Genomic DNA, 120,130 nt, shown 5'->3' on the forward strand with positions numbered 1-120,130 from the left:
TTCTATCAGGGGTTTCAAACTATTTCTTTTTCTTTCTCCCTCCTTTTTCTTTTCAGCATTGGGACCCTGTTAGCAAATGGAATCTTACTAAAGACACAGTGGACTGGCAATAGGTCAAGTTCCTCCTGCCCCACCTGCATCTTCCCTTGGGCCCCTCAGCAAAGCCCTACCTACAGCTGGAAAAGTGCTGATGAGGTAGCTCCATCCTTCTCGCCATCACTCTGGGCAGCGGGAATTATCGTCTCCATTTCATTTGAGGAGGGTTGAGAGGTTCGGTAACTTCCCCAAGGATGCACAGCTGTTCACTGATACAGCTGAGACTCCGAAGTCTATATATTTAGGCTTCTCAAAGGGCATTTTTTGGGTAAGTAAATGGAATCCTACTCTAAAAATACATTCGACAAGAATGGCAGACTGTTGGCAGTTGTCGAAGCTGAGTGTCTCATCATACCAGTCTATTTCCCTTGTAGGTGTTGGAAATTTCCCATAATAAAACATTTTTTTAAATACGTTATATTTACAAGGTTATTCACTGCTCCTATTGCTTGTAATAGCAAAAGATTATAAACAGGCTTCACATCCATCAAGTGGGTACCAATAGGGTTAAAGTAAGGGACTTCCAAAAATGGGCTACTGTGCAACCAGTCAAAAAAACCTAGACAGGTGAGAGTACATACTGGATGACGCCTTTTATATAGAATCCAAAATGGGTAGTGACTGGGAGGGACTGCAACGGCCTTCTGGGTGCTGGTAATATTCTAATTATTGATCTGGATGCTGGTTGCACAGGGGTGTGGACACTTAGGACTCGTAAGACCTGAGGTCTTATGTATGTTACACTGTATTAAAAAAAAAAAACAAAACCAAAGCAGTTCTTTATGTGCTGATATTGAAGGAATTCCAATGTATTTTGTAGGTCAAAACAGCAGAATATTGGTAATTTCACAGAGATCAACCTCATACATTAATAAGTGTTAAAAGTAGGTTGTAGACCTGTGCCTGAGGCATGCCACCATTCGAGAAAAGTTCTTTACAAGTTCTTGCTTGTCTAAGTATAGAAAAGACACTGAAGGATGCGTGAGGAGCTGTGAGCATGGTTTGTCTCCTAGGAAGGACATTGGGCAGGTGGCTGGGGAACAGATGGGAGGGGAGAATTTGCTCTTCGCTGCTCACCTTTTGGTAATTGTATTTTGTACCATGAACATATATTACCTCTTCAAAATGTGAGGTTCATCTCATTTAAAATATATTCTATTTATGCAGAGCTTTAAATGACTCAGTCCACTAACTCGCTTGTATTATCACCCTTGCTGAAAGACAAGAAGGGAGAGGAACTGATATACCTATTTTCTTCATGAACACATTGAGGATCTTGACCGTGAAACTGTCCAGAGACCCATCTTGGACCAGAGACCATTTCCATCTTAAAACTGCAGGATTGGAAGAGGGGAGAAAATGAGGATGATAATAAAAGACTTGAATTTGAGTCCTGGTTTTGTCGCTTACCTGTTGGGTGACCTTGGACAGGTTTAACCTCTTGGCATCTCGGTTTCCTCAACTGCAAAATGGAGCTAACAGCTACCTCTAGGGTTGTCACGGAAAAGAAGTAAAAGTTACTTATCCTCATGATTAGTCCAAATTCCCGCCCCTACCCAACCCTCTCCAAGAGATCTTTAATAACTAGTGAATTCTCCACTGCCATGGGTGAGGAAATCAGAACCTCACAAAACAGCCCTGCTCTCTGATGAGCCGCTCAAATTGTTGGAAAGTTCTGTCTTGAGATGAACCCACATACTGCTTCCCTGTATGTGACTACCTTCCATGTGTCCTAATTCTCCCGTCTGCAGCCACAGGCTACTCCCTCTTCTCTGTAACTAGCCACCTTTTCGAGGAAACAGTTCCACCTCTTGCCCCTGCTGGTATCCTCTTCCCCAGGCTGAACACCCCCAGTTCTTTTGACCCATCCTCAGTGTCACGTGACCCCGCTGCAGCCTGCTCCGTCTCCCCCTCCAAGCGCCTGCAGCAGTCTCTGGTTCATACTGAACTTGGACCAACGAAAACAATCCGTAGTACACAGGCTGCTTGACGCCATATCCTTCATCCCGTACTTGGATTGCTAATTCTTTTTCACAGAGAACAACGTTTTGCATGTGTCCCTATTAAATTTGTCTGTTGTTCAAGATCTTTTTCAACGCGAATTTACTATCTAAAGTATTAAGTCTTTCTCCCAGCTTTAAGAACCACACATCTGCTGACTGTGACCTCCTTGAGTTTATCAGAGTTATCAATAAAAAATTTACTAGAGGGGCCATCCCAGGGGCATAGTGGTTACGTTCACAGGCTCCACTTCAATGCCCGGGGTTCACAGGTTCGGATCCTGAGTGTGGACCTACACACTGCTCATCAAGCCACGCCGTGGCGGTGTCCCACACACAAAATAGAAAAAAGATTGACCAGAACAGGCGCTGGCTTGAACCACTGTGTCCAGGTTGGCACCGATCTACTTCTCTTTCTTCAACATTTTGGGACCATATGTCTGACTTGGGGTGCCACCAACTTTTCTCACTAGGCGGACATTTCCCCATCTTGTCCACAAATATTTGGTGAGACTTTGTCAGATGTCCTGCGAACATCAAAACACACATTATTGTCACGTCTCCTGATCTAGCAATTCTATTTTCAAAAAGAAAATGAGGTTTGTTGAGCAGGAACTGCTAAGTGACACTGGCTGGCTTTTAGAGATCATCACTTCCTTTTCTAAGTGATTTTCTTTTTTAGTTGCAAAGTAGGGATTCCAACATCTGCCCCGTCTCCCATCTTAGAAGCAAATCCAATCACAACTGTGGAAAAACTTCACGCGATGTAAATTTAGCACAAACAGGACTTATCATCTGCTGAATGGGACCTTTGCAGCTCGAAAGAAGCTCAGTTTCCTTGCTGTGTCATGGGTTGGAAGATAGATGGGCTGTCCTTTCTTTTTCAAAGGTGATGTTTCAAATTGGGGGCGAAAGTCACAAAATTATGCATGTCATGATATATTTTGACTATTCATATTAAATTGATTATTTTTTCACTGTCCAAAAATACATCACAATGCCTTCCTGGGAGTGAACGGAAAACAGGGAGGAGGGTGTTAGTCCACGTCTGTGATTGTGCTGGGCTCTGCACGCGCTCTCTCTCTTGACCCCATGAAAACTCTGTAAAATGGAAGACCCTCCATTTTATAGATGAGAAAACAGACCCAGAGAGATTAGGGCCACACAGATCATTGTTAAACAGTCTAAACTGGAGCCCAAACCAAGCCCATTTGGTTCTAGAGTCCTCACTCCTTCCAGTTGACCAAGCCTTGGTTTCTCCGACTTACTGCTTATAGGGCTAATTCCCTCCCTTCGTCCCAGCTCCCCAGGAACACTCCGGAAGTCCTTGGAGCCTTCCATCATTACCTTCTCTTTTTCTATTCTTAGTATTAATAAAGCCTTTCACTTCTCATGTTATCCAAATTTGGCCCCAAATGATCAGAAAACTAAAATAACAGCCAATGCCTAAGAACGGTATTGGGCAGCAGCCCCACGCCACAGGTCTTCCCATCCTGGGATGGGGGAAGAATTTCTATTGTTCCCGATGCCCCAGTGGCTCCTGCTCTCCTCCTCCACCAGGCTTCTCAATGAGTGTCTCAGTCACCTCCTGACCACCTAGTCCCAGTTTAACCCCCTGAAATCTGGCCATGTCCTCACCATTCACCCAAAATGGTGCTCCCTAAGTTTCCTAGTGAGCTCGTGGCCAAATGCGATGATCTTTTCTCCCCTCCGAACTGTTCTTTTGTCTCTTTGAAGGATTTCACCCTTGATGACCCATCTTCTCTCTTGTGTCCATGACTTTAATTTATCCTAGTTTAACTACTATGACTGACTGCATTTTCTCCAGCCCCTTTCTTTCTCCTCCTCTCTAACCAAAGAGTCCCCCAAACTTAGATCCAGCCTCTCTGCCCTTTCTCACTGCCCTCTTGTCCTGGGAATGTCACCGGTCTCGAAGCTGTTACGGGACATAGGTCCCACAAACTGTCAGCATTATGCAGATGACTCTCAAATAAATCCCTCTCAAGTCCCTAACTTCTCTCTTGCTTTGCAGACCTAAATGTTCAGCTTCTTATGGGATGTTTCCCAAACCCACTTCCTCTCCTGATTTATGAGGCACCAAGTCAGGGTAATTAGTTCACTACCTGTCAACAAATAAAAAAAGTCAAAAGGATCCCACCCTAGTGGTGGTTTTGGTTTGAGGCTTTAGGGATGGTGGTTTGTGGGTTTTCAAAAATAGAAATAGCACCATGATTATGTTTGATGATAAAATGATATACGCTCTCACATCATACTTTGTAGGTGGGGGTGGTCTGGGGTAGCATGGCAGTTCTCTCCCTTGAAGGTCCTAGAGATTCAGGCTCCTTCTATCTTGTTGCTTGGCAGTCTCTCTAGGGTGTTGACCTCCCTCTACATGGTCCAAAACGGCCCACCGCCACCACACCCTCATTTCAGAAAGCAGGAGAGAGTTGATAGCTGAACCTAGCTGCAAAGGACGCTGGGAGATGTAGTCTGTGTTCTGAGAGATCATGAGTCTACTTACCTGAAAATCTAGAGTTTTCTTACTGTGAAAGCAGACAGTGGTTATCAGAAGACAAGCACCAACCTCTGCCAGAAACCCTAAAGAGCACCAATGATCTCTCTACTCTCTGTGCCCATCTTTATTTCTATGGTAAAGATAGTTCATTGTCATTTATGTTGCCAATATTTTCCTCAGTATGTCTTTTGCCTTTTAATCTTATTTATGACATTTTTGGAAACATACACGTTACATTTTTATGTATTTAGATGTCTTAATCCCATCCTTCACAGTTTCTGTCCTCAGTGTTATGTTTGTGGTAAGCATATAATGACCTTTAGAAATATTGGTTCTGTTTCTCTGGGGAATCCTGACAAACATGGAACCCTAAGAAAGTTTTTAACCTTGCTGAGCTTCAGGTTTTCAGCTATAAAATGGGCCAAAAATATATTTTGGTGTTGTAAAGGAGATTCATAAAGCACCTAGCAGGTGCCAACGCACAGTAGGCTCTCAATAAAGGTTAAAAACCTTTCTCTCTTTTTTATCATGAGGCACCGATGGGTCAGTAGTGTAAGTAGGTGTGCATATGCCAAAGTAAGGCACAAGGAGGTGCCCCCACCCATCTTGGGACTCTTAAAAAACGACGTAGGACATTGCCTGGAGAAGGTGATCGAGCCCTGAACCTTGCAAAGCATTTCCTGTAACCTCCTAATTTTACAAATGTGAAAAACTAAGGCCCAGAGAGACTAATTTACCAAAGATCCTACAATCAGAGGCAGGACAGAGCTTGGGACCTGGGTTTTCGAACCACTGCTCCGGGATTTCTTCTTCTCTCCTGGGTGGTCTCTAACTGCAGTTTAATGTAACCAACTTGCTCAGGGCTGTCAGGATTTTCTGTGCATACTTGGAATTCTCAGGAAATTCAGCGAATCAAGAAAACACATGGGCTTTTCTTATGGATTGTTTTAACTGACTGTGGTTTTAACATATAACCACGTGTAGAATATGGAACCCCCACAACAAAAAACACTGCAGGCAAGCACACTGTTTGTCACAGAGCCCCAGGGTTGCACCCAAGAAAATAGCTAACGACATTCTTCTATTTGCCATCTCTGTTTCATTTTTGTTTTCTAACCCTTAATATGGATTGAGGTTTGGGGCAAACGATCTAATATAATTTTATAATAGGATGATGTTCAAATTACCTCTTTTCCTATATACAATCTATATACAATAAGATTGGTGGCTCCCAGATTCTTGAATTTATCAGACCAGTAAAATCAACCCCCTCCAAAATTGCAACAATATTATGCTGTCAACTTTTCATTTTGCCAAATAAAAGTACAAAATATGTGTAACTATCATATATCATAAAAGATATATATCATCATACTGCATAGAAGAGAGGACTTTTAACATCAAATGTAGGAGAAACCATGTAAGCTGCTCTCTGTATCCAGACGGGATGTCTGATTTCAACAACATTCCTGGAGAGTTCAGGAACAGGAAAGTCATACACTGTTCCACCATCTCTTACAGTCCTACAAAAAGTAACAAGATTGGCTCCTCATTTGTTACAGTTTTAAGACATGCCATGTGAAAATACTTTCAAAAGAAACAAAGGAAGCAGGTGGTGGTAGAAGAGGAGAGTTGATAATCCTGAGTTGATCATCAGTGAAGTGGGCGATGGGTACATGGCTTCATTATGTTACTCTCTTTTGTGTCTATGTTTGAAATTTTTTCTAATAAAAAGTTTTAAAACTTCTTTAGGAAATATGGCGTAATGTTAAGATTTGCGACAGCTGGGTAATGAGTCTGCAAGTGTTTTTTCTGTATCCTTTGAACAAACTTTCCTGTAATTTTTGTATGTACAATCACTGCTTTGAAGTTTTCGTGGGCGAAATCCAACATTTAGGCCACAGTGACTGCTTTTTTCCTGAGTATGGGTCACCCTTTCTTCCTTGCATTACTCACAATTTTGGGTTGAAATCTGGACAATTTAGATTATATTGCAGCAGCTATTGATTCTGATGTATTTTTCTGTTTTTTAAAAAAACTTGATTAGATTTAAACTGAGGAATCTGTCTCCCCCCTGGGAGACTCTGCTGTTTTCCTATTCTCATTTTTCTCTCTCACTCTGGCTTCCCAGAGGCTGCTCCCGCACAGCTCAAGGGGCAGCAGAGGCTGTGCTCGGTGAACACCTCGGGCCCACGCGGCTTCCATCCATCGCCCATGGATGTGTGTGTGGACTGAGAAATGCTCAAAGGCCAGTCTCACGTCAGCTGGGGTATTTCTTCCCACAGGCTCCCTCGGGTCTTCTCTGCATGTGAGTCAGGTCTGTGCATCAGCCGGGGCCCTTCCACGGCTTTCTCAGTTCTAGGGTCTCTCCACTAAATTTCCACTGGTCAGCCCCTTGCCCTAACTGGACTCAGGCTAGCAGAGCTGAGTTTTCTCCACAGTTGCTTCTAAGCGCACCACTTTCTTTTTCTTTTTTTGGTGAGGAAGATTGACCCTGAGCTAACATCTGTGCCATTCTTCCTCTAGTTTGTATGGGGGACGCCACCACAGCATGGGCTGATGAGGTGTGTAGGTCTGTGCCTAGGATCTGAACCCACAAACCCTGGGCTGCCAAAGCGGAGCATGCGAACCTAACCTCTATGCCTCCAGGCCGGCCTCCCCAAGTTCACCACTTTCAACTGACAAAATCATGGTTTTTGCACAGCCTCCACCTCCCCACCATTGGGTCCACCCCCAGAAGGCAACAAAGCTGCTGGTTTTCCTGATGGGCTCGGTGCAAGAAAAACTGGGAGGATTGGTGGGGGCTGGGGGAAGCCCCAGGCAAGAAGGCTACAGACTCCAGCGGTTCTTACTTGAAGCTCAAGAAATTTTTCAAAAATCAACAATTTTCAATTTCTAGTCCGCCTTTGATCAATTACCAGAGCCCCCAAAATAATGTGTGACCATGTTTTTGGTTTTCTATTTGTTTTTTGCAGGTTGGGTTGGCCGGTCTCTTCACACTGCCATAGCCAGATGTCCCTGCTAGTGTATTTATCGTCTAGTCTTAAATGTTTGAAATATTTGACACACACAAATATTAAAGGATGAAAGCAGGAGTAAAACTACTTTTCACCAAGTAAAACTAATGTCCAAAGGGAAAAAAATAAAAGTGAAGAGACTTAAAAAAAAAAAAAAGTGAAGAGACTTATAAAAATGGAAGTCTTAATGTCTCGAAGAGCAATTCTGTGGAGAATGGATTTTCACCGTGATCAGTATTTTCCTGCCCAGGCACTGCAGCGGGCAGTGCGGTCCTGAAGAGAACCGCAGGGGTGGAAGGCACGGATCTAGACCACACGAGTCCTAAATGTGCAAGCCATGTGGCAAAAGCATTAGGGAGATGACTTTGCAATGATTCCAAACACTTTCAAAAACTACACATTCCATGTAAGTTTTCAAAAATAAAAAGAAATCACCTCATTAAGTGTAGAAGTTGTAACTTTATCATCACCACCCCCTTTTTATTCGGAGAGAGAGCTTGAAAATCCCTTATTTATAAAGGGATTAATGTGTTCACTCACAGATGATACCGCGGTGTTTTAAATACACCTAGGTGGAAGGAGCGGCATAGGAAACCTGAAGCAAATTCATGTTACTTTGTTTCCAAGTCTTTTCTTTAAAAGGAAGCCTATTTCCCTTCACCACCTGGGATGGGCCCCGCCCTTTGGGAAATGTACGCATTTGAGAATGGACGCCCATTGACTGGCAGGTCAAGAAAGGCCTGAGATTGACTTGCCATCATTTGAAGGAAACTTCTCACAATGTCCTCCAACATCGAAATGCCTTATATTTTACAAAAAATAATGTATCTTACATTTTTAACAATCCAAGGATATCCAGAAACAACTTTACCAAACTCTTACTTACATTAAGTTCACAAATATTTTCAATCACTGAGATTTAATTTTTGAGGGTCAGAAATAGTTTACTGAAGTCAAAAAATGTTAGAGCTGAAAAGGAGAGTACTCTTGCAAAAACAGCCACAGCTGAAGATTGTCACAGCTAAAATATCATTATAGTGCAAATTATTAATTTCTTAACCCCAGGAGGGCTAAAAGACGGATGCACAGAAATAGCCGAGGCAGAAAACCAACTAAGGGTTCAAATATTTGCCTTAAATGATCCATTTATTAACATTCTTGAATTTTTCTTTATCTCCAAAACAAATATTGTGGTAATTATAATGGATTATTAATTTACTGGATGCATTAAATTATGACAATAACAGGCTGTAAAACCCTCAGATAGATCTTATATTCACATGACCTAAATCGAAAGAACAGGAAAACAAGGTTCAGATTAAATAACACCTTGTATTCCAGTAGAATTGGTTAAGGCAAGAACTGTTTGACTTCTTGCTGACATTTTGTTTGCTGGCTTGCTTCCTTCTAGGGTGCTCAAATTTTGCTTCAAGACGTGCTTAACAACCACTCTCCCTCCCATTGGTCTGCCAGGCCCAACTCAGGGCCTCCAAGCACTTGGCACGTGTGCCACGAGCACTTCTCCCACTTCTCTAGTAATCTGCACGCGTCTGTCTCTCCCACTTGACTGTGAGTTTCTCAAACCTCAGACACCACCCCACCCCCGCTCACTTTTAGCAGATAAAGCTCCCTGCCAACCCCACACAAGAAAATCCCCACAACTTTCCTCCACCCACATGCACCTGCTATCAGCATCTCCCTGCCCCACTAAAGGAGTCCTTCCTATCTAAGGCCAATCCCTCCATGTGTTCAGACTCCATCAGTTTCCCGTCTCAGGAGCTCTTCTCTTCCACTCTCTTCAGCCTCTCCATCTAAACTGCGTCCTTCCTGTAAGCATTAACACTTGCTCCAGTCTCCCAGTCCACTCGTCTCGTGCTTACGTCCTCTTTCCCCTTGAAAATCTCGTTTCTCAGAAGAGGTACCCGCAACACTATCTCCACTTGCTCATCACCTACTCAACCCACTTAACAATATGGCTTTTGCTCCCACTTTCCACCAGCACCGCTCTAAGTCAAAGCCGACGACTTCATGGTCCCTAAATCCAGTGGACTCTTCTTAAAGCTTCTCTCACCAGAGCAGCAAGACCTTCACCCTTTCAACCTCTCCTTACCTTCTTGAAACAACCCTTGGCCTCAGTAACGCCCCACTCTGGCATGCTGATCCACTGTTTGCCAGTAACAATCACAACTTCTAACGTCTGTTTAGAACTGTAGACTTTATTAAGCATTCCCACAGGTGGCGCATTTACTCTTTTACTAACTGTTACGAATGAGCGTGTCCGTTGATCCTTACAGCCCTGTGCGTTTACTACGTGAGTCTTATTTCAGAGATGAGAAAAATCAGCCCCATAATCAAACTAATTTTGTTAGAGGTCAGACAGAAAGGGTCAAAATTAGTACTCCAATCCATCTCTCAACTTTAAAACCCACGTTCCTTCCAATCCCACCATCATATGAAGTTAAAAATATTCAACTTCCAGAGATCGGTGGTCACAGAGGGGAAGGGGGTTGGGGATTGCGAATAGGGGTGAAGGGGCACATTTGAATGATGACTGACAAATAATAACATACAATTGAAATTTCGAAACGTTATAAACTATTATGACCTCAATTAAAGAAAATATTCAAGTTCCACATCTAAGAAAAAATGAAGACGTAATTGATTATCTTGCAGAAAGACCAAAAGCCCAATGACACATAGTACCACCTCCGAAGGGAAAAAAAAGGCTGGCTGAAACCTCTGAGATCCTCTTTTCATACATAATTTTGAGCATCTATAAATCGTTCTTTCTTAACATTTCCAAGACTCCAGTGGCACCCCAGCAGCAGACATCCGGTGAGCACTTGAAGACACTCGCCTCAGTAGTTCATCAACTCGGCTATAAACATGTGTGAGTCATTTCTCCCCCTTCTAAAGAAAAAGTCAGCAGCTGTTTGCTAAAAAATTTTTTTTATTGTGGATGAAGACATTGCCAACTTACATATATCATTTTTATTTGGAGTATTTTTTTTGCCTTGCAGTGCTCCTGAGAAATTCAGAAATGCATTGACGTTAGCTCTATAAAACATAACTCAATATTAAGGTTGGGTTGTAAATTTCCCACATTTAGATATGCCTCTAAAAATCAAAAGACAACTTATCCATTTTAAGTAGAGAAACCTCAATAAGTTAAAAAGTAAAGAGTGGCAAATAATCACAAATGTCAGAACAGTAAAAGTACCATTGCTTTTTCCATAGGAATATATAAAATAAATATCAGTTATACTTGATATTTACAAAATTAAACTTTTTTGATGGAAGACACTTCAAATATGTTGATATATGAAAAAATTCATTAGCTTTAAATCAAATTCAAATGCTAAATTTGTTTGACACACAATTGCACTTTCTCAATAATTCCCATCAATCCCATCCCCTAAGATATAGTCTGTTTTTTTCCCACTTACTGATTAAGTATTTTGAGAATCTTTTTCCCTCTTTCAATTAACCTGGAGGCTTTATTCGGGGGGATATTCATATAATTGGCTGGTTTTAAGGAAGTCATTCCTTTTTCCCTATGTTTTCGTTGTTTAGTTTTGGTTTTGTTTCTTCTTTTCTTTTAAATCAATAATAGCAGGAAGTAAAACTCAGACAACCCTATGATGCAGGATTATAATGAAGTCAAATCCCATGGCTGGATGGATTTTCTACTATAGTAGAGCAGTTGAAAACCATTAGGAATGTTGTCAAAACCTGTGGCCGTGAAGGCAAAATTCAACCACAAATTCTAGTGAGTTTATAGAGAAGTAAACAGTAAAACTACTGTAGTTACAATATTGCAGTAAAATTCCTGTTAGCAATGTCCTATTGCTAACATGAGAATTACATGCTTCATCACCATAGGGTTACTGAGATTCCTTGAGCAGATGGTTCATCTCCGACACAACTTAGTTTCAGAAAAGTAGATGAGTTCTGTCTGGTTTAGATCCACACACACTTAACTTGCAGACCAGTGCGCTATAGTCTCAGTGCTGATACAGCTGAAACATGAGGTGCTGCAGCTTTAGGACGAGGCCACATACTCAGTTCCACAGCAGCCATGTAAGCTCATGCTGTGATGTCTGGATACGCAATCCACCCACAGGAGCTCCGAGACTTAGGTTCAACGACAGGGTGAGGGGGACAGTCTGTTTCGAGCAGGGAAGGAAATACTCACAACGTCATAAGAGGCATCTAAAATATGATGACATGCTACTTAAATACCCATCATACATCTTTTCAAATTAAAACAGAAAGTTTTTCTGCTTGTTCTATTTCTTCAAAATGAAGGATCATGTCTTTTTTTAACTCAGAAACTTTTATTTCAGATGCTCCACACTGAAATGAAACTTCCATGGCAAGCAGCAAATAATTTAGGAAGGTCAAAGTATCTTCGAAAGGATCATATAAAACCTAAGAGTAATAATTTCATAGAGAAATACTGGGCAAAACGGACAGGAGGCAGTTCGACAGTTCTAATATAGAACTTGTATGACAACTTCCTCTAAAGTGTAGGAAATAACAATGGCAATATAAATAAATTAGCTAAGGAGACAGTGGATGTTCTGAAGCAGCAATGTCTCAGTTACTAAATTTTTCAGAAAAATTTTACCCATCAACACTTAAAGACTTCCGGTCTTCTAAATACAGCAGAAAGCGTACAGTTAACCACGGCAACGTTTACAAACACCCAAATTCAGCCCCGGCCGGAGGAGGCCTGTTGACATACTTGATCAGTATTATCACCACCTTCCCTTGTTTACATAGATGCTTCTATTTGAAAGGCATATCGAAATTTACAAAATTTGCAAGAAATGTCTTTAAATGTACAACTTCAACAATTAATACAAACATGAACATCCTGATATAATTAAGTTCCAAGTCAAGATTTTTATGATGTTTATAAAAAATTAAAGAAATACTCCCTTACTTTTAAGTTCCAAACACCTGGTGTTGGTGACGCTGAAGTGACTTCATCCCTCATGACCACGAAGACGAGAACGGATGACTTCTGGCTTGACAACCTCTCGTATCAACACCTCAGAGAGAGGCAGGAGGCGTCGTGTACTGATATTGCTAATTATAGTCACATAAACGCAGCTGTCCGATTTAACACTTACATGAGAGTTGTGTGCATGTGGGTGAGCAAACAGTTTTAAAATGGAACCTTTAGAAAGATACCTTAGCTCTTCAAACTAAATCATATATCTACAATATGTACTCAACAGTAAAAAAGAACAAACTACCAATGCACGCAACCATGTGGATGGATCTCAAGGGAATTAAGCTCAGTGAAAAAAGCCAATCTCAAAAGGTCACAGACTGTATGATTCCATTTATACAGCACTCTTGAAATGAGCAAGTTATAGCGCCGGAGAGCAGCGAGTGGTTGCCAGAGGCTGAGGAGGAGGGTAGGGAAGGAGGTGGCTATGATTATAAAGGGGGAGCACGAGGGGTCCTTGATGAAACTGTTCTGCAGCTGTGCTGCAGTGGTGGTCACATGGAGCTGCACATGTGACAAGACTGCATAGAACGGAATACACACACATCCCACTTCAGGACACTACAACCTCCCAGGGACAACCTTGTTCTTGGCTTGTCCACACAAAATTCTCTGAAGATTACTATATGTTTCCGATCAATTTTCTGCACTATGCAGACAGGCCAGTACTATTTTCTTCCTCTTTTTGTTTTGTAAATCTCTTGATTATCTTTAAAAGATAAGCCACGTCTCTAGCTTAAAAGAGCATGAAAATGAGAAAGAGCTGATATAGAGCTACTGGTACTTTTGTCTGTCTTTTTATTTTTCTTATTCTTGTAAATTAAGAGAAAAGATCAAATGTTTCTAGCTTAAATTAGGTCAAATCAGAGAAGGAAAAAAGCAAACAGAGCAAACACCTCCTCCTGGGACACCTGCAATTTCTAAGAGTATTCAGAGTATTTTTTAAAAATTAAGATAAGAATATTTTTATTAAATTTAGAGAAAGTACAACTGAAAACAAACACATGACTGTTCCCAAAAGGCCACTTGTGATCAAGTACATCCACGTAGTGTTCACGTTTTCTTTAAAGTGCTCTGTGTGTCGTCTCTGCCTTGAGAAGCAGCTACTGCTGCTTGAGAAGCTCTTTCAGCACAACTCCAGCGCTGTTGTCCGGCAACACCGGCAAAGGAGTGAAGGTGGGCAGCACGTCTGAGATGGGTTTCAGAAGAAGATGCCCAGGCCCGCCAGGTCCAAGTCCAGCTGGGTTGATGAGAGGCACGGCCGCAGAGCGGGGCGCCAGGAACGGACTCACATCTGCCCTTCTACCTGACCTGGATGCGGCTGTATCTAAAGGATAAAATAGCAATTGTTTAGTCTCCTACATTTTTTTTAGTCAACGCTGTACATGCGTTTCAGGTTCCCAGATTTTGCCCCTAAATAAATTTAATTCAGATGCTGCTGGATTCTGGATCCGACAAGCAGGGTCTATGAACATAAAAGGGTGCGGGAGGATGAGACAGTAAGAGAGGAATGGGAGGAGGCAGGGAGAGATGATTATGTGTGTGTAGCTTATACCTTACTAAACACACTAATGTTGTTGTTCTGTATTTAAATGCCAGTTACATAACTGATAAACCGCAGTTACTACAGTAACAGCTTTTTAAAAGGTGCTTCCCATGTTACAAGGCAAACTCTCTACTCATCTGAAAGATGGACTTGAGAACTCGTTTCCCCCAAATAATTATGATGCTCATGAAAAGAACTGGCACCCATATTACATTGATAACAATCAGATTTCATATTAACTTACCCAAAGAAAAACCAATATATGGATTATATTACCAGATCATCTTTTAGACATTGAAAGGTTTGAAAACAATTCTTGATCAAATCATTTCTCCATAAAGTTACCGGAACAATTGGTTTTTATCGGAACAGGTATTTGGTTTATGTCCTAATGCTGAGTGGATAAAATTCTGCTTTACTACCCAAGACCACCAACAACCTTACTGTTAAGAGTCAAGCAACCCCTTGAAGGTGCCCACTTTCGCAATGGGAAATTCAAATAAAAGAAGACTCTAAAACAAAGAGAGCAATGAGACAAATTCATCAAATTTACTCATCATCGATCTCACCTAGGTCCCCAAGCTGCGCTTTGCTGTGAATGACAACTTCCCAAACTCGGGAAAAGCTTCTGGTGCTACTTAGCAGCACCCTCACCACACACTTCCAAATCCAGGGTTAAAGACTAAGCTTGCTTTTTTTCATGCAAACCCTATACCACCTCAGAACATCGCTGGCTTTTGTCTCTGATCAACACAAGTCAAGCTGCGCACAGGACTTGATAACTGAAGCTGGGAGAGCAGGAAGGAGGGCAGAGAGGGCGGAAGGGGAGGGTGGGGGCAGACCGTGTCGTAATGAGTTCTGGAGGCTGCTTCCAGACGCCACAGCCCAGTCTAACAAGAGACGGCTCGCATAGTCTACGCCTGCTACATAAAGTTAAGACTTTTCACTAAATTTAGCAGCCAAACCTTTTACCTAAACAACAAACTTTACCACTTTCTCCATCTATAAAAGCTCAGGGAAATAGAAATAATTTGTCTAAATGACTAAGGAAGTTCTTAAAATTTCAGAATATAAATTTTGTAACATCTTATCCAAATTTAAGTATCTGATATGTGATATAAACTTGAGTGTATAATAACAATACCTTTACAATCCAACTAGCAAACATGTTAATCCATATTAAAATATGAAGATTTCAGATAAAATAAAGAATCTACGGTTTAATGGATTATACTTCAATTTCAACTCAAGAAATTTTACTTAATACCAATATAGGGGATATGAGTATAAATAAGACCCTTACAACCCAGTGGGATAGAAAACTATGTACACATATTGCAGAACCACCAAACCATCTGCTTCCAGGCACCTTCACAACGTTCTTGGATGTCCAAGCCAGTTTACTGAACTGCTCTTATAAAGGTTATTAACATACCAAGGTTTGGTAACTGAGTGTAACACTTAGATATTCACAGTGAAAAAAATCTTTCTCTAACTATAAACTACACTTCTAACTCTGATTAGCAATAAGCACCACTAGTGAGAAAGGAAAACAGGTGACCAAGCAAAGGTTTACCAGTTCACCACTACTTCCAAGAATAATTCAAAGTGGCTTATGCAGAGAGAATAATTATTCTGAAACACAAAGGGAAAATATTTCATGTTGTTTAAATTAATCTAAGCCAATTAAATATCAGATTTCTATCGCTAAGAATATATGAAGTCAAAACCTAATGCCTTACTGGAATTTGGGAAGAAGTCACTGCACATTTTCAAAAACACTAAGAATTTCGTTAATATCACTGTAAAACATAATTATAAATTAAGCATTTGATTTTTTTAAATTATAGAAAAAATAAATATCTGGTTTTACCTTTAAAACTTTCTGGTACATTTGTATCTAGTTTTCTCCTTCCTGGTGAATCCAGAGGTTTCATATCATGAACAGAAAGCTTTGGTGGTGGAACAGATGGATGAGATTCCGTTTCCAGAAATTTTACAAAAAGTTCTGAAAAAGACTAAGAAGAAAATATTTGGGTTATATAAGTCAGATTTTAAAATTACATTCAATACAACTAAAAAAATGTGCCAGCTGTTCTAATTAAATATTAAAAACTAATCATGCCATCTGAATCATTTCTTTATAAATAAGCTTTATGAACAATTTAAAACTGCTAGCACTTCAGTTACATAGGTATCAATTAAAAACTTTAACAATTTAATCAATAATCTTTGATGACAACACTCATTACAAACCTTATGGTCAGAATTAGCCATCTGATAACAGATTTCTTGCCATCAATGGCACTTAAGATATCAAGTCTTAAATCATTTTAATAAGTGTTTACATAGACATAAAAAATTATATTGACAGAATACTAGTAGTAAACAGTCATATCTTTCTAAAGTAACAATCAATGAATATAGCATTTGCTACCAACAATAGTATCAGATTAAAATAACATAATGTAGACCTTTCCTTTAAATTAAATTTCATGCCATCCAATTTAAAACAAAATTTTATCTTTAATGAGCTCTGGGTAAGGCATCTATCCTCAGTTTCTTCTTTATTAAAATAAATAAAGAAAGAAATAAATGTCACGTTCTAACTTACTACTCAATTCAATTAACATTCATCTCAAGCTACTACACACCAGGCACTATGTTTTCGTGTTTATTAGAGGCCTCTTCCTACCAGAATGTAAGCTGGTTGACGGCAGGCACTTGTCTGCCTGCTTTGCTGCTGCATCCCCAGTGCCTGGGACAGTCTGGTACACAGCAAGTGCTCACTAAGTATTCATTAGCTCAATGACTAGGGAGATACACACACGGAGAAAACAGAGCCTGTCTTTAGGAATCTGATAATTTAGTCATAAGACAGACAAATGATCGTGTGCCTAGAGCAGCATGACTAAATACAAAGAAAGGAAGAGTTAATACCTTGAAAAATAAAAGTACCAGATAAATAAAATATATGAAATTAAATTATTAAAATTGGCTTATTATCTTTAAGCTAATCCCCTCTCTGGATCTCAGTTTCCACAACTCTAAAATGAAAGGGCTGTATAAAATAACCTAAAAAGGAAATCTGATTCTTTGCAAATGAATGTGATATACAATCACTTCACCATTCATACTCAGCAAGAAAAACCAGCTCTTACACTATTATATTGAGTCTGCTGATTTGGTCTCAGAGGTGTGTTGGGGACACTTTTTGATCCTCCGCCAAGCCAGCCAGTCATCCACCTGGTGACACCGCCCTGATCTTCATTCAACAACTGAAAGATTATTTTAAAACAGAAAAATATTATCAATACTAGAAAAGAAAAAATAAGAACAATTTTTATATGATTTCAGATGTAGTAAACCACACTTTTCAAGTGCAATTCCTAGTAAACATTTCCTACTGACACAGGCTACAAATATGATGAAATGTATGTTTCCTACTGATAAAGGGTACAAACACAATGACAGGTCATCCCAAGCACTACTTTGAATAAAAGATGAGGACTGTCCTGTCTTAAAATTTCAGCATTCTGATATGAGAGGGGGCTTATAAGTTACAAAATATTTAAATTAATATACAAATTGGACAAATCCACTTCTTCGTTATAGTATGAAATGACTCCATTTCCACATTATTGAGAAAACTGTATTCAGGAAAAGTTATATAATATAAAGTAAAAGAAAACAATTTTATATGATGGCACTATTTTAGTTATAAACGTATTCAGAATGTCTTTCATTGTTCAGTTACCTGATCCATTTCTTCCCTTTTGATATCCAAGATGCTTCCCATTAATCGTAATACTTCGTGACGCTTATTTTTTGGTGTGTGAAAATGTCCAATGAAGAGGTTTCTCATTAGCACTCTAAGAAAATGAAGACAGAAACAGCTCAAGCTAACTCAACAGTCATCCAAATATTTAGTATACCCAAACAATAAACACTAATCATATAAATATTTATACTTAAATGATAATTATAAAAAATACCAAACAATAAAATATTTTAAAGTAACTTTTAAAAAATCTTGACAAGTCTAATTAAGAACATTTCAACAATGGATGCCACAGAAATACAAAAGAATATCTCAAACAACCCAAAATGTCTACCTTCTAAAACATCACTTAATAGCCACCCACTTTCTTCAAGTAAATACTCAACTGAGATGGTGCCTCGTTAGTATTCTCAGTGCCTGTCTGGGTTGACGTCTATCTTAAGGAGACACTTCAGATTTTTCCCTCCTTACTTAAAATGGTGATGATAGTTCTTGTGCTTAATAGTTATGCTTTTACTTCCCCATTCACATTTATCAATAATTTGCTAATAATATCTAAATCTTTACAATATTAATGATATATTAGATATATACCTAGGCTTCAGACCTAATACATTTGAGCAAGATATGTTCATTTAAGGACAGTAAAGAGAGCAAAAAAGAACGCTAAGAATAAAGTTTTTATTTTCTAAGTACATCATATTGTGGTGATGTTTCAACTCTTCCATATGGTTTTGAGAAAAAGAATTTGAGTTGAGAAAGACCTATTAAAACCCAGAGAAGAGAAGTTATTCTGCTGACCCCTCATTAAAACCACCTACACCTCATCACTACCGAAGAAAAAGAAAAGGCTTTTTAAAAACTTCATCACATATAAACATCTACATGTAGATGTTTTTGCCATAAAAGTAATCTCCATAAAACATATAAAAGTTAAAAGGCATAGCATACTTGTCCACTTTTCCTTCTGTGCTGTTTACCAAGTTCATCAGTTTCTTCTGTACCTCATCCAGCATTTCTTGTCGGAGCTGATCTGTTTAGAACATGTGAATAAAGACAGTCATTAACTGATTAAAACAGTCTAGATGAGCACATAATGAGAGCACATCTTTACTGTGAATTGTGAATATATGCACTTATTCTAATCAGGAATATTCAATCACTTCCATCTCTTCTTTGGTTCAGGGAACTAGGCTCTCTGGTACAGAAATTACCTGGAGGTCAGAGTACACATTAATTCACATGGTTTAACCCCAATAAAGGAATCAACTCTCTAAGAGAAAATTTAAAAACCAAAAAAAGGTTTTCATTCTCTTCAGAAACTTAACAGTAAGGAAGAAATTTTCACCACTGCTTTCTTGCTGAAACATTTCCAGAGCCACTCTTTAATGGGAAGAAGTGGAAAGGACAATTTTAGATTTTCCTTTTTCCTGGCTGGACTCTGTTTCTTGGTGAAATGACTAAGAAGAGTTTCTAACACAACCATGGATGTAATTGTAGCAGCTCTAACACATGGTTCAGGATGTAGCTAAGAGGGCACAGTATTCTGGGGTAATAAATTGCCAAACACAATTCAGATCACTGGTTCTAACATACTAATCAAACTACTATAGGTTATGACTCATTTAGAAGGACGTTTGGACTATTTTATTTTGAAAGTCTATTTATTTAAACAGGAAGCAAAATCTGTAAAAGCTTGGTGGAAGAGTTGGAATTTGAGCAGTATTAAAGGTGAAGTCTAGAATCACAACAGGAGATATCAACCATGCCACACGGCCAGGCATTCCTAGACTAAAGAGCCCTCAGCCAGGCCCACGGGCTTTCCACCTGTCACCCCAGAGACGGACAGTTTTAGCCAAAGGAGATAATGAACTACAGGCTAGATTACGAGTCGGTTCTGAAAGAGATGAAGCAGAGGCTGCGCGCAGCAGAGCTCTACTCTTCAAATCGAGACCACGCTCCCCAGACACCACTGTGACCTCCTTCCACAAATGTCCTCTTTGAGTTGTGCTGATTCTCCCAGGAGTAGCCAGATGCAAATTCCCTTATCAGATACGACTTGAAAATATGGTCTCCCATTCTGTGGGTTGTCATTTCACTTTCTTGATAGTATCCTTTGAAGTACAAGTTTTTAACTTCGATGAAGTCTAATTCATTTTTTCTTTTGTTGCTTGTGCTTTTAGTGTCATCCAAGAAACCACTGTCTAACTCAACATCACAAAGATTTACTCCTATGTTTTCTTCTAAGAGTCTTATAGTGTTAACTCTAAAATGAAGGTCTATGATCCATTTTGAGTTAATTTTTGTGCATGGTCTGAAATAGAGGTCCAACTTCATTCTTATGCAAGTGGATATCCAGTTGTTCCAGCACCATATGTTGAAAAAACTATTCTTTTGGCACCCTTGTTGAAATTCAATTGACCATAAATGTATGGTTGATTTCTAGACTCTCAATTCCCACTGCAAGACTTCTGCAAATGTTTTTTTCTTCTGCCTGGAAAGCTCTTTTCCACTGGCACTGCCTATTAACTCCTATTCACTCTTGATGTCTCAGTTCCCAGGTCACTTCCTCAAAGAAGTTTTCTCTGAACCTTACAGATTAGGCCAGGTCCATCTGCTTTATGTTTTCATTCTGTGTGTACAATACCTAAAATTCTGATTTACAGTACTAAATGTATATACAAAATGTCCGGTTTAACTGTGTGCAGTAGCTTGTGGTTTTTCTAAATTGCAAAAATCTAAATTGCAAAATGTAATTCATATAATATGCTAACTTTACCAAAATAGAGATGGTTGCCATAACCATATTATAAAAGCAAGGTTTGTGTTCGGAAAATCTACTACAAACATTTCCTTTCCTGTCTTTCCAGTAAGGAATTTAAACTTGGACATTAAAAAAAGAAAGAAAGGGAGAGAACAAGACTATTATTAAAGTCTAAGTAAGTAGGACATTTTAGATTCTTAATAGGCACATGTATACCGAACGCATGGTGCTCTCTGGGCTTTTTCTAGTACTACATTCTGAATGCAAACAGAACTCTGAACTATTCAGAGGAAGAACAGCAAGTAAGTTAATTTCTTGTCGAGGTTCTGAATTAACCATTCCACTCACGAGCTAAAGTAGGACCCAGAGTAAAGAGGGGCACAGTTTTCTCTTTCATCTTCCCCTACTACCTCCCAAAGCTCTAGAAAGGAAGCAGAGAAACAGAGGTCAAACTTACCCCACCCCTACCTTCTCCTTCTCTGAGATTTCCCTTCTTCTACTTTTTTCTAAAATTAATGATGTTTTATATTGATTACATGTCAAAATGATAATATTCCAGATATACTGGGGTATATAAAATAGTATTAAAATTAATTTCACCTGTATCTTTTTACTTTTGTAACGTGGCCACTAACAACATTTAAATGATACACATGGCTTGCATTCTGTTTTCTTCTTTGTTGTTTTTTTTTTTTTTTTAAAGATTTTATTTCTCCTTTTTCTCCCAAAGCCCCCCGGTACATATTTGTATATTCTTTGTTGTGGGTCCTTCTAGTTGCGGCACGTGGGACGCCGCCTCAGTGTGGCTTGACGAGCGGTGCCATGTGCGCCCAGGATCCGAACCAGCGAAATGCTCAGCCGCTGAAGCCAAGCGCGCAAACTTAACCACTCGGCCACAGGGCCAGCCCCAGCTTGCATTCTGTTTTTATTGGATAGGATGGCTTTGGAGCATCACCAGAATATAACCACACTATATTGCCTCTTACTAAAAAAAGAGACAAAGCCGAATGACAAATAGACATCTTCAGAGTAAAATGTACAAAGCAAAGAGTTGATTCTGATAAAAATTATTTTAATAAAATAAATTGGAAAAACTTAATTTTGCTCTGTGAAAAACTGATCAAGAAATGTCTTAAAGTTCAAGTCAAAAATATTTTCTTGATGAAAACTCATTAATATTGGTATAATTTTGATTAAAATCTCTGTGTTCTGAAAGTTAGGGTCAAAACATCCTTAAGGCCAAAATAACAGGGTAAAATTTCTTAAACTCACTATCAGAATACAAGTCAGTCCTGAGCTAATGTGACAGAGAACTGGTAACTCTGCATATCCTTGCAGGCATGCAGAGAGCTATTCCAAATTCAAACAGTAATTTAAAGGTATTCTGATATTTGAGTCTAGAAAAAAGCCCTCAGAATTTGGGGTAAGGGATTGGAAGGGTGGTATTAACTAGGAAAGGTTTAGAAAAGAAAAGAAAGTCAAATACCAACTTCAAAGGTGCCTCCAGACTCTCTCTTTCCCTGGGCGCCCTTCATCTCCTCCCATCAGAGATTCTGAACACCTCGCCACAAACCCTGAACGCTAATTCAAACCGCAATTTGAAATCAGAACTGTATTTATATGGGCAGGCAAAACACATTTATATGGACAATCAATTCAGGTTATTCAGAAATGGGTTTTTAGCCAAATACAATATCCCTGTGAAATAATTTAACATGCCAAAGTAATTCTTTGAAAGTTACAAAAAAAAAAAAAAAAGGCAGGGGCAGGGGGTTACACTTTTAAAGCTGAACAATAAAGCATCTGAGATTTACTCTCGTTTAGGGGGAGATTTACTCTGAATATACGACATCCCCAAGCCTGCCATATCATAGCCTCTTTGTTGTAATGCCTAGAGATGGCCCCATGGTCTTTATCACTTGATTTAAAATGAAAACTGAACATAAAACGTAATTGACTACAACAAATCAGCCCACCATCATTTTACATTTTACTTGTGATTAGTAACACTGCACTCTACACTGCCTTCCGAGAACATCATGAAATTAGGTCACACTCCTTACAAAGCCATTTGGCTATTTCATGACTAAGCTCTCTTGGACAAGATTCAGTCAGGTTGAAGAGTCACCTGACTGAGAAAAGGAACGTGGCTGGAACAGCACTGGAGAGTCAGAAGGCCTGCATAGGAATCATGGTCCTGTCACAAGACCTGGACATGAATCACGGTCCTGTTACCAGGCCAGACTTTGTTGTCTATTTTGCAAAAGAAGCATGCTTTTCTTAAAGGATTTTGAGAGAATCTACTGAGTAATTAAATGTGACCTTTCTCAAGAGCAAAGTGCCGTAAAAAGCATCAGTATTCATTCATCTGATTTCTTAAAATAACTAAAGAGTTCATCTTTGAACCTAGCCCTAACCAATATCAATAATATGTATCACTTTGGTTATCATTAACAGTGATCATTTTTCCTCCATTTGTCTTATCTGTCACTTTACAAACCAAGGCAAGTCAACAGAAGGAAGAAAAAAACATTAGAAAGATGATTTCACTTATAGATGTCAGTAAATAAACTGGATCTAGTGTCTTACCTGCACTGGATACCTTAAAAAAATATTTAAATCTGATATATTAAATCTAATACAAGGAAACGTGGACTCTTCATTTAGTTAAACATAATCAAAGCAAAAGCTACAAATTACATGGTCTTTTTATTACAGAATTTCAACTTACACAAGATCACTTTCATTATAACAACAAATAACATTTTTTTAAAGGCATCTTATATTTATTTACATTTGAAGTTAAGACATATTAGCACCTGCTGTCTTGTAACTCAATTCTGTTCATCCATATCAGACACAGAATTTTAAGGTCTAGAGTACATGGTAAATGCTTTCTTGTTCCACAATTATAATTATTAATTGCTGAAAAGTAATTTTTGAAATTCCACTTCCTAGCAATGAACTCACAGGAAAAGAATTTTATTAATTTGATATAACCTCATTAATTCGAATTTCACTAGATCAGAATCTGTGATTAAACTGAAATAGCAACGCTGAGGTCTACTGGGTTATTTGTATACTTAAATTAGAGTTACTAAGTGCATTTGAAAGAGATGTTATATAAACATTTTTAACGTAATCAGATCAAATTTATTTTCCCCCTCCTCCCTCAATTCTTTAGTATGAATTCAAATCATTTGTACCGCAGTTTTCCATATCAAAACAAAAATTTTTTAAAAGACTAAATCTTGTGAGTCAAGTTACATATTTAACTTTTATAGGTTCACTCAAACCAGCCATATACCAAAAGAAAACACTGCAATTTTGTCAGTGAAAAGTAAAATCATTATAATAATTTTGCTACTTACTGAACAGCATCATCACTATAGAAAATATACTATACAAAAAGTTTTCTAGGCTGCAGACTGAACCTCAACTCATTTCTGAAAGTTCCCTGTTGCACATCAGCACACACTAAATTTGGCCCAAAGAAATCTTTTGTTCAGCCCACAAAGGGTTTTTAGAAAAATTGTGTCACATTAAAAAATTGGAATATTTCATATAAAAGTCTACATTTCCAGTGTCCCTCGAAAGATCTGAAGAGTTGGCAGCACTGGGCTCGCCTTCCTGCTTGGCAACCGTTGTGTGTGGAGCTGAGAATTTCCTGCCCCTGTAAGAAACTCTCCAATTCACCATAGTGTCAGTCCTATTTGCTCTTTTATATTGTCATTTGGGCCCCAGTTCACAATTTGTGGCTGTGATCCATACCTATAGTTTCATTTCGCCACATAGCAAGCCACTTCCACCTCTGCGTTCCCTTTGGTTATTACTTGTCCCCAGATCTTCACCAGTTTCCACATTATACCACATAGTCATACGAATTGCTCCCTCTGTCTAGAATGCTCTTCCCCAACTCCCTGCCTGCTTAGCTGGACCTATCCACCAGTTGAGTGAGGTCAAGCATACCGTTCAGTAGTCTGTTCCACCCTTCCATACCACTGTCACCAATTCATTGCATGGAAGTGATTGCGTGTAGTCCTCCTCTTTGGGCCTGACTGCAGGCCTCCTCAAAGTAGGACCTTGTCCCCTATCTTTGGACCACCACTGCCTATTTCAGTGCTTGGTACACAGCAGAAAGAAATACATTTTTGACAAAGAATGATTGATTTTTCTCTGGGAAGGGAGAATATCTGGGAAGAAGAGAACACAGGACAAAAAGAACAAATGATTTATGTTCTGAATTACTCATCCATACGAGGGAAAATACACAAAAAACATTAACTCAAAACATTCTCATCTCTACATAATTTACTTTTTCCTTTATACTTAGAAGAATTAATAAAACACACATTTAAAATCATAACCATTAAGTTTAAAAGGGCTTAATTATCTACCTAATTGATACAAACGTTTTTGTTAACTGAAATTTTGGCATTGTCTAGTATACCCAGATGTTTATATCATCACAAATAATTTTTTAACCATTTATGGCAATTCAGAAAACTGCATCTGGTATTTCTTATATGTTTCCTCTAAAATCACCACTTCTGCCAAAAACATCTATAAAGAAATCCCTCAAAAGGTTTGGGTAACAAAGCGTCTGGGAATGTATTTGGCCTATGTTCAACAGGACATTATATGTTTTCTTGTATAAATCATGTCCTGGAAAACAGAATGTCTTTATTTAAAATAAAAACTCTACCATCCAGCACCATAAAAGTAGTTCCATGAAAAACATTTTAAACTTCTTTTATATTCATAGTTTTAAAACATGTTTTTATGCTTCATATTACAGTAGGTTTACTGGGGCTCATTTTATATGTTCTTCTAGATTTTCTTTAAAAAAACACTCTACGGAAATTTTCCATTCTCAACTCATAGAAGATTTTTAAAAGAGCACCAAACCTTCTTAAGAAAAAGAAAATAATAGTTATGGGGCCCTTTAAGACACAGCTATAAAATGGCAGACACACCAAAAGATTTTCCCAAAGCTAGAATCTAAACTTGTATTGTTTATGAAAACTTTTTTTTTTGCATACCATAAAATTCACCACCCTTTTGAATAACAGTTATCAAAACAAGAACTACTTTGTGCTATTTCAATTTTATCCAATCATTTTCATTTAAACAGGAATTTATCTCCAGGATGATGGTAGAGAACAAGCAGTAAAGGAAGGAAAATGTCAAATTTGGCCATAAATATAGCAAGACAACACATCTTTTACCAGTTCAGCTGTAGCTGAGGTTCCCATAGGCGTGTATTTTCCCATGAATGACACTTCCATAGAAATTCTGAACTCTGATCAACTCAGAATAGTTAAGGAAAGACACTGTCCTGTCTGCTCCATAGAGGACTGAGTTTGAAAAATCACTGAAATATAGGATGGCATGTGAAACAAGTCTTTGGAACTACGTTGAAAAAGAACACTTCCAGGTAAAACGTTGAGAGAACAACTCTGAAAAGGAAGGGTAGCAGTAACTCTTCCACCCGCCAACATCATCTACTAAAATAGGGGGCCTGTAGGATCTTAGGGTTTCCTTTCATTGTTACTTTCCCATGGGAGGGTAGTGATGAGGAGAAAGGAAAGAAAGAGAGATGGTGTAGGGAGGGTTCTTACATTTTTGGGGTGAAATCCTACTACTGGTTTAGGGCTCCGCTCCATTCCTTTCCTCCATGGAATGCCCTTGACCCTAATGGGCTTCTTGGGGAACTAAATATGCACTGTGTTATGACCACTGTCTTAAACTGTGAACCTATGGTGTATCCATGTGATCTCACGTCCTTAACTAAGCTCCCTGTAAAAAAGGATCCTATCTAGTATCTCACATAGCATCTAACAGGAAGCCAAGTAGCTGGTTCTCCTTAAATACTTAATGCCTGATAAGGTATCTTCATACTTTTCATACAAGGCATGTAAATTTCCTGAACCCATAACCACAGTTGTACATTCAGGACACTAAAAATTATGTACTCTAAGAATGATCGAAATCATCAATAATCTACTGTTTTAATACTGGTGTTTATACACAACATAGCTCCCTTTTCATATGTTCGACCAGACTGAATCATTTCATCTCTGGTGGCAACGACAGAATCAAGCATTGCAAATAAAATGCCACTTTTTTAAGTGAGTTTCCTAATATTGTTTAACTGTTGAAACTGCGTATCAACTAATCATCAGTCTACAGATGCTCAGAAATAAAACAATACTTTGCTTCTATAATTCAAGTCTCCATGTACTTTCGGGCAACAAAAGCCAATCTGTCTTTTTCAAAATTGTTTCTCCTGGCAAATATTTTCGCTGTCTGGCCAAGTTTTGTGTTAAAAATAAAGTACAGTATTACAACATCAATCAACATTTAAAGTACTTAATGATCTATGAAAGAAAATATACAGTGATTCGCTTGAAGCAACCAAGCCAATCAAAGTTTTATTTATATTACCAAATCAAGAGTACAACTTTGAGAAAATAAAATCACATTTGTGTTTAGAAATACAAAAGCAATATTAAGCACTTAGCTAAGACAAGAAAACAGCTTGTTAAGAAGAGCCGTAAACGGCAAGAATGACTTAAAGACAGGACAGAGCTAACTGGCTCCTGACTCCCCTTCCTGTCTGTGCAGCACTGGCCTCTCGCCTGCCCTTTCAAAGACCAGTTGTATAAGCATAATTTGAGCCTTTTCTGTAGCTAATATTGACTCCACAAAATGAGTTCCAGGTTGTTATACATTTATAATGAATATTAATTACACTTTATTACATGAATAGAGACCTAGGCCACCTAAGCCTTGTCATTTATAGTCAAAACCTGAAAATATTCTACCTCTGGGCATTTAACTGGGTGCCTGCACAAAAACTAAGTAGTGCAGGAACTCTGATAATGTTTATCAACTACGATAAGTCACAGAACTTTTTATCTTACCATCATCTACTGGGAATGACTCAGGCAGATGTCTAAAAGGGGATGTGGCCTTAAATATTATAGAAGCTTGACAAACAGCACGGAATTGTCACAGACCAATGAGCTGGTTCAGAATACTGCCTTTTCACCTCCATTAGCCTAGCCCTATCCTAAGATATCAATTCTTTGGCTAATTCCTTGGGTGCATATCTCCTCTGGGTTGCCCATATGTATTCCAGATAACGTAGTAGCTGAATTCGCCTTCAACCTAACTAGACTGTTTTCCCAATAAATATTGCCTCCAGGCAGGGGCAACCATTTCAACATTTGGGGCACAACACAGAGGATACTGCCCTATCTTCTAAGGAGATGGTGACATACAGAACAAAATACAAGTCAGACTATAAATAACCATTTTCCTGACAGGAAGAAACATAGTAACGTGGAATGACTGTGAGCTTTGGCCAAGAGTAAAAAATCAGAGTTCAAAACTCAGTTTCCTTAACTTGTAAAATGGAACTAGTACCACCTACTTTAGAGTTGCTTGTGAAGAGCAAATGAAATAAGAGAAGACTAAATAATACAATATATGTTATATAAAACAATACTCAACAGATAATCATGTCCTTCCTGCCCATTTCCAGCTGCTCTGCTAGATTTAGAGTTCTCAGGCTGACCAAGTCTTACCAATTGAACAGCGGACTTTCAGTTGGGCAGTAATTTGCCTCAGAGTCAAGTCATCGTGAGGACAACCACCTCACATGATCTACCTTACTGTTTCTGTATTCCTAAAACTCTCTTACCTCCTGCCTCCTGCTAGATTTAGGCCAACTTACTTTGGCTTGTCTTTTGGTATCCACGCTTCAGTAGTTCTTGTCTACTTGCGTCCAAGTCACTGTTTCTGGTGTCTGACAGTAACTCTGCTGTGCCATCGCCTTCTACTTTTGCCTGTTTCTTATTTTATGTTGGTGGTACTCCTAATTCCTTAATTACGTACCTTGGTGTTACTGTGCCTAACACAGACACCTAAAGTTGCTATATTTCTAGGTTCCATTATCACCTTTCCGATAACCCCAAATCATTACCTACTAAATGCAGCCCTAGAATAGCTTCAACTTCCTGGGGACCCTTAAATCAGAGATTAAATGAGGACATGCCATCTCTGTCAGCTGCTAGATTCAACACAGCACTAGGAACCACCTGATTGTCTGAGGCCTCACTGAAAATACAAAGCACAGGACTCACCTTAAGGAATTGACAGGGCTTATGAGATACCTTACAAGGATCAAAAACTACACAATGAGTGCCTGTATGTACAGCACTATCTATAATCATAAAGAGCTAGTTACACCCAGATGTTCATTCCACAGAAAGTTACTCTTTTACTTGAGAATACTGCCTTCTTTAACACTTCAGATGGCTTTAGGTAGGACAAACACGGATTGATCAGGGAGAAGTCATAACCATAATAAGTCAGGTCAGTCCCCCTTGAAGGTCAACACGGTGACAGCCAACACAACTGGACTGCCTCAATATCCAGGAAAACTAACTGGACAGCCAGGGCCAAATTATGACTCTGGTTTCACTGGGACCATATTCAAATTGAAGCAAACTAGTCATGCGAGATGGAAGTGGGAGTCACATACCAACGCAAGTTGGATCACTCAGCTGAACCAGCACATGAGGGAAACCACGTTTCATTCAACACTAGTGTTGTAGGAAAAAAGAAGGGAAAGAATAAAAACCTACTTTGTTTTTTAAGTTCTTCGATTTGCTCTTCCTTTAAATCTAACTGTTCTGTAAGTCTTGATGCTGAATCCAATGCAGCATTTGCTTCATCCAAACTCTCCTGAGGAAGGAAAGCTCATTAAAAAGTGGCACACAAAAATTATTTCATAAACTCTAGGGCTGGAAGACATCTTAGGGTCAATCAACTCTTTTCTTTTCTGCTGAAGAAGCTGTACTTCTGTGACCTTGGCAAGTTCACAAAACTAACAAGTGTCAAAGAGAGAACCCACACTTCACAACAGAAAACTGTCTTTTTTAGAGGAACTACATGAAAAAAAAGATGCTACTAAAAGACAGCATGGTGACAAAAGTAAAAAAAGTGAGAATAAAAACTACAAACAGCAGAGATAGAAAGCCAAAATATAGGAACAAATGTTCTTCCTAATTTTTGTAAGTCTGATGGGTATATAAAGTTACGTTTCATTATTAGTTTTTTATTTCCCTAACTACTAGTGAGTTTGAGCATTTGTTCATGTTTACAGGGCAGCTGGATCTTCTCTTCTGTGAAAACCTCTCTTTGCATATCTTGCCCGTTTTCCTATTGAGCTTTCTCTTGTCAGTTTGTAAGAGCACCTTATATAGTAGACATAAACCCTTTGTTGGCTACAAATATTATTTGCCAGATCTGCCATTTGTCTATTGCCTGTAAAATATCTCTTGCCACGTAAAAGTGTTTAAATTGTATATAATCAAACACGTCCTACTTTGCTTTTTATAGCTTCTTGAGTTTTAGACTTAGTTAGGCTCCTCCTTGCCACTAGACTATTCACGTGGTCTTCTACATTTTCTCACAAGATATTTTTTTTTTTAATATTCACATCTTTAAAATATTGTTTCTCCATGGGAGTGCTTCTGGCATTTTGGCCCCTGCCCACTAAATGCCGGAAGACCCATCCAGTCACTGTAACCACCAGAAACAGTCCCAGATTTCCAACACCACCCCCGGCTGAGAATCCTTGCTTCAATACAACTGAAATTCACTTTTATATATGGTGTAAGATATGGGTCCAGTTTTACTTTTTTCCATACAGAGAGCCAGTGGTGCCAACATAACTTATTAGATAATCTATCGTTGTTCCCATTAAATGAAATTTGTTTAATTTAGGATTTAGTTTTAAATTCTGAAATATATCATGGGCTCTATTTCTGGATTCTCCTTCTGTTTCACTCATCTAGTCAACATGGTGCTGATTTATGGCTCTATTTTGATATTTAGTAGGCAAGTCCCTCCACACTGTTGTTCTTTCACACAATTTTCTTGGCTGTTCTAGAGTATTCACCCATGGAAATTTCAGGTCAAGTTTTAACATCTTGAATCAGAGTGTGACAGCTTTTCGGATGTACCATCTTAGGCTCTACTTCACAGTTATTCAATCAAACATAATCTAGACGTTGCTGTGAATATTCTGCAAATGTGATCAAAGCCCCTGATGAGTTGAATTTAAGGAAGTCACATTATCCTGGATAATCACGGTGGGCCTGACTGAACCAGTTCAAAATCCTGAAAGCAAGGCTGAGGCTGCTCCAAATAGAGAAGAAATTCCTTCTCTGGACAGCAACTTTGGCCCCTGCCCATGAGTTCCAGCCTGCTTGTGATTTTCCTTCCTGACCCCCCGTGGACAACAGCTTTGGCCTACGCCCGTGAATTCCAGTCTGCCTGTGATGTGATCTTCCCATTTTGACGGCCAGCCCTATGAATTTCAGACTTGCTTAGCCAGCCCCCACAATCATGTTGCCAGTCCCTTGTAATGAATCTCATAGGTATCCATATATATCATATCTATCAATGTGGGTGTTGGGGGGTGTGTGTGTGTGTGTGAAGAACCTACTAGTTTGGCTTCTCAAGTTGAACCCTGACTGATACAGAGAAGTAGTGAAACAAAAAATTTTAAATAAAAAATTTAATATTCAAAATCCACAAAACTAAATTTACTGTAAAGGAAATTAAATAAACTTTCAAACGATTTTTTTTTTTTTGCTGAGGAAAATTTGCCCTGAGCTAACATCTGCTGCCAGTCTTCCTCTTTTTTCACTTGAGGAAGTTTAGCCCTGAGCTATCACCTGTGCCAGTCTTTCTCTATTTTATAAGTGGGATGCTGCCACAGCATGACTGATGAGTGGTGTAGGTCCAGGCCTGGGATCCAAACCTGTGAACCTGGGCCACCAAAGTGGAGCGTGCAGAACTTAACCACTATACCGCAGGGATGGCCCCTCAAATGATTTTTTTAACCTCACAGCATTTATATTTAAGAGATCATTAAAGCTTAAAACTACACTAAGACTTTTTTGAAAATTAACATTTAGATTTCATTATTCTTTCTACTATTTGTTTTTTATTTTATTAACTTCAGCCTTTATCTTTACTAATTCTTTCAGTTTCTTCTCATTTAGTTTGTTCTTTTTCTAAATATGCTACATTTTTACTAAAAAAAAAAATAAAGTTACTTTTAAAAGAAGACCTGGACTTTTACCAGTATAAGAGACTAGATACTCTGGTCCCATTGGAAACACTGAAAGTGTTGGATAAAATGTCTTTTGAAATGTTATTAGTGAGCTGACCAGAAAGCAAGCACAAATGGTCAATAAACATACTGCAAGGTGCTTGATCTCATTAGTAGTCAGAGAAATGCAAATTAAAACCATAAGTAGATAGCCCTTCCCACTTACCACACTGACAAAAACTTTAAAAGTTCTGATAATGCCAGTGTTGCCAAGGACGTAGAAGAACTCTTAGGCACCACTGGTAAGAGTGAATTAGCACAACTGCTTTAGAAAACAATCTGCCATCATCTAATACAGTTTAAAGTACCCATCTATATCCCATCACTTCGCAATTCTAATTAACACATACCCGAAAGAAACTCTTACACACGTGCACCAGGAGACATAAACAAGGAGGTTCACAACCACATTGTTTGTACAGCAGATAATGGAAACGTCCATTATCAGTAAAATGAGGAAATAAATTATATATTCATGCAACGAATACAGCAGTGAAAATAATGAACTTTCTATACACAGTGACACACAGCAACATGGCTGAAACTCATAAAGATAAGAATATTCAGCAAAAAAAGCAAGTCTCAGAGAATTACTCAATTTACATACAGTTCAAAATTCCATTCATAGAGAGTTTAAAACTATGTGAAACCAAAGAATGTATTGTTGGGAGATGTAAATCTATGTAACAAAACCATACAGGAAAATAAGGGGACGACCAACATAAAATTCTGCAATAGTGGTTATCTGTGAGGTAGTAAGGAGAGCCAGAGGTGCAGAAGGATGCAGAAGGAACTTCAAAGGACGACATATTATTTCTCCTACTGGGTGGGGAATACGTGGGTATTCTTACATTTATATGTATTGTCTAAATATTATTTTGCAGCCACTCAATATTTAATAAAAATTTCAAGCTTTAAAGGAAATATGCCTTCACTTATTTGGAATAGTAACACTCCTGAATAGCATATTCACCACTAATGACAAGTAAATAAATTTTATTATTTTCCACGAGCTATTGCCAGTCTACTTACAACTTAGAAAAGTTTATCCTAAATCTAAAAGCAAGTCACTTTGGTGTCATATCTCTTCACGGGGGTTCATTTTATTTACATCTTTTACATAATTTTTGTAGGTATGAAATATAGCATAGTAATAAAAAGAAAAATATTTTAAAGGATTACGCCACCAAAGAGAAAGACTTAACGGGATAATATACATTGAAATGTGAAATAAAGTGCCCAATATACTTTGTTGAAAAGACAAAATTGTAAAGTTAAAATTGTAGGTTAATTTTTTTTTTCAGTGATCTCTAAAATACCCATCTGTGCTAAAAAATTTACATGTCCCCCATCTCACATGTGCTGTGTCTACTCTCAACTCTACGTCGCTGAGGGAAATCCTGAGCATCTCATCATGCCCCAGCAGAGGGTACAGAGCAGCCACTCAAACAATATCTAACAAATTAATTGTTCAGGAGATTATTTCCAAGACAAAGATTCTACAAGTAATTGTTTCATGAATAATAAAATTTATAAGAGAAAATTATTTCGACCAACCTGTAATGAAACTAATTTTCCTTCCAGATTTTCTGCCTTTTTCTTCCATTCAGCTACAAGTTGTTTGTGCTTTTCTAGCTCGGCAGAATACATAGCTTTTTCCTCTAAAGAGGAAAAGAAAGTTACATCAGTATTTTGCAATTGTGTGATAAAATCAGAACTTTAAACCACCTGAAATTTTAATAATTCAACAAAAATAGTTCAAATGTCTCAACAAGAACATTGTATAGGCCGTAGTGATCACGGTAACTGCAGTGAAAGTGATGAGGTCAGCTTTGCCTGCCTAAAGCCTTCTCCATCTCCTCCAGCTTGCAAACTCTGCCCTCCCTTCAGAACTCCACTCGCATATTTCCTCTTTGGCAAAGCTTTCTCTATGGCCTCGTACCATACTACCTTGAGCACATGTCCAGAAAGTATTTCTCTGTCTCCAGAAAAGTATTTCCACCAGGACTAGAAAATGTAGTTACCTCAAAGTAGAGATGAACAATTATGAACAATTAACCAACATTTCAAAGGATAGCAATTACTGATGAGTAACTCTTTCAAGTGGCTTGAACCTCTAACCAATCTCAAAACATAACCACCTTTGCTACGCATGCGCCCCCTCTCCTTTGCATCCTCTCTTCACCACGTGATCACCCAGCCTACGTCACCCTTAGACTTTCCCAGCTCTCACCTCAACTGGTCATGCTATAACAGGAAAACAAAGTTTTGATGATCACTGTACACAGTTTATGTTCCCTAGTCTTAAGTGTTAAAGGAGTCTAAATTAACTTATTGATGCTGCCTAACCTTTCCCCATACAAGTGAGTAACCTTTCAAAGGTTTCCCCAGGCCTAATCTAAAATAGCACTCAAAGAAGCCAAAATTCCCAATAACAAAGCAATTTTTCTCCACTGCGAGACTGCCCACCCCACTTACCTTGTTGGAAATGCTCTAGGACCATCTGCAGGTTGGAGAGTGAGAGCGCATACTGCTTTACCTGTTCCCGGGAGACCGAGAGCTGCCCGGCAGCCTCATCCCTTTGCTTGGAGACTGTATTCAACTGCTCCTGCAATGACTCTACCTGCAAACTGGCCTGATGGCTTCAGACAAAGAGAATACAGGTCAAACCGTTTCTATTTAGAGACTTCAACAAGATGGAATGCTGTCCCTACATTTCATTGCATTAAATGCAAGTGAGGTTTCAAAGTATTTAAGCACTTTAACAAGATGAAACCTCTTCCCTATGTTTTACCATTTTAATCATTGCTAAGTGTTCAGTTCAGTCGCATTAAGTACATTCACACTGTCTACTACCATCACTGCCATCCCGCTCCAGAGCTTTTCTAGTCTTCCCAAGCTGAACCCCACACCCATTAAACAGTACCTCCCCCTTCCCCCAGCAACCTCCATTCTACTCTCTGTCTCTAGGAATTTGACCTTCCCCACATCTTAGTGCATTAAATTCAAGTTAGATTTCAAAGAACCTTGAAGAGTTCCTCTGATCTTTGTTCTCCCTGTTTTTTGTAACTCAATCATCCTTCCTGTGAAAGTGACTGAACAAATAGCAGTCACTGCAATGACAAAACTGGGCTAAAAAAGAAACATCAGCATAAGAAAAACTTACAAATAGCCTGGAACTTTCGTGTTTCCAGACTAAACCTCTAAGATGTACTTTATCATAAAATTGCAAGTTGTATGGGACCTTGGAAGTCATTTTGTCTAGCTTCCAACCCAACAAGCAACGGACTCTACGACACCTCCGTGCTTTTGACGCTTGAAATCATGGTGAACTCACAACTTTCGAAAGGCTATCCCACTGATTAACTGCTCTGATTACTAGTTAATTATCTTTTACTATCATCCTTTTTTCCTGCTTACATTAACTATTATAACCGCTACACCTACTCCAAATAATAAATCAGAGATCCCTCAGGGATTTATATAGCACCTATGCAGGCTTATGTCACTGATGCACTTCCTTAATGTATACTGATTACACACAAAATACTCCAATAGCCTTTGCTGGGATTTTAATGTCCAGTTAAATTGTTACTCAAAAGCAACCCATTAAAGCCCATTAAGAGGAGCTTACTTTGAAGAAACTTTACCCAACAGCACCCTCTTGTGGAAAGAGCAGTAAATTGATAATCAGGAGACAGCTCTGCCCTCAAATGTCCCTGGACTTGATTCAACTTTGCTGGTTAGCAAATCACTCAAAGGGTGATTGTAAGGATGAAATCAGCTGTGACGTCACTCAAAAAGTTAATAAATACCAGGTGTTACTATTGTTAAGCAAGGGCTCAAAACACCATAATCTGGTTTGTAGATTAGAGTTACTAATACAACAAATATTTACTGAACATCTATTAAACTATGTTTAAGAACATATGATGTGGTAAGGGTACAAAATAAATGGCATCATCCCATCCTCAGTAACCTTACACTTCACTAGGCGGGAGGAAGTGTAAGACAGTTCAACAATTATCTGTACCCTAAAGTAAAATATAAGCGCCCTATCAAAGACTAAAATGAAGTACTGTGCAGATTCAAAGGAAAAGTCTCACACCAGGGTTTGGTTTTGGATTTGAGGAATGGAATGCTAAAAAAAGCATTCTTTATGAAGGAAATGCTATTTGAAGGTGAGATTAATAGAAAAACTGTTAGGGATCAGGTCTACTCCTTTTTTCCCCTCCCTGTGGAAGATTTGCCCTGAGCTACTATCTGTTGCCAATCTTCCTCTTTTTGCTGAGGAAGTTTCACCCTAAGCTAACACCTGTGTCAATCTTCCCCTATTTTGTATGAGGACTGATGCCCCAGCATGGCCACCAACAAGCGGTGTAGGTCCACACCTGGGGACCGAACCCTGGCCAACAAAGTGGAGCGTGCCAAACTTAGCCACTATGCCACCATGGCTGGACCCAGGTCTACTCTTCAGGTAGAAGAAAGAATATGAAATGAAGAAGTAGAAGAAAAAGAAATAGGAAAATAGTAGCTCTATCTAAAGAACTGAGTAACACAGTTTGGCTGGATGTAGATGCTAGGGAGAAGTAAGATTAAGGTGGTAGATAGCCAGGGACCAAATCACGAGAGTCTACCCTGGTTTTGAAAAAAGAAGTAACCAGATCACAGCTCTACTTAACAATGGTTATTCTGGCAATTATGAAGGGTAAGTGAAAGGGGGCAGAGACTGGAAACAATTTTAATCAAGGAAAATAAAGACCTGAAAATTGAAAGGAAAGATTATCAATTTTATAGGCTGAGATGTTTTGACATTTCTGCCAGTGTGAAACACATACACAAATGCTCACTCACTGCTTTAATTCTCATTTTAAACAAGTTTCCTTCTGCGTCTGAAGGCACAATAATACACCCTACAAAAGGAGAGGAGGAGCTACCCTCAGAAGTGTTGTCTCGGGGCTGGCCCCATGGCCAAGTGGTTAAGTTCACGCACTCTGCTTCAGTGGCCCAGGGTTTCACCGGTTCAAATCCTGGGTGCAGACATGGCACTGCTCATCAGGCCATGCTGAGGCGGCATCCCACATGCCACAACTAGAAGGACCCACAACTAAAAATATACAACTATGTACTGGGGGGATTTGGGGAGAAAAAGGAAAAATAAAATCTTAAAAAAAAAAAAAGTGTTGTCTCCATTGGCCTATAATTTCTTTGCAAACAGAGATAATATCTTCTTTTATCTCTCTCAGCATCACACATTATAAAAAGATAAAAAGATAAACATATCACTAATGGAAATATAAATGGATATGATTTCTTTGGAAGATTATTTGGCAGTACATTTAAAAAGTTTTAGAAATGGCCTTTGAACTAGAACTTCCATTTCTCAAACTTTAAGCTAAGGAAATAATCAGTTATCAACACAAAAAATACCTATCTTGGGATATCATGACAGCACTCTTAGTATTTTGAAAAGCTGAACTACTCTAAATGTCCAATAATAAATGACTGAATTAAAGAAATTATGGCAAATCCAAATAATGGATACTATGTAGGCATAAAATGATACTGCAGAAACACATGGCTTAATGTGCTCTGGAAACCCCCCCCCTTTTATTTTTGGTGAGGAAGATTGGCGCTAAGCTAACATCTGTTGCCAATCTTCCTCTTTTTGCTTGAGGAAGATTGTTTCTGAGCTAACATCTGTGCCAATCTTCCTGTATTTTGTATGTGGGATGCCACCACGGCACGGCTTGATGAGCAGTGTGCAGATCTGCACCTGGGATCTGAACCTGCGAACCCCAGGGCTGCTGAAGTGAGCACACGAACTTAACTACTATGCCACTGGGCCAGCCCCAAGAAAACTCATATTATTAAGTGATAGAAGCAGGTTGCAAAATAGTATGAATAGTATGATCTCAATTGTGCTTTAAAAAATATATATAATATATACACAGGTGTGTACAAGCATACAAGGTAGAACAAAAGACTATCTCTGCGTGGGTAAGACTGTGGCTTTATGTTCTTTTTGGTTTATGTGATTTTCGTGAAATGGAAAATGTTTTTGTAAAAAGAACAAAAACCCATTTTATTGAGAGAAATAAAATGTAAAGATACATAAGAAGGGACCTGGTCACTTCAAAGTTCAAATAAACCAAGAGTGAGCTCACACTGACCTAGGTCTCCACCGTGCCGCCTCCTTTACTCTCTCCCTTTTACTATCCAGACCTTGTTCAGCCTTAGCGCATTTGATTCAAAAGAAAATCATGCAAATTAAATTAGTTCTTTGGGAGCCTGACGAAGCTAAGTAAACCAGTGAGAATTTAAGTCTAAACTCCTAAAATGATGAGAAGCAATTATCTAGGGTAATGGTTAAGATGCAGAAGAACCTTGGTTTGCATACCAGATCTGGTTAAGAGCGGCAGACCCGACTGTGAAACACACACACACACACACACACACACACTGTGTGCCTAGCTCGTGAAGGTTACTAAACCTCTTTACGCTCAGCTTCTTACTGTGTAAAATGGAGACAACGAATTCTGTGTGAATAAAACGAGGGAACATGAAAAATGCTTGAGTCTGCCACTTAAGAAGCGTTCAGTTAATGTTAATGCTAAAAAAATGAAAGAGTTACCTTGCACTTTCCATTGCATTAGAGGATGAAACTAGCTTTTCCTCCAACTGTGTGACTCTCTTTCTTAGTTTGGCCTCTCTATCTTCTGCAGCCAAAGCTTCACGGGTATAAGAATCTTCTGACTCTAAGAGATGGTTACGCAATCTTTCCAGCTCCTGGTTTAACCGTAGTTCTTTCTCCCGTAAATGCTGAACCTAGGCAGAGGATACTTCTTTATTTTTCTTTTGTAAAATGCTCCCTTCTCCCTGCCTACAAGCCACTTTGTTATCAAATCTCTTTCCCGTTACTGAATTGTATTAATTGTGTACTAATTCCTCACACTGCAAGATCTATTTATTCTAGGAAAAAAGTCTCCTGAAACCTTGACTGCTCGTTTGCAAGGTTTACTTTGTAAGATCTCATTCCTTGTGGCTATAATGGAAAAAGGAATTATACAAAGTACTAGGCTTTTTGTGACATCAAATGAGTAAATCTCATTTTTTTTCATAATTCATGGGTGGGAAATTTTTCCTATATTCAAGACATGCCATGGTTTTCACTTTTCTCTTTCTTTTCTTAAAAAATTGAGGTATAATTTAGTTTCAGGTATCCAACATAATGATTAGATCAAGGTTTTCACTTTTGAAAACAAAATGCACTCTGGGAGATCAAAATTCTATGACAGCACATCAGAGGAAGATGAAGGAAAAAACCACCTAAGAGAGAAATTCATTCTAACTGATAATTACAGTTTTCTTAGTTAACGGTTATTGAACCTAGTGTGTGAGTCACTGTTTCCTCAGCGGGAAAGCGTACCTCCTTCTGCACAGCGGTGTTCTCCATCTGCTTCTGCTTCAGGGCCAAGAGGACTTGGTCTCTCTCCTGCTGGAACATAACTGTCTTCTCCTGCATTGACTTAACTGCATTTAAAAGTTGATTTAACTCACCAGTCTTGCCCTTTTGGAAAGAAATAACTTTAGCTTTAAAGAAAAATATACTTAAAAAAAGACATTTCTTCATTTCATTTCTTCATATTAAATATAATATATAATATATATATATATTTTAAGGAAATTCAAATAGAGTGTGAACTTTAGTTAATAATAACGTATCAACATTAGTTTATCAGTTGTTACAAATGTACCACGGTAAAGTAAGATTTAAAAATAAAGGAAACTGGGTGTGAGGTATATGGGAACTCTCTGCTATCTTTATAACTTTTCTAATAATCTAAAACTATTCCTAAAGAAAAAGTTTATTAGAAATGTTTTTAAAAGAACTCAAAAGACACAATCTCTTCAGATTTACCCTACACAACAAACACTCCCAAATCACCGAGAAAACTGAGTGTGCACATGTGTGCGTGTGTGTGTGCATGTCCATTCATCAGCATATGGAATAGTTGTCAGATCAAATTGCTGGCAGAGGAAAGAAAGGGAAGTCAATTCATATGCACAGCCCATTTTAAAAGGACATTTTGGCAACAATTTAACGAAAGCAACTCTGGAATGATATCTTGCTAGACAGCTGTGAAAATTGATTCCTGAATGCATTCCATATAATATATTAACGACAACAGAACAAAGATAACTCTTCATCGCAAAAGTAGGGCCATTATTGTAAGACAATAGCTGGAATTCTAAAAAGCACAAAAAAGCGTCAGGCTGTCTACAGCCAATTCTTTTCTCTGTTTAAATATGTATATCATATGAAGCTACAGTTTGGTATTATTTTAAATTTTCATGTAAATGTTCCATTTCTTTAAGAATATATACTGTGTCCCCCCAGGACAAATCATCAAAACCAAAACATGAAACCACTTGTTCCTTTTATCTCAATATCCCCTCCTGAATAGCGAGGGCATTATTTGCCAAACAGGTTTTTCAGTTAAAAAATTTTTCATATTACAGAGAAAGAACCCTTGAAAATTAAAGCTCTCCTCTTGAGAACATCCCTTTCTTCCTAAAAAAAGATGCTATTTATTACATTCAAAATATAATAAAGGTACCCTTCAACTATAGAGTGTACTGGAAGAAATTAATTCGTTTATGCTAATTACCCTCAAATACAATACTTCAGTATGACTTAACTTATGGAAGCTTCCTGAAAGACAGACAAGCCTTCAGTAAGCCTGCACGCTCTACACCCAGAAATGTCGATGAGACAGAACTACACTGTGTAAGACGCTAAAACTACAAAAGGAAAGACTATATGAAAAGGAATACTTCATTGTTCTACGTTCCTCTATTACACTCTTTCAGCCCAAAGACGCTGCAGCCAATTTTGGTTAGCATGCAACAGAAAGCTCCTGCCCTCCAAGAGTCCTTGGCACACTCACTGCAGACTGGTCAAACACGAGGCTCAGAAGCCACACCTGAAAGGAGGCGGACACCTCAACACCATCAGCGGACCTACTTCATCAGATGGAAAGAAGGTGAAAATGAGGCATGACTTTTCCTATCAAGTGAAAACTATATCAACCATTCCCAAACTTTAATCTAAGACTCTCAGAAAACATAATTAGCAAAAGAAGTTATATCATCTTGTATGAGGTGCCTGGCAGCATGTAAATGCTCAAGAAGCACTTACTGAATATTCCACTGTTCTGCCTTATTCCTTTTCTAAATTTCTACCACGAAAAGTACAGAAATAGAGTAAAAAGGTGCTACCAAAAAAGCGCTACACAGCAACTATCATCATATGATGTACTAGGAGGTCTTCAGTACATTCTCACTAAAATCTACAATCAACTGCACGCAAAAATTTCAATATCTCAAGAACGACAGGCCAGCCCATGGCCTAGTGGTTAAGTTTGGTGTGCTCTGCTTTGGCAGCCTGGGTTCAGCTCCCAGGCAGGACCTACACCACTCATCGGTGGCCATGCTATGGCGGCATCTCACATACAAAAACAGGAAGATTGGCAACAGATGTTAGTCCAGGGGGACTCTTCCTCAGCAAAAAACAAAACAAAACTACTGACACTTTAAATATAACTGCTATAACCCTCCATTTTATGGCTGAATAAACAAACCAGTAAGATCAAAACACACTGAAAGTTCACACCAGTGACAGAAGTAGGGTTAGAATATTTACTGAGCCTACCCTGTGAAAAGCACTACTCATGGCTAACACTTTTCAAATACTGGGCTGTGACTGACTGATTCCTAAAAATCAGTTTAATGGGTCCTCCAGCACTCTGTTTAATGGAGGATCACATGTAGTAAGAGAATTTTTGATTCCTGAAACTTCTGTTTCAGTTTTACACACACACACACACGCACACAAGTGCTTACTGTGCCACAATGTGAAATGTATTTCTTACTGCAGATCATCATCAAAGACGTAATATACATTTCACACAGCTTCCCTTTACATATAAGAATCTCTAAAACATTAATCACTACTACCAGCTACTGAACTATGCCTAAAATTTGGTTAAACTGGAATAACTTCAGAACTCCCTCTGTACACATTTATATTTTCTAAAGAAAAATACTGCTACTAAACTCTTTTTTCTACTTAATCTAGTAATAATCTAGTAATTAATTAACCTTATAATAAATTAATCTAGTAATCTAGTAATAAAATTAATCTAGTAATAAAATTAATCTAGTAATAAAAATATTTGGAAATATCAGTAATTTGGAAAATTTATTTAGAACGAATCACAGTATCTTGAAATAAATATTTCTACACAAATTCATATTCCTCTTCAAAGATAACATCAATAAACACACACACTAAAAAAGCTCCTCCACCCCAACTTCCCTCTAGAAAACTCCATGCAGAACATACCTGCTCTTTTTCTTTTAGCAGTTGCTCAAAAGCAAGCGCTTTCTCCTTCATTGAATGGCACTCAAACTCTTTTTCTCGCAGCATCATAGAAAACTTCATATTAGTCTCCTGTAGTGCCTGATACTCTGTTTCCTTTCCCCTGGATGTTTCTACTATTTTTTCGTTTTCCCCTTTTAGTTTGCAAATGTCCATTTCTAAAATTAATGTTCTCTCTTTCAGGTTTGTGACGGCCTGCCTCAACAGTTCATTTTCATTCACCTTATTAGTGAAATTTTCATTTAAAGACAGTAACTGATCACTTTTGGCTTTGATCAAGAGGTCTTTTTCCTTAAGTGACTTTTGTAAAATATCCTGTTTCTCCTTTAGCTGCTTTATCTCTGAATCGGTTTGTTCATGTTCTTTTCTTCCTAGTTCTGACGTGGCGGCAATGGAATCAGACAATCTGTGATTATTTTCCTGAAGAGTTCTTATGGTTTCATCTTTCTCCTGGAGTGACTTTCTTAGCTCTTCTATCTCTTGTTTAGAAGACTCACTCAATACGTCAGGCTTACTTGTTCTAAGAGACTCTGCTGACTGGGAAGTAAGCGATGGCCCAGAAGAGAGCTGAGGTGAAATAATATCAAGTTTTCCTAAGAGAAGATCTTTAGTATTGCAAAGCTGCCCTATGCTGTGCTGGACTTGTGCTAATTCCTGCCCAAAATTCTTGAGTTTGGTTTCATTCTGCTCATAACTTTGGATGAGGCCAGTATAGTCCACTTGTAACTTAGAACTATTGTCACTGTCAAGCACCACCTGTGCCTGAAGCTGGTGCAGCTCCTCCTGAAGCTGGGCTGACTCACGCTGCATGTTCTGTACCGTGGTCATCGCCTGCTGTTTCCACTCTTCCATTTTCTTCACTTGTTGTTTTAATTTATCACGTTCCTGTAGGAGCTCCTCAAACTGATTACTATTAACACCTCCAACCTCACTACCAGTGGTGGATGTTTGTAAAACTGTCAATAAGGTCTGACATTTCTGACTTAACGCATCTATTTCAATGTCTTTTTCTCGAATGATACGTGATAAATTCTGAATGGTTTCTCTAAACATTTCTTGGCCGCTACTCTCAAATCTAGTGGACAATTTTTTATTTTCATCCTGCAGCTTAATGAGGGCTGCTTCTTTGGCAGCAACTATGTCTATCATTTTGTGATATTCTGTTTTTAGATGGCTATTTTCCCTAGTCTTCTCACTCAAAACAGCCAGCACTTGTTCTCGTTCCATAGCATAGGCCTGCAGCTGCTGCTGAAGGTAAACTACATCCTGGGTGTAGGCAGCTGAAGACATTCTAGCGTGCAGAGCCTGTATCTCCAAATCTTTCTGCTGGATAATCTGAGTCAGTTTACCAACTTCATCTTTGGAGAGCTGATCAATCTGTTTAGTTAAAGATATATTCTTTTCATTTAGAAGTTTAATCTCCAATTCTCGTTCTTTTATTCCTTTTACTAATTTTTCAGTTTCAGCTTTTGATAAATCATGTTTTTCACTTCCGTTTTCTATATTAAGGCTCTGAACTTTTGTTTCTTGGAAAATATCAGAATTCTCTGTTTGAACGTCCTGTCTTTCTTCATGTAACTGGGTTTTGATTTGTTCAATTGTCTTGTGTAAGTTTTTAATTTCTTCATCTTTCTCTAACAAGAGCTGGGCGTGTGTGACATTCATTTGCTCATGTTGGTATTTAAACTCATCCATTTCCTCCTTCTGCTCCCGTAATGACTGAAGTAGTTGCACCTTGCTCTGGTTCTGATCTTCAATGATCTTCCGATGATGTTTGATTTCCTCTTCCAGACTGTCCTTTATTGTATTCAGCTGCGATACCTCCGACTCTAGCTCTGTGATACTGTCAAGGGTTTTAGGCTCAGCCGTAGGCACAGCTCGACTCTGCTGTTCTCGGAGTCGTTCCAGTTCTTCCTTGAGATGATTGTTTTCTTCTTTCATGGATCCAAGATTTCTGTCTTTTTCTTCTATGGTTTGTCTTAAAATTTCATTTTTTCTTAAGGCCTGAGTATATTCATCTAATTCTTCCTGAAGCTCTGAATTTCTTTCTTGAAGTTTTTCAATAAAAATTTCCTTCTCATTTATAAGTTGTGTCAATTGCTTCTGCTCTTCTAAACTAGATGACCACATTTTCTTAGTTTCTTTATGATCAGTATCCATGTGCTCAATCTTCTCTTTGAGTTCTGCTATTTCAAAGTCTTTCTCTTGGTTAAGTTTAACTAAACGCTCCTGTTCCAGCTGTAAAGCAGAGGCGCTCAAATTCCGCGCAGCAGACAGTTCTTTGATGGTTTGCTCATACTTGTTTGCATCTTCCAACAGCCTCTTTTCAGCCCGACACAATTCGGCTTCTAACTGTCCTTTTTCCATTTTTAGAGCCTCCACAATAGTGTTTTTTTCCAGAGAAATCTGATTGTTACCAGCAATAGATTCTTCCAACTGATGTCTTACATCTTCACAAGCTAAAACCAGCTTTTCATTTTCCATTTTGAGATCAAAAGCAACTTTTTTAAAATTTTCATTGAGCTGTTCTATTTCTGAGAGATTTTGCTTTAAGCTTCTCACTTCAGCTTCCCTTTCTTGAAGTAAGTCATCCTTACAATTACTGTGAGAGTCCTGATTGTGAGACGGAGTTAACTCATCCCTGACTCTAGAAAGCTCCTCCTCCTTTTGTTTAATATGTTCCTTAAGTTCAAAGTTCTCTTTCTGGATGTTTAAATTATTTTTTTGTGATTTATTTAACTGATCTACTAAATCTTCTACTTTATCCTCAAGTTTCTGGTTGGTTAAATGCAAATCACTTAGGACCAGTTCATTTTGAATTAACTTTTCTTTCTGCACATTGAACTCTTTAGTAATGTTCATTTTATCATCTTCAAGTTGATGAACTCTCTTTATTTCATCATTTAGATCTTTTTTCAGTTTACTGATGATGCTATCTCCCTCAGTTTGTTGTTTTGATAGCTGATCTTTTATCAAAATCATGTGCTGAAAGAAAAATTAATTTGCATGGTAACTTCAGAACGTTCTCTCATTTTTAGTACCTAAAGAAAATTTTATAGAATGTCATACAGAACAGGAGAATAATCTTAGATATTTCTAATCATTCTTAAAACAAAATTTTAATCCCAACAACATTATTTACTAACATCTTACAGCAAATTTATTTAGCATTTTAGAGACTACAATCTTAAACCAAAGAAGGTAATTGATACCTGTTGTTTATTTTCAACTTTTAAACACCAGAGCAGAAGTCAACAAACTACAGCAGACGGGCTAAATCAGGCCTGCCACCCGTTTTTGTAAATAAAGTTTTATTGGAACAGAGCCATGCTTACTTGTTTATGTATCAAAACCGCAGAGTTGAATAGTTGCAACTGAGACTACAGGGCCTGCAAAGCTAAAAATATTTACTATCTAACACTTTACAGAAAAAGTTTGTCAATTTCCATGACTATGGAGCACACTGAACTAAAATATTAATTAAATCACACCAATCACTTTGCCTTGTTAATCCAGTGTTCAGTCTGCCGAGTAGAATGCGTCGCCAAGCTGTCTTTATATGGTGTTACCTTTGTAGCTTCTTGGTTCTGTCTGTCCAGTTCTTCTAACTCAGCGGCCAGTGTTTCCCTTTCTGTAATACTCTGATTGAGCTCTTGTTCTTTTGCCTCTAAATTAAGTCTTAAATCACGTAATTCTGAATCCAAATCCATATTTCTTGTAGTTGTACTTTTAATTACTTCATATTCATTGTTCAATTTAGAAAGTGATATTTGAAGTTCTTCCTTAAAAGATAAAAGGGAAAAAAACAACACATATTGTCAACTGGAAGAAGAGACACCAAAAGATGAAAAACATATATATAAACAAAACTTGGGACTCTATTTTTAGATTCTCTGCGTTGGAAATATTATTGAATAATACCCCAGCAATGATACACAAAATTCAACAAACCACAGCCTTCATTCATGTGCAATTTTACTTGCAGCTTCAAGAAAAACATTTCTATAACCCTAGTCAAGATGGAACGATGGTAAATTCATCTTCTGGCTCCAACTTCTTTATACAAAAGCTTTCCCATTTGAGAGCCTTCCCCATCCCACTCCCACTGCTGCTTCCATTCGGTCTCCCCCTTCCCTCCCACTACACTCGTACTATTCAAAATGTCCCAAGTCTTCCAGCTCTCTTCACTTCCATTCCCTAACATCTAGTCACCAGGAGTCACAGACAAAAAGGTAAAGAATTAACACTCATTCACTCTAAAGTTTGTCCTCTCTAATTAGAAAATAAAAGGCTTCTTGTCCCTCATTAAGGAATTACTCTTATTATTGGCTTCCATCAGAACACGAAAGCTTTTCTTGACCCAAAAAAGTACTCTCCTTCTAGGGCCAGCCCGGTGGCACAACGGTTAAGTGCACACGTTCTGCTTCAGCAGCCCTGGGTTCACCAGTTCGGATCCCGGGTGCGGACATGGCACTGCTTGGCAAGCCATGCTGTGGTAGGTGTCCCACATATAAAGTAGAGGAAGATGGGCACGGATGTTAGCTCAGGGCCAGTCTTCCTCAGCAAAAAGAGGAGGATTGGTGGCAGATACCAGCTCAGACCTAATCTTCCTCAAAAAAAAAAAAAAAGCACCCTCCTTCCATCCTTTACCTTCTAACCTGAGCCTAGACTAGGTTCACCTCTCTCAAAACTAACGTTCCTAAAGATCTATCTAAAATATGATTTTTAAAATATATTTAATGTTCTGGTCTATTGGTACTTAATGCTTTTCCTCCAAAACCCCAGAAGTGGGGCAGTTCTCTATGCTTCAACATTATTTCAAATTCTGATTATGTTTGTGATAAACTCCCAACCGCTGTAAAGCCTTCTTTCATTGACAGAGATTTTTAAAAATCAAACTTCTATGGAATCTACTTTATTAAAGTAAATAAGAATATAAAATTTCTACAAATAGTCTAATATATACTGTACAAAAGAGACCAATGAACACTATATTGCAACATCTGCCTCAGATTCGCATTCTTCTTCCAACTCAAGATTACTCTGAACTACAATTACAAGATGGAAATAGCATTCTCTTCTGGGTTTCTCAAGTTATCTGTTGAATTAGGAGAACCACAAGCATTTTTATCAGGATCTTAAGAACACACACAACCTTCCAGATCCTTTTGGCATTCTTAAGCAACACGCAGATCCACAGCAGACACAACTCAAGGAAGAGTTACGATGGATTACTTTAACACCAAAAGAAAAGAGAAACAGCCATGGGGAAGAGCTACAGAACCCACAATATCATGAGAAGGTACAGATCCTATCAGATATGTGCAGAGATCTACAAACTACAAAGTATACCTAGGCCAGTTAGAGAGGAACAAGCAAAGGAGAAGAACACACTGGGAGCAGAGAAGAACAGAGAAAAATATATAATATAGTGATACAAAAATGACTGAGAGACACGATTGGCTTTCAGTGGGTAGAAAGAGTGAGGGCAAGGATCCTACAATGCACAGGACAGTGTACACAACTAAGACTTTTCCCACCTAAATGCCAATCGCAACCCTTTAAGAAACATTGCTTATAAACTAATGTGGAAGGACGCTGAAAATATAACACGCAGGTATGTATACTACACTAACATTTGTACTTTTTAAGAAGCTACTTACATAATAATCATACATGGATAAATATAGTCTGGAAGGATATATAAGAAACTGGTAAGAAAGACTGCCTCTGGGAAAGAGGCCAATCAACAGAGGTGTGAAGGACACTCCACTTGTACTGTCTGAAATTTTTCAGCATGTATTACTGGATGTACACACCAGTATATGTTACTTTTAAAAACTGAAGATTTTAAAGTAAGTTGAGATACTGGCCTGTAACTTCATAATACCAGCTGACAACTATCCTATATTTAAGCACCTGCCTTAGCCAATGAATTACTCCCAAGTGGTACAAACATAAAAATACCTCTCCCCATATTCAACATTGCATTACAGAATCTTACTCCATCCTTGCTATCAAGATACACAAAACAGACCCTACTTCTACCGCTAAGAATGTCCCTATTTTACCTCTCACCACTAAGAAATTCCTATCCACCACATTAGACACATTCTGGAGCATATAACAGTACGTACAATTACTATAGTTTGCCACTCCAAACTTGTGAGCCACCTGTGTATGTTGCTACTGTCAGGACTTCATCTGAAACCATAATAGCCTTTACCATCTTTTCTGCTCGTATCTGTGGGCCTACCGGCTTATCTCTGAATATAAGCTCTGGTCAGCCTCTCACACTATGAACCTTGCCCAAGTACTCCAACCTGGCCTAACAAGCATCAATGAGATCACCTTTATCTTCAGGACTCTCAAGAACTAAACACTCCATTTTGATATAAACTTCCCCTTAGCCGTGATCTACAACATATACACCATTTTAATTCTTCCCCCATTTTTATTGCACCCACCTTTTCTTGACTCAATAATGAATTCTCTTTTTCTAAAACTTGGACATGCATTTTAAGTTTCTGATTGTCTTCAGTGAGACTGTTATCCTATAAAAATGTTAAAACAGTGTTTTCAGATAATAAGAAATTTCAAGTTTACAAAAAAGCAAGCAAGCTACACAACTGTGCATTTTCTTTAGTGATACATAAAATTTATAAGCATGCAACACTGAACCATCTAAAGGCAGTCACTCATTTTATAGACATTCTTATAGAGGATTTATTATATTTGAAAAAATATGTAAATACACTTATAAAATATCCTGTAGTCATCAGAAATAGAAACTACTCTCTGAATTCCTTAAGGGCAATCAAAATGCATCCCTCACTTTGGTAGCAGATCTGCTTCCACTGTCTCTGCATACATTTGTCAAATTAATTTTCAAAGAATTATACCTGCATTTTTCAATTATCCAACTTTTAAAATTATGTCATTTTATGATGCAAAAAGTTTCTATTATTAATCAGCAAACACACAATTACTAAGATGAAAGTTCCTAGGATAAGTTCAAGTGAATTTGTAAAAAACATAAAATAAGCAACTATAATAATCAAAATACTTTTTCTTGGTAAACCAATGCCAAAAGCTTTCTCTCTTAAAATGAGTTTACCTGGTTTAAATTACTTAGTCTCATTATTTCATTTTCAGCATCTGTAAAAACAACAATAAATGTGACATTAAAATTCTTTAAAATAACTTAATAATTACCTTCTATATTAAACTCAGAAATGAAACCCAATTAAAATAAAGTGTATTCATAAGCACAATTGGCAAGTCCTAACAGTTTTCAGTGAAATGTATTTTTGTTATTTTATATTTCTATTTTGAGTATACCAAAGAAATCAAAATATAAATGCCAGTTGGAAACTATGTTAAAATCCAATTCTATGGCATAGCATAAGAAAGAATTATAATTGCATTCTAGATGAGTCGTAAGTTATTGCCTTGATAAAAACATTAACAACATGTTTCAAAATGAGTTGTTTAGTTTATGAAGCAGGAAATAGTCAAAGGACTGAGATTGGGGGAAAAAACTTAAAAACAAGAATGTACATTTACACTACAACACTACAATAACCTCTCAATTATCTAAAGTGAGTTAAACACGACTACTGGTAAAAAGGCTGTTAAATCTGGTATTATGGATAGACTCAGAAATACAAGTGGTTCTAGAAGAATACAAAGACAGAATACCATGAATTCAGCTGAAGGAAGTAATGCACTGTTCATTCAGGTAATATTAAGCATTTACTATGAGGTCAGTTGCTAGACAATAAGATGGAAAAACTTAGTCCTTGCTTGCTCTCAAGGAGCTCACAATTCAGAGAAGACAAACTAGTAAACACAGGACTACAGTCCAGTGCAATACAGGGAGCACAAGGTGCTGCTAAAGCAAAAAGGGCCAACACCTAATGCAGACTGGGTGGGGGGCAATGGGGCGAGGGAAGCCGCAGCACTGGGTACCGCCCAGTGGATACAACACCTGCACTGAATCTTAATACATTAAGTTAGCAGAAAGAAACACAGAGACACTCCACACAGAGAAAGCAGCCAGTACTAAGGCGACAGAGCTGAGACAACACTGATGACCTAAGGAGCTACAGAGAAAGTTCAATATGGCTAAAGCTTAGGTTAGGAGAAAGGGAAGAGCTGAAACTAAAGAAGTAGGCAGGGACCAGATCATGAAAGACAGTGTATGTCCAACTAGGAGGTGCAGACTTTATGCTGAAGCTCACAGGGAGCTGCTACAAAGTATTAAAAACAGGGGAGTAACCTGCTTTGCATTTCTGAAAAGTCATTCTGGCTGCAGAAAGAAAAAAAAATTGATTGAAGGAGGAATCATGGACACCAGGGGTAACAACAGCTAACACTTTTATAATGCTCACAATGGGCTAGACATTGCTCTAAAGAGAACTTTGCGGCTAGTAACTCATAAAATCCTCATTACTACTACTACAACTCTGAAGAAGATGGCATTATTATCCCAACCATATAGATGAAAAGACCAAAGCACAGAGATGTTCACTAACTTGCCCAAGGTCAGCTGGTTAGCCATGAAGCTAGATTCTAACCCAGTCATGGTCTTAACCACCATGCTATTCTGCTCCATTAGGACACTGCTATAGTTAACAGGCGAAAAGAAACTCTGATTGGCTGAAGTTACTCAGTGGCAGTGGAGATGGAAAAAGGGGAAGGACTAGAGCAGGAGGTTTGCTTTCAAAGCAAAGAAACTCGTACAGATCACCCAATACGTTAAATAAAGAAATTTATTTGGAAAAGAGCAGAACTACTTTGATTGAAGTCCAATGAGAAAGAAGTCCAGAAGCCCACTGCACAGCTTTCCCTTTGCCTTCATAGCAGCTTCCAGGACTGATGCACCTGCGAGAAACACCTAGAGCTCCTCTGGGGTACAATCCTGAAATATCACCAAATCACAGAGAAGCTAAGGACATGGAATCTACAGGGATTCAAATTTCCTGTTTTGGGAGACTGGGAAATGCCACCAATCACCAAGGTAGGGAAAAGAGGAGGGGGAGGCGGCCACAGTGACATGACTTTGACCCTAACTTTAATTTGAATTTATAGAGTTGACCATTCAGGTCAGGAGCTCATGATAAACAACTAGGTGAGGAATACAGATGTGGGGGAGTCACCAGTACACAAGGACTAGAAACTTCCGAAGCAGGAATGAACGAGTTCATAAAGTCAGAGTTTATATAATGAGAATAGAACAAAGTACAAAATAAAATGCATCTTGAAAAGTTTCCATTATGTTTTTCTGGCATGAATGAATAGTGGTGTTTGGCCTATTTCACTTAATACTTATTTTTTATAACACACAACATTGGTATGGTAAGTAAATACCATCTTGAGAATGGAAAATGGTGGAAGACCTACGGCTCTTACCATTGTCAGGTCTGCTTACACACAAAACCTCATTTCGAAAGGTAATACAGAATTTCAAAGACAGCAGGCTGCAGGGTCTGGGCCCTCAGGAGTGACAGGAAGTATCTGGTCTGTACAGATTAACAGAAACAGACTCATACCTCCTCTCCCAACAAACGTCTACACAATCATTTCTCAGAAGTCTACATGGCCCCCTAAATCAATGAGTTTCATGTAAATACTTAAAGGATGAGGAAGGGAGGTTGAGAGACACCTAGCCAATAGTTACACCCTTTTTAGCAGAAAATTCTTATTTGTGATCTATTAATTATAGGACTGAATCCAAAACAAACAGTTCTACTCAAATTCCACAGGGTGATTTCCATAATACTCCATTTCCATAAAGTACTCAGTTATTCAAGTGTTTGTCTCTAAAAACAACTAGTATGCAATGAAACACCAATTAGAAGTTCCAAACATCATATACCAGACAGTGCTTGTTGCAGTCTGAACACTTCTTCTTCCACTGATGTACTCTGTGGAAGAATTGTTTTCTCCTCTGTCACAGTATCACCATGCTTCATAGCATAAGGCTGCAATTTACTAGATTCCAGTTTCAAGCTTTCACATTCTTCCATCATCTGTCTGTTTTCCACACTTAGTCGTTCTTTTTCCTTCCGCAAAACATCTCTGTCATTTTCTGCAGAAGACAATTTTTTACTTATGTCTTCTATTTTATCCTCAAGTTCTTCAATTTTTTTTGTAGACTCTACTTTTTCAGTTTGTAGAACTTGAATAATTTTTTGCATCTCATGGATTTTAGAGTGATCAGTTACTGCAACTCCTGAGCCACCTGGAACATAAATATAAAATCAAGGACCTCAAATGTCAAGTACCAAGAGATAAATAGCTTGCTATACACAACTAAGAGATTAGAACTTGAAAGGCTTGAAAAGAAAAGTACAAACAATGAGGTAACACTATGGTCCTATTAGAATGGCCAAAATCTGGAACACTAACACCACCAAATGCTGGTGAGGATCTGGAGCAACAGGAATGCTCATTCACTGCTGGAGGAAACGCAAAATGGTACAGCCACTTTGGAAGACAGTTTAGTGATTTCTCACAAAACTAAATATACTCTTATATGATCCAGCAATCATACTTCTTGGTATTTACCCAAAGGAGCTGAAAACTTACAGCTACACAGAAACCCGAACAAGGAAGTTTACAGCAGCTTTATTCATAATTGCCAAAACTTGGAAGCAACCAAGATGTCCTTCAACAGGTCAGTGAATAAACTGTGGTACATCCAGACAATGGAATATTATTCAGTGATAAAAAGAAAGGAGCTATCAAGCCATGAAAAGCATGGAGGAAACTTAAACACATTTTGCTAAGTGAAAGAAGCCAATCTGAAAAGGCTACATACTCCATGATTCCAACTGTATGACAATTCTGGAAAAGGCAAAACTATGCAGACAATAAAAAGATCAGTCGTTGTGGGGATGGTAGATGGAGGACAGAGGATTTTTAGGGCAGTGAAAATACTCTGTATGATATGATGATGATGGATACGTGTCATTCTATGTTTGTCCAAATCCATAGAATGTACCACACCAAGAGTGAACCCTAGTAACCTATGGACTTTGGGTGATAATGATGTATCAATGTAAGCTCATCCTTGGTAAAAAACGTACCATTCTGATGAGTGATACTGATATGGGGGGAGGCCACGCATGAGGGGGATTAGGGGGTATAAAGGAAATCTTTGTATCTCCTTCTCAATTTTGTTGTAAATAAAGTTTAAAAATTGTTTTTAAAAAGCTTAATTATTACAATAAAGCATTTTAAAATAAATAGTTAAGGAAAGCTATTATTTGAATAGAATACATTTTAGTATTTAGCCTACGTATCTGAGTTTGAAACAAAGTGAAAATACACCAAACAATGCAAACAAATCTCTGTATTATAACTATTTACCACAAAGGCAAAAAGACCTTTCCATCTTTGCAGAATATTGACAATAGCGATGCCATTGCAAATTTCTGGCAGATGAGCAGAACTAATCATTTATTCTTTAGAAGTCAGTCCAAGTTTATATCAGCGTTCTAGTCTTATAGTGCGAGGTTTGCCATTTAATTATGTCATCTAATATGCTAAATTAATGAAATTAATAACCTTGTTGTAACAGATTTTCCAGTTCCTCAATTCGTTCTTCATAGTCAGTTAATTCTTCTCGATGCCGACGAGTTATTTCTGTCAATTTCTGTTGATGTGCATTCTGCAATACTGACATTTCATGTTGATGGTCATCAATTTCCTGACTTCGGTTCTGCTTAAGTTCCTTAAAAAAAAGAACAAAGTTAACCACATGTATAATCAATGAATTTACCTAAGCTATTTCACTGTTGTCCAAAAGTCCGTTATTATTAAAATAATTCTCTGAACATGCTAAGGCTGAAAAGAACTTAAACACAGGCCCCAAATGTGGACAATTGTGAAAGACTCCACCTTTTCCTTTCTTGGGCTTTCAAAACAGTTTTTCTACTTTTAATGATGGAACACCAAGAAGAAAAAACTGAAACAAAAAGCAAGCAAAAATATCTTTTTCCTTAGTATGTGTGACCATGAACTCCTGCTAACAAAATATTCCAACAACATCAGTGTCAGCCTTGGGCCCATCTGGACTTGTTGTCCTATTACCCCTACCCTCCCGCTCAGCCTTTCCTTCGACCAGTCTTGATGGGACCTCAGACTGTCAACCAAGCTGCCTTGTACCCAAGTTGAGACCACTACTCTCTCTCCCAGGAACCTGGATCTTGAGCTGAGTCTCTCAAAGAGGGAACCTGGATGGACCAGGAGCATTTGATAGCTGCACCCTGAAGAGTCTGTCCACTGTGCCCCACTGCCCAGATCCGTGACGCTGTTCCCTTTCCTGTCGTTCCCAAGGTTAAAATGCTCAACTCTCCCTTCAATCCTGGAAAGACTACCCTGGGTCCTTCCAGTAAGATGCTTTTTGTCGCTTGTAACCAAGAATCCTAACCTACAATTAGCTTCTATTTCCTGAGAAGACAAGTGAAGTTACTCTTTCATCCGATGCACTTACTTTTTTGTCAGCACTTGACAAGGAGCTTTATATTTAAATCTCTACAACAATCCTATGGGAGGTATCATGATGATACCTACTTTTCTGATGACAAAATGGAAGCTTGTAAAGGTTAAGTAACCTTCCCAAAGTAGAACAGCTGGTAAACAGCAGAGCCAGGATTCAGACACAAGTCTGACTTGGGAACCCACCCACCCTAGTACTATAATAATAATAAAATCCAAAACTAGACATTCGGTACCTGACAATAATTTACACACCAAACTAGCGAAATTCCACCAGCAAGGGAAAATAACAATTTACAAAGAATAATATTAGCATTTTATTTTGTTAACCTTTAACCCTAAACCTTGAAACTTCAGCAACCTTGGAATTTTGTTTTAATAAAGTTCGTTTTTAGGCAGGCCCAGTGGCATAATGGTTAAGTTTGCATGCTCTGCTTTGGCAGACTGGGGTTTGCCGGTTCAGATCCCAGGCAAGGACCTACACGCTGCTCATCAAGCCATGCTGTGGAGGCATCCCACATACAAAAATGGAGGAGGACTAGCACAGCTGTTAGCTCAGGGTGAATCTTCCTCAAGCAATAAGAGGAAGATTGGCAACAGATATTACCTCAGGGCCAATCTTCCTCAACAAAAATAAATAAAGACTGTTTTACAAGATACAATAGAAAATGGAGACTAATGAAATATAAACTACCTAATAAATAAAAATTCAAAACCAAATGATTTTGGAAAGACATTTCTATGTACTTTACTTGGCATAAAGAACAAAGATACAAAATGATAAAAAGAAACAAACATCATAATCTATATAATGACTTTTATAACAGAGCCTTTTGCTAATTTAGACTTATACTTTCAATAAGCAAATTTTAGATGTCTAACAGCCACTGTTCCAACAATGCCTTACCTTAATGATATTCTGCAGTTTGCAGATTTCATCTTGATCAGAGCTATTTGATCCTTGTGCTTTAGAAGTCTAGACCAGAAAAACAGAATGAGAAAACATTTTGATTTTCTCATAAAACAGAAAGTCACAAACTAACTTTATTAAAAGATACTTTTCAAAAAAGGGGCATTTCCCAGACAAATTCTGCTTAAAGAATGCCAAGTACCTTTTAAAGAACCTCGTCTAATAGTCAGTAACACATAATAACTAAGAGATACCATTCAAGAGTTTGTTAACTGATTAGGGAGACAACACTTTCATAAGGTAAGAAGGAAAATATCATTGAATATTTTACTTAGCTTAACAAAATGTAAATTTGATGATAATCAAGCGGCTTCCTAAAAGATAATTTCTAAAATGGAATGTTACCCAATATTAATGCTAATAATAACCCAGTAAAAATCTTTTTTAAATGATTTTACCCAGAAGATCTCTATCCCAATATAGAATAACCTTTGGTTTGACAAGTAAATAAAAGAACTTCTGGATTCTTCTCCTCTCATTCAAAGCTGTATATTGCTCATTCGTCTTTATTAACATTTACTATACAGTGTGTTTTGCTGTTAGTGTCACCGAGTAGATTCCAACTCCTAGCCACTCTGTGGACAGCAGAGTGGAATCCTGCCCGGTCTTTTTGCACCATCCTCCCACCTTCCAGCCCATCTCAGACAATGCTCTGCTGCCATGCATAGGGTGTTCATGGCCAATTTTTTCAGAAGTGGGCGGCCAGGTCCTTTTTCCTAATCTATCTTAGTGTGGAAGCTTCACTAAAACTTGTCCACCCCGGGTGACCCTGCTGGTATTTGAAATACCAGTAGCATAGTTTTCAGCATCACAGCAACACAAAGCCGCCACAGTGTGACAACTGACAGACAGGTGGTGTGCTTCCCTGAGTGGGAAAGGAACCCCGGCCATGGCTGTGAGAACAGTGAATCTTAACCACTAGACCACCAGGGCTGGCCATACAACGCGTTAAGGAACCAAAAGCTGCTCTCTGGATGAAAGAAGGAACACAGTATAAGGGAGAGAACACAGGATTTGGAGCTGAAAGACACATGTTTCAATCACAACTTAATCACTGGGACAATGAGTACATTACCTAAATTTTTATTTCACTTATCTACAAAATAGAGGTAACAAATACCACACATAGTCATTAAGGATCATATAATATATAGTATGATAGTATATATGGAAACATCAAGTATAGTACAAATATTAATTTTCATTATGCCTCGCTAGAAAATTAAGTCCCCTGAAAGGTCCTAATCATGTCTTTTTCATCTTTATATGCCAGTACAGGTCTGTCATATAGTGGGCATTCAAGACACGCTGAAGTAAACCAACCAAAAGTCCATCTCTTCTCTATGAACTCTTACCCTAAGTAATGTTTCTTGAAATGAGTTCCTCAGGTTATCACAAGCACCTGGGGTATTTACCTGTTTTAATGCAGTTTCCAACACCCTGAAATAGGCTACACAATCCTAACCCCTGCAGGGAGGACAGGGAATTCAGTTACCAAGTACCCAAAGTCATTCTCACACATACAGAGCTTAGGAACTACTACTTTTTAGAGAGAAGATGAACACACACAGCATCCTCTCCAAGGTTTACACAGGGTATTGGGAATGTCTAGCAACTTGAGAAGCAAGGAAGTCATTTTAATTGGGAGCATTTCTCCCTCACCTTAGACTACAGTCACAAAAACAGAAAATAATCCCCTCACTTATATATTTTATTTTTCTCTACACTGATGAAATTAAATCCAAATGAACAATGTTCCAGTTTATTCTGGGTCTCATGTCTATTGACAACCTCAATAGTATACAAAATCTCATCTGTATGACAAAAAAGTGCTCCCTGGAGGAAAGTTTACAGCCCAAGATAGCAAGGGTTTAATTTCTCATGCACGAGAAACAACACAAAATACACAAAATATTTTACAACACTATCAGATTTTCATTTTGCACATAACTAATGCAAACAGGAACCTCAAACATCATCTATGCACACAGTGTCCAATCTGGTTCCTTGGAGCCCCAGCTTCCAACCAAGCAGCCTCAGGGACTCCAGGGCGAAAGGCACCGGTTAAACCACAGCAACTCCAGTTCCACTTTCTTTAAGCCCTGGCCTTATAACTTTTTATTTTATTTTAAAACACGGTTCTGCTGAAACATGGTTCTGTTGCTTTAAATTTTTTTGAAAATTTCTTCCAAATATTATACAGAAGGGGAAACTGAGGCTGACAGAAAGATAACCTGACTAAAATCACTGAGAAAGTCGCTGGCAGAAGTAGAATTTGAATGCAGGTTTTCCATTTCCCAGTCCAGGGTTCTTTGCAATACCAAAGCTCCACATGGACCAGTATTCTTACTCACTCATAGTTTTCAAAGTCGGGAAAATTTTACCTACCTGAGCAATATGCCTCCAATGGCCAACTTCAGACTCAAGTCTTGAAACTTCATTTGATAATCTGTTTATTTCTTGTTGCGATGAAATTATGTCACCAAAGTCCATGTCATCGTCGTGGAAAGCTGAAGCATGGTGGCTGACACCATAGCCGAATGAAGACGACGCAGTGGTTGCTGGTACGCTGCCAGCTCCCGAACTCACTGACTGCGCGGCTGACTGCAGCTTCAGCAGCTGGTCCTGTAGCGCAATCTGTCTGGCTTTAAGATGGCTGATTTCCACCTATATATTTACAACCCTCATTTTAGAGAAGGCATTTTAAAATCATCACATTGATCTTTTTATAGATTCATAACGTTAAACGTTCTAATAAATTTGTTTAAGATTATCCAATGATGGTACTCTATCAACTGAATCCAAGCCTTCTATAACATCTCGACCATAACATTTTTATTTAAAAAACAAACATGGTTAATGTTTCTAATAGTATGAAGATCAGAATTTCACTTATGTGTTAACTAAAGCAACGAATTTCTCAAACATAGGTTTACTATCTTCTACATCTCAGGTAGTACAGGCAATTTCTTAGGGTTCTGTTTGTGATTATCCAAGCTCAAATGATGAGAAAATGAAAGCTGCGTCAGTCTATGCATCGGAAAGTTTCCTTAAAATATCTGTTGGAAGAGTCTTATCTAACCAATTATTGCTAAATTTAGCCTTAAAATGCACCATGAATCAGGAGTAACTTTGTACTGGTCTGCACAACACAGCTGGAAGGACACTTTGATTTATTAATCCAATCTTCTCAGATAAGATAACACAGTGAGCCCATGTTTATTAGCCCATGAGTCTTGGAAGGAAATCACAACACACTTAAAGAGGCTTTGGCATTAGCCTTGGCAGGGCGGCCAGTGAAAATCAGCTCTGCTCAGGGACAGAACAGTATAAAAATTCAGAAACCCTGAGCAAAGTTTTAACTGAAGGCTGACAATACCAAGTCATTGTTCAAAAGAGGTTATGAACACAGGACTTAACATAATGCCACATCCATTCTGAGTGAGAGATTACTCAAAACATAAAAGTGAGTAAGCTAGAGAGCTGAAAAAAGCTTTCTGTAAAACACTCAAACTAGTCCAGAAGACATGCTGCCACAACTGAGGAAAACCTGATACTGAGGAGATAGCCAACAAGTAAGTATATCTACATGTGTGACATCAAGCAATTAGACAAACAAAAACCAAACACAACTATGTCAAATGTCATAACAAACAGGTTTTTCGTATCAGAGGCCCTTCTCTAATGGAGATTTCTGGTAGTGTACAAGTTTCATTCATTTCCCATAAATGACATGAGGCAGACTGCATCTTTGGGGGATATGAACGTCACAATGAGGGCAGCAAACAGGTTCAGAAAATAGCAGATCTAAAGAATATTCATGTGCGCCGGCCCAGTGGTACAGTGGTTAAGTTCACGTGCTCTGCTTTGGCAGCCCAGGGTTTGTGGGTTCGGATCCCAGGTGCAGACCTACACACCACTCGTCAAGCTGTGCTGTGGCGGCATCCCACATACAAACCAGAGGAAGACTGCCACAGATGTTAGCTCAGGGACAATCTTCCTCAAGCAAAAAGAGGAGGACTGGCAACAGATGTTAGCTCAGGGCCAACCTTCCTCACAAAAAGAAAAGAAAAGAATATTCATATATTACCTTTCATTCTACTAAAAAGTACTGAAATGTACAATTTTTTCAAATAGTTATAATACAAAGAAAGTTCTCATTATACAACATACATATTAAGTTGTAGAGTTAAAAAGTGCAAGCTCTAATAACACAGAGGCATTTCTAAACTTGAATGCTTAATTTGCCCTCTAATATCAATAGTTAAGTAGAAAATAAAATGCCGAGACTTTCCAGAGCAGTGTTTTCAGCTGGGATGTAAGCACCAGAATCACCTAGGGAGTTTTTGGGAAATACCAATACCAGGACCCCTTCCCAATACATTAAATCAGAATCTTCTGGAGGACATGAGCATGCATATTTTTTTAAGGTGTCACTTATGATTCAGCTGTAAACCCTGGGTGGGAACTACCACTCTACTCTAACACCTGTAAGTCAGTGCTGCTCAAAGCGTGGTCATGGACTGACGCCAGGAATTTCCACTAGCAGTCCATGACAAGATAAGGACAGAAGTTGAAGGAGTCAGGCTTGAAGAGTTTTAAAGCAATCTGGCAGAGTAATCTTATACCTGCTGAAACTTTAAAAAAAAAAAAAGTGGGCTTTTGAGTTTAATTTGAACTTGTAACTTTGCTTTTTTATATTCATCTTATTTTTGTAGTAATCCATTTTTATTGTATTTTATGAAATCAATTTCCAAAAGATTGGAAATTTAAGTTCTTTTTTAAATGTCTGTATTTATCTTTAATGTGGTTTATTTGTATTTTTCATCTTAGTATGTCACTAAAGGAACTAGAAATCAATCTACCTAAATTTTAAAAACCCAAATATGAAGTTATGGTAGATATGAACATTTAATTAAGAAGCTGAAGAACACCCAAATGGATAATAAAACAAGCAATGGTTCAATTAAATAGACGTATCTACTGAATTCCACTTACGTACTAAATAAAAGAGAATTCAACAGAATGAAACATGGGGATACAGTCTATATTTTAAGGATTCACAATAACATTGGTTAAATTATATAATCCCTATATGAGGACAGCTCAGCAAAGATAAGCCATTTCCAAAATAACCATTTCCAGCAAACTAATTCATTTATAGAACAGTATAAGTCTACTATAAAATACTTAATATTCTGTTTTTCCACGGGAGACCAAGTAAATGCCAATACAACATATACTAACACTTGTAGTTAAAATCATTTTTTAAAAAAAGGAATGTCATTAGCAATGATCCACTGATTTAAAACAATTTTGGGTAAACAGATAGGGAATTAGGTTTCATAAAACCGGAAATTATAAGCAACAGATGCCTGACAATATTTTATATAAAGACTTTTCTTCTTTTGGAAAGGAGAAATTAAACTCCACGAAGGTTAGTTTATGTAATACAAACTTCATAGAAAAGCTTACAGAGTTCTTGTTAAATTAGTGACATCAAACTGAGTTGGGAATTATTAACTTCAACACACTTTCAATATTTTTATGGACCTAAATATAGCTCTTAAAAACTTTCATAAACACACTTCCGCAAAATGAACATGAAGGAACTGTAACAACCTTTACCTCTTTCTGTTGGAGTTGACTGCGATAACTTGTAGACTGCTGCTTTATTTGAAGTTCTGATGCTTCATGCTTCTCTTCTAGATCAGCGCAAAGCTTTTTAAGCCTCTCATTCTAGAAGCAAAGAAAAAAGTATTTTCCACAAAAAAACCAAAAGTAAAAATGTTACTAACAGTTATGCACATGGCATTATGAAAAACATACTGCTTCATACGATAAAAGATGTAAAATATAGCCAGTTTCAGACAGAATTCTGGCCTTTAAAATATATTTTCAATTAAAGCTACTAGTACAATAAGCATGTTTACAAAGATTATGCATAATTCTGAACAAAAGTAAAAAAAAAATGGTCAGTTTGATTTTCTGCTAAGAACAAGCCACTGATGAATGCTTGCCCATCTTTGTATACGCAGTGTCTAGCATATAGTAGGCAAAGTCTGGTAAATTAATGAACTAGATCACATGTGTGAACTTCTGTTTTCTCCTCAACAGGAGAACTTTTTTAAACAAAACTTTTTAAAAAAGAATTCTGGCTGAAGTACAAGCAGGAGGCCAAGACCTCAGATTACTTGTGTGCCTGAACTCCAGGCTCCTGAGGCACCTATGAAAAATCCAATCTGAAAACCACTACTAAAACTCAGTTTGAAAAACTACAATTAGAAGTACACAAAATAGGGGGCCAGCCCCGTGGCCGAGTGGTTAAGTTTGCGCACTCCACTTTGGCAGCCCAGGGTTTCGCCGGTTCAAATCCTGGGCGTGGACATGGCACCACTCATCAAGCCATGCTGAGGCGGTGTCCCACATGCCACAACTAGAAGGACCCACGCCTAAAAATACACAACTATGTACTGGGGGGCTTTGGGGAGAAAAAGAAAAAACAAAATCTTTAAAAAAAAAAGAAGTACACAAAATATTCTAATTCAATGAATCTAGACATCACAGTCTGTTAAGATGTTAGAAAATATGAAAAAAAATACTTAAATTTTACGTACCTAAATATTCACTGTTTATCGTTCTTTGACGTTTGAAACAAATAAGGACATAATGGAGCGAGAGAAATGGACACAAAAACTTTCTAGAAAACGGAACTTACAAATTATTAGAGATAATTTACAGAGAATTCTACTAATATATCTATAAACACAGTTTAACAATAACTGAGAACAAGGAGACTGATGGTGAAGACTTCTTCTCTTTATGGATGTCATCTGTTTTCTTCTTTTATTGTTAGTACCAGCAAGCTGATTCCGCTTCTAGCGATCCTGTGTACAGCAGAGCAGAACCCGCCCCATTGTTCTGCACCATCTTCTTAGCTTTCAGCATCACAGCAACTCGCAGCTGCCACAGTATGACAACCAAGAGACAGGGGGTGTTCTTCTCTGATCGGGAAAGGAACCCAGGCCGATCTCAACCACTAGACCACAAGGGCTGGTTTGTTTTTTCCTTATATTCTAGGAATTTCTTACATCAACAGACGTGAAAATTATGACCCAAGGAGATTATATGAATTTCCAGAGAAAATCAATGGAGTAAATTAAAGGAAAAAATTACAGCATACATAAATCCTAATTTGGGAGTCTATCTCCCGAAATCTAACACAGACCTTGGTTATCTTGAAGAAATAATAATAAGAAACAGGACCAATGGTTAAACAACTAATACCTTCCATTGTATTGGCTACATTTGCATGATTTTCTGTGAGCTGTTAACATGAAAAACACCATACATAATTGAAGCAACACAATATACTGAAATCAAAACCTAGTCAGAAAAGTCCACTCTAGGTTTTCTTACATAAAAATATCTAAGGCTATTTGTTTAATTCTGATTAATAACTAGAATTCAAAAACTTTGAATTTGGCCAATACCTCATTGGTTGTCTCCTCTCACCTCCCTAGCCATGAGAGTCAGAATGGTTGAAAAGCACGTGAAGGACAGATTCTCTCCATGTGGGTGACCCACAACATACCAGGAGTTATCAGTGGCCACATTTTCTATTATGTGGAATATGGAGCAGAGGGGACTACTTTGAACAAAGAATAAACACACAAAAAAAGAACAGAGAGGAATGAAAATGAGAGAGACCGATTCCCCATGGCTTCCAGTTCTGGTGGCAGCCACTTCCTCAAGGCTACAATTTTGCTCTTGGAATCCATGAGGAATTCATATCCGTAAATTATTCCATCCTACTTAACTCTTGTTCTACCATCAAGGTTTACTGGAACCAATTTTAGCTTGTGAGTTTCTTTTTTGAGCAGTCCTAACTATCTGTAAGGACTGATATTTATGACTTTTATTCTTTCTTAGAGGTTTTCCAATAAACAGAGAAAATCTGCTTATTTTTTCTTAATAGAATAAAACTCATTCTATCTTGCAATTATTGTAAGAGGACATTGGATCCTTTTATAAATCTAAGAATAATCATGGGGGGCTGGCCCCGTGGCCGAGTGGTTAAGTTCGCGCGCTCCGCTGCAGGCGGCCCAGTGTTTCGTTGGTTCGAATCCTGGGCGCGGACATGTCACTGCTCATCAGACCACGCTGAGGCAGCGTCCCACATGCCACAACTAGAAGGACCCACAACAAAGAATACACTACTATGTACCGGGGGGCTTTGGGGAGAAAAAGGAAATAATAAAATCTTTAAAAAAAAAAAAAAAAAAAAAAGAATAATCATGGGATCATAATGATCTTGTTTTTCCTGTATCTTGAAACATTTAGAAACAATTAAAATTGAAACATTTTGCTATTTTATCATCTTAAGAATTATTTTATAATTATTCAATTATTCCCAACTACGCTAAAAAAGACTTCAACAATAAGTAAATGGAAGACTGATGAAATCACCCACAAGAATGATGCAATAGTGAAATAACCAGTTTTCTGACTGCATTGCCCAAACTATTGCCAAAGTCTTTTAAAAAGGAAAAGCAATCTGGAGACACCATCTTTGTAGCTTTTTTTTTCTTTCATTGAACACAGCTGAAAATTCAGAATTTTCATTTTTCAACAAAGAGAAGAAAACTGACCAAGGAAAATATTTCACAATTATTAGATGACTAAGAAGATAAATGTAAAGAGGCAGAAAGCAGTACTCTAGAGCCTAATGGTTATGGTGAAACTGAGTGTAGAAGCAAAATCTCACACAAGTCTTCAAAGAACAATATCCTAGATGAATTTTCTCAAACTCAAGAATTGATGAGTGAACAATATATTTCTAAGAACAAAACGGAAATATGGTGTTCTCATAAAGTTAGTCATTCAGTAAGGAAAGATTTTATCCTGCAATATTTTGTGACAAGGACCTGAACCATTCCACTTTGCTAAATGGATATGTGACAGTATTCTTTCATTATATATGATATTCATACACCAACATTTATTTGATATAATTCATTCACAAACAAATGCTGAAAGCAGGTGTGTACACAAAGGTGACTGGGAGGAAACAGATGACAGAAAAATGAAAAAAAATTCATGGTATTAATCATTCTAATTGGTATTCATAAATTTAAGAATAAAAATGCTTTATAATTATGGAGCAAAGATGACAGCCATTGTCTCTCCAACTAAATCATGAGCCACCAAAGTTTTCAAAAGTATTGGCTGTCATGACACAAGTCAAGAAAAAGAACCAGAAGTAAGGATAAGCTAAAACCTATCAGGGATAATTGAAATCCGGAATCAGTATTTACAAGATAAGATACAATCCAGTTCATGCGTAAGAGTTAATAAGCAGTTAACTGCATTCAAAGAACATTGCTTATTTTGAGTATATACGTTTTCAAAACCAGAAACATAAGGAACAAAAATCTGGATTTGCTATATATTAGTTCTTATTAAAATTTCTAATAAAGTTTTCCATTATCACTTTCGTCTTACTTCTGTAAATTACTTGTAAAATGATTTAATATAAAAAAATGTAAGAGCTCACTGGATCCAGATAGTAAGTGTGATAACGATTTTTCTTGGCATAGAGGGTTAAATTAGCTTAGGCTGGTTACTGTGACTTGCAACTGAAGAAACCTAACTAATTCTGTCAGCTTCAAATATTAACATCGATAAACAAATCTAATTTCCTCGGAAAACACACTGCCCTCTGTCTATACCAAAGCTTTCTAAATAGAATTTTATGTTGTAAGTTTCCTGACGACTTCAATCACATCTTCACCTTATCCTCTTATTGCACAGTTACACAAGGGTCAGGGTACGAAGTGCTCACGTGCTGACATAAGGCAAGATCACATATAGTCAAAACCATGAGAGAAAATGAGGCCCTTGGGAAGTCCATCTGTTTCCCTCCAGTATTTGAGCAGCTCACGCTACTTTGAATAAGCACCAAATGAGGAAGCTGGCTTTCACTTGGGGATGTACTATACGAAAAATAAGTATTTCTAAACACTAGAACCATACTTGCCATTGTCCAACGATAACACTATGAGGGAGATCAGAACTGAGATCAACAGAGGGGCAGAAGATTTCTATCTCCCCTCTCAAGCTCAATACAGAGCAGACATTCATTAAGCAGATCAATCCTATTTACTTTTTCCCTCCCAAATGTACACTGGCAAATTTACCTAAATTAATGCCACTACACACAGCTCTGCCATTTAATTTTTCTGGGTGAGCCTGTACTAATGTGCTTTCTCAAGGCTTTCTTTAGGGACTATAGGGACTAAAGAAGCTGTTGAGTTCATCTGTTACTAAAACACCTACCTATTAGATAATTACAGCTAAGGTCTCTTAAGTGCCACCAAACTGCCATCTTCTATTGAGGTGGAATCTACTGTAGTTCCTCTTGAGAGGTCCTTCTACTTTCAAATTCCACAATCTCATCTGGGTAATCCAGACCAGAGATCACTAATGCTTGTTCGCAGTAAATATTTTCTTAGATTTAAATTCAATTTTCTCCTTTTATGGGCTTAGCAGAAAGGAGAACATGCTACTACAGTCCCCTAAGAAGATGTTCTGCTGAAATACTCTTAACTGTTCCCTCACTATTCTCATGCAAAGGCTAAAGAGTTGAGTGTCTTTAGTACTTCACAATAGATCCCACTTTAAATCCTTTCCTTTTCTTTATGACTTTCCTCTGAACCCTTTCCAAGTTTTCCTCATCCCCATTAAGTACAATGTCCAGAGCCAGTCACCATGAGGCACTGACTAATAACGGAAAAAAGGGTAAAATTAACTTGCTATTCCTATATTCTTAACTTCTTTGCTCACAAATATCACTTTCTTTCATGTTAGGGGATTAAAAACCTCTAGATTGAACAGAACTGCATTCTGCACTTACATGAAAATAAATGTACTACTGCAATTTAGCACACTGTTAGAACAGTAAACCCTTGATAATGAGAAATTGTTGCCACTAGTATTTCTACATTGGCAGCTTTCCCACTTTCAGCATACAGAAGCACAGATGGGAATATTAAATAGCAAAATGCAGTAACATGATATTCTCTAAAGGAAAATGATAACGCTTTAAAAGACTGACATAAAGGGGAAAAGAGAAAAAGTGGTAAGCAGTGCATTAGCAGAGAAGACTGAAATAAAGTATGAATAACTTTCATGGCTTCAAAAAGGAAAAATCTAAGTTCAATAGTAGTCTTTAATTTTCCTTACCTCTGATCTTAAGATTGCATGAATGGCTTCAATTTCTTTTCTCCTAGAATTAGGTAATTCTGCTACGAAAGAAACAGCATATACTGAATATATGATCAACATCATGTTAAGCAATTAATAGACATTTTAACGAAAATATATTTCACTGAGCTTTAAACAGAATGGTATGCTGACCTGAGAACAAATTCAGAAGACAAATATCACTTGATTTTTATCACAACTTTTTATTGCCACAAATGTTCTTTATTGTCACATAAGTCATTCTTTTTGCCTATCTTCTATACCCTAGGATGTCTACCTTTACTCCTTGGAAGTATTCACTGAAATTTTGTTACGGAAAATTAAGTTTTTACAAATTAAATCTCTCTCTGTTGGCTTAGTATAATTTTACATGAAACTATGAAACTGGGGTTTAAGATCTTCTAACTTCTGCACCCAATTTGTCGGAAGTACCATCGAGTCAATTCCAACTTCTAGCGACCCTGAGTAGAGCAGAGCAGAACGCTGCCCAGCCTTTCTGCGCCATCCTCTCACGGGACCCCCTCAGACAGTGCTCTGCTGCTATTCGTAGGTTTTCATGGCTAACTTTTCAGAAGTGGGTGGTCAGGCCCTTCCTCCTAGTCTGTCTTAGTCTGGAAGCTCCGTGGAAACCTATCCACCCTGGTGACCTTGCTAGTATTTGAAATATCAGTGGCGTAGCTTTCAGCATCACAGCAACACGCCACAGTATGACAACCCATAGATCTGCTCCCAATACTATCAAATAATTAATGACCTATAAACAAAGAATGAAAATGCACTAAAAGAACACTTATTTCAAGTAACAAGGACACAATTTATCTAAAATGGGGAATGAGCTCAGTCTGGTTTTGCACATTTTCATTTAAAAGGAGGGTCAGAGGGCCAGTACTGCCAAAATGACACTGTTGATGGTGCCAGAAAATCAACATCCACAGAGTTAGATTTTTTCCTAATTACTAATATTTCTCATTACAGCACTTTAATACTATAAAAATAACTTCTCTGAATTACAGTTTAAATCAAAAGAAAATACAAATGGGATCCAATAATAACAGTGACAAACCCACTCTTCTTCTTTTGAAAATTACCAGGTAGGGTTGCTTCTGTGGTTCTTTATACATCTTGCTTGAAACTCTGACAAGACTGTCTAATTGCCACTCAGAGGAGAACAAATTATAACCTAATCTGTTGAGTAAGGTAATTGTTAGAAGCAGCAATTGTTTCAAAGGGGGATTAAAAAACGTTTATGCAAACTTTCCCCTCTTACCCCGCACCAAAAATCCCTGCCTTTTTAAGAATAAAAGGGAAATGTTATGCAAACCAAAAAACTCTTCCTTAATGAGGGAAAACAAAAAATAACAGCTACGGTTTATTAATGCTTCCTATTTGCTAGGCACAGTGCTAGGCATTTTACACTCATGACTTCATTTAATCTTCCCAACCTCATGATAGGTATGGTTATCTCTATGTAACAGATAAGGAAACTCTGCTTTTTAGAGGATAAGTATTTAATAATTTGCTGAAGATCCCACAATTTGTAATGCATGGAAGTGTAATTTCAATCCACATCTGATTTAAAAGCCCAAGCTACTGGGGCCGGCCCCGTGGCCGAGTGGTTAAGTTCATGGGCTCGGCTTTGGCAGCCCAGGGTTTCGCCAGTTCAGGTCCTGGGCACGGACATGGCACTGCTTGTCAGGTCAGGCTGAGGCAATATCCCACATGCCACAACTAGAAGGACCCACAACTAAAATATACAACTATGTACTGGGGGGCTTTGGGGAGAAAAAGGAAAAAATAAAATCTTTAAAAGCCCAAGCTCCTAACCTTGAATAAATCAGTACAGTGTTTGCAGAACAGCAACTTTCTGATATTGTAAACACGGATGCTTTTCAAGCTGTACCAACAGTATTATTTTGGAACTGTTATCTTGTTCATTGCTGGCACAGGGCAGACACTCAATAATACTTGTTGAATGAACAAATGAACTGTACTCTGATGCTATTTTTAAACGATTTACAAAATCGATAAATTAGGTGTTAAGCAAGTCCTATGTTAACACAAAGGGAAATCAATAAAAGCATTAAGCAACTTTGCAGATCTTTAATCACTCACTCAGCAAAATTTTTACTGAGCATCTCCTACGCACGAAGGAAGATGCCACATGCTGATAATATAAGGATAAATACAATACAGTCCCTACCCTGGGCATCAAGGAAAGAGAGAAATTACAACTCAACACGGTAAGTGCTGTCAGAGAGAGATCCACAAAGTTCTGTTAGAACACAGATCGTGGCAATCAACTCAATCTGCCAGGGAGTGAGAATGGTTTCACCAAGTACTCGAAATGTAAGCGGGTCGTACAGGGAAAACTATTCTCCAGGCAGAGGAGGGGAAAGGAGGAAGTAGAAAAGGAAGGGCTTCTATGCAGAGGCTTGCAGTTGTGTAGGTACCTCACAAAACTCCCTGTGGCACAAGCTCTGGATGCAAGCCTGCATGTGTATATGAAAGTGCATATTATGGCAATTGGGACAGAAGGGGAGGGAACAAGAGGTAAGACCAGGAAAGACAGGGTGAACCCAGAGAGAACAGGTTTCTGGTCTCCCTAAACTAAGAGGTTTGGATTTTATCCCAGAAGTAAGAGAGTCAAGAGATTTTAAAGCACATTTATTTTGAGAAATGTAACTGGCAACACAACAGAAAACGGAGTGGAGCAGGGAGAAATGGGTGACAGGACATGAAAGAGAACTAGTGCATGGCAGAGAGAATGGAGGTCTGAACTAAAGAAGTAGGAGTAATAAAGGAAAGACAAACATAACAAACAATTCTGGCATAGGATGAACAAGATTTGGTAACCAGCGAAGCAGGAGATGAAAAAGAAAGGCAAAACAAAGATGACAAAGACTTCTAGTTTAGGAGATTGGGTAGATAGTGAAACCATTAAGATTGAGAATACAGGAGCACATTTGGTGAGAACAAAATGAATTCCACCTGAAGTCTGCAGGACATCCAGGTTGGGGGATGCATATTTTCTGGCTAAGGGTCAAAGGAAAAGCCAACTGTTTTCCCCTACATAGGACACAAGAAAAGACTAGTTGTTTCCTGCATTATCCAGCCCTTCTTTGCTTCTAGTGCCCTCAAGGTCATGTGACCCTCTCCTGAACACAGGAAGAATTCCTTTTAATCCCAAGCCCAACCTGTCCCATCCGAGGTACCTCCCTCCCAAGGGGCACCCCAAGCAGTAAAATGGGTTTCAGCAGCTCCCCAATCTTCTTCCCTTCTAAATAGACCCGGGAGAAATTCTAAATATAAACAGTCTTTTTATCAAACTGTCCTTCTCTCCTTCAACCAAATAAATCTGAAAGCTCAGTTAAATAAGGATAAAAAAAAATTAAACCAGAACGCTGATTTATTAATTTTTAAGTAATAAAAATAAGGAGTTCCTTCCTGTCAAAGGAACTGCTCTCCTTCAAAAGTCCAGCCCATTATCTCTCTGGAGGCAGACCTAGATTGAAATTAAAGAACTCTTTTGATCTAAATAGTGCTTGCTGGAAGAAATATCAAGAAATCAAAACCGTAATTAACTGAACCATCGATTACCGTGTAACTCTGGGTCACTATTCATCAGTAAAACAAAACGAGGACTTCAAAGATGAGCGAAGGTTGCTAAGGATACCAAAATAGAGTATCTTCCTTGTTCTACTGTCGAAATATGAGAGGAATGGGCAATTAGGCACAAAAACACATTTTCAGCTCGAACGCTGTAATGTGTCACCAGAATAAGCAAAAATATAAAATAATAGGAAAAACATCCATAGCCATGTTTCACTAGCAATAGAGTCAAGCCAGAAACGGTAAGAGCCACACTAAATATTTTAATTACGAGTTACTTCAATTGTTACAAAAAAAACGAGGAAAACAAGAAAAAGTGACCATGTGTCATACAAAACTACTTTTTTGAACTGTGTCAGTATAAAGGAAGAAGATCAAAATCAGTACTGCCCCCAAGTTAAGGGCCAAGTAAGAGGTGGGCGTGGATGAACCAAACAAAAATAAACTCTACTCGACGCGGGAGCTGTCTCGCTCTGCTTTGAGACACCCAGAGCATTCAAAGGGAGGAGACCCAGAACTCTTCCCCTGACCCCAGGGGTCTTCTATCAGAGGAAATCGGTTAAGAAGAGGCAAAAGGAGGAGTGTGAGAAAAGGGCTGAGTGACAGTCCTCGGCGACCCGTCCGCGTCGCATGACAGATGGAGGTGGGGACCAAACGGACGCTCCCAGGGTCCCAGAAAAGCCCTCCCTCCCATCGCTCCAGCTGTTACCTTCCACTTCCTCCGTGCCCTCCATGAGCATATCCTTCGTAAAGTTTGAAATCTGGCCAGTGAGGGAAGCCAGGCTGCCCCCGACCTGACCCAGAGACTGGCCCAAGCCGGAGCCGAGGCCCCCAAGCCAGGACGACATCGCTGCGGGTTAGAGAACGACCTGTCCGCTCCGAGAAAAGCGTCCAGCGCCGTCGGACGACCCCGCCAAGTGTCCTCGAACCGCTGCCTCCGCGAGACGAATGCGAATCAAAACCCGCAGGATTCGATAGCACAAGGAGGGGTTCCTAAGCAACGCCGGCTCCGAGGGGCGCGCACCAACGGCCGCGCTCTGCCTAGAAACGCAGAGGCCTGGCCGGGGGCTTTACCAGGGGCCCGCCTCCAGGGACACCGTCACCCCTGCGGGTCCTCTGCTCATCCCCGCGACTTCCCACCGTCCGGGTTGGGCCACTTCTTCCTCTGCTTTACTGACTTTCCCCAGTTCCGTGGGCAACTCCTGCCAACTCAACGCCGGCCGCCATGACACCCACTCTGAACGCGGCAGCGGGTCATAGAGAGGCGCCGCGGTGGTGTAGAAGGGCCCTGCGGAGCCGCCGGACGTGTCCTTGGCGCAAGGGAGCGTGGGATCGTGGAGGACCGAGTATGGCCAGCCCGTGCCGGCGCCTGCAGCCCAGGGCAAGGTCAGCGTCCACGTAGCCTCCTGGCTCTGGTGGAGGGGGTAGTAACCTCAAGAACCCGTGGCGAAACGGCGCTCTCGGCCGGCTGCAGTTGGGTTTCAGGCAGAGCAGAGCCTCGGTGGGTGCCCCACGAAGCTGCGTGTCCTAGGAGCCCCTTGGACCCTCAACCGAGTTGGTGAAACCTGATTAACTCTGGCTACACCCGCGAAGGCAGCGTGCGAGGACACTTGGCGGGGTGGCTGCACCGCGCAGGAAGTAGCTTTACATAACTGATCACAAGTTACTGTATCGATTGTTCAGCAACCTCTCAAGACCTGCTCTGTTCCTGGCGCTACGGTAGCAGCTGAGAATACACAGATGAAAAGGCTGGGTGGCAAACTCAAGGGTCCAGGGAGGATAGACACGTATATTGATTACCTTCTATAGTACGGATTTCTTCTGGCGGCTCTCCAGCTCACAGTAGAAACCCTGCCTTCTTTAAAATACGAAGAGCTTTATTCATGAAGCCGACTCAACCCATGAAGAAACAGGCCACCTTTTTTCAAAATAGCTCATTAGAAGACAGCATGCAACTTATAGAAAAAATGCTGTTCCAATGTAAACTCTCCTGTGGTTTTGGTGGCACTAGCTGTGCAAGTGCCCACCCCTCCCACAGACCTGTCACACAAGGTGGTATGCACACCAGTGTCCTGCCTTGCCCGCTTTCCTCCCTAAAGGAAGAAAGGTCACGTGACTTACAAGCAATTGTTGCAATGACACGTGGACGCGCATTACCTGACGGGAGAGGCTACCACATTTTCGCTTTCAAAAGAATGGAATAGATGTGCAGGTCTTTTAAGCAGAGTAATAAATGCGCTGGCATCTTTCTCTTTGATTTTATTCACAGGAGGGGCCACCACAGATTGCACCATTTGTGAATGGAACACTGGGAATGCCTCCGGTATTTGGAATCAATGGCACCAGGCAATAGTAACTCGCCCTGAAATGTGAATGCTTTTGAAAGAAAATTTCCATCTCGCTTTGGAAGAGTTTATTAAGTGTTTTCCATATATTTGAAAGACGTCATTGTCCATGGGTTAGATGTGCAGACTCCGGGGCCTGACTGCCTGGATCTTTCCCTTATTAGCTATATGACCTTGGGTAGGTTACTAAACCTATCGGTGCATCAGTTTCTCATTTGTCAAATGGGGAATGATAATAACAGTGCCTACTGGATGGGATTGTTAGGAGGACTAAGTAAGCTAATATTTCTAAGTGCTTGGAACAGTGCCTGGTACATGGTGAGTTCTAGTTAAGTGTTTGTAAAGGTTTTAAATAGTGGTATACGGGTGACCTGCAACTTATTAATGTGTCTACCTTTATTCTGGGCAGTGGGAATACAGCAGGAGAAAAAAAAACACACACACACACACAAAGTCCCTGGTCTCATGGAGCTTGCTTTCTACTGGAAAGGGGCAGATGTTAAATAAAATGTAACAGATATAAAACAGATGGTGATGACTGCTATGAGGAAAAAAAAAAAAAGACAGGGTAAGGATGATATGGAAAGGCTGTGGGGAGACAGGGCACTTGTAATGTTGTAGAGAGTGGTCAGGGAAGGGCTCACTGATAAGGTGATGTTTGAACCGAGACTTGGAGGAAGGAAAAGAGTGAGATATGTGGGTATCTGGGAAACAGCAGTCCAGCAGAAAGAAACAACTGATGCCAGGGTCCTTTGGCAGGTTAGAGGATCAGCAAAAAAGGCAAGGATGGTTGGAGCAGAGGGGGCTGGGAAAGGGTAGTAAGCAATGAGGACCAAGAAGCAAGAACAGGAGAGGGCAGACCACACAGAGCCTGGTAGCTGTTGTAAGGACTCCAGCTTTTACACAGAGTGGGATGTGGAACCATTAGTTAGACGGAGAACCGTTAGTGGGATGGGGGACTGCTTTGAGCAGAGTCGTCACATGAACTTAGGACCTCACTGGGTACCTCGGTGACAGTGAAAGTTTAGCCGCTGTAAGTCAAGCTCATATTTTCTACAAGTGTGAAGTCTCCAGAGTGACATTTCCATAAATCCATGTCATGCCATAAAGATACTGCAAATAATGAAGAAAACAAACACAAAGATATGCCTTTTCATCATTTATTAAGTGATTAACATAAAAGCTACATCCTAGAAGTTCCTTATGGGGATTTTTTCTGTGGGATTGACTATGGCCCAAGAAACTTAAAAGTGTGATTCTGATAAATAACATGATATGATGTTTGGGATGTGCTTCAAAATAATAGGGGCAGGGTAAATGAAACAAGAATTGTCAGCAATTTGCTCATTATTGAAGCTGGGTAACGAGTACACAGGGGTTCATTATAGGAGTCTTTTACTTTTGCATATGTTTGAAATTTTTCATAATAAAAAATTAAAAGACATACAAGTTTGATGACGTCTGGGCTGAAGACCCTCCTCCTTCTCCTGCCAAATACTCCTGTAGTTAATATAGGTGTTCATCGTTCCACGAGCAGCAAAACCAGCCCAGCACAATCAAACATACCACAACAGACAAAGCCCGTGAACCTGAGTGGCTCCAGGCAGTGGCGTCTAGGCTGCCCGGTTGAAATTCTCAACCTAGGACTTTTGAAACCACATGGATATAAACAGGAAAAAAAAGGCAAACAAAAAACTACTATCAGCTGCAAACTGGTGTTCGTTTCTGAAGAGGTGGGATTATCAATACTTCTATAGGAAAAACAGTTCCTTTGAGAAAACCATCCAAATGGGTTTATGTATACAAGTGTAAAGCAAAAAGCCATTTTTAAAGTAGACTTTAAAATATTAGTCTGATCTTTCCCTCTGAATTTCTAAATATGATGCTTAAAATGCCATTTTTCTCATTAATTTTAGACATGGTGTACCAACTTTCTATTATGGAAAACAGAAGATTTAGCACTCTTCTGTTACCCTGTGATGCCACTTCCCTTCCTTAGAGTTCCCAATATAGTGCTATCATGAATATTGGTAAAATCACTAATCAACATTCACCTTGTATAACTATATCAGTATTGTCCATTGCTGAGCCAAGAGGTGTGTACAAAGATTACATATCCTTTATTTTTCAACTTTTTTTCTTCCTGAAGTTAACAAATTCCATCTTTTAAATTTGCGCAATTTCCTGTTACTGCAGAATCACTAATCCTTCTAAAACTTACTAACAAATTGTAAAACATGCTAATTCTGTTTTCAACAAAGCATCAATAATTCTATTATTTGTTTACACTCAGTCCTCTCTACCCAAAACCCTATGGTTTTCTGCTCCATTCTCCCTCTGACTATTCTCTGGGCCCTGTTTTTCTTACTGGAAGCTTATAGAATCTTCTCTTTACCTCTGATGCTCTGAAATTATAACAGTGTGCCTCAGGGTGAGTTTGTTTGTTGTTTCATTCATTATGCTGGGCACTCAGCAAACCCTTTCAAAAACCATTATCTTTTACTTCTGCAAATTATTTAAAATATTTTTAAAGTATTTTTTATTGATGGATTCCTTCTAACAAATCTGTTTTTTCGGAAACTTTTAGTCAATTCTCCTGATTTCAGACTACATTTCACCCCCACCTTCCAATATACTTGTTGCTTTCATTTTTTGTGTACTGTTGGGCGTACTTTTCTTAATGCTTAGTATTCAGCTTCCTCAGTTCTGCTCATTCTGTATCAACTTTCCATCTAACACAAAAATGTTCACATCTCACTTCTGCTGTTGTCTCACCTGGCAGTGACTGCTAATTGCCCCCAAAAGTCTCTTCTCCCCTTCAAGCATAGTCATTGAACGCTCACTTTCCACCTGGGTGCATGCCCAGTGTCCCTCCTGATCCCCTCATCCCTTTACCATTTTCATTCACACCTGTTTTTGGGGTGCTTTCATTCTGAACAGCCATCACCTATTTCTCTCTGGCAAAGGATTGTCTTTGGGCAGCCAATGCCCACATTGTCTGTGTGCCCAGAGAGCTGAAACACAGCCTTGTTCAGCGATATTTTTAAATGATGCAGCTCCCTCGCCTGTGGGGAGGGACAACTCCAAGATATGAATATACAGATACTCAGATACAGTTGATGATGTGGATTGATGGGCAAAGTACCATCCTACGTGTTCAGAACTGAACTATAGTGATGAAAAAAAGTGCATAAACTTAACAGGAAGAGAAACAAAGTCAACAAGCGGGGACTAGGAGCCTTGCCTAAAATTCTAATCTGAAACAGGTTAAACAGTATCTGTAGTGTTAAAAATTCAGCCAATTTTTTGGGTTGCTTACGGTGGACACTGGCATGGAATGCTCTTTGGTAGAAGGTGTAGTTAATAGGCCTTTTAAGAGATGATTTTTTTAAAAAGGCTTGGGGATATTCTAGAAAGGAGAGAATATTCTAGAAAGTGGAGCCAGATTGGTTGGTGTAGTAAAATGTAAATACAATTAAACATATTTTTATAAAACTTTACATGATAAGATTTTGCCTATAGAGGCTGGCCCGGTGGCACAGTGGTTAAGTTTGCATGTTCCGCTTTCGTGGCCTGGGGTTCGCTGGTTCGGATCCCCGGTGCGGACATGGCACTGCTTGTCAAGCCGTGCTGTGGTAGGCGTCCCACGTATAAAGTAGAGGAAGATGGGCATGGATGTTAGGTCAGGGCCAGTCTTCCTCAGCAAAAAGAGGAGGATTGGCAGCAGATGTTAGCTCAGGGCTAATCCTCCTCCTCAAAAAAAAAAAAAAGATTTTGCCTACATTTCAACTGCATCTTTTGTTCATTACCTGCTGGCCTCTTCAGTGTTCTTTCTTCCTCAGACACAAGCAGCCACTCCTCACATCAGAGCCATCAAGCCTGTTGTTCCCTCAGGCATGTATGGTGGCACACCTTTGCATGGCTGCCTCATCATTTTTCAGGTGTCTGTTTGAATGTCACCTCTGCAGAGGCCTTCCTTGAACCCAGTCTGAAGCAACCCACCTCCCAGTCACACTCCATCACATCATCCTGTTTTGTCTTCCTGTCTCACTGGACAAACAGCTCCTAACATGTTATGATGTTATGTTCATTACTTTCAATGTTTCTTCTGCTGGGTGGTCAACTAGCATGCAAGCACCATGAGAGCAGAGTATCTTATTCATGGCTCTGTTTGAAGAACCCAGACTATGCCAGGCACATAGTAAGTGCTGAGATGTTTTGTTGAATGAATGAATGATCTAGGAGTTGCTTCTCTAGCTGCCCCTGAGACGAAGGGTGGCAGGGCTTCCTGACACAGGGAGAACTGGAACAATCTTGGGAAAGAACAGGGCACAGGAAAAGGGTGGTAGTTCAGTTCAAAGAGAAAGAGTCCTCGTAGCAGGGAATGGCCAGTGAACTTTAGAGACAGGGATAGCAAAGGGGCAAAGGACAGGGGGCAAGGAGAGTGTAAGAGTGCCTGGAGGTGGGGAAGAGCCTGGCTTATTTGAAAACCTGTCAGGAGGCCTCCTAGGACCACATCGTGTACAGGGAAATGGCAAGAGTACAGGCTGGAGAGGTCAGCTGGACCCAGATTACCTATAAAGTGAACAAGGAGCATTTGGTAATGCAGACACAAAATGATTAAAAGGATCCTAAAATATGCAAATCTTCAGGATAAGGACAACCCCCAAATTCCCTAATTTTTATAAAAGATGAAGTTTCTAGCTAACATATAAAATGGGCCTTCAAATCAATTTGTATTTCATGGGGCCCACAGGTGAGTGTTGGTGAGACCAGAGCCATTTGGTGGCATCCAAAACAATGAATTGGTCCTTCTAAGCTCTAAGCTATGAAGTTATGCTAAAAGATGCATGTAATCAATTTGAAACTTTTATCTTTCAAAATTTGTGCCCAACCCAAATTCAAGCTAATATGGATATACAGCCTCATCATAAAACTTGAGGATTCTACAATCCTCAGACAGTCCAGGTGGATTCCCATGATTAGTTAGTGTAGTGTCCAGTGTTGGATAAAGTGAGGAAAAATAGCACTCTTAAAAATTCTTACTCATGTGCTTTGTTTGGCTCTAAGGGTTAAAAACACAATTGAGCCAATATTTAAAAATCAGATTTCAAATAAAAATTTGGAATTTTTAGCTTCTCTTAGAAAAGATCAGAGCTCCAGTAATAACAGGTGCTTTGGTAGCAGTTAGCTGGAATGGAGCATCAGTGGGCTCCCACGGCCTCCTTCATTCCTTACCGAGTCTATAACATAATGCTTCTCAAACTGCACTTGGCACATGAATCCCCTGGGGCCCGTGTTAAAAATGCAGGCCCTGACTCAGTAGGTCGGAGTGTGCCTTGCAATGGCATTTCTGAAAAGCTCTTAGCTCCTGCAGATGCTGCTGGTCCTCCAACCATACTTTGAAAGCAAGGCTCTGCATTAACAAGAAACACATCAAAACGGAAATAAAAAAGCAAACATTATCTTTATTTAATAATCTTTGATATTTAAAATACAACTCATCAAACATCCACATTAACAATAGAATCCTCAGTGTTCAACAGTGCTTTGGAAGCCCGGCTTTTCTAAGGACCAGACAGGAAGGCCCGTGTGTATAATAACGGCAAAAGAACTGAGAGAGAGGAGCACACACAGAAGGGCTGCAGTGTTGGGTCCTGAGCAAATGGCACTGCCACAGTGCACTTGTGTCATGGCCAAAAGACAATGCTTTTTATTTCAGATGTTTTTTGTACTTGAGTTTCAAAGTTTATTTATACAGAACAGTAATTTTTAAAAAGTTATTCCTACTAGTCCAGTGTTGCAGAAATTAGATAATCACATTCAAATAGACGTTTTCCTCTTCAAAAAAAAAAAAAAACAAACATTAAAAAAAATTCCTGGAAACATTCACCTTTGAACTATGCAAGAGACGACTGAAGTGCTTCCGCAACAGATCAGGAATTTCACATACATTTCACTAATGCTTCCCCCTCCTTGTTTACGAAGCCATGGTCTTAAAAATTTATCGATACACTATTATTATTAAACATGCCAATTACTCTCAATTTAGACGTGATGTTACTAGCATTAATTGTTAAAATGCCAGACCATTTTGGAAGATCATGTATACATTTAAACGCTTGTTAGGGCTCAGATACAACAAACAATGTACTTTGATAGTGGCCATGGGCCTTTCCAATTGCAGATAAAGTTTTTAATATGAAGTCATCAATATTAACTATTGAATCCTCCTAAGGATTGAAAACATCAAGATTTATTTTTTAACTGGAGATATTTCAATTATAATCATTACGTTTTGCTTATGCACTGAATCACTCTTTTTTTAATTTGCACAGGTCAATTGGGCCAATTTTAAAACATTCGGTAAATCTTGGCACTAGTATGATACTATAGAAACAGTGTCAAACCTGCAGACATTAAAAATGTGATTGAGGCTTTGACTGGAATAAAACTCACTTTATCCAACTTAATATTAAATGAAACAATGTGGTCTACTGGTAGTTTTGCATATAATGATCCTCAACTAGTTCTGAGCTTTATTCCTCACTAACTTTGGCATGAATAAAGTCTTAAGAAAAATCAAATTTTAAAGAAAAAAAGCACCTCATTAAACATCCTGTGGATTGTAAATTATTTGGCCAAGATCTTAGAGCTGAAATATAGTCTACCTGCAGCAACCTCTTCAAACAATATACATTACTGAAATACTTCTATGTTAATTACTGTAAAAAAAATGTATGTTGATGCTTTTAGATCAGAGGTTAACTACTCTGACTTTTTAAAATATAAATAACTACTTATTAAATCCACGACATCTCAAAATATGAAAGGAGTATTTCCAAAGCTTGTTTAAACTTTACTTATACCACTAGCATCGCCACTGCATGTATTTATCCTGGTCATACAAATTATACATTAGAAAAATGATACCAATAGTTTAAATATTAAACATTAAGGTGTTCCCAATTGATAAAACAGAATGGAAATCTTTATATAAATAAAGTTCTTAGCAGGACAGTTACTGTGACTTTGTTGGTCCTGACTTTCTTGCAGGTGGTTTATAGTAAACAGCAGTTCCTGATGTGTGAACTATAGCTTTGTATAACTTTTAAATTCTCTGATACTGTGCTTATGATTTATGAGCATTGGCATCTTTTCATACCAGCTAATCAATTAAGAAATGGAATCTAAAGGTTCAAACGAATTTAAGCCGATCCACGGATGATGGCAGTTCACCAGTGACTCTGGCTCTGCCTGCCAAATAGAACGATTTCACAACAAACTAAAGAAACACATTCAGACATATCCAGTGTGTGCTCAGCTCTGCTTTAAAAAAAATCCCTAACAAACGAAGGTCAACACGCCCTATTTCCTTAAGTGCTGTCACAGGGGCGTGCAGTCTAAGAACTCTGTAAACTCGAAGTCTGAAACTTTCAGATGCATATCTGCTTTCTCATTGTTATATCAGGAAGTTTGTCAACTCAAGTGTACAAAAGGCTTAGTGTAATTTTTCAATGGGAAAAGGTATAGGCCAAATATCCACGGGAAACATGAGCAGCAAACTGGGGATAATTACAGAAACGTTCAGTCTTAAAATATTTTGGTTTGTAAATCCTGAGGGGGTAGTACGAAACTCCACCACCCCTTGCAGTTCTAAAGTTTTAAAATTCTTCTGAAACATTTTCAATTGTCAAAAGAAAGCTTTAGATTTTAAAGTAAACCTGTCTAATTTCATGTAAGGGAAACTTCATAAAACTTCATTTGGCACAAAATAATGACTAAAAAATCTGTCTCTATCTAAGAGAAAGCTATTTCATAATCATTAATAAAAGGCATTTTCTCATCTCTTTTCAGTTAGCAATAAATCCTAGGTCAAAAAAATTTCCCTGATAAAATACGTGCAGCCATACACCAACATGGCAACATACTATACTTTTTTAAGTTGTTGGCTGAAATTTCTTCTTAAATTTTAGCCTATGAACAATTCGACATTCAAAAGGGCTTCAAAAGGGGATGGAGAATGAGGCGTGGGGAGTAGACGACAGATCTAAAACACCATTTCAGAGACATGGGTAATTTTCACCAAAATCATACCACTGGATTGACCCAGCAAGAAACTCCATGTGCATCCCAATTAGAGAATGTTTATCAAAACTAAAGATTTTATTTACAGACCATTAAGTACCATGTGACTTCTATCATTCTTAAGCTATCTAAACATGATGCAAGTGTCAAATTACAGTATAAATTTAAATATATTTCATTAGTAAATCATGTTCATGTTCCAGATGATCATCTCTGGCAAGCTATACCTACTAGAAGATGCACAGCGGAAGCAGACCTCTACATTCCACGACTCAACTGTCACCAGAACAGAAAGCTCCAGTCACAAGAGAGAGAAAAAAAAGGAAACTGCTACTATAATTGAAGGCCAAATGTTGTCTACCACATTCATGATGGGTATTATATGCTAAGTCTTATAGCAGAAGGAAACTTGCTTGCATACTATGCTTCTATTTTTCTCAGCTGGAAAAGAAAGGAAATAATAAGGTGCAGGAAAGAGGGTCACAACAAAGCTGTGAAGTTCGGACAGGATTGAGAAGACATTCGTAAAGCGACTGGGAAAGGACATGCGCACACATTTAAAAAAGGCTCATTTATTCTCAAATACTTGTGCAGAGCTGATTTCAGAGTTTGGGAATGCACCAGAATCATGAAATAATGATCCCATCTTAGAGGGCTGAAAAAACAAATCCTCAAGAAAGGTCCCCATCTTTCAAAAGAGCTGTAGAAAAATAATGAAAACCAAGTCACAGAGGAATTGTGATCAGAGAAAATAACACAAGGAAACACCCAAGCACACGATACATAGAGGGAGAACAGCTTGTCCTTCTGGAACCGTTACTATTATCAACACAGATGAGACACTGTCCTAAAAGGTCAATTTGGTTAACAAAAAAATAAAAGCAATGATTAGATGATGAAAGTGAGCCAAATTAGCTAGACCAAAGGGAGGAAAAGAAAACAAAATGTATCGAAAAAGTTCTGTGGCAAGAGCTAATCAGTTGGTCTGCAAAAAGATCCAAGAAAAATGCCCTAATTTTAGACACGTTAGATATTGCACATTCAAAAAAGAAAAAGGAACATTTAGAAAACTATTTTAAATTTCTTTAATTGCTGAATGCCTCTTTGGCTAGTATTTGGAGGATCATTATTTAGTCCTACAACTAACGCATTTTTCCACTTTCTCATCTTTTTGTTTGCAAACCACCTAAAAGTCTTATTTCCTCTGCTGAACGTTGCTCTCTGTGACACATTACCAAAATGGACCCTAACTCACAGGATAATGTTGGAAAGTATGAACATCTAAATGGTTTGTAAAAGGTATTATTGTTTTCCTTCGGTTTTGAGATCACTTCTAACAGTTTCTAAAGACATGGTCACAGCCGCCCGAAGCATGTCTTCTTCACTCATAGCATCACCTGCTGGGAAAGAAAACACATGTATCCTTAGAAGTTTCTGGAAAATTCTCAGTCATCAGAAGGTAAGCTCTTAGAATATGTATTTCTATTTGACTACTATAGTTTCCTTTTTTTAAATTGTTTAAAAATTCATGGAGTAAGATTTACTCTTTAGGGTTCTATAAATTTTGACAAATGCAGCGAGTTGTACAACTACCATCGCCACCCATACAGAACTGTTCCACTGCCTGAGAAAGTCCCCTCACGCTGCCCCTCTGTGGTCAATGCCCAACCCTTAATCCTAGGCAGCCATTGATATGTTCTCTACCCTATAGCTGTGCCTTTTCCTGCATCTCAGCACAAAAGGAATCACAGTGAGTATGTAGCCTTTTGAGTGTAGCTTCCTTCACTTAACATAATGCATTTATTTTGTATTTGAAAACAAATGCGGGGCTGGCCCCGTGGCCGAGTGGTTAAGTTCGCACGCTCCGCTGCAGGTGGCCCAGTGTTTCGTTGGTTCGAATCCTGGGCGCGGACATGGCACTGCTCATTGAACCACGCTCAGGCAGCGTCCTACATGCCACAACTAGAAAGACCCACAACGAAGAATATACAACTATGTACCGGGGGGCTTTGGGGAGAAAAAGGAAAAAATAAAATCTTTAAAAAAAAAGAGAAAACAAATGCATTATGCTAAGTGAAAGAAAATATAACTTTGTTGTGTATATCGACAATTCATTACTTAAAAAAATTTGCTTTGAAATAATTAGTCACAGAAAGTAGCAAAGAGGGGCTGGCCCCGTGGCTGAGTGGTTAAGTTCGCTTGCTCCGCTGCAGGCGGCCCAGTGTTTCGTTGGTTCGAATCCTGGGCGCGGACATGGCACTGCTCATCAAACCATGCTGAGGCAGCGTCCCACATGCCACAACTAGAACCCACAACGAAGAATATACAACTATGTACCGGGGGGCTTTGGGGAGAAAAAGGAAAAAATAAAAAATTAGGCTCTTGCATTTAAAAAAAAAGAAAGTAGCAAAGATAGTTCAGAGAGGTCCTGTGTGCACTTTGGCTCAATTTCACACAATAGTTAAATCTCACTGATGACAGCTCCAACCAAAGCCTGGATATTGACACTGTACAATGTTGGGTGTAGTTCTAAGGCATTTTATCCTATGTGCAGATTCGTGTGACCATCACTACCACTTTCAAGACAGACAACTGTTATGGTACCACAAAGATCTCCCGCCTGTTATCCCTTCATATTCACACCCGCTTCTCTTCCCCAACCTTCCCTAACTACAGGCAACCACTCATTTATTCTCTCTCTATATAAATTTGTCATTTTAGAACGTTACACAAATAGCATCATACAGCATGAGATCTTTTGAGATTGCTTTTTTGCCCTCAGCATAACGCCATGGAGACTCATCCAAGTTGTTGCACTATTAACAGCTGGTTTCTTTTGAATCATGAGTAGCACCCCAGGTATGGATCCACTACAGCTTACTATCCGCCTACCATAGGATATTTTGGTTTTGGATTATGACAAATAAAGGTGCCATAACATTTGCACACAGATTTTTGCATGGACAGAAGTTTTCATTTCTCTGAGTTTAAATGCTCAGGAGTGTAACTGCTGGGTTGTATGGTCAGTGTATGTTCCATTTTTATAGAAATTGCCAAATTATTATCTGGAGTGGCTGTACCAGTTCAAATGAAATGTAGACATTTTACCTCCCTTTATATCCCTTTACTCTCCCATTTATAATGTAACTGCCTTAAAGACTTCCTATATTTACACTAAAAACCAAATCAATGTTATAATTCTTGCTTTAATCATCAAGCATAATTTAGAAAACTCAAAAATAGAGGAAAATCTATTGCGTTTATCCATATTTTTATTCTATTGTTCTTTTTTCATTCCTGATGTTCCAAGTTACTTCTTTTATCATTTCTGCTTAGAGAACTTCCTTTAGCCATTATTTTAGGGTAAGTCTGAAGGTGACAAATTCTCTAATATTCCCTTTTATTCCTGAAGCACGTTTTCACTGGATACAGAAATCTGGGTTGAGAGTTCCTTTCTTTCCACACTTGAAAAATCTTGTGCTGCTTCCTTCTGACCTCCCTGATTTCAGATGAGAAACCTGCTGTCACGCAAATTGCTGCAGATAAGGTGTTTCTGCCTGTTTTCAAGATTTTCTTGTTTTCTCTTGTTTTCAGAAGTTAGGCTACGATGTATCCTCGTGTGGATTTCTCTGGCTTTATCTTGTTTGGGATTCACTCAGCTTCCTGAATCTGTAGGTTTGTATCTTTTGCCAAATTTGGGGAATTTTCAGCCGTCACCTCCACCCTCTTTCTCATGTCCTTCTCGTACTCCCAAGGCACAAATGTTACATTTTTTATTATAGTCCCACAGGTCTCGAAGGCTCCACTAATTATTTCCAGTCTAATTCTCTCTGTTGCTCAGAATGGGTAATTTCTATGGTTCTGTCTTCAAGGTCACTGATTCTTTCCTCTGTCCTTCCATTCACCTGGTGGGTCCACCCACTGAGTTTTAAAATTTCAGCTATTGCCATTTTTCAGTTCTAAAATTTCATTTGGTTCTCCTCTATATCTTCTTTTTCTTTCCTAAGACCTTCTGTTTTTTCATCTCTGTCAATCATGTTTGTAATTGCTCACTGTTGCATTTTCACAACGACTGCTTTGAAAATCCAAGTCAGATCATTCTAACATTGGTGTCGTCTTGGTGATGGTGTCTTTTGATTGTCTTTTCTTATTCAAGTTGAAGTTTTCCTGGCTTTTGATATGACAAGTGATTTTCGACTGAATCCTGCATCTTTTGGTATTATGCGACAAGACCGTGACTCTTAGTTAGGTCTTCTCTTTCAGCAGGCCTCCTCCGACATAGCACCAGTGGGGGAAAAGGGGTGCTGCCTTGCTGCTGCCAGATATGGCGAGGGGTGTGTGATCATTATTGCTGAACACACGTGGGAGTTCTGCTTCCCACTGTCCTCCACTGATCTCTCTCTGACTGGGAGGGGTAGGAATGCCTCATTACTGCTTCTTACTGACACTGTGGTAGTGGCCCCATTACTGCCTTGAATCAGTGACAGTCCTGATCTCCACTAGGCATACCACCCAGGCGGGAAGCCATAGGGATGCCTCCTCATCACTGGGTGGAAGTCCAGGCTCCCAATGACCACTGACACCATGGGAAAGGGGGCTTCGATGTCTCCTGGAGGGAATGCAAATCCCAGCTCCCCACTTGGCTTTCTCTGACACCACCTGGCCAGGGGAAGGGGGAGATGTGCCTCGTTACTGCCAGGTGGGGATACAAGTCTAGGCTCGCACTTGGCCTTGGCTGACAGGGTGGGGTGGCGGTAGGGCCAGTTTATTTACTTAGTCTAGTTCGGCTGGACTAGAGTGTTTATCATCGAAAAGTTTTTGTCTTGCAAGGGGGTCCCTTTTGGCTACATCGAGCAGGCTTTTCTTGGGGCTTTCTTCTTGGTCTGCGCCCATGGCTTCTCTAGCACCACATCCAGGACAGATGAGGCAACAAGAAAAGCCAGGCCATTCACTACTATGTTGTTCCTCTGGTCCTGAGCTTCCCAGCCAGTCTGTCTTATCTACCTTTCAGAGTCTTCTTATGTTTGTTTTACACAAATGCCCAGGGTAGTTAGCTGTACCTAGCAGGAGGAGTAGGGTAAAAAACAGTTCATTCCTTTTTATCGCTAAATAGTAGTCCATGGTTTGAATGTACCATAGTTTGTGCATCCATTCACTAGGTGAAGGACAACATTTAGACAGTTTCCAGGTTTTGGCAATTATGACTAAAGCTGCCATAAGCATTCACATACAAGCTTTCGTGTGAACCTAAGTTTTCCTTTCTTTTGGTTACATATCTAGGAGTGGGACTACTGGATCACATGGTTAACATTTAAGTTTATAAGAAAATACTAAACTGTTTTCCAAAGTTGCTTATCATTTTACATTCCTACCAACAATTTTTGAGAGTCCCACTTGCTCTGACCCTTGCTAGCATTTGGTATTGTCAATTTTATTATTATTATTTTGGTGAGAAAGATTGGCCCTGAGCTAACATCTGTTGCCAATCTTCTTCTTTTTGCTGGAGAGGATTGTCACTGAGCTAACATCTGCGCCAATCTTCCTCTATTTTCTATGTGGGATGCTGCCACAGCATGGCTTGATGAGCAGTGCTAGGTCTGCGTCTGGGATCCAAACCTGCAAACCCAGGGCTGCTGAAGTGGAGCGCATGAACTTAACCACTGCACCACCAGGCCAGCCCCTGATTTTACTTTTTTATTAAGCCATTCTTACAGGTGTGTACTGGTATCTCATTGTGGTTCTAATTTGCATCTTTTCATGTGCTTATTTGTGATCCATATATTTTATTTGGTAAAGTGTCTGTTCAGATACTTCGCTGATTTTCTTGAGTTGTTTTCGTATTTCCGTTTTCAGAGTTCTTTATATATTCTGCTTACAAGTCCTTTGTCATCTATATTTTCTTTTTCACTCAACTTCTACTAACAATAATTGGCCAAAGTTTAAGACCTATTAAACCAAGGCCTGAGAAGTAATTCTGGACTTCCTGTTGCTATTGAGACTATACTCAGGTGTTTTTAGTTTTCCAGGTCATAAAATGTATTTATTTCCCACCTACTAATATTTACTAGCTTGGAGGAACCTTTGCAGAATGTAGTAATTACTGTGAAGTTGCAAGTAGTGTTTATCATTTTAAAGCAAAACCTTCATTGAGTGCTCTAGTCAGCCTGCTCCTTAACCCAGGAAAATTTAGTAGATTACAAATTCCTTCGAGAGTTTCAATACCATTAAAGAAAGGAGAAAAAAGCCTGTAGAGCCCAAATCACACGGAGCCTACGTGTCCAACAGAGGGTGCAGGTAACAGACGTGATGGGCGGTCAGAGGCGTACCTAGATCACTGCCCGGTGCTCCTGAGCTTGTGGTCGGCCTTTCACACGGATGGGACAACTGGCCTGGTGGAGCTTGCTGCTGCTGCTGCCTGAACATTCAAAAGGGAAGATATGTTAGAAAAACCAACCCTAAGAATAAATACGCCCTGAGAAAAACTATTCATGTAGGAAAAGGTTCCACAAAACAAAAGAGTCACTGGCATGAACACCACAAAAAAACGCAAGAACAATCAGTCTGATATATATATTGCTTCAAAGTATCACAGTGCTGATCCTAGGAAACCTGGATATAAAATTAGAATTTATCAGACAAATTAATAGGTAGGTATTTTTACCACAAAATAACACATTGTACCAAAGGATTCACTGGGGGGCCAGCCCTGTGGCCGAGTGGTTAGGTTTGCGAGCTCCACTTCGGAGGCCCAGGGTTTCACCAGTTCGGATCCTGGGCGCGGACACGGCACTGCTCATCAGGCCACAGTGAGGTGGCGTCCCACATGCCACAACTAGAAGGACCCACAACTAAAATATACAACTATGTACTGGGGGGATTTGGGGAGAAAAAGCAGAAAAAAAAAAAAATAAGATCGGCAACAGTTGTTAGCTCAGGTGCCAATCTTAAAAAAAAAAAAAAAAGGATTCACTGGTAGCTATTTTTATGCAAATATGTTGGTTTCCAGATCCTTAATTTTGCTGGAAGTCAGTGAACATAAGCACCTTTGAGAAGATAAAGCATCTCAAATTACCATATCCATTAACATGATCTTTCCATGGCTGGCTCCTTCCTGTCATTCACATCTGAGCTTAAATACCTCCTCTCCTCAGAGATACAGCTCCTGACCACCCCACCTGAGGGAGCCACCTGGCATTCTGGCTCTCTCAGCACTGTGTTTGAATTTGCAGCAGAAACATATCACCCTCTGATATTCTTCTGTTCGTCTGTCTCTGTCTTTAGAGTGTAAGCTAACAAGAGCCCAAACCTTTTCTTGTTTGTTTCCCCAATGCCAAATACTTCATGAATGAAAGAAATGAAAACAACTGTTTAATATGCATTACCAAGTTTCAGTAGTATCTATTGCATTAAAATAAGCTCTCCCTGTATTTTTTTCCCAAAAGGAGAAAATCATAAAAATCCACAATTTAAAACATTTAAACATGACGGTTATGATGTAAATATACACAAGAGTGTCCTTGTACTTAGGAAATATACACTGAAGTACTGAGATGTAATGAAAATCATGCCGGAAGTTATTCTCAAACGGTTCAGAAATGTCAATAATTAGGGAATCTGGGTGAAGGGTATAAGGAGCTCTGTGAACTATTTCTGCTTTTATGTAAATTTAAAATTGTTTCATATATATACACGCATATATGCTGAAAATTAAAGAAACAAATTTATAAACAGCTGACAGTCTGAGTGAGAAGCTTTAGCTGTCAAAAAATGCATACAAGGATTTTTTAATTACCAGCAACACTATTAACAGAACAGCACATTTTTTTCCAGGGTCCCTCTTAACCTTGTGTTTTAAATATGAGGAACAAAGAAAATTCAACCAGTGGGAATTGCAATTCCTCCCTGTTGACCTTTGAGTCAGCATACTGACATCTAGATGGGTTTATGACTCCCTGGGATGCATGGCTAATGATGTACACATGGGCAGTACGTTCCCAGGAGCATAACCCGATTCTGGAACCCAGCCTGAGAAAGACAGGCTGTGAGTTATGAAGAGTGCCTGGCACATCAGCTCTCTCTCCAAGCCCTCTTCCCCCTCCACTCAAGGAAGTACGTCAGAATGCAAGGGAGGGTAGGTGAGACAGCGACCTCAGAGGGAGGACCTTTATTCTACCTGACGTTTATGAAAGGTGAGAAGTAAATGAATTGCCAAGTCTAAAACAATGTGGACACCTTTCATATGTGATGACACCGTAAGACGGAGCATGTTCAAAGAACACTAGCATCCCTTCCCACGGTGCTTCTAATGTGCCTTCAGTCGTACAGAGGCTGGGAAGCTCAGAACTGCATCTTAGATAGCTTTACAGCAGGATTCTGGAAACCATTAGACACTCACATGAGATTTAAAAGGCAGAGAGGAGGCAGAGCCATACTCCTGCTGCTGAGGATCTTCTCTCGGGCAAGTCAAGTCACGGCAATGCCAGTCCCAGAACCCCGCTTCTCCACAGTTGTGGGGGGCAGACTTCATGTTCCCATGTCTGGGCAACTGTGGTGGCAGCGTCCTGATCTTAGGATCACAGCTATAGCAGCGTGTCCTTAAACTCAATATCCTGATTCCCCATCGTCCCAAGGAGGGCAGTGGCCAAAGCTCTTCCAACAAATGGGTCTGGAATTCTGGAGGCCTGGCCCACAGCCTGCACCTCCAGTTCTTCCTAAGATTGTGGAAGCCCTTAATTTCTGTATTAGTCTTCTGCTTAAAACACCTCTGATAGTTTCTGTCTGTTAAACTGAACCCTGATAAACTGTACCACGCCACTGACGTGCTGGCTCAAGTTTCAGGCAATCAGAAAATCAGAGCAATCCAGGACCATGAAAACATGTTCCCCCTCTCGTTGGGAAACAGTTTTTTAGTGACAGAAAGAAAGAATCTTCATCATCTCAGAGCTACATCTAGAGGAGACATTAATGAGGCTAACACACATCTGTGGAATACTTGACAGTTTACGAAACAGTTTCACACACATTGCCCAATTTGATGCTCATAACATGTGAGTTAAGGCAGTGACATAGCTGACACAGTCGAGTTTTGCTTGGAGTTTTATGATAGGTAAAATGCATTTCGAGATTACTACTGGAGAAAATATCATGGCTGTGAAAATATTAACAACTCTTACTCATAAAGTATGAATTTGTAACAGGTAGATTTTTAACAGTATTTTTATGCTCGATGAATGAATACTGTGGTTACTATTTTAAGTATGAAGCTTCAAATACTCTATGGGAAAAAAACTCGATCAATTTGAATGAATAACAAGTTGGCCTCAGGGACGGTTTGGAGAGGGTCAGAGGGAAGAGTCAGCTTGATAACTTCGGAGCCAAGTTCCCAAAGATGGAAGCTAGAGGGACAAGGACCCATCTAGGCTTAGGAATCGGGAATTCTAGTGAAACGCAAATATTAGTTTCTCAACTACTTTCCTAATAAGTCCTGTAAGATTCTGAGTGCCAACATTAAAAAGAAACACCAAGGGGCCAGCGGGTGGCGCAGCAGTTAATTGCGCACATTCTCCTTCAGCAGCCTGGGGTTTGCTGGTTCGGATCCCAGGTGCGGACACGGCACCGCTTGGCACGCCATGCTGTGGTAGGTGTCCCACGTATAAAGTAGAGGAAGATGGGCACGGATGTTAGCTCAGGGCCAGTCCTCCTCAGCAGAAAGGGGAGGATTGGCAGCAGATGTTAGCTCAGGGCTAATCTTCCTCAAAAGAAAAAAATAAAATAAAAACAAAAAAATAAAGCAAAACTATAAAAAAAAAAAGAAACACCAAAGAGTTAGCTCTCAACTCTTCTCAGCAACACGTCACTCTGTAGAAAGTTCCCACCAGTATTTTCAAGGTCAAACCAGGAGGCAGAGGATGAAAAGCTGAAGCTGGAAACCATCACTTCCTCCACACCTTCCTGCACAATCAACTCCCCTCCAATCAGGAAGGAACCATACCAATGCTCAAACATTTTAAAAAGGGCGCCAGGTTGACTAAGACATCTGTATTAGTTATCGATGGCATTGTGCTTATTATAACTTACTTAGTCATTGTGGAATGTTACTGTATTATCCTATCTACTATAAAACGTTTAATTTATTGGAAGTTCCATTTTTTAATATAAAAAAATCTAAAAATATTTTTAAGTAAAAGAGTGATTTGTTTTTATGCTTTATTTTTTTAAATGTATTTTTTTTTTTTTTGCTGAGGAAGATTTGCCCTGAGCTAACATCTGCTGCCAATCTTCCTCTATTTCATTTGTGGGTTGCCACCACAGCATGGCTGACAAGTGGTGTAGGTAGGTGCCAGGGATCCAAACCCACAAACCTGGGCCGACAAAGCAGACCACGCAGAATTTTACCCACTAGGCAATGGGGCCAGCCTGTTTTTATACTTTAAAGATGTTTTTTTGGGCCAGCTTGGTGGCGCAGTAGTTAAGTTTGTATGTTCTGCTTTAGCAGTCCGGGGTTCACCAGTTTGGATCCTGGGTGTGGACCTACACACTGCTTGTCAAGCCATGCTGTGGCAGGCATCCCACATATAAAGTAGAGGAAGATGGGCACGGATGTTAGCTCAGGGCCAGTTTTCCTCAGCAAAAAGAGGAGGGGATTGGCAGCAGATGTTAGCTCAGGGCTAATCTTCCTCAATAAAATAAAATAAAATAAATAAATAAAAAAAGAAAAAAAGGAACTTTAAAAAAAAAGACATTTTTTCCTTTCTTAGACGTATTTGTGAATTTTGTAGTTTCTCTATAAAGCATGTCTATTTGGACCATTTTATTCTGGCAAAAAGCAAAGTCGGAAAGAAGCATGGTCGAAGTGTTGCTTGGGAACTGTTCTGGAGAGCAGTTTAGAAATCTATACCAAGGCCTCAAAAATGCTCATGTCCAGGGGCCAGCCCCATGGCCAAGTGGTTAAGTTTGCGTGCTGCACTTCAGTGGAGGATTCACTGGTTCGGATCCTGGGTGTGGACATGGCACCGCTCATCAGGCCATGCTGAGGCGGCGTCCCACACAGCACAACCAGAAGGACCTACAGCTAGAGGATGCAACTATGTACTGGGGGCTTTGGAAAGAAGAAGCAGCAAAGAAAAAAAAATAGTAAGACTGGCAACAGATGTTAGCTCAGGTGCCAATCTTAAAAAAAAAAAAAAAAGCTCATGTCCTTTAACCCAATAATCTGACATCCTCAGGACAATCAGAAGAAATGGCAAGAGACTTGAGGCATGGAGTCAGCACACTGTTCACTGCCCTATCAATTATAATAGCAAAAGTCAAAAGGGTTATACACAATTATGTCATGTATATTCATTTTATGAAATATTCAGCCTATTAAAAAAATATTTACTATCACGGGAAAATGGGTCTAACTAATATACATTATATGTGTGTCTGTGTGAACAGAAGAGAATGGGCCAAAACACTAACATCAGCTATTAGTGTTATTATGTTTTCTTTCAATTTTGAGATGTCTTAAAATAAACTTTCCGGAATATTACTTTTTATCTAATTAAGTAGTTTTAAGTTATCTTGAACACTAACTAGATATTTGATGGTATTATAGAATTCTCATTAATAATTATCAGGTGATAATTATTAACATTATTGTGTGACAGTAGCCTTTGACTCTGTATAAAAAAAAACATATATTTTATACACACACTGAAATAAATATGGGTGAAGTGATATGGTGATTTAGATTTGTTACAAAATAATTCCAGCTTAGGGGTGGCAGAGCGGAAAGCATGGGAGACGGGCGCATAAAAAACAACACTGACCACGTGCTGATATCTGTTAAACCCAAGCAAGGGGTAAGCAGGGCTTCATTATGCTGCTTTCTCTATTTTATATAAACTTGAAGTTATCATAACTAAAAAATAAAGCTAATTTTAAAATTTAAAAAGAAGTGAAAAGCACTAATAAGCACTATTTTGAAATTTTATATCTAATGCATTAATCTGTCACTGAACAAAGACTAGAAATATCTCACATTAAGAGGATGTCAGTTGATCAGAACTTTCCTTCATATACTTCTGAGTTGTGACTTAAAAAAAACAAACAGAAAAGAAGGTAAATATTATCTTCATTACACCATCAAATGAAAAATGCTCCAATATTTTAGATACTGCTAAAATACTGCCAATTATGATGATAAGACGCTGCTTCTTAGTTGCAGAGATGTTGAACTGTGAAAATATGTGCATCTTAGCATTTATGAAATACAATAAATAAAGGCCAGATTTCGCCACTGGCCTTTTGTTTTCTGACCTGGGATCACAGGATCTGAATACCTACTGTAGACTTTGTAATCTCTAAGATGGAGCTTTATCATTAAAGAAGAAAAAAGGAAGAAGGCTTGTCACTGATAGTGACTGGAAAGGCTGATATTATTATAGGGTGAAATTTCTGTTTTGAGAGCACCTTAGAAAGCCAGGATCAAAGTCAGGTTTTAGAGCTGATGATTCTGATTTATGGTTTGCCCCCACATCCCCAATGCTGACAGGCCTGTGGTACCCCCCTCATAGTGGCAACGAGTACAGCAATTAACCACCACCTCTATTTGGGAGTGTGCTTGCTAACGCAAATGCCGTTTTCCTGTTAATTGACAGAAGAACTCTGCAGGGTTAGGAAACCAAGCAGCACATTCAAAGGATCGTTAGCATTGTTCTTGTTTTGGCCCAATTCCATTTGCTTTTGATGACTGAAATTTTACAGGGTGTCCTTCACCCTATTTCATTAGTATTGGGGTAAAGTTTTTCCCTAAAACTACATTTCATTTCAGTTTTTATTTGCTGTAAATTTTTTAAAAAATACATTGAAATGTTCACAGGGCTCAGGCAGTAAAAGGAGAGAATCCTAAATAAAATAAATAGTTTAAGCCAAAGCTGTATGTTTATAAATAGACAAAATAGCCAAAGTAAATATTAAATATGCAATTTTAATATTGTACCAACTACTTTACTTTTCAAAGTAGGCTTCTCTTCTTTTCCGTAGCTCTTCTGAAGTAAGATGTGTACCTGACGTCTGTGGAATATCTTGAGATGCATTTCTGGAACTACCTGAAAACAAAAGAAAATGGAACAAAACAGTCATTTTATTTACCAATTCAAGAAATGATATGTTTCTACTTATTTGAGCAAGTTTTTGAAAAGTTTTCTTCTTAAAAACATTCTGCTACTATTCTGTAAATAGAAGAAAGGCTCTGAAAGGCCCAGGGAAAAATCTGAATAAGGTGGTTCAAATTTAACCTGTGTCCACTGCGAGCAAAGCTGTCGCCATCTGTGACAAGGTGGAGGGGAGGAAAGAAGCCCAACGACCAACTCGGCAGGAAGAGCCGTTGACACCAAACTTGCGTGCTCTTTTAAGTTATTAAAAATGAACCTACACTTTCAAAGGCAAAGAATTCCTAAAAGCAACTTACAGTGGATGATCACAAAACAAACCCATTCTCTGTCTTCCGCTATCCCCAAACATTTGGGTACTACAACAACTTATGTTTCCATGTTCTCACTTAATAGCCGCACAGACCAGAGATTCTGCACGAATTGTAAAATAAAGTGGGAACAAGAGTGAAATACACAAAAATATCTAAAATGATAAGAGTGGTGTCTGTCCATTATTGGGCTAATCCAGCAGGGCTCTACGAATCAAAAATGGGATTGCACACCACGTGGAGTGCTCAGCGGTGTGCCAGGAGGCATGAGAAATTCAGGGTGAAATACGGCACAAAAAGGATAATCTTTATATTAAAGGAACCTCAATTTTATAGGTATTTAAGGAATTCAATTGCTAGAGTAATTTCATTAGAAAGTACAAATTCATGTTAATTAGAAAAAATAAAACTACCAAAAAAACCAAAACCAAAACCAACCCTCACACTTTTAAGTAAGCCACCTCGAGCTACGTCCCAGACACTTCCCGCAGCCTGGTTTCCGAGGGGTTAAATCCTCACACTCTGCTGATGGGTTTCCAGCACTAAAAGAGCGGGCCCACCGCATGGCCTTGAGCTTTAAGTTGCATGGCCACTAAGTGTTAGATTTTTGTAAAATCAGTTTATACTCTCTGTCCAGGCCTTCCTTCATGTCCAATAGCATATTTATAAAACAGCTGGTCTGGGTCAGGGTCAACGGACCTCCACAAACATTAACCTTAGTCTACTGTTGTATTAGTACCGTATTATAACCAAATAGAATAACCAGAAATATAACTAATGCTAATATACCATAGGTTGTAAAAAGTTACTTGGATTAAAAGAAATCTGAAAGAACGGCTGAGTAGACACAGCCCTTGTTTCTGTGGTGACTGTCTCAGAACTTCTGCTAACAGTATGTTAACTTCTCGGGGAACTAAGAATAATCTGAACCAGTTCTTCGACAACAGATAAAGTGCATGTCAGAGCATCCATACCTTGCATACTGAGCTGAATGGCCCTGCGGAGGTCTGCTTCTTCATCCTCCATGTCGATTTCTTGGCGACTCAGCGCCAGGGCCCTCTGCAGATCCTCCTCATCTTCGTCTACCATTCCTGACCCATCGTTTGCTTCTAAGACTCGTTCCAGATCCGTTTTCTGGACTCTAAAGAACAAAGGCACTGATGATAACTGCGGACCAGTCTTCTATTTCAGATATAACATAAAGACATTTACAAACCAAAAATTCTATGTAAGACAAAACGTATACATTGTCTGGCAGATAAGACTGCGTTGCGACGTGAATCTAAGTTAACATATTTAAGTAATTCAGAGTTGATTCAAGTTTGAACCAATAAACTTTACTAAAAAAAAAAATCACCAATAATAAAAGGACCGCACATTCAATGTAAGCATGAAAATTTAATTCTTGCAATAAAATGCTATCCTATATTCCAGGCTGCAGGTTTGGTTTTACCTCTGTTCCTTTAATTGTGCCAGCTCTTCTCCAATAAGTTTTGGTCGATGCATCTGTTGGACCCTGATCATCTGCAGGAGTTGGTCAGCTTCACAATCTGGCAGATCACCCTTAACAACAAATATAGAATAACCTAAAAAAAAGGCAAAAATAGACTAAAACAGCTAGTAAGGGATTCAAAGTTGATTTAAAATGCTAGCAGATAGAGGCAGCACAGGACAGTGGAAAGAGTACAATCTACGGAGTCAGAAAGAACGGGGTTCAAACAGTGATTCTTACAAGTACTAGTGGGTGATTTAGGACAAATTACTTAAAGTCTCTGTGCCTCACTTTCTTCACCTGTAAAATGGGACTAGCCATCTCACAGAGTGACTATGAGACGTAAGTGAAATAATATCTTAAAGGGCCCTACTAAAACAGTGCTTGACCAAGTAACAGAGAGGCAGGTAAAGGAGCGGGAAAGAGCAAGGACTCTGGACTCCCACTGTGTGGGTTTTAACCCTAGCCTGTCCACTTCCCAGCTGCATGGTCTCTGGAAAATCTAGAGACCCATCTACACCCTGATTTCTTCAATCATTAAACAGTGATGCTGAGGGCTGTCGTGAGGACGCAATCGGATAATGTGTGTAATACTGTGCAATACAGGCAAGATGAGCCATCTGTGGAAAAGCTGCCCCCACCCTGACAGACAGACACAGACACACACCTTCCTTTTAAGCGAAAACTGGCTGGGAAGCCAAGACCCCAAATCCAGCCAAGGTGCTGAAGATATGGCTCGTGTTTTGAAAGCATTACAATGGTCCCACGTAATTTTTTATAAATATGATTCTAGAAAGCCAGGGTTTTCCCAGCTGGATACTACATACAAAAACTAAATACGGGTGCTCTATATCTAAGTCATTCTAATCAATTTAAGCTTTTCCATATAAATGTTTCTTAAACTTCGGTGCTTGTTACTGGATAGCCTTTGTGAGCATTACCAGATAATGAAACAAATAAAGATCAAAAGGACTATTAATGGAAAAACTGAAAACAGTAAATAATAATACACAATATTTTTTTTACAAGGACAAGTGTGCTCAGAGTTCAGATGGTTTAACCCATTTTGTGCCAGTAAAACTGTTTCCAGATCTCAGCATAAGCATGTCAGCCCAGCATCGTATTCCATGAAGGGCACCATGAAGAGCAGAAACTGTCTTGTCTGGGTGCACAGTGAATATCTTAGCTTTTATTCAAGACTTTAGATTTCGTTCTAAGTGCACTGGGAAGCTACTGAAGGGCGAAGCATGAGGGTGTGCCATAATATGCATGACATTTTCTTTGAAAGCTCTGGGCTGCTTTATGAACATAACATACAAGAACCAGAGTTCAAGAAGAGCGATCCTTACTGAAAGGGAAAACCTGAGGGATAGGATGTATGATGAAAAAAAAAATCAGTCTTGGACCAGCCCCAGTAGCCTAGTGGTTAAGTGTGGCACACTCTGCTTCAGCAGCCCAGGTGCAGTTCCTGGGCATGAACCTACACCACTCGTCTGTCAGTGGCTGTGCTGTGGTGGCAGCTTACATACAAAATAGAGGAAGATTGGCAACAGATGTTAGCCCAGGGCAAGTCTTCCTCAGAAAAAAAAATAATCAGTCTTTTGTAGACATGTTCAGTGTGAAATGCTTTCTGGACTTCCAAGTTAGGAGTTTGGTGTTCAGGGTAGATGTCTAAGCAGAAGATAAAAGTTTGGGAATTATTGGGATATAGATCTTAGAGATAATATTTAATATAATGGGACAGCACATAATCAAGACGTTGTCTGGTCACTCCAATCGTTAGAGATTGGAAAAGGAATCTGAACGAAGCAGCCAATGAGATACAAGGAAAACCAGAGCATAGTGGCCTGGAAGCCAAGTGTGGAGGGGAGGATATGATTAGAAACCAGTGTTTTAAGGCATAAAAGAGATACAAGTATATGAAAGCAAAGAAGCAAATATACTATAATCCTACATGCGAATTGGAAAGAACGTTACATGACAACCAACCCAGTAACAATAAGCACACCAATGCCCGGAGTGGGACCTCTAAACACCATCACTAAAAGGGCAGGACACACATAAGATAAGCCTGAAAAAGCTTGTTACACGAAAATGAAAGCCTTCAAAAGGCTGCAGTGGTCATTTCAGAAACTTAGCAGTCAACTTCAAAGGTTCCTCACTGGTCCAAAATGGAACAATTTGAGTATCAATAGGAATAATAATGACAATGGACTGTTTTAATGGGTTAGTTTACAATGACACTTCAGTAAAAGAAGAAAAAAAACCTAATAGGTTATCCTTTGGAGGAAGGACGCTATGAAACCAACTCATTTAAAAAACTGATAAAAGGAAAGAAATATTTATTCTGCTTTTCCCATATGAACTATATTTTAGGGTAAGCAAATAATTGATGAGGGAAAGTCTATTTGTATAGAAGTATTCCTGCAACTAAATGAAGGAACGATCGGAATCCACTGTCACCATTTTGGAATCCTTAATGAAATAACAAATCTAGAGATTGATCATCAATAGCTACTCACATCACAAAGAAGAGACAACGAGACATCAAGCGCCACACCATCTGTAAAGAGACCTCCACTGTCTCCCCAAAATCAACCTGAATCAGATCCAGCCTCTTGATCTAAGGACTAGCCTATCGGGTAGCCAGGGCTCAGAGGAAAATAGGGATTCAACCAGCAAAATCCAGAATGTGGGAAATGGAACAAATGACCTATTTTCTTCATATAAATTAAGGAAAAAATAAAGAAGAGAGAAAACCTATAGACTTAAAAGACATACCAATCCAATGTAATCAATGAACCTTATTTCTTCCCTGATTAAACTGTAAAAAACATAACAGAACTAAGGAGACTGGAGATTTGAACACTGACTGGGTATCTGATGTTATTAAAGCACTGTGGTTAAATTTTTTAGATGTGATTATAGTATTGTGGCTACAACAGTCCTTGCTTTTAAAAATTTTAATTAAAAAAACATAGAGAAAATTATAAGATGCCTAGTATTTGCTCAAAACAAACAGTGGAAGGAAGTGGGTAAGGAATAGATAAAAGAAGATTGGCCATGAGATAATTGTTGAAGCTGGGCGAAGGGTACATGAGAGTTCAACACATTATTTTCTCTACTTTTTAAATTTGTTCGAAAATTTTGACAATAAAGTTTTATCTTGTTCTGTTTAAAGTATGGTGTAGTCAATTATATCCACAAATAAGATGAAGGCAAATAAAAGGAAGACTGAGAATCGAATACTGGCAGTGGCAAATGTGGAAGTCATTGGTGACAGTGAGAAGAGGGTGACATGGTTATGACAGTGTGACTAGAGTGAGATCATGAGTACAAGACAACACATGAGAGACGATTCTAAGGAGAAAATAAAAATGGGGAGGCAGCTGGAGTTTCCTGGAATTAAGAGAGGCTTTTTCTTAATCAATGGAGATAAAGAGCTTATTTCTCTGCCGATAGGCATAAGAGAGCAAAGAGGGGGAAAACTGATGATATAGGAGCAAAGATCTTGAGTAGGTAGAGGAGCTGGGATCCAGCCGCTAAGTGAGAGACCAGTCTCGGTTAGGAGCAGGGGACAAGTCAGCTATTTCCGTGGGCTCAAAGGACGGAGAGATAGAGAGAAGTTGATAGATTTGCTGGCAGAAAGATGAAGAAGTTCTCTTCTAATTGCTTCTGTTTTCTCAGTAGATTATAAAGGCAGGCCATAAGCCAGGAGTGAGGAAGGGAGAAGGAAGTGCTTAGAGGTTTACAGAGACAAGTTATGAAATAATCATGTTGGTGAGCAGCAAGTGAACTCACTAAGAAAACAGTAGGAATGTCGAGCAGCACGACAGGCTCATTTGAAGTTTGTGATCATAAATTTAAAGCAAAATCAATCATTATATTTTATGTCATTCTTTAGCCATGTTCAGCTGCTCTGGGACAGGAATGGACACTAAGATTTGGTTTCAACCAGGGTTGGGATTTTGTCATGAAAGTATGATGGAGAGAGAGAAGGAGGAAGGAGCTGAGGAATGCTGCGAAGTGATTATAAGGTTGGATTATAGAAAATAAGCAGAGTAAGGAAGAAATTTATAAGGAGAATGTCTGGACCTTGTGGTAAGATTTAAAGAAATGTTGGAATGGAAAAAACAGAAAATATGGTATAAACATAGGAAGCAATGGTCAAAGAGTAGGATGCTTGTAATTGGGATTTGCAGGTGGTACGGTTATTAGTAACGGCAAGGCAAGAGTGAAGAAAATGATTGTTGAAATTAAGAAGTAAAGTATTGGACTGGGTTGATTTTTGATGTAGAAATCACTAAGAATGACGGAAGGAGTTGAAGCAGAGAGAAGACAGTCAGATCCTAAAATCTTCAATGAAAAAGGAGGAGGATCAGAGATGACTGCAACAGAGCCAAGGGTAGCATTTAATCTAGTGGCATGCCTTCCAAAGGAGCTAGAGGTTTTAGGGAAGAACAGTGGCCTAGAATGGGCAAGAAGTATACCCAGCCCCCCAACCCCCACCCTGCCCCGGCACCCTGTGCTGTGTGGGGTATGGAAGGAAAAAGAGCCACTAGTTAGAGTGGCTGTAAAGGAGGCAGCATCTCGGGAGGGGCCAGGTGTCAGCGAGAACTCTCCCCTAACAGGATTGGCCAAATCACGGCCACAAGTTCACCAAGTAAAACAAAGATTTCACTGCCTCTGCCACAAAAACAGTACTGTTACATTCACATCTAATGAGCTAGCTTTATTTGGCTACTTTGAAAGATACCATCATAAAATTTTCAGTCTTTGTTTACCTTCCTGTTGTAATTGAGCCAAGAAAAGTGCAAGGTATGTATCTGATATTAATTCTGGACCCGTCAAGAGAGAATTCAAGTTGAACCACTGGAAAAAAAGAAAGTCAATATTTAAGTTAGCGTACATTGTAAGTAATAGAGAAGTTTCACATATTAAGAATAGATATAACCCATTTAAACTTAGTAAGACTGCCTAAACACTGGAAATATGTCAAACTGAGATTTTTAAGAGTAATTAAATAACGTGATTTAAAAAACTGAAATAGAATGTTGCAGATTTATCACTATTAAATGTTTAAAAATAAAAGTTTGTGGGGCTGGCCCGGTGGTGTAGTGGTTAAGTTCATGTGCTCTGCTTCAGTGGCTGGCGGCTCCCAGGTTTGGATCCCAGGCCTTGACCTAGTACCGCTCATCACCATGCTGTGGCGGTGTCCCACACAAACAGAGGAACACTGCTCCAGATGTGAGCTCGGCAACAATCTTCCTCAAGCAAAAAGAGGAAGATTGGCAACAGATGTTAGCTCGGGGCTAATCATCCTCACGAAATATAAAAAAATAAAAAAAATAAAAGTTTGCTTTAAGCCATAAACTTTATACCACCCCCAAAAAGAACAGAAACTGATTGTACTTTAAGTACCTTTATTGATAGCTATAATTAATTGTTTTTCAAATTATCAGTCCCACCTAACTGTAATCTAACCAGACCATATTGCTGTGGAAGAAGAATGACAACTACATAGTTTTCCCATCACTCATAATTTTGGCTAAAAGATTCTAATTGTGAGAAAGTTAGATATTCCAGGAAGAGAATTTGTAATCACCAACTCATTTTAAAAAGATCATTAAGCCACCATCACATTTAGCTAACATCATTTAGTCACTACCTCATAGGAGTCCTAATTTAGACTACAAGATACAAAAAGTTTTAAAAGTTACTGTAGAGCGGCTGGCCCTGTGGCCGAGTGGTTAAGTTCTCGCGCTCTGCTTTGGCGGCCAGGGATTTCAGCAGTTCAGATCCTGGGTGCGGACATGGCACCGCTCATCAAGCCACGCTGAGGTGGCGTCCCACATCCTACAACCAGAAGGACCCACAACTAAAAATATACAACTATGTCCCAAGGGGCTTTGGGCAGAAAAAGGAAAAGTAAAAATCTTTAAAAAAAGAAAAAAGTTACTGTAGAGTCATGACCAACTACCTTCCCTGAATTTTGACATAGATGATACTAATTTTTCCAGTCATTGTTTTCATTATAGAGTGATCTCCGACAAAAGAGCCTATAGTGAAAAATATAATTTTAAACAAAAATATAAATTAGAGTCAAAGATAATAAGCTAAAATTTGACATTTCTTGTATTTGTCAAAGAATTTAAAAATGTAAAAACTCAATTTTGAAAAACTAAAACTTTAAGAATCTTTCAAATTAATGATATAAGTTAAGATGTATATCAATACAAAGGAACTTCTGGAATCTAAGTCTTCAAATCTTAAAAAAGTCAGCGATTACTTTAAAAAGTAAAGAACACTTGATCATAATTTTTTTAAATTTTTTTTTTAAATTTTATTTTTCCTTTTTCTCCCCAAAGTCCCCTCAGTACATAGTTGTGTATTTTTAGTTGTGGGTCCTTCTAGTTGTGGCATGTGGGACACTGCCTCAGCGTGGCCTGATGAGCAGTGCCATGTCTGCACCCAGGATCCAAACTGGCAAACTCTGGGTGGCGGAAGCGGAGCCCGCGAGCTTAACCACCCGGCCACAGGGCTGGCCCCTTGATCATAATTTTTTAAAGATATAAATAAAACCCAGAGGTTAAATGATCTAGGCAGTGTCCTGCCAGGGTTTTTCCCTGGAGTTGATTCCCCCTCTGGTCAGTTTCTGCTGCACCACACCTCATTACCTGCTCTTAGCTCCTCTGGAGGGACTTCAAGAAACAACCATGTAAGAGGAAGCTGCTTCTAGGAGGCTGACTTAAAAGATAACAGCAGAGCTTTGGTGTTTCAATTATCTTTTACTAAGATTTAATTCAATGCACTCTTTCTTGATTTCATTTTTTTTTTTGCTTTGTATTATTTTCTTCAACAGCTGTATTGAGGTATAACTGATATGCAATAAACTGCACATAAAGTGTACAATTTGAAAAGTTCTAACATATGCATACACTCTTGAAACCATGACAACCAAGAGGGTGAACATACTTATCGCTGCCCAGTTTCTGTGCCCTGTAATCCTCCTTTCACTGCTCCTTGCCCTCCTCACCCACAGGCAACCACTGGTCAGTCTGCTTTCAGTGACTCTCGATTAGTTCGCATTTTGTAGACTTTTCCATAAATGGAACCATACACTACATACTATTTTATGTCTAGATTATTTCACTCAGTGTAATTATTCTGTGATCCATCCACGTTGCTGCATGTATCAATAGTTCACTCCTTTTATTGTATTAGCTTATTTTCAATAACTCTTTCAAAGACTCAAAGTCTAATAAAAAGGACTTTAAATAATTGTTTCAAAAATGGAATTGTGGGCATAGAGATCATTGGTAATTATTTTTAAAAATAACACTTTAGGTACATTGCTTGATCTTAAAAAAGGTTTGCTCAAGACACATGCCATGTTCTTTTTCTTTTAAAAAATCAAATGACTTTATGTAGATATATTTATTATGTGGCATTTTGGAATGTGAATAATCTTATTATGCAAACATAGTTGAAAACTTTTATCATGCTGGACACTGTTTCAGGCTTTGTGACACTATTTTGCTAAATACAAGTCTATAAATGTGATAGTTACCTAACAGAACATCTTTATCAGATAAAAACCCACTTACAGTAACCACATTTGCATTGTCTTAAATAGACAATTTTTCTTATGATACAGTTAAACTGTATGTAAGTGTCACAAATCTAAAATGGAAATTGATACTGTCTTTTTAAAATAGCAAATTTATATCTATCAAGATTGAAACCATGTCAAACACACACATTACTGGTGAGTTTCTTCATTTTTAAGGCACCAAACCCTTACATTTTAGTTGCAGATGGAGTGCAGAATTAGAACATTACCTGTTTTCCTAATTTTCTAACCGTAAACCAGTGTTCTTTATAATTGCATATAAATGATCTTTCATTTCTAGAAAAAGAAAAGAAAATACACACATAATATTAAGCTAAAATATTAGAGTTCATATTCATTTAGTTTGTTTACTGGCAAGTATTACACAAAACTTATGATAATTTAGGGTTATGTTTATAATTATAGTTAAATGTAATTAACTATAAGATATAGTTAAATACCACTGATTCTTAAGAAATTACAAAACACTATGAATCTGCAGATTAGTGATGCTGTGCACAAATGACAGCATCACACAGCATTCGAGGATCAACTCTGTGCAGCCAGACACTGAGGTGTCAGGAAGGCTCAGCGGGCAGATGTCCATGGACATCCCCCAAAAGGTGAGAGAGGAAAATCTGAGGGAATGAAACATGGAACATCAAAACAAAAGCATTCAAAATACATTTTTCTTCTAGAAGAAATATGACTCTAAAAATGAAATTTAAGAAAAGGCATGTAAGAAAAGCAAAATAAAATCTTACATGGGATCGATCCTGAGCCTCTGATACTCTGGACTATTGAACAGGATTAGCTCTAAACCCCAAACTTTCAAGGCATTGCTTATAACCTGTTATAAAAAAAAAAAAAAAAGCAACTTTTCATGAACTAAATCATTCAATTCCAAATTCAAGTAGTATAGCCATGTCAGTTGTGCAAGCAACTTTACTTCATATATAAATTTCCCCAAAAGGCTGTGGTTTTAAAAACGTATGTAAGTCAGGATAGCAGCTGGTGTGGTGAGCTCAGAGCAACGTCAGCATCATGGTGGAGTGAGCTCTTCCCTTAGTCTCTCCCCACTAAAATACAACGAAAAGGACATTTATAAACCAACAGAGGACATTCACACAACACAACAGACGTCTGGGACATCCACACAGCCACACGTCTGAAGGTGCGGGTGCTGGACCCCCCAGGAGGCAGTGGAGGGAGCTTCTAGTGGTTAGGCACAGCTGCCAGGGATCATGGCAGGCTCAGAACACACAGCTCCTGCCCTTAGTGGAGGCAGGTGGAATCTGTGACCAGAAACTACCACTAAGCGACAGTTGAAGTCCACTCCATCGAATAGCATGAAGAGGTATATTAACGCTCCAAACCAGAAGGAAAATGACAAGTACGCAGAAGTCAATCTTGAAGTCACAGAAATTTACAATCTAAATGAGAGAAATTCAAAATAGTTATCATAAAGAAACTCATCAAGTTACAAGAAAACTCAGAAAGACAGTTCAATGAAATTAGGAATAAACTTGAACACAGGGAATTCTTCAGAAAAGAGACTGAAACTATAAAAAAAAACCTATCGGAAATGTTGGAGATGAAAAACACAATGAATGAAATAAAGAAAAATCTGGAATCCGTAAAAAACAGAGGTGATATTACAGAGGACAGAATTAGTACTTTAGAGGACAGAAATATAGAAATGCTTTGTTGGAGGAGAGAACTAAGACTAAAAAGAAATGAAGAAATTCTCTGAGAAATATCTGACTCAATTAGGAAATGCAACATAAGGATTATAGATATTCCAGAGGGAGAGAAAGGAGCAGGGAGCTTGTTCAAAGATAATAACAGCTGAGAACTTCCCAAACCTGGGGAAGGAGCTAGAATTACATGTAAATGAAGCTATTAGAACTTCTAATTACATCAATGTAAAAAGACCTTCTTCAAGGCATACATTAGTAAAACTGGCAAAAGTCAATGACAAAGAAAAAATATTAAGGGCAGCAAAGCAGAGGAAAATAACCTACAAAGGAACCTCCATCAGGCTTTCAGTGGATTTCTCAGCAGAATCTTTACAGGCTAGGCAAGAGTGGAATGATACATTCAAAATTCTAAAAGACAAAAACTTTCAGCCAAGAATACTCTATCCAGTGAAACTATCCTTCAGACAAGTGGAGAAATAAAAACTTTCCCAGATAAACAAAAGCTGAAGGAGTTCATCACCACAAGACAAGAAATGATCAAGAAGGCCCTCATGCCTGAAAAAAAAAGGGGGTTACACAGCCTTGAGCAAGGAGAAAAATAGACAGACAAAAACAGAAAATTGCAGCTCTCTACGAGAACAGGTTAGCAAACAATTAAAACATAAAGGAAAGAAAAGATCAAAAATAACTTTAATCACTTCCTTTTAATCACAAACTCACAACTCAAAACAGAATAAGTCGTGAAAACAATAATTTAGACGGGCAAGAGGAAAGGGATGGAACCTACTGAGACTAAGGAAATAGGAGGCTATCAGAAAATGGACTATCTCATCTATGAGATCTTTTATACAAACCTCATAGTAACCACTAAACAAAAAATCACAACAGAGACACAAATGACAAATAAAGAGAAAAATCATCATAGAGAACCACCAAACTGAATTGGCAGTTGGAAATACATAGGATGAAAAACAAGGGAAATACAGAACTGGAAAACAGAGGCTGGCCCCATGGTCGAGTGGTTAAGTTCGCGTGCTCCGCTGTAGGCGGCCCAGTGTTTTGTTGGTTCGGATCCTGGGCGCAGACAGGGCACCGCTCATCAAACCACGCTGAGGCGGCATCCCACACGCCACAACTAGAAGGACCCACAACTAAAAATACACAACTATGTACTGGGGGGCTTTGGGGAGAAAAAGGAAAAATAAAATCTTAAAAAGAAAAAAAAAAAGAAATAGCATATGACCCAGCTATCCCACTACTGGGTATTTACCCAAAGAACTTGAAATCAGCAATTCAAAGAGACTTATGCAACCCTATGTTCACTGCAGCATTATTCACAATAGACAAGACTTCGAAGCAACCCAAGTGCCCACTGACTAATGATTAGATAAAGAAGACATAGTATATAAATACAGTGGAATACTACTCGTCCATAAAAAAAGACAAAATCATTCCATTTGCAACATCATGGACAGACCTTGAGGATATTATGTTAAGTGAAATAAGCCAGACAGAGAAAGACAACGCCATATGATTTCACTCATACGTGGAAGATAAACAAACACATGGGCAAAGAGAAAAGATTAGTGGTTACCAGACGGGAAGGGGGTTGAGGGGTGGGCATGAGGGGTGAAGGGGCACATATATACGGGGACCGACAAATTAATAACATACAACTGAAATTTCACAATGTTATAAACTATTACGACCACAATAAAAAAAAGTGCGTAAGAATACAGATCTATCATTAAATCCAGAATTAACATACACACATTAAGCATTAAGAATGCTTTTCACACTAGGTTCCTCGGACGTTCCAGAGAACCACACAATTCCTAGATAAACCTGCCTTAAAAATCCAGATGTATATTCTATCCAGTAGGTGCTATTCTTAAACTAGTGCAATACATACACGTGGTAATTTGGCTGCTACGGGTCCTGCTTTAGGAAAGCTACATTCAACTCACTACCTGATATGTCAGCAATAACGACAATTTTCCGTCTATTAAGATGAGTTCTCCCTGGGGATTTAAATTGAAAGTCTAAGTTGAAGATTGTAAACTTCTATGATCATGGGTTGCAATTTTTAGGGAAAAAACAAAAGATAAACATGATTACTTCAAACTGCTGAGGGAGAAAAGAGAAATTTCTGAAAATTCACTATCTACCCTCCAAAGAAGCCAAGAGAGAAGCAAGCAAACAAGGTACTAGCACAGACAAAACGTGAAAGCAGCGTAGTGGGCAGAGGTGAACTGGCCCCCAACGGCAGCGCTGCCCAACCAGGAAACGGCCAGGGCTGGGCCTGCTCAGGCCTCTGATCCGAGCCCTGCAGTAGCTGTTACCTGTAACAGTCCACAGTGAGGCCCTGGATGGAAATGCTGGTGAACGAGGAGTCCGGGAGGACAGTACAAGGAGACACCTCACAGATATTAGAAACAGAATGAAAGACCCAGAGACAAGATGAAAGAATCTCACAAGTAATACAGCTGCCCTTGAATTCTATGGGTGAATATATAAGTTAAAAAAAAAAAAAAGCAAAAGCCACAGACCATAATAAAGGAATCCAATGCGGGTGGGCTGATCTAAATGGAAGGCGGTGAGGTGCTGCATTTTCTCAAATTTATGCAAGAGACAGTAAGTTTAAAACACTGTGACTTATTGGAATTAAGATTATTAGCATCCAGATGCAAATGAAATAATCTCCTTTCAAAGAGCCATACTCTAAAATGACGATTCTACAATTCTAATTTTCATATTTATTTATATAACAATCTAGTACTCTAGAATATAATCTTACACTCTTAGACACAATCTATTGGAGAAAGTGCTGAAGGTCACACGATTATAGTGACTAAAAGGCTGTGAAAAGATACTCATATCAGCCATGCCCTGAGCTTCAACAGTGCCTAGGACATAAACAACACTTAGCACATGCTTGTGACTACTTACCTGAATAGAAAAAAAGCCACTGTCATCCATATTTCCAGAAGGCTGCTGTTTAATTTGGATGCATAGTTGAGGCAAGGGTTGCGGGTGGGGAGAGAAGGATAAAAACTGCCATTAGTCTACATATTTAAAATAACATCGCGTGCATTCCCATTTACAAAGTCAGGAGCAGAGTTATAATTAACAAGTCAGATCCCCATAGGAACAATGGTTCATCTTTTTCTAAACAGTACCCATATTTTTTTAAAAATGCTATTTAGTGACTTGAAAATCAGTACCTGTAAAAATGTGCGATAGTCTTCACTAGTCACTCCTCCTTCCGCCATCCTCATCCTCTCTTCTTCATCTAGCTGATGTGCAATTGAAGATAATTCCACAGGGCTAAAATACTCTCCTTGCAACAGGTTATTCAAGCAGTGTTGAGCACAAAGTGAGCCTTCTTGCTAATATTTCCAAAAGAAAAAATTCACGTGTGATTTGTTAAACAGATTTGTACAATGTCTTCCCCTAAAGAAGAATTTAATCCTTAACCTATCACAGTCAAACCAAATCTTTTTAGCTTTAGACAAGCGGGATTAACTAAGTACATGGGTTTTCATTTAACATTTATTTTACAATTTTACCATGAATCAAACTACAATTATTTAGCTATACGATCAAAAACTTAAGAATGATTTATATTGAACAAACATCATCAATCAGAGACATCAAATTTCATATTTTACTACAAACTATTCTACAAAAACATTCAGCCTCCATCATTTTCAATGCCTAAAATAAAGTCATCTTCGGAGATTCCACGTCAAGTCACTAATGATGAAAGGGAATTTTAATGCCTCAGACATGTGTTCTTTTAATAAGATAATCACTACTCAATCTAAATGCTTGTTCATGTAATTTCCAATCTCAACAATTGATACAGGTAAGAAAAATTCTGTTCGATGTTAATGAAAACTTGCAGCTACAGAGTCAAGGTTCTCTTCAGGGAACTCTGCAGATAACATACACACAATGTGATGCAAGGAGCAATACGTCCAAAAACCACCCCTGCAGCTGATTTCTAGACAAGCCACCAAGGGGTGCATCCAAGCTCAGCACCCCATGGGATCACCCACTTCCTGTTATGGCGGTAGGGAGAGTACAACTTCCCATGGGCCCCAGGGTGTTCGGATGCTGGGCAGTTGGCTTCTCATATAACTGGCAACCCAAATCTAAATCCAGACTGCCTGGCAGCGAGCAGCCTGCTTATCACGCCTCTCCCGGCAACACTGCTGCTTTCCCATGCTTGCCCTATAAGAAGTACAGGGCGGGTGAGATCCCTCCCTGGGAACACACACCCCAGGTTGGCCTCTCTGCAGGGTGGTGGTGCACGAGAGAATGCTTTCTGCTCCTGCTAACCCTGGTCTCTAAGTTCTCCGTTTCCCCAGTAAAGTGTATTACTTAACCCAGCTTGTCGGGCAGCCTGCAATTTGTTCTGAGCTGTTACACGATAGATGGTGACCCTAAAGAGTAACACCTTGCAAGACACATATTTGTCCTGATAAATTAATGTTCTATGAACAGTATGCAGCTGCTGAGAAAGGTACAGGGTATATGTATATAATGGAATAGGAAGGCAGCACTGAGACAGTCTGAGTCTGAGACAGGAGGCCAAGATAAGTTTATCTTTCTGTCTTGGGATGGAATAAGTAGCTGGGAAGTAACGAAGACGCTGTCTGTCCCTCAAGCCACAGCCGCAATGGTGACAGAGGACTCGTCTCCATCTCTCTTTCCTTCTACCGTCTTCCTACTGCCGGAGAGCAACTCCCACTAAATACTATAATGTGAACTGAAGGGTTATATAGACGTCCCACCTACAGTCTATTGAAAAATGGACAAGACAAACAAGTACTCACAAGAGGATAGCCAAATGGCTAAAAAACACAAAAAGGTACTCAACTTCATTAGCCATCAGGGAACATATATTAAAACCACATGCTACCACTACACACTCTCCAGAATGGCTAAAAGGTTGGAGAGGATTAGAGACATCAAAACTATTATTTACTACTGGTGGAAGTACAAATTAGTATAACTGCTTTGGAAAACTATTTGGAGTATCTACTAAAGCTTAACATATATATACCCTATGATCTAGCACTTCCAATACTAGGAACATAATGCAAACGAAAGAAATGCAAACATACGTTCATTAAAAGACATGTATAAGAACTTTCATAGAAGCTCTATTTTTAATGGCCTTCAAACTGGAAACTACCCAAAAGCCCATCCCAGTAGAACGGATAGATTGCATTATATTCACAAAAGAATATCATACAGTCATGCGCTGCATAATGGCATTTTGGTCAACAAGAGACTGCATATATGCTGGAAGTCCCACAAGATTAGTACCATACACGCTAGGTGTGTAGTAGGCTATACCATCTAGGTTTGTGTAAGCGCACTCTATGATGTTCACACAATGACGAACGTATCCCCATCTTTAAGTAAACCGTGACCGTACAATAACGAGAATAAATTAACCACCTGCGACAATTTGGATGAATCTCTCAAACAATGTCAGAAAAGAGCGACTCAAAAGAGCACACACTGTAAGATTCCATTTACAAAAGCTCAAAACCAGGAGAACTGATCTATGATGTTAGAATTCAGGATAGGAGTTCCCCTTGCAGGCATGGAGGCATTTTCTGTCCTGCTGTCAGGCTACTTGCCTCAGTTTGGGGCTCTCAAACTATGGTCAACATATGTAATACCATGTACAGAAATAATGACATCCAAATACTTGATTTAAAAAATTCTCTCCATAATGGGGCTGGCCCCGTGGCCGAGTGGTTAAGTCTGTGCACTCCGCTGCAGGCGGCCCAGTGTTTCGTCGGTTCGAATCCTGGGCACGGACATGGCACTGCTCATCAAACCACGCTGAGGCAGCGTCCCACGTGCTACAACTAGAAGGACCCACAACGAAGAATATACAACTATGTATTGGGGGGCTTTGGGGAGAAAAAGGAAAAAATAAAATCTTTAAAAAAAAAAATTCTCTCCATAAAAAAATTAGCTCTAAAACATGAAAAATAAGCACTTGAAATCAAACCTTGTTTAAGTAAAACTGCATTGCTATAGGGAATAATATCAAGTTCTGTACTTCTAATAAAATTTAACGGAAGGAAAGAACAAACTGTTCAATCCAAATTTAAAAGCACTTTTTAAAGTCACAAGATGAATCAAAGTCAACATGGACCAAGAAACCGTGAAATGGACCTGCCTCAGAATATGCATTTTCCCACCCCACTCCCAAACCATCCCCAGCCACTTCTTTCTCAAGTCTTAACCAAAGCTGAAGAGAAGTTCACTTTGCTATAGTTAAACTTCACGATTCAAATTCAAATTCCATGATTTCAGGCGCAGACTTTATTGTCTTGGGAGCAGAGGATCAACAAACGACATCTCCAGTTTCACCAATATTTTATAAAACCACAAAAGGGACCTGCAACCAAATCATTCCCCCTCTGCCCTCACAGTCTTCAGGACCCACCTGAAACTAGTTCACATTCCCAGAGACACTATGACTACAACAGAAACCAGGCAGAAACCTAAGGGTGCACTCAAAAACAGGCTAACCCAGGCCACGCACCCAACCTAAGGGCACTTCCTCATCTCACCTGAGGGATGATGTATTCCCCTCCCCCACTTATTACAAGGTTCAGCAAACACAAGCGTCTGAATAACAATGGCCAGCACTTCCAGAGCACTCTGTGCCAGGTAGCATTCTAAGTACTCATAACTCTGAGACAGACACTTCACTATCCCCAAACCATAGAGGAGGAAACTGGAGCACAGAGATACAAAGTAACTTGCCCAGGATCATACAGATAGTAAATGGTAGAGCTGGGATTCAAACGCAGGCAGAGGTTTCCAGTGGTTATTAGCACTTTCTCAAGCCACTTAGGCGGAATTTGGTTACTCCCAAACCTCAAATATCCTAAAGATGACTAAGATCCTTCAATCACAAAAGGGCATAATGAACGTCATAAAGTCAATGCTCAGCATCATTACAATTTTTTCCCTAACTTTAAATATAATCCTAACAAGTTTGGTTATCATTCTCAGTTCACATTACAGAAAAGGACCAATTTGGACGGCACGGTGACTGCACCGAGAGCAGCCAGCAATAGAACTGATAACAAAAATGACAGAAAACAGGCACCAGAACTTCCCTCCCCCCCAAAAACAACCCCAGCAATTGCTGGCCATTCAGCGTTAGGATTTAAGTTAGGGGTTGGCAAACTCTAACCTATGGGCCAAATCCTACCTGACCCAGTGGCTAAGAATAGTTTTTACATTTTTAGATGATTGGAGGTAAAAAACACAAACAAGAATACGTGAGACTGTAGATGACCTGTGCAGCCCAAAATATTTACAGAAAAATTGTTAACTTTAGATAAACAGCTCCACATACGTCTCAGATGCTCAAGGAACTCTTGATTCATTCATTCATTCAAATATTTATTGAGCACCTACAATACGCCATGCACTGGGGATGTACCAGTGAACAAATGCTGGGTTTACATTCCAACTTAATAATGGGCACTCAAAGTGGTAACTCTGAAAAATGGGGACACCAATATTCCAAGAGGAAGTGGTTGCAAGACCCTTTGCAGGCAGCTATCTCTACATACACAGCTTCCTTAGGGCCAAAGTTGGTTCTCTGGCTCTCCAAACCCAGGACCTAGCAAGGGTTAAATGTACGTTGTGGAGGGGAAGGGAATGCACTGGAAAATGGCATATTAAACTCAAGCATTCCCAGAATGGACTGTGTAGGAGATTAACAATGGGCCCTATGGCTACAGGTGCTTTCCATACTCCTGAAATATACCTGCAGAACTTTAAGACCCTTCATTTGCTAAATACACGTAAGTTTATAATAAGGATAAATGTATTCCTGAAATATCTTTAAGCCTACACACATGCTGATAATTGAGAGTGACTTTCAGGTAAGAAGATTTTCATTAGGCTAGCGCTCAGCTTCTTTTGATCCCATGGTTTAGGAGTTACTTTCGCTGAAATCTATCCAAACTAGGTAACAGTAATATTGTTAAAAATACATTCTATCATTTTTCAAGAAGTGGTGTGAATAATGTTTAAAGTCTTCCATATTGAAACATCTAGTCCTACACCAAAGCTTTTCAGAGTCAGTAATAAAAATATGCACAGGCCAGGTTCTCTTCACCCAATCTCCTTAGCCCTCAGCCAAGCAACTAAATTTCTCTTGTCCAAGATTCATAAATTATGCCAATCAAGTCAAAAGATTAGTGATAACTACAGCACTGAGTCCTTCCTCGTCCCTATATTAAAACTGGTTATTAAAATTGGCCCAAACTTTCTGAAATGTTTTCCGTAAAGAAAAGCATTCCATCTAACAATTTGTTTAGATGTCTATGGTGCCTCTTTCATCTCTCATTGTTTTATCTGATTGTCATGGCTGTGAATTTTCAAATGGATCAATGATGATTTCCAAGTAGTTAACAAAACCTCTTTGCTCCTATTAACAGCCTCACCACAACCCTTCCCAAACCTGAAATATTACGAAATCGATATCATGTGTCAAAGTTGTCCTGAGGACTACACACCCAAGTGGCTTAAGAATTGTATATGAGAAGACGAGTTTCTCCACATGCCACAGAGTATCTTCAAGTGCGTGGTCACTGAAGAGTCAAAGCAAAATCAGCCAGGCGGGGCACAACAAAATTATTCTAGTCCACCCCACTACTTAATAAGAGAGCTAGCCTCCTGATCCGGAAAGATGGGACTGCCAAAGAAATAAAACCCAAACACCCCGTAACAAAAACTCTTGTGGCGACTTCCCTGTTTAGGCGCGCATGGGGTTGCCTACTTCACTTGCCTAAGTGTCAGGCCCTCCACCGGATGAGCCAAGGTCCCCGCCCTCCAGAGGCTCCCAGACCTAGTGCAGGAGAAGGACATGAATACAACCCCGGAGATCTAAGTGTATGGGAGGTTCCAATCTAGAATTGAGGAGCCCAGAGAAGGGAGAGTTAATTCCGCCAAGGGGTAGGGCTGGCAGACTGGGGTGGAGTTGGGGAGGATCGAGGGAGGTGTCCGAGAGGTGACTAGCTAGAACCTAGGGAGAGTGGAGGACAAGGGACTGGAGAAGGAATCCCATGGAAAGTGGAGGGGAAGCGCAGAAGCTAGCCCTCTCGGTGCCACCCCCGCGGACGAGCCCCCGGCCCTGGCCTCGCTCCCTCCCCGATACCCGGACAGCCCGGGCCCGGGCTCCTGGGGCACCTCGGGCACGGGCCGCAGGGACGGCGGGTGCAGGGGGGGCGTCGGGGAAGCTCGCCCCTAGCTGTAGCTCCTCCCGCCCGGCGAGATAGGGATGGGGGCGTCTCGGGCCCCACCCAGCTCTCCGGGAGGCGGCGATACCGCGCCCCACGCCGCCGCCGCGCCGCACACGGCTCCCCCCCGAACGCGGACACTCACTTTCTCGTGGAAGATGGACTCCATGTTTATTTGTCTGGAGCCAACGGCCCCGGCGCCGGACCACCCCCTCCAGCCCCGCCCCCCGGCCCCACCCCTCCGCCCACCCTGCCCCGCCCCGCCTCCGGCCGCCGCTGCCCACGTGCCTCGCGCAGGCCAATTGGCCCCAAGGATGCGAGTCACGCGGAGCGAAGAGCTAGTGCCGGCCGAGGATGGAAACGCGGGGGCACGTGACCTTTGTAGCGCGTCCTCCCATCTTCTGTGATCCAGCCGGCTGGGGTATGCTGCAGCGTCGCCTGCCGTCCGGAGGATCTTCTCCGCTTCCCACCCGTTGCTATGGATTCTTAGGCTTCTGGGGGTCTGGATGAGGACCACCCGGGTTTTACGTTCTTTTTGTTTTCCACTTCACACTTTCTATTTATCATACTTGCATATAATTATTTAATATCTTCCTCTTCTTCCCCCACTGAGAGTCTCATTGTATCCCCCAATACCAAGTACTTGTGTAAAAAGGATACTAATATTTATATAGGGCTTCTTGTAGGGGAGGCACTCTTGTAAGTGCTTTGCATACAGGAACGAATTTAATACAGCAATCTTTGATGTAGGCATTATTATCCCTATTTTGCACATGAGGAAACTGAGGCACAGAGAAGTTAACAGCACCACAATGTCCAAGTTCAGCAAGTAAGCCACATACCTTATTACTAGTGTAAGTGTTCTGGCCCTGAAGTGGAAGCATGGGTTGAGGGAGGTGAAGAGTCCAGTAAAGGGGGGCGGGGGGGGGGGAAGGATAAGCTGAAGGAGTAGGCTAGGAGCAGATCTTGCACCTTGAAACCAGGTTAAGGAAGGTGTGCTTAATTTTAAAGGCGCTGGGGAGCTATATAAAGTTTATAAAGGGAAAGAGACATGCTCAGATTTGCATTTTTAAGAGGTCCCTTTGGCCACAGATTAAGGCCATTGCTGTTGAAGGAATCTTGGGAGAGATGATAGTGTTTGGGCTAGGGTAGCGGTTTGGAGATGGAGAGAGAAGACCATTTTGAGAGAGAATTAGGAAGTAGGCAGAGACAACAGAACCTGGCGACAGAGTGGGGAGTGAGGGAGACAGAAGTGTTAGGGAACAACTCCTCGGTTTCTGCCCTAGGCAAAATTCACTGAGATAGGGAATACTGGAGGAGGAGCAAGTTTTGGGGAAAAGAAGACAAAGATTTTACATCTTGGAGATGTTGGACTTATATCTATGAGACATTCCAGTTATGTTGAGTAATGGTTGGAGACTGAGTAAGTTCAGGAGGCTGGTCTGGCTATAGAATGGGGAATTGTTGGCATAAAAAAGGTAAGTGAAACCACAGGAGTGAATAAAATCATCTTGGGGAAAAGGAAGAGATTGAGTAGAGGCTCTAGAGCAGAGCCTTGAGGGTAGAGAAGGAAAAGCCAAGGAGAAAGAAGAAAAAGCAGGAGAGTGTAATACGATGGAAGCCCTGGGAAGGGGATGTTTCAAGGAGGAGTCAGTGTCAGTTGCTGCCAAGAGGTCCAGCAACAAAAAGGACTTGCAAGGGTCTATACATTGTGTTGCTGTGGAGACCATTGATGACTTTGGTGTGTGCAGGTTCAGAGCAACAGAAGGAGCAGCAGGAGTAAGGAAAGGGAGACTGCCGGTGAGGACCAGGTGCTCAAGAGGAGGATGTGGTTACTGGGTACCACCTATTGAACGTCTCTGCATGCACAGTCCACAGTCCTGTACTGGGAAAACAGTCCGTGTTCTTAAGCAATTGTGGCCTAACTGGGGAAACAAATCATGGTTCATGAAGTGAAAAAAATATGGAAACAAGTTTTTTTTATTTTTTAAAAAAGAAATTATGTGGCCATGTAGAGAGTCATGTATTTATTTTTGTGCGTATATGTATTACACATCTCTGGAAGAATATACAGGAAACCCGGAGATTACATGTTTGAGGTGAGAACGGAACTAGGCAAATAGGAGACGAGGTGGGAGGGAGCCTTTTCACGGGATACAGTTTTATTCTGGAGTTTTGAACTATACGAATGTATTACTTATTCAGAAAACAATATGTAATTGTATTCATTTCCTACAGCTGCTATAGCAAATTGCCATGAACTTGGTGGCTTAGAACAACAGAAACTTATTTTCTCACCATTCTTGAGGTGAGAAGTCTGAAAGCAAGGCGCCAGCAGGGCCACGCTCCCCTGGAAGTTGCTCGGGGAGCATCTTTCCTTGCTTCTTCCAGCTTCTGGTGGCTCCTCGTGTTGGTGGCTTGTGACAGAATACTTCCAATCGCTGCCTCTGTCTTTACATGGCTTTCTTGCTTTTGTGTCTCTCATGTCCTCTGCTTTTATAAGACACCAGTCGTTAGATTTAGGTCCCACCCCAATCCAGGGTGATTTCATCTAGAGATCCTTAACTAATTACATTGGCAAAGATCGGATTTCCAAGTAAGGTGTTGGGTTCTGGATGGACCTGAAGTTTGGAAGGCCATGATTCAACTTTCTACAGTGAAAGTTAGTTGCTTACTAGGATGTAAATTACGCCAAAGGACCTTATTGTTTTGTTCACTGTTAAATTCTTAATACCCAGAATGGTGCCTGGCAATATTTAGTAATATTGAATTTATACTAATCATTTCAATAGGGCTCCCCAACCTGTTGAGCAGGTGATTAATAAGAGCATCATAAAGTGAAAAGATCAATGCTTGGGAGTCAGAATGCAGGTTCTGGTTTTGGCCTTGCCTCTGAGGCCATGGATGATTTGGGTATTAGATTTGTTGCACTCCCTATTCTGATAACTCCACTTGATATTCAGCACATCTGAAACTTTACCTTTATTTTTGTCCTTCAAAGCTCGATGACCATACGTTCCAGGAAGTGTTCCCTGATCTCCAACTAATTTAGAAGTCCCTGTCCCTCCTCTGAGCCGCTGTAGCATGTGACTCTATCATACGTGGTACCTTCTACGCAGTATCGTAGTAGTTGGTTCAACCATACTTCTTCACCAATACCCCATAAATGTCTTGACGGCAGGGCCCATGTCTTATTTGACTTCGTATTTCTAGTAGTTGATTATCTTTCAAATGAACTGATGACGCCAGTGTCTGGGAATCATTCACAATTCTTTCTCCCATTCTTCCACCTCACCCCTTCTTCCAGTCAGCCCTCAAATGCTGTGTATTCACTCCTCTCCCCTCTTTCTTCATTGCTGCTGCTTGGTTCTGGCTCTGTCTCTTGTGTAGTCCAGTCCAAGGGTCTCTGAATTGGTCTTCTGATTCCATCCTCAGTATGTTTGATTCATTTTGTGGTAAGTGATCTTTCAAATGTGCAAATCTCAGCACTTTTTCTTTCATTTAACAAATGGAGTGTTACTATGTATAAGGCACTGAGACTGTAACCATGAAAGAGACAGTTCCACCTTCCTGGAGCTTATGTTGCAACAGATCTTTAAATTACACAAATCTTACTCTATTTAACATCCTTCGGTGGCTTCCCATTCCTGGCTTAAAAAGCTCTTTGTGATCTGGACCAACATGTCTGGCTTTTATCTCCCCAAATTCCCTCTGCTCCAGTCACACAGACTCTGGTCACCCCGGCTACTTCCTTTCACTTCCAGAAAATCCTCTGAGAAGAAGTCTTTTGTGCCATCACTATACCTTGCACATGCCTATGTTAAAGCACTTATCACACCATACCGGAATTATTACTTTATGTGCTGCTAAACTGTCAGCTTTTGAGGATCTGAGGAGTCTTACTCTTTATATCAAGGGTGTGTACAGAGCAGTGAATAAATGCATGAATTATTCTAGACTGATTGGCACAAAAAAGGATTACATCAATTCAGTAGGAGAGAGGTTATTGAGCTCATCAGGAAGGAGTTCTTTGAGACAGAGTAGACCAGATAGATGCACTTTCAGTAGACTTCCTATGTCACCCTGGACAACTCAACTTTCTTCTAATCTCCTTTATTGAAATTTTACGTTAAAAGGGAGACTGCACAAAGATATTTCTATTTTCTTTAACACTGTATCTTTTAAATTTAAACTGGCATTTTGTTACCCAAAACCAAATAGCTAAAAAGAATTTCAGATGTTTCACATTTTAAAACTTATAATGTGCCAGTTTCAGTGTCCCAAGTTCTGACAAGGATCAGTGATAATTAAGGAGTATCATTTTATTGCAATTTTTACTTCTAAATTCAATCTTACCTAAAACAAATGTTTCCCAAGTAGTTTAATATGACAGATGACATATACATCCATGAAACCATCACCACAATCAACAAAATGAGCATACTATTGCCAAAAGTTTCTTCGTCACTCTTTATAATTCTTCCCTCCAAATCCTTTCTGGACCCTGCTCCTAAAGGGAACCACTGATCTGCTCTTACTACAGATGAGTTTGCAGCTTCTAACAGTTTATATAAATGGAATCATATAGTGTGTTTTTTATCGAAATTCACCTATGGTGTTATCAACAGATCATCCCTTTTTATTGTTGATTAGTATTCCATTATATGGATTTAACGCAATTTATCTAGTTATTTGTTGATGGCCATTTGGGTTCTAGTTTTTGGCTATTACAAATGGAGCTGCTGTGAGCATCTGTGTGAGTCTTTGTATGGATCCATGCTTTCATTTCCCTGAGATAAACACCTCACAGTGGAATGGCTAGGTCATAGGGTAGGTGCGTTCAACTCGAAACTGCTAAACTGATTTACAAAGCGGCACACCTCCTGACAGCTAGTTTCCATTCCTGCCAGCAGTGAGTTCCAGTTGTTCTATGCTCTTGCCAACACTTGGTAAGATCAGTTTTTTAAATTTTAACCTTTCTAATAGGTATGTAGTGGTATCTCATTGTGGTTTTAATTTGCATTTCCCTTGTGATTACTGATATTGAGCATCGTTTCATGTGCTTATTTGCCAGCCTCACATCTTTTTTGGTGAAGTGTCTGTTAAAATCTTTTGCTCATTTTAAAAACTGGATTGTCTTATTAAGTTATAAGAATTCTTTACATACTCTAGATATAAGTTCTTTGTTGTGTATGTTTTACAAATATTTTCTCCCAGTCTGTGGCTGCATTTTCATTTTCTTAATGGTGTTTTGTGGAAGAGCAAAAGTTTTTAATTTCAAGAAAGTACAATTTCTTGATTTTTAAAACTAGTTCAAGCTTTGTATGTTGTATTTAAGAAATCATGCCAGGGGGCCAGCCACATGGCCAAGCGGTTAAGTTTGCGCACTCCGCTTCAGCGGTCC

The 120,130-nt window shown here is 39.2% G+C and overlaps 2 protein-coding genes across 4 annotated transcripts; both read right to left on the reverse strand.

Moving 5' to 3' along the window:
• Positions 1 to 10,560: 10,560 nt before the first annotated feature.
• Positions 10,561 to 74,492, reverse strand: TRIP11 (thyroid hormone receptor interactor 11). 2 transcript variants are annotated; one of them, XM_014832057.3, is made up of 21 exons: positions 71,438 to 74,492; positions 67,099 to 67,157; positions 61,483 to 61,593; positions 58,243 to 58,521; positions 55,792 to 55,860; positions 53,952 to 54,117; positions 52,258 to 52,623; positions 49,495 to 49,535; positions 48,845 to 48,931; positions 45,947 to 46,159; positions 42,342 to 45,362; positions 39,363 to 39,503; positions 38,568 to 38,761; positions 34,412 to 34,575; positions 33,491 to 33,594; positions 29,394 to 29,493; positions 18,927 to 19,008; positions 17,952 to 18,066; positions 17,356 to 17,472; positions 16,068 to 16,212; positions 10,561 to 13,975 (listed from the first exon to the last, which is right to left on the reverse strand). In XM_014832057.3, exons 1-21 carry the CDS (start codon positions 71,574 to 71,576, stop codon positions 13,752 to 13,754), a joined length of 5,937 nt encoding a protein of 1,978 aa, XP_014687543.3. In that variant the 5' UTR covers positions 71,577 to 74,492; the 3' UTR covers positions 10,561 to 13,751. The 2 variants fall into 2 exon arrangements, with proteins under 2 accessions (XP_014687543.3, XP_014687542.3); XM_014832056.3 differs by having other exon boundaries at positions 67,099 to 67,160.
• A 4,029-nt stretch (positions 74,493 to 78,521) lies between these two features.
• Positions 78,522 to 114,963, reverse strand: ATXN3 (ataxin 3). Of its 2 annotated transcripts, none has more exons than XM_044774230.2 (11): positions 114,872 to 114,963; positions 108,655 to 108,819; positions 108,380 to 108,424; positions 104,495 to 104,580; positions 103,961 to 104,027; positions 100,903 to 100,990; positions 96,080 to 96,212; positions 95,601 to 95,767; positions 94,156 to 94,252; positions 87,488 to 87,576; positions 78,522 to 82,558 (listed from the first exon to the last, which is right to left on the reverse strand). In XM_044774230.2, the coding sequence occupies exons 1-11, from the start codon at positions 114,893 to 114,895 to the stop codon at positions 82,464 to 82,466; spliced, it is 1,056 nt and encodes a 351-aa protein (XP_044630165.1). In that variant the 5' UTR covers positions 114,896 to 114,963; the 3' UTR covers positions 78,522 to 82,463. The 2 variants fall into 2 exon arrangements, with proteins under 2 accessions (XP_044630165.1, XP_044630164.1); XM_044774229.2 differs by having other exon boundaries at positions 78,522 to 82,561; positions 114,872 to 114,962.
• Between the last annotated feature and the right edge of the window lie 5,167 nt (positions 114,964 to 120,130).

Source organism: Equus asinus, chromosome 7 (assembly GCF_041296235.1).
Source record: "Equus asinus isolate D_3611 breed Donkey chromosome 7, EquAss-T2T_v2, whole genome shotgun sequence".
In the NCBI taxonomy this organism is placed as follows: domain Eukaryota; kingdom Metazoa; phylum Chordata; class Mammalia; order Perissodactyla; family Equidae; genus Equus; species Equus asinus.

What these genes read in the sequence shown, in the direction of transcription:
- TRIP11 (XM_014832056.3), bottom strand. Translation starts at nt 71,576, where the DNA reads ATGTCGTCCTGGCTTGGGGGCCTCGGCTCCGGCTTGGGCCAGTCTCTG. An exon ending in AGAACCAAGAAGCTACAAAG is followed by an intron (nt 45,363 to 45,946) that starts GTAACACCATAT and finishes TTTTTCTTTCAG; the next exon opens with CACATGATTTTGATAAAAGA. An exon ending in TGTACCAGAAAGTTTTAAAG is followed by an intron (nt 13,976 to 16,067) that starts GTAAAACCAGAT and finishes TTTATCCTTTAG; the next exon opens with ATACAGCCGCATCCAGGTCA.
- ATXN3 (XM_044774229.2), bottom strand. Translation starts at nt 114,895, where the DNA reads ATGGAGTCCATCTTCCACGAGAAA. An exon ending in AGGCTCAGGATCGATCCCAT is followed by an intron (nt 104,028 to 104,494) that starts GTAAGATTTTAT and finishes TTCTTTTTCTAG; the next exon opens with AAATGAAAGATCATTTATAT. An exon ending in AGAGAAGCCTACTTTGAAAA is followed by an intron (nt 87,577 to 94,155) that starts GTAAAGTAGTTG and finishes TTGAATGTTCAG; the next exon opens with GCAGCAGCAGCAGCAAGCTC.